General features: G+C 32.5%; 10 protein-coding genes and 3 pseudogenes across 16 annotated transcripts in view; 4 read left to right on the top strand and 9 right to left on the bottom strand.

The window, feature by feature from the left end:
- The window catches only part of LOC107632188 (uncharacterized), a 2,832-nt gene extending 47 nt beyond the window's left edge, over positions 1 to 2,785 (bottom strand). Inside the window, exons 1-4 of one of the 3 annotated variants that reach the window (XM_016335871.3) lie at positions 2,385 to 2,785; positions 980 to 1,853; positions 209 to 898; positions 1 to 126 (exon numbers count right to left, since the gene is read on the bottom strand). The exon at positions 1 to 126 is cut by the window's left edge and continues 47 nt beyond it. In XM_016335871.3, coding sequence (XP_016191357.1) covers positions 88 to 126; positions 209 to 898; positions 980 to 1,789 — 1,539 coding nt within the window. In that variant the 5' untranslated portion in view covers positions 1,790 to 1,853; positions 2,385 to 2,785 and the 3' untranslated portion in view covers positions 1 to 87. The other 2 variants (XM_088487376.1, XM_088487373.1) reach the window with 2 other exon arrangements.
- A 9,943-nt stretch (positions 2,786 to 12,728) lies between these two features.
- On the bottom strand, positions 12,729 to 17,910 carry LOC107634833 (protein LIGHT-DEPENDENT SHORT HYPOCOTYLS 10 pseudogene; annotated as a pseudogene). The gene is made up of 2 exons (XR_015902188.1): positions 17,278 to 17,910; positions 12,729 to 12,971 (listed from the first exon to the last, which is right to left on the bottom strand). The product of XR_015902188.1 is annotated as a protein LIGHT-DEPENDENT SHORT HYPOCOTYLS 10 pseudogene (transcript).
- Positions 17,911 to 43,820: 25,910 nt separating this feature from the next.
- LOC148582084 (uncharacterized) lies at positions 43,821 to 46,223 on the bottom strand. Its single transcript, XM_088495196.1, has 3 exons — positions 46,076 to 46,223; positions 45,085 to 45,800; positions 43,821 to 44,522 (listed from the first exon to the last, which is right to left on the bottom strand). Exons 1-3 carry the CDS (start codon positions 46,221 to 46,223, stop codon positions 43,821 to 43,823), a joined length of 1,566 nt encoding a protein of 521 aa, XP_088351322.1.
- Positions 46,224 to 55,352: 9,129 nt separating this feature from the next.
- LOC107632190 (protein SCAR3) lies at positions 55,353 to 62,288 on the top strand. The gene is made up of 9 exons (XM_016335878.3): positions 55,353 to 56,068; positions 57,131 to 57,294; positions 57,942 to 58,065; positions 58,249 to 58,381; positions 58,491 to 58,558; positions 58,659 to 61,473; positions 61,567 to 61,668; positions 61,852 to 61,965; positions 62,055 to 62,288. The coding sequence occupies exons 1-9, from the start codon at positions 55,914 to 55,916 to the stop codon at positions 62,109 to 62,111; spliced, it is 3,732 nt and encodes a 1,243-aa protein (XP_016191364.1). The 5' UTR covers positions 55,353 to 55,913; the 3' UTR covers positions 62,112 to 62,288.
- Positions 62,289 to 70,863: 8,575 nt separating this feature from the next.
- LOC107634834 (cyclic dof factor 4 pseudogene) lies at positions 70,864 to 71,418 on the top strand (annotated as a pseudogene).
- Positions 71,419 to 73,782: 2,364 nt separating this feature from the next.
- Positions 73,783 to 75,733, top strand: LOC148582083 (uncharacterized). Its single transcript, XM_088495195.1, has 5 exons — positions 73,783 to 73,966; positions 74,549 to 74,583; positions 74,666 to 74,921; positions 75,033 to 75,523; positions 75,596 to 75,733. The coding sequence occupies exons 1-5, from the start codon at positions 73,783 to 73,785 to the stop codon at positions 75,731 to 75,733; spliced, it is 1,104 nt and encodes a 367-aa protein (XP_088351321.1).
- Positions 75,734 to 84,680: 8,947 nt separating this feature from the next.
- LOC107632192 (Pollen Ole e 1 allergen and extensin family protein) lies at positions 84,681 to 85,426 on the bottom strand. The gene has a single exon (XM_016335880.3). The coding sequence runs from the start codon at positions 85,360 to 85,362 to the stop codon at positions 84,853 to 84,855; it is 510 nt and encodes a 169-aa protein (XP_016191366.1). The 5' UTR covers positions 85,363 to 85,426; the 3' UTR covers positions 84,681 to 84,852.
- Positions 85,427 to 92,983: 7,557 nt separating this feature from the next.
- LOC107632191 (14-3-3-like protein C) lies at positions 92,984 to 95,980 on the bottom strand. The gene is made up of 7 exons (XM_016335879.3): positions 95,636 to 95,980; positions 95,126 to 95,432; positions 94,940 to 95,027; positions 93,945 to 94,054; positions 93,686 to 93,834; positions 93,442 to 93,499; positions 92,984 to 93,361 (listed from the first exon to the last, which is right to left on the bottom strand). The coding sequence occupies exons 1-6, from the start codon at positions 95,709 to 95,711 to the stop codon at positions 93,450 to 93,452; spliced, it is 780 nt and encodes a 259-aa protein (XP_016191365.1). The 5' UTR covers positions 95,712 to 95,980; the 3' UTR covers positions 92,984 to 93,361; positions 93,442 to 93,449.
- A 1,838-nt stretch (positions 95,981 to 97,818) lies between these two features.
- Positions 97,819 to 102,332, bottom strand: LOC107632194 (uncharacterized). Of its 2 annotated transcripts, XM_016335881.3 has the most exons (11): positions 101,879 to 102,332; positions 101,422 to 101,563; positions 101,255 to 101,322; positions 100,561 to 100,631; positions 100,175 to 100,441; positions 99,886 to 100,049; positions 99,734 to 99,789; positions 99,575 to 99,627; positions 98,568 to 98,736; positions 98,375 to 98,472; positions 97,819 to 98,284 (listed from the first exon to the last, which is right to left on the bottom strand). In XM_016335881.3, exons 1-11 carry the CDS (start codon positions 102,027 to 102,029, stop codon positions 98,180 to 98,182), a joined length of 1,344 nt encoding a protein of 447 aa, XP_016191367.1. In that variant the 5' UTR covers positions 102,030 to 102,332; the 3' UTR covers positions 97,819 to 98,179. The 2 variants fall into 2 exon arrangements, with proteins under 2 accessions (XP_016191367.1, XP_016191368.1); XM_016335882.3 differs by lacking the exon at positions 100,175 to 100,441 and having other exon boundaries at positions 101,879 to 102,320.
- Positions 102,333 to 117,048: 14,716 nt separating this feature from the next.
- Positions 117,049 to 118,491, bottom strand: LOC107632195 (heavy metal-associated isoprenylated plant protein 28-like). Of its 2 annotated transcripts, none has more exons than XM_016335883.3 (3): positions 118,400 to 118,491; positions 117,582 to 117,657; positions 117,049 to 117,503 (listed from the first exon to the last, which is right to left on the bottom strand). In XM_016335883.3, exons 1-3 carry the CDS (start codon positions 118,403 to 118,405, stop codon positions 117,166 to 117,168), a joined length of 420 nt encoding a protein of 139 aa, XP_016191369.1. In that variant the 5' UTR covers positions 118,406 to 118,491; the 3' UTR covers positions 117,049 to 117,165. The 2 variants fall into 2 exon arrangements, with proteins under 2 accessions (XP_016191369.1, XP_016191370.1); XM_016335884.3 differs by having other exon boundaries at positions 117,582 to 117,653; positions 118,400 to 118,468.
- Positions 118,492 to 120,904: 2,413 nt separating this feature from the next.
- Positions 120,905 to 121,416, top strand: LOC107634049 (uncharacterized). Its single transcript, XM_016337634.3, has one exon. It carries the CDS (start codon positions 121,006 to 121,008, stop codon positions 121,414 to 121,416), a length of 411 nt encoding a protein of 136 aa, XP_016193120.1. The 5' UTR covers positions 120,905 to 121,005.
- Positions 121,191 to 123,861, bottom strand: LOC107634050 (rust resistance kinase Lr10-like; annotated as a pseudogene). The gene is made up of 3 exons (XR_015883375.1): positions 123,100 to 123,861; positions 122,955 to 122,981; positions 121,191 to 122,872 (listed from the first exon to the last, which is right to left on the bottom strand). The product of XR_015883375.1 is annotated as a rust resistance kinase Lr10-like (transcript).
- Positions 123,862 to 125,199: 1,338 nt separating this feature from the next.
- LOC107632196 (Mitochondrial substrate carrier family protein) lies at positions 125,200 to 128,244 on the bottom strand. Its single transcript, XM_016335886.3, has 6 exons — positions 127,897 to 128,244; positions 127,660 to 127,743; positions 127,206 to 127,267; positions 126,656 to 127,017; positions 125,816 to 126,030; positions 125,200 to 125,586 (listed from the first exon to the last, which is right to left on the bottom strand). The coding sequence occupies exons 1-6, from the start codon at positions 128,023 to 128,025 to the stop codon at positions 125,530 to 125,532; spliced, it is 909 nt and encodes a 302-aa protein (XP_016191372.1). The 5' UTR covers positions 128,026 to 128,244; the 3' UTR covers positions 125,200 to 125,529.
- Between the last annotated feature and the right edge of the window lie 15,935 nt (positions 128,245 to 144,179).

The raw sequence follows: 144,179 nt of genomic DNA, 5'->3' as shown, positions 1-144,179 counted from the left end.
TACATGATTCCTATTTATACAAATACTGACTGAACATCAATGTCAAATAATTAAAAGGTGTCATAACATAACATGATATGATTATGATTAAGATTTTGATTGCTGAGATTTGTATAGAGTTAGCTCCTGCATACAAAACCAAAATATAGTTAAGACTAAAGTAAAGTTCTTAAGGGATCTAAGGAAAGCTTTATTAATTAATTGTTACCTGAGAACAGTATGCATGACCACCATGCAAATTCCAAGTTTTCACCATTGTTTCCCACCTTGATGATGCATTCAAACTTTCTCTTTTAGCAAGGACCATATTCTCACGATTTGAATGTGGGAATCCGGAATTCTTCATATAAACTAATGGCAGGGCACGGCTAAGCCAAGAGTCAGAAGGTGATTTTGGCAATAATGGTGCCGGAACAAATTGATGATGATGATGATCAACTGCTACAATTTGCTTGTTGCTGTTGTTGTTATTGATCTTTGTTTCTTTGTCAAATGAAGTCTGCACAAGTTGCAAGGACATGGAGTCTTGATTAGTTGCCTGGTCAGTTGTCAGTCTTTGAGCCTTGTCATCTTGTTCTTGATTCTCCTTTGAAGGAGGTAAAATAGTTTGTGTATCAAACATAGTGATAGTGTCTTCTTTTCTCTGCCTTGTATCTACAGAACATGAAACTGATGTTGGTAATGTTGTAGCAGTTGCATGTCTGGGAAAGAGAGGTTGAGGTTTGCTTTGGAAACTAGTTGTGGAACGGCGAAAGAGCCTACCACTACCACCTAGTTGCTTCATTTCAGGTGAGTAAGTAAACCTCTCTGATTGACTTCTCCATTTTCTGCTTAACTCATGCTTGTGTGGTGATGAAGCTGCACACCTTGATTTGCTCTTGTGAATAGCATCCCAAGCCTGCAGGGACAAAACATTCATGAATTGCAAAAAGTGCTAATTCACAAACATTCATGTTATGGTTATGGACATGGTTCTCACCTTCTTGATTGGTTTTCCTTTTCCATACTCATATGCACAAGACATGTTAAACTCATCCCTCATTTTCATCCCAGGCACTGTATTTAACAAGCAAAAGGAAAGTCCACAGCCTTTAGCAGAAACACTTGTAGTTGTAGAGTCATCATAACCATAATCATCATCATCATCATCATCATCATCTTGACATTGGGCAGTATATAGCACAAAATCAGTGATGTGTTTGTTAACAATGGACTTTCTTTCCTCGCGAACCAATCTGAGAACATCTCTGGGTTGCTCTGCCACCACAGATTGTTGCTTTCTTGATGAAGCATATTGAGGAGGGTGGACAGTCATGGCCTTCGCCGCAGGTAAAAACCGGTTCATCATGAATTCCTGTGCTTGTTTATCATCATCAGCATTGCTTCCGTGCTTGTCTGCATCAAAACTAACACCACTTGCACTACACTTCATAGAGGCTGATTCTGTACATGACAGTGTCTCAAGTGCATCAGAATAAACATCATCATCATCATCATCTTCTTCTTCTTTTCTTTCTGCAACATTTGTGGATTTTCCAGGGGCAAGACTTGGAGAATCCTTAGAAGGTTGAGGTTGAGATCCATGATTACCCTTTGGTCTTCCAGGGATATGCTCCCAATTGAAAGGCACTGCAACAGGTTCTGTTACCTGATCCAAATAGTATGCAAGAGTGCACCTTTTCTCTAGTACCTTTCTCTTTGCCTCAGTTAAGGACGGTGATGGTGATGCAGCAGAAAAGCGTCTCACAGACATAAGAGGAGCATTAATATCCAATTTCCTCTCATTCATCTTGTTCTTCAACTCAAGTTTTCTGTGGCTAAGACTCAAAATCTTTCTATTCAAGCAACAGATTCTGGAGAAAATAAGAATGATGTGAGGTTTCTGATCATTGACTCTTCAGCTTGCATTGCAAAAAGGCCAGATTTTTTGTTTCAATTAAACATGAATTGAACCTTGATAACAGGGTATTCAATTACTGATAATTGATATGAACTTGCATTTTCGCTGCCATTAAGCTTAAGCAGAGGAAAAGTTAGAAATTTCATAATGCTTTACAGAAAGAATGGAAAGGGAAAGTTGACATTCACGTTACCAATTTTATTCAATATCTATATGGATATGATAACCAAGAAATTTAAGCCTCTGATTATGGAATAAGCCTAGAATACCATTACTCTCTTGTGAATAAACCAAATATACAAATATTTAACATTTGCATAGAGCCATAGACTATAAATACTGAATTTAATTGATACAGCAGGAGCACTCTCATCAATCATCATCATATTCATCATATATATACAGAGTAACAAAACCAAAGAAACAGAAAAATCTATATAAATGAATCGGTTAAACACGTGATGGTAATGAAGGAAGGACCAACCTATTTAATAACAGGATGAAACATGGGACATTGGCACAGAAACAGGGAAAAAATTCATGTGTAGTTCAGGGCAAATGAAAGAAAGAAAGAAGGTTCTAGTATCTGTGTCATGTGAAACAGCACAGGAAGCTTCAGCAAGGGAAGAGGTGTATAAAAGATTAAAAGTCAATGTAAATCAGTGGGAAGTGAACATCACAAGGTGAGAGATTTCAGTCCCATGAGACGTGTATGTATGTAATGATGCAGCAGAATTTGTGTAAGCGGAATGAGTGAGAGCAAAGAAAAGCAGAGTTAGATAGAGAAAGAAAAAGCAAAGGGATGTTAGTGTTTCTTCTTCTTTTGCTTTCTGTGTTTTTCAGATTTACAATGTGTCTGTCACCGGTAGATACACAAAAAACAGTATAATGACTCTCATTTTGATCTTTCTGAAAGGAAGGAAAAGATGATTCCAACCTACTTTTCTTTTTGGCATTAAATCTATAATTATTAATATATATTGGTGATTAGCAGGTCAATTACTCATAATTCATATGAAGTAAATGAGAATTATAAATGAAAGTTTAATTTTCTTTTCACAAGAATTATAAGTGATATCTAAAATTACTATTATTACGAACTTTGACACAGACTAGAATATGCACAAATTTATTATTTGGGTTTGGAACAAACAAGGTTCAATAATATGATGATAAAATATTTAAATTATGCTTATTCTAACTTCTAAGTACAAAAACAATTGGAGCCGAGAAAATGACATGTCTTGTAACGCTTTAAGAGGTCTAATAGAACAAAGATACTTATACTTCCAAAGTGGTGAAGATAAAAAACAAAAGACGTTCCTTTCATACAGTGCATTATTTATGCCAAAAATAAGAAAAATGAACTGCATTTTGCAAAAACCAGCAGATGGACAACAATGTGGTAGTGGTTGTTGGGCCAACTGCCGAGAGCTCTCGACCATCAGGTTGCAGAGAGATTTCGAGGAGGAATCAAGCGAAATAATATAAGATGAGAAGACACCACATCCAACTCAAAACCTTAAGATCTCAAGTTAATGGGTCTCTCATCTTATAAACCCCATACTCTTCCTTGCTTTCTTTGATGTGGGACTAGCTTCAACACTCCTCACACTTGCAACACTAACAGTGGTATGGTATGTTAATTTCATGAGATGCCAAGTTGGGGACCTCCAATTCATAGTGAGAATAAGACATGAAACCCGTGCGAATAAAATAATAAATATGTCAGTTCTATGTGATTAGTAAATGTCAATAATAAGAGTTTAATCGTTATATATGATGTTGTTGTACTATCATTAGATGAGATCTTCACGTTTGCAAAATTTTGAAGTAAATAGGTAAGTCAAATACTTGCTATTTACATCTCACACGAAATAAACGTGAGAATATATATGGATCGGACTAATAATTCACCTATGTTGTCTGTCTCTTGAATCCCTGTGATGAATGTTGTCCAAGTTATTTGTAGTTTCATTGGCATGGCTCTCTTTTGCATTAGCTTCTTTCTGAGAGGTGGAGTAGTGTTCCAGCCATAGTTACATGAATCAATTTAGTATCGAACACTATATACTTTTGGTCTGTGATTGGTTCGGAGGGAAAAAGGAGCAGTCATCATTCATCAATGCTTGTTAACTTCTCAGTAGTTTATCCAACCATGCAATGATACAACACATGAAATCATCAATTATTCCTATGGATACTTGATCATCTTGGCCCATTTAACTGCTACTAGTGGGTTAGGACCACGGCCTACTTGATCATCTTGGTCCATTTATCCACACCACAAAAAAAAGATAATCCAAATAATACGTTACGCATGTATCTATGTAATTGTAAGTTTATAGTTCTATGTTATGATGCTTTAAGAAATCCTTACATTGGATTCTCCAAACTGCATTATTTTCTATTTTCAAGTTAAAGGGATGGATATCATCTAGGATGCACATGACCCGGCCCGGTCCCGAACACTTTAGGGGCTAATTTAGTGTGATTTCATCGGAATTAGAGTCGGGTAAGGGTCTCAAAAATAGACCGGGTCATTATTTCGGGTCGGGTCCGAGCCATAGCTCGGGTCACCCGAAATCGGCCCGGTGGCCCGGTAATCATACACAATTAATATTTTGTGTTATTAGTGATGAATCATGACTATTCTTATATGGAATTTAAGTATTGTAAATCTTAATATTTTGTGTTATTAGTCATTATAAGACTATAAGTTAATGTTTTATGTTTAGAATGTATAAGACTTTAGACTAATGCATAATATTGTGTTATTTGTATTGATTTAAATATTTGGTATTATTAGATAATATTAGTATTGATTGTGGTTATGCTTTAGTATTGATTGTGGTTATGCTTTAATTTTGAAGAAGGGTTAGTTCTTGTTATATTTTTCTAAATAAATTTTACCATGTTAAATAATGGTTGGAATTTTGGAAATTTGGATATTTTTACATGCTAGCTTACAAGAAAGTATCAACGTAATGTAATGTTAACGGCCTAGTTTTTACCCGGTTTTTACCCAATTTTCACCCGGTATAATTGTGGCCCGAAAGTGTATTGGTTTCATCGGGTTTAGGGCCGAATTCGGATCTAATAAATAGATCCGATGTATATTTCGGGTCAAGTCTATGTCACATCAAACCCGGCTTCACCCAGCCATGTGCATCCCTAAATTATCATCGATTGGGTAGGACTCGACAATTTCTTGCAAATATACACATATTACACCAAAGTCCAAAATGGGTAAAACTGAAACATGTCTAGATTCTCAAGAGTAATCATAGCACCACTTTCACAAAAACAACAAAGTAAATGGTACATCATGGACATGACTTTGCTTAACCGGCCACTCTTGGATTTGGATTGGGTCACTCATATTCATACCAGACACCAGACGCATCTCCAGTAGAAGTCCACATGATGATTTGATTGGAGCAAGCTAAGACAAATATCATCGTAGTGGAACTAATTGTTTTTCACCGTGATGATGTACGTGTAACAAAAGGAACACATAATTGAATAAACAAGTGTCAATGTCCTTAACATTACATTGCATTAAATAGAGAGCAAATAGAATATGAAAACCTAGCCCATGGTCCCTCCCTTTTATACCTCACGTGATGCCCACTAACATCTACATCTGTACTTATTCAATGAGACCAATTTTATGGGATTTAGATCCTCTAAATTTTGAATTTTACTTTAGAGAATAAAATATGATTTATCATAATTTATTTTATAAGTGGGATCAAGAGAAAATATGAGAGAGAAAATATTCAATAGTAAAAAATTTCACTTTATCTTTTAAAGTAAAAATTTAAAATTTAGTGGATCCAAATTCAATCTTGATTGTGTTTTTATTATAAAGGGCTTTTTTTTGTCAAACATTATACAGGTTAATTCACTGGTTAGTATGGTGTCATTAGTTAACTATAGATTGTTAAATAAAATCCAAATTATAATTTGGACCTAGGCCTCGAGGGAGAAAAAAATGAAACCAGCATTTCTAGTACCATTGTTATATATAATTCTAGTTTCAAATTATAAATACTAATGTATCATTAAGTGCTAATTAATGTACCAATTAATTCGATCTTTTATTATTAAATATGTATAAAAATAAATAAAATTAATTAAGATAATAAATTATTTATAATTTAATTAAAATATTTTAAGTTTAAACTTCAAAAATAAAAAATATATTTTTTATAAATTATATATAATAAATAATATTTTAAAAATAAAAATATTCACTAACTCTTTTTTAATTTTTATTATATTTTTAATATAATTAATAATATTTCATCACTACTTCTTAGTGTGGCCGAGACTGATCGATTGAAAAATTGTAAGGTACCAACAAATAAATTATATAAAAATATTATATATTTTAATATATATTTTATATAAATAATTAATTTTTGTATATATATTATTTTTTAAAAAAATAAAAAGACTCGAACCCATAACCTCTAAATAAATATAAAAAGATTATGTCATTTATACACATGGTATAATTCTAAATAAAATATGAAATTTCATTCACGGCTTATATATTTTAGAGTTGTGTAATTTATTCTATTAATCCGTTCTTTTTGTGCAATTTTTTATATTTATATTTTTAAATATTTAGTAAATATTATAAAAAATTAAAATCAATAAACGTGAATGAGAGATTCGTCGCCGACAAATACTCGTGTACCATAATACTACTTCTAACAACAATTTCGCTAGTTAAATAATAAAAATTTTGAAAAACATAAATAATAGACTGCATTCTCAATCCATTAAATATAAAAATAATATTCAATATAATTATTTTACTGTATTTTTAATTTTACTTTCCTATTTTACTTTCTTTTCTAATTTAAACCTTATTTTCACCTACTCCTAACGTCAACCCTATTTTTTCACCGCATCACATCACCGCCATCTTTCCTATCGTCGAAAACGAATCTTCTTAGCTTCACTCTTGCCCGTCGTCGCTAACCCGCCTAAAAGAATCGCAGTTCTCCTATTGCTCGGATGCTGCACCACTACTGCTGTGTCATCGCCGGCATAGTCGCGTCTTCTCCCCATCTTTTGCGCACCGCTGCTTTGCCCATTTCGAAGCCCACGAAGTGACGTCGCACCGTCGCCAAGTCAGAGGCCTTATTCCGCCGCTGCTCCAACGCTGTACATCTACCCTTGCTTCCACGCCGTTGCGTCATGTCTTTGCCACTTCCATCGCGTGCCATTTTGCTTCGTTCACCCAAATAGTATGACCCAAATAAACATCCACATCTTAGTGAAACCATTTGCATACATAATAAAATGAACATTTGCCTTAGTTAATAAGAAACAACTAACAAGTTGACCAAAATACCACGCATGCACTATGTTTAAATGGCGTAACTCAAACCCAACTTGAATTCAAGCAAAATTAAACTAAATCTAATCCAAACCACATAACAAAAGAAACTTAGCTTGCAGAGCATATGTGCATGCAGAATCAAGCAAATCAAGTAAAATACTAATGCTATACCCAAATAAACATCCACTTTAGAATGAAAAAAACCATCCACATACACAATAAAATAAATATTCGACTTAGTTGATAAGAAATAAATAACAAGACAGCAGTTACGGGGGCACCGGGGTTGTGATACAGTAGCGACGGCAGTGACACAGGATTGCAAGAGAGTGATTGCAGCGGCTGCATGTGTAACGCGATACGACAGTACTCGCGGCCGGGAACGCACCTCGTGGACGGACGGGCACCTCGCGAAGGCTCTCCTTCCGATGGTGGCGGAGATTTGTGTAGGCGGATCAGCGGCGCACTGTGGATGCTTAGCGGCGGAAGTCTGAACGGCAGGCGGTTAGAAGAAATGGGAGAACGGTGCAAAGAGACAGAAAGTGATGTCGCTTGAAAAAATATTAAAAAATAAAAAAAGAATTTAAAATTATGATTAAACCTAGTTAATTCAAAATTTGATTTTTAAAATTAAAATTAACTTATAGGTTATTAAAAAAAAGACGTTATTCCTCTATACTTTCTCATCTACGAAAATAATAAAATTATATCATTCTTCCATATTCACCTCAAACAATCATTTGCAAATTAAAACTCGTAAGTATCCACCATTTTTAAAAGGTGTAAATTTCATGTTCATAATGCTGTATATTTTAGACAAAGAAAACATTGTACGAAAAAAAAGCTCTACAACGACCAAGCAAATTAAGTCCAATTAAGTTATTGTACATATGTTTTATTGTGGTCGTTATCATTACTATCACTATCACCTCTTCCTCATCTTTTTACTCTTTTTCCTCTCTTTTTTTTATTTGATTTTTTTTTGTGCCTCCTTGATTATCATCGTTATCATCATTTTATTCTTCTTCTTCTTAGTTAAATATTATACAATTAGTTTAATAATTCATTTAGTTGTAAATGACACGGTTAAAAATTTTCAATGTCAAAATTAAAAAATTTTCTGTGTCACAGTTAAAAAATTTTGGAGCTATTTTTCTGATAAATTCTGCACAATTCAAAATTCTCATTCCTCCCTCATCATCATCATCTTATTTTACATTCTCATAATTCTTGTTTCACCCACTTAATAAGAACTTGTATCATGAATTCACGGTTAAAAAATTTTCTGTGTCAAAATTAAGAAACTTTTTATATCACAGTTAAAATGTGTCGATGCTATTTATGTTGAATTTTACATAATTCAAAACTCCTTATCCTCCTATTCTTCTTCATTTTAATACTTTTAATACCACGCAATCAATTCAGTGATAAATAGCACATAAATTTTTTATAAATGATATAAAAAATGTTAAAGAATCAAAAGTCCAAAATCTTAACTCCCTCTACCAATAAAATACATTCAAATATATTTTAGAATAAAAAAAATGTTAATTTATTGTAAATGACATAGAAATGGCTAAACCTCTTATATATGAATTTAATACCATCCAACTAGTTCGGTGATAAGAAAATTATATCATTTAGTTGGAAATGACACAGTTAATAAATTTCTATATTACGATTAAGAAATTTGGTGTCAAAATTAAGAAATTTATTTCTATGTCACTGTTAAAAAATTTCGATGCTATTTTTTAATAAATTATGCACAATTCAAAATTCTCTTTCATCATCATTGTCTTCTTCTTTTTCTTTTTTTTTTTTTCCTTCTTCTTCTGGTTTTACATTCTCATAATTCTTATTTCATACTCTAAACAAGAATCCGTGTCATGGTTAAGAAATTTCGGTGTCAAAATTGAGAAACTTCTATGTCACCATTAAAAAATTTCGGTGTTATTTTTTGATAAATTCTGCATAACTCAAAATTCCTCCTCTTCTTCTTCTTCTTTTCTTGTTCATCTTCTCCTTCTTATTTTACCTTTTCGTAATTCTTCTTGTTTTACCCTCTTAATAAGAATAAAAAAAAATACATAATGCTACAAAACCACCAAGAAGATGAGGAGGAAAAGAAAAAAAATTCAGCAATAGCAGCAGCAACAAAAAAACGTGGAGAAAACACGCAAAGAAAAAAAAGGAGGCATTCATATTAAAGAATGTAGGATATGCGTTAGTGGAGAGTTGGAGCGTGTCTAATACACTCTCACTAATAAAATTAATTTTTGTTGGTTTTGGGTCAATTTAGTTGGACATTGTTGTAAAAAAAACTTGGTAGTATAGAGGGATTGAAAGTATAATTAGACTTTATTTGATAAAACTTTTCGAAAAGGTGGTTGTGCTTTTCAAAAGCACAAGCACATTGTTTTACGTTTGGTAAATAAAAAAAATTATGTGCTTAATTATACTTGCATCTTTTAAATGTTAGTGGTACTTTTGAAAATACTTAAGGAAAGCTTTTTAAAGTTGGCTTGTACTAATCAAAATTAAAAAGTCTAATACAACCTCATACATTAATGTCTATTATAGTATTTTTAAATTTTAAAAATTATTTTGCCAAACGCATTTGTTGTTATTTGTCTTTATTAAACACTACAAGAAAATGGATTTTGCGTCAGATGTTAGCGGCGGGTTTATCGGCGAATTTACCAGCAGATTTGGCAATAAATTCGTTGGATATACAAGTTACCGTCGGATTCAATTTTTTGACGATAAATTCGCTGGTAATAATTAGAGGGAAAAAAAGAAAAATTGCTGCGATCATTACCATCGGATTTAAGGGTGAAAAATCCGATAGTAACGTAATTAAATGAAACGCGCCATTTTGGTCGCAGGCTGTGCGTTACTGGCAGATTTTTTCCGTGGTAAATTCGTCGATAAAATTGACCATAAATTCGAATTTGGGTACCTTTTCCTTCCATTTATGCAATATCATCAACCTCACTTCTCTCCCCTTTCTCTTTCTCTCTCGCTGTCACCCCCCCAATCATCACCATTCGCTACCGTTTCGTTGGTCACCACCACCCCACTCACTCTCATTGCTGGTCGTTGTCGCCGCCTCAACGTTGCTGCGTCCTGCACTGCGCTCGTTCAATAGCGTTAGCACCTCCTACTCCACACTCGTTCATCATCGTTGCGGCCTCCTCCCGCAGCTTCATCATCGCTATCTCGTCATTTTTTCCTTTTTTTATTTTATTTTGAAATTCTTTTAACATTTGGGGGTTTAGGATTCATTCCGTTGTTTGAAATTTTTTTAAAATTGTTAATCTTCTGAGTTTGTATGTTTACTTGTTCAATTATTTGTGTAATTATTGCTGAATTTTTTATTTGGTATTTAGGGTTTGTTTATTTTTTTGTTTAATTGTCAGATATACATATACATATATATACTGCTGTTGCTTGCCTTCTTTGCTTAATGAATTGAATTGGATGAGGATACATTTATTATTATTTTTGTTCTGATTGATCTATTTTATGTCGTGTTTAAACCTCTTATTGTTTGAGTATTGTTAGAGTATTTAATAGGATAGTGATACCTTTGTTATTGTTTGTTGGGTGATTGGGGACTTTTTAGCACTTTAGATCTTTCCTTGTTTTTTAGCAAGATTGATCGAGTTCAAATATCTTTTTGATTGTTTAATACGGTTCAGATTTCCATACATGCATGTTCTTATTGTAATTACTCTTGTTAAAGCCTTTTCTTTGTTATAGATTCCATTAGGTCTGTTTAGTTTGATTGAGCATATACTGTAAGCTTTTCTACGTCTGTGTAACAAGCATGTATGTTATATAAGTATTCGCTTTTATTATTTTTTCAAATTCTAATCCATTGTAATTTCATATCTGATTATAAATTTAAAAATTTGATTTAATTATTCTGTTAATTTCTATAGTTTTGTGAAATTTTTAATTAGGTTTTTATATTTTTTTTCTTTTTAATTGGGTCCCTGTACTAATTTTTTTTTCAATTAAGTCTTTCTTAGTAGTAATTAGCTTAATTTTATAGGGACCCAACTAAAAAAAAATTGGTATAGAGACCTAAATAAAAAAAAGTGTAAGGACCCAATTAAAAAAATATTTAGTGCAAGGACTCAATTAAAAAGAAAAAAAGTATAGGGACCAAATTAAAAATTTTGCAAAACTATAAAAACCAACAGAGTAATTAACCTAAAAATTTCAATTTCAATTTCAGTTTCCATCCTATATCTTTATATTCATATAATTGATTATTTGAATTTTGGGCATCCTAATATTGAAGAGAAGTAATATGATAACATGTCTAAGAGTGTATGTTGCTCATAATTTTATCATTCTCGTTTTGATCTTGTCTCTAAAAAATGTTTTAAATATGTGACCCATCGTTCCATACCGTCTATGTACAATGAATTCGAGATTGGGAGACATTGTGCTGTAGTTTCAATCTCATATGGATTCCATGTTTTTGTCCCAAGCTTATAAAGTGTATACAATTTACAAGTATAGCAGTAATAGACCGTGTTATAGATTAGTTAGAGGTTGTTTAGTCTTAATATCATAAATAGCTTGGGATGGTTGATTCTTTATGTAATGTAATACATTAATATAGTCTAATTTCTAATATTCATCAATATTACTCTTTTGATTTTTGGTTTAATTTTTGTAATTGAAGATTTGCTGTATTTTAAATTTGATTTTTCTGCTTAATTGAATTTTGTAAATTTAGAAATTATTAAATTTAAATATTTAAAATTATATATTAAATTTTTAAATAATTTTTTTAAAAAATTAAAATTAAGTTTACCGTCGAATTTATCGAGAAAATTTCGACAGTAACAAGCTTCAAAATTTTACTAATTAAAAATTTATATCCATCGTTAAATCTGTCAGTAATTAGCGACATAATAAAAAATTAATTGATAAATAATTACCAGCAAAATTTATACCGTTGAATTTATTCTGCCACTAAATTCAACGATAAACAGACTATCGCTAAAATTTTTTGATAAATCCATCAATAAATCTGATGGTATCTAACGACTTTCTTATAATAAAAAATCATTTTTAATTTAATTTATCAAATACAGATACTAAAATTTTTAAAAAATTATCTTTTAAAAACTTACTTTTATAAACTACTTTTAAAAAATAAAAATTTTACCAAACTAAACAATAATACTTCTCAATATATTGTATCCTAGCTTTGGCCTTTACACAATCCCTTATTATTAGCATGCACTGACTTGTAAAAAATTGGAAGCTTAATATAAAACATTAAGAAAAAGGTATGTCATGAATCAAGATGGTGCGAAAGTAAAGAAAGCTGAACGCTGATGTTTTAATTAAACATATAGCAGGAAATTAAACTAGGAACTATCACTAAAATATACATAACTACATAAGGGCACATACATAGAACAGTAAAGCCAACTAGGTATATAGTTAGGCAACCATTATTTATGTTTTTTTTGGGAGAATTATACATAATAAATTGCATTGCAATGCAAGGTTGTACATCATATATATGATCTAGCAACCATGCATGCAAGTTTTAATTAATTTACTGGGATTAAACTGGTAAAACAAGATTATTATTCTTATATTCCAAACTACTAAGTGGCATATATGGTGATGATGCTCTTTATCAAATTGTCAGGTCCTATCCAACAATTTGTCCTTGTAGCCCTGTATGCAAAAATATTCAAGTAACTGCTTAATTACTTGCAATAACCCTTAGCTTCCAACTAAGATAATTTGGTGCAATGCTCTTTCTAAAAGATTTAAAACAAATTAAATTAAGAAGAGTGTTACGGGCCAGCAACTTTTGGTATTTGTAGCTATCAAATAGCCATCAATGATAATTTTAATGGTATAAGATTGGTGTGAGATTTCATCCAATGACTCACTTTTCTCTGCTGGTTACATGCTTGCCAGAATTTGAAAAAGTTGCTGGCCCCTAGACTTTTTCTTAAAAAATTAATTGAAAATGACTGTAAAAATATTGGCTGCATCATGTACACTTAAACTCAATCTTTTCATATTTAGAGAAAATGACAAATTTTCTATGATAAAAACTGAAATTAATTTCTCCTCGAAAAATTCTCCTTCAAAACAATCATCTTGGTTGGTCTAGCTAATAATCAAAGTCATCCTAATATGACATTGGCCATTATTTACTATTTTTGCATAAATAAACCGAGATCCATAACTTGTTCACAACAGTATAATTCTAAAGGATTAATATATACACGCCTTTAAATTAAACAACACAAAACACTTAAAGAAAGGGCTATTAATACATAAAAATCTGATATATATCAGCAAGAATAGATTGTAATTCAATAGACAGATTTAGGTGACCAAGAAAAACTTGGGCCAAAGTATTTGTGTATTTGAGGTGAGTTAGATTTTATGATTATATTGGAATTAAACTATTGTTAAAGACAATCATTCACGTGCTTTATCTTATTAACTTAAATATTTTTTATTAAGTAACTTCATGATATGAAAATCCTAAGATTTTATATCTTTAGCATTATAGATGAAGTTTGCTCGTCTCAATTCACTATAGCCAAAATTCATAATAACATGTTATAGGGCTTGTTTGATGGGATTCTAAAAAAATATTTTTTTGAGTTATTTTGTTGGTTTAATTACTGTATTTTTATAGTTTTATTAAATTTTTAATTAGGTTTTATATATATATATATATATATATATATATATATATATATATATATATATATATATATATATATATATTTTTTAATCAAGTCCATACATTATTTTTATTTTATAATTAAGTCTTCTCTAGCATAAAAAGTGTTAAAATTAACTGAATATTTATCCGCAAATTAAAGATATCCACATTTAAGAATCTAACTAGATGTTTAACCACATGTATTTTGAAAAAAATATTTTGTTAATTTTAATGTTTTTGACATGAAAATGATCTAACTACAATAGGAACCCAATTAAAAAGAAAAAAAAGTATAGGGACCTAATTAAAAATTTGGTAAAACTATAAAGACCAACAGAATAATTAATTTTTTTAAATTTTTTTAAAAAAATAAAAATAATTTTATGTTTGGATATTTCATACAAAAAATTTTTTTTTATCTATCAACTATGTTTAGATGCAACAATATAAAAGTATTTTTTGTTTATTTATTATGTAAAAAATATTTTTTTAAAAAAAATTCTAAAAAATATAAATTGTAGTTTCTCAATTTTTTTTAATTTTTCTAATATTTTTACTTTTATTACTAAAAATTTGCTAAACATATTAAAAAATAAAAGAAAAATTATTGAAAAAATCTTTTTCTATAAACTTAATCGCATCCAAATAAGTACATAGGTTTCTTTCATTTTAAAAACTTGTATTCTTAAGATAGAAGGAAATGCTTTCTTACACATTATTAGCTCAATATAATAAAAAGAATTTGAGATATATAGAATAGAAGTTAGGAGAGGAGTAGATATAGAGACTTGAAGAAGTGAAGGTCTCACTTTCTCAAAAGCTTTAACCTACTATATTAATTAGCTAGGTAGATTTAGTATTTAAAAAGCTCAAGTATGATATCAAGTTTAAGTGTAAATATATATTTTGTTTTTCTGAAAAACAGAATGTTAAATCGATTTAAGAGGAGAAAACTTTCAATACTAAAATAAATCATTTAGATCAGAGTTCATTAATCATGATATCATATATAGTTCTTAAAACTTGTTGACATAAAAAATTTATATTAATTAAAATGTGATTTTATTTTATCTTTCTAAACATCATGTGATACAAGAAAATGTGGATAAAGGTATACAATGAGTTTATTACACTATAATTCTTTGACTTTGTCATCATGTGCATTTCAATATTTCAATTTTAAAACATCAGAAAACAATGAACATTTTAATTAAAATAAGTACATTTTTCATTGAACATTATTAAATGTGTTAATTTAAAAAAATGACTAAAATTATTAAACAAAAAAGTAATTTTTTATACATAGCATAAAAAATTATGATACCAACGCATTTATTATTTTAAAAGTTTAAAAAATTTTCTTAGTATGTAATGGTCATCTTAACAAACCAAATTTATACATGTCCATAAGTTAGATAAATTGAAGAAGTGGCCCTCAGATCTTCTCTATTAGGCTACCTCAGTATAAAAACACTATGATTGAAAAGGTCACAAGACAAATTAAAAGGGCATGCCAAAGACCATTTGTCTCTCCATATAGGCTCAAAACAAAAAAAAGACACAATTTTTTAGCGGAAAAGTCTAGGGGCCAGCAACTTTGTTAAATTCTGGCCAGCATGTAACCAGCAAAGAAAAGTGAGCTATTGGATGAAATCTCACACCAATCTCACACCATTAAAACCATCATTGATAGCTATTTGATGGCTACAAATCACAAAAGTTACTGGTCCCTTAGCATTTAGCATCCAACAATATAATGGCAACAAATGAATAAATATATAATACAAATAAATTTGCTTTATACAAAACCCCTCTCTCTCTCTCTATATATATATATATATATATATATATGCACTGTCTGTGTATATATGTAGCAATACCATTATAACTAATTTTACACAAAACCTTGTAAATACCAAATATACTAGCTATATCCAAAAATTACCAAATATATAAATATGAGTACTTTCTAGGTCATATTGTTGTTTGTTGATGTAATCACATGCACGTATGACATATATAAAGAGCAAGCAATAAACTCATCACATAGGACACAGACATGGGGAGCACAAAAAATCTCAGAAGATCAGAAAAGGCCCCTATATTACAATAAAGTAAACATCTGAGGGAGTATTTAATTAATTAGGAAACTGCACCAAATAGTATTTTGAATGATAAGAGAGAGAAAGAAGAGAGAGACAGACACTATTAATTTATAATCCAATCATGAGTATTATTCCATTTTACCTTTGGTTAGTAAAAGTTAAAAACAATTATTTTTGTTTCTGACCAAAACAAAAATCTAATCAACAATGCAAATTAGGGTTTTCATCTTGTTTCTAGGGTTTTGTTGTATACTTAAAGTGGTAACAAATTAAACTTGAATGGGTAATCTTTTATTGCCTCTCTCTTTGTGACCCTCATTGATAAAAAATTTTGATGGATGCTACATTAATGTCAAAGAAAATTGAGGATTAGAAAGAAGATATGTTATAATAATCCAGAGTTATATTCTTTTGAAGCTCAATAAATATGGATCAACGAACAGAATCATAATTTATATATAGATATTAATATTTTGTACTGAATTAGACACTTGATAAATATATTATTTTAAACCCTAATTTGTTAGATAATAATACCAAATAAAATAACTTAATGAATTTGTTATCTTAATAATATCAACAAGTGTTCTGTTAATAAAACCCCATAACAATAGGAATAGAGATTAAAGTTGACAACTGTATATAAAACTATAAAATCAATTATCCCGTGGATATTTTAAGCAATTTTATTTTATTATTTTTTAATTACAGATGATGAGGAATGTTCTAGTCTTACATGTTAAATTAATTTTTTTGGCAGCATATAATAAATTAAAATTGATATTGAATCTCAAATTCAAACATTTAAAGGGTTGAATGAAGTTGAAGATAATTGCATGATATAGTTAGATTATAATACAAAAAATATTATCTACACTAATTAAAGAAGCTAATTATTTATATATAAATATATATTATTTAATTTATTTTAAATATATATATTATATAAAAATAAGTGATTTAATAACTAATTTTTTGTTTGGACTTATGATAAGGCAACAATTAACAAGAGGTATTGATAAAGGTGGAAATTCAGGTGTAGTCGACTTCAAGTGAAGTTAATACCTGAGAGTCGTTAGATAATTTGACTGATTTGACTAAATTTTCATCTAACGGCTCTTATATATCAACTTTACGTGAAGTCAGTAAATTTTCACCATTGATAAAAGATAAAAGAGAAATTTACCATGGAAGATGGAGAAGATTCAAGAAGTGAATTCCTTGAAAGGTAGTTTTGCAATAGTAGGAGCGGTGGCCTTAAGGCGAAGTTGGTGGTGCTGCTTTTTCTTCTTCTTCTTGTTGTAAGGAATCCCTCTGGCCTTGGATTGGCAGTCCTTGACCTCACGCAGGTAGAGGCGGATGGGTCCGCCTCCGAAGGGGTTGGTGTCGGGGGATCCGCCGTGCTCCTCGTAGGCGGCGCGGAGGCGTCCGATGAGGGCGTCGAGGCTGCCCCAAGCCTGGCGGAGGGGGCAGGCGCAAGGAGCGGGAGGAGAGGGATGGCCGAAGAAGATGCAAGCGTGTAGGTGAACTTTGGTTTTGCCGAACTGGTCGAGGTAGCGGAGGAAGTCGAGAACGTGGTTGTAGTTGCAGTGAGAGAGTGAGACAGGAGGTGACTGGTTCTTCAGGTATTGGCCGAACGTGTTCCAGTCTCGCCGCTTCTGAGACTCGTAGCGGCTCAGCGGCTGGGGCTGTTCAGTGGAGGACGACATGGCTACTGTATGTATGTATGTAGTGGTTATTAGAAATTACAAATGTGCTGTGTTTCGTAGAAACATGATGTGATGATGGATATAACTTCCCCTCTCTTCTGACAAGACATCGCATGGGTCCCTTCTTGCATTGCTCCCTTTCTTCTCTTCCAACTTCTAATTACTAATTATCACTACTCTATAACGCTCTTAATTACATTTTCTTCCTTCTAAGCAACTATGTTTATGCCATTATCTTTAGTAAATTTTATGATTTATATCTATTAATTAGTTATTATTAATATTTTTAATAATACGAGATTACCTGAAATTATTTATTTTTTTTATGAGATTACTTTTAAAATTAGGTAAATTCTATCGTACCGCTATAAGACCGGCTATACTTTATGGTACGGAGTGTTGGGCGACTAAAAGGGAGCACGAACATAAGTTGAGTGTGGCAGAAATGAAGATGTTGAGATGAATGAGTGATCATATGCGATTGGATAAAATAAAGAATGAAGATATAAGGGAGAGAGTTGGAGTAGCACCCATTGTGGAAAAGATGGTTGAATCGCGTCTCAGGTGGTTTGGACATGTGAGAAGAAGACCGATAAAACATCCAGTCAAGATGGTGGATGAGATGGAAGATGGACAAAGGGCGAAAGGAAGAGGAAGATCAAAGAAGATCATCCATGAGGTGGTCAAACGAGATCTACATGTAAACGATTTCTTTGTAGACATGATACATGACAGAGTACAATGGCGTCGTTTGATTTATGTAACTGATCTCACTTAGTGAGATAAGACTTTGTTATTATTATTGTTAATTAAATATTGGCTAAATTTTAATAAAAATAATAGTCTTCTAAATTTTTTCATCTTTTATCATATTCATGTTACACGTACATGTTATATATACATGTGCTAATATGCTATATTATCTTCTGTTAAATAAATGTTAGAAGATGATTAAAATTTATTATTTTTTATTATTAGTTAGTTATTAATATTTAAAAATATAAAATAAAATATATTATTAAATTATTAAATTAAAAAAAATAAATTAATAATTAAATAATAACAAAAAATAATAAATTCTGATCGTCTAGCATTTTTCTTTCTATATATGCCACCAAAAATGATAGCTTAGTTTGTCTGAAAAAAAAAATTCATGTCATCACTGCTAGATATAGTCATTGAGATGCAAAAAATTAAATACATGAGTATTAAGATCATATGATGAGCATATAATAATAATAATAATAATAATAATAATATTATTATTATTATTATTATTATTATTATTATTATTATTATTATTATTATTATTATTATTATTATTCAATATAAGAAATGTTAGGTTATTGTTTCATGTAATTATTTTATATTTGAGTCAACACTAATTAATTTTTCTTTTTTATTAAAAGTATTGAACCCTAACATTAATTCTTTATTAACACAACTGTATATCGTTACCAAAAAAGTGAAAATATTCATAAAGTATAGAATATTTATATGTATGTGTATATATATATATATACGCATGACTTAATAATCTCCTTATATATACTATTGAATTGAGGTAAATTTAGAGGGAAAAAATTAACTTATTTGTTTCTATATAAACAATCATTTACATATGATAATAATTTGAAATAAATGAACAATTATTTGAATCGGAGAAATACCGTTCGATCACGCACACTTATAATATACATACGCATTAGCGTATACTATAATTGTATAATTTTGCCTTTATTTATTATTATTTTTATGTTTGAGATTCGGAATGACATATATATGCTCTGTTATATATGGATTGAGATATTAAGAATAATCAATAAAATAAGATAAAAACTTATATACAATTATCTTCATGTAATATTAGTAGTTAAAAATAATAAGATATATAATTTAATATGTTTAATTATATTATTATCTAATAACTTTTTATTATTAATTTCACATATGTAAGTCTTTATCATAACACAATTAAAGGGCCGTTACTTTTCGCAATAGACATTATGAACTTTGTAATGGTTTGCATAGGAACCTTCTTTTTCATAATTTTGTATAGTTTACGATACTGGGAACCAATAGAATTAATTAGCTTAATTACTCATTATTATTCTGCAACTTGGTGCTTATATTCAAGTCTTGATTGATGTAGGAATTCTTTTAATATAGCATTAATAAGTATAATATAGTCCACTACTAATCAAGTTGGTTACACACTACTGAGAATGATTTCTGGGGAGCAAAGGTATGTGTGTTAGGCATATATTCTCCAAATAAATGTGTCTAATAATATGTTTAACAGATTAATAAAACAATATTGGTCTTTTTATGCTCTGTATGTGTTATGCAAATTTTAAGTAATAAAAAATAGTGATGACTTTAACAATGGCAAATAATTCAAGTGGTTTGAAATTTAATATTTAAGAGCAAAATCTTTTTTTTTTTTTGAATAATTCTCCACGTACAAGCGTTTTTTTATACAAGTCTTTACAAGTCATTTATATTAAAGCGCTTTGAATCGTTACTGCACGTTTTTACTGCACCTTCTTCTTCATCTTGCTGCACGTTCTTCTTCCTCTTCCTCTTCTTCTTCTTTTTTTTCGTTTCTTGCTTTTTCTTTCTCCTTCTTCATTTACATGCTTTTCTCTCTATTTTCTTTCTTCGTTATTCTCGATTTCTATTGTTTTTTGACATCAAGCTCTGAAATTGTTTTTGAAGAAGAAGAAGCAGCAGAAGATGAGGAGGAGAAAGAGAAAGAATTCTGAATTATGCATAAGGTGTACTTCAACGAATTTTGGGTGTATTTCTTAAATCTTTTGGGTGTAGTTTTGTAATCCTTTGGGTGTATTTCTATAATCGTTTGGGTGAGTTCCTGTAACCGTTTGGGTGTATTTCTGTAATCGTTTGGGTGTATTTCTGAAGTTCTATTATCTTCAAATTTGACAAGAAACTCATTTTTCATGGAGGAAGAAGAAGAAGAGTCGTTCATAATACATGGTGAGTAGCGCACTTTGGAAATAGGAAGTGGTTGAATAACCGTGCATTTATTTACTCTTGAAGATGGGAGTGTAATGCGTGTGTTTGTTGAACTTGTGCCAACTTATAAAACTTGTAAGTCAAAAAGACTTGTATATGTAGTAGACCTTTTTTTTTTACGAATACTAGTTTTATGTGCTTCAAAATCTTTATTTTACCAATGATAAAGAAAAAAAAAATTCTGCAAAGATAAACAAATTAAATAAACTGACTTTACTTAAATAAACTTAACATAAAAAATACTTTTCAGAATTTCAAAGTGTCATGAACATCAAATGAAAAGAATTTTTATAAAATTTTGAAGTTTCAAATAAAATGAAAAATATAATAAAGTAAAAAAAAAAAATTCCTCACTCAAAATAAAATCTAAAAAAGTCACTCGAATGTAAAAGTGTGTTTTTGAAGAGAATTTCCAACCTTTTACTCATTTATATTCCATCAATTTATAGACCAAATAGATCCAATCATTTAGCGACACATTATTAGTTCAATAGTTTTTGTCAAATAACTGTTCGCGTCCAATTCTATAAATCAAACTTTGTCTTTGAATTCTTTTTCGATAGCCTTTCTCGACTTTTTCCAGATCATAATCCACTTTGCCTCATTGATCACCAAAATTACATCACTCGAGTAACAATATGATTTAACAAATGGGAGAAAAAAATATAAAGATTTTAATTAACTAATTAACTTTTTTATTAGGGTGAATTATGATGTATCCTTAAAATAAAGGTTATGCCAACTCGCTCCCAATAATTCATTATAGTTACACTTCATTATCTTAAACGCAAAAGAATTAGCTCACCTAATAACTCGTAAATTATTTTGAAATTTAGAATTTATGGACAGGGTTTTTTATTTAAATCCAACCATTATTTTCTGGTTTAGTTAAAAACATAAAAGAAGAAGAAGGATTATATTATTGTGTATTATTTCCTAATTTCGCAGCTCAGATTGTGAAATTAAAAAAAGAAAGCAATTTCACATGCATTGTCCACACAAAATACTTAGAGCATTTTTAATGGTTGATTTTAATTTTATTTTATTTTGGATTTTACACAATACCACATAATAAGTATTTGTAAGATCATATATTATAAAAATTGATTTAAAATTTAATGTGAAATTTGTTGCTCTAATACTTGGTTTTATTTTAATTTAATAACGTTATATAACAAAGTTATAATGTTTATTTAACGAGTTTAATGGATAATTGGATATAGACAAATGACAGTATTATTATTAAATTTAATAATAATACAATATCTTTTTACTAATACTACTATCAGTATCATTTTAAATATTGTATTTAATGTACATTTTAATTTTAAATCAATTCTATAAAAATTAGATTGATATAAAAAAATATCTTATTGAAATTGCTTTTACATACACGTAATATATAGCATAATTATGTATTTATCGACAGCAAAATTGCACATGAATATGTGATATACTGGGAATGAATTTTTTTAATTGTTAAAAAAATTGAGAGTGTAAAGTGTGATTTTTAACCCTCTATTACTCTCTTTTATATTTATTCTTGGTTCCACTTATAAAATTAATGGTGAGAGATCATACTTTATTCCCTCAATTGTTAAAAAAAATGAAAAGAATCCATTCCCGTGATATACTAATTTCCCTTTCAATTTCACTGGAGTGCAAGAGAAATTATAGTAAAGAGTTTTTTTTTTGTCCGCAGAATGCGAAATTGTGGTTGATTCATGTAATAACAAAACTAATTTTTCAGCCTAAACTTGAAAAACTTACACTATGATTGGTTTAAGGAAAAATAAGAGGAAAGAAAAGTGATGAAAGAAAAATGAGTAGAAATTTTTATTTTTTTTTGTTTGGATATCAAAGAAAATGGGAAAGGAAAGAAAATTTTAGTGTGGGTCCCACAAAAATTTTTTTCTCTCCATTAGAAGCAAGAAAACAAGAAGAAAAATGTTATTTTTAGTGTATTTACAATACTACCCCTAATTCTATTATTATTAATAATTATTAATATAAATTTAGTTTTAATAGTTTTAATACATTATTATAATAAAGATTTATATTTAAACATTATATATGTATTAGATAAATAATTTATAAAATTATAATATTTTATAATATTCATAAAATACAATAAAACATAAATAAATAAAAATATTTATACTTTATTTTATTATAAGGGTATTAATGTAATTTTATACCATTATGGTTTTTTTTCTTCTCACTTTTCTTCTCATCCAAACAAAAAAAATTTTTTTCCTATTTTCTTTCTATTTATTTTCTCTTCATCCAAACAACACACAAATAATTCTACTTTTCTTTCTATTTTTTTTCCTCTCATTTTTTTTTCTCTTATTTTTTTTTTTCTATTTTTTTTCCTATATCCAAACAAAGCCTTACTGCTTGGGAAACTGCAAAATAATGAAGAAGAAAAAAAAAAATCATGGTCAGGGTCAGCTTCAGCTATAATTGGTGGTTTCTCATCAGATGGCAATATCTCTTTTTGTACGATGTATGCCTTTCTTTCCAAAGTTAGCTTAAATAGGTAAAAAAAATTAGGATGCCTCCCAGATACCTCTGATACAATGTTAACCAATTTTCAGCTCTAACGTGTCAGATTTGAGAGTACAGGTCCTAGCATGATTTGACAAATGCACCCTTAATTATTATATCACGTGCCTAACTCCATGGTTATTAACAAGAGAGATCTTATAGGATCAGTATAATTTATTTTTTGTTTAATAATATTGTTAAATTATTTAAAAAAAAAAGAAGCTCAACACATAAAGTAGAATAAAAAAGACAACAATAAAAATAAATCAAACAAAACAAACCAATAATAATAGATATTTTTTGTTATTTTTGATATTGTTATTAACAATAAAAGAGATCTGCATTTAATCATTTTTGTAGTTTTGAAAGCACATGTTTATAATCTCTTCAATCCTTTTTTTTCATTCTAAAAAATTTTTCTGTATTTTTTCAATGCGATGTTTCAAATAATTGTACAAAAACACACTATTCATTTCTTGCAGTCCTCTTTTTTATTTGATATTTCAGTCTAATTTTAAAAATATTTATCAGACTAAAAAAATTGAGTTAATAACTAATATTTGTCAAAAACAATAAATTCTACTCATCTTTGAATTTTTCTCTATTAATAATAAGGATCAAAAAGAAAAAAGATTGAAATAGTAAAAACAATTAACTTTTAAATTTTCTTCTAATATAAAAGTCTTGATTGATTGGACAATAATTTCATGTTGCAACAAAAGAATAGAATAAAAGTAATTCCTTCTTTATGCTTATCACCAAATCAAAGAATAAAAGGAAACGTGACACATTGTTACCGAAAATAAATAGGAAACAAGACGTTATTTCGAAAGAAAGATTGGCGCAAATTACTAAATTGTGTGATGGACATGGTCCATGACTCCGTAGAGATGCCTTTAACTCACATTACAGTGCTTGTTAGTTGAAACTTGAATCTAAGTTTTATTGCTACCTCAAATCATTTATATTGCTCATCTTATTCTCATCCTCCCTCTCGAATAATTGTACTTTCCAATGAAGAAATAAAGGAACCAAACTGTAAAACTTTTCAGTTATCATTAATCACTTCAAGTATATATCTATCTAAGAATTCGTACGTAGATTAAAGTATGGGTAAAATTGCATTTACCTCGCTTAAAGTTTGGTAAAATTTAACCTTTTTTTTAATTAATATTTCTAAAATGAGTCCTACTAGAGAGTCAATGTACTATTTGTACAATGTGTACAATGGACTATTATTGAGTTACAAAATGAACATTCTCCATACTATTTAAAATAACCATTCGAGTACTAGGGATAATAAACATCTTCCCAAAAACTTAAACTGATTTTGGGGTTCAGCAAGGATTGAGCTCTTGACCTTTCGGATCCAGAGCTCTAATACCATGTCAACTGATGTCAAAAGATAATACTAATGGTTATATCTCTAATACTCCTTAATCCTTTAGGTAGCGTTTGATGGAGAGACAAAGATGGAAAGACTGAGACTGAGAGACAGAGACTAAGAGACAGGGATTGAAATAAATCTCAGTATTTTGTTTGGTGCAAAATGGGAGACATGAATTGAAACAAGAATGAAACTCTAATTTAATTTGCACAAAGGGTAAAATTGGAATTAATTAATTGAAATGAAAGTATTTTAGGTATAAAATGTTATTAAAGTTTCAGTCTCCATCTCTAAAAATTCCAGTCCCCTGTGTCCCTACTTTTTGGAGGTACTAAAATACTGAAATTTTAGAGACAGAGACAGAAATTTTAGTACCAGTCTCTAAACTAACAAACACGATACTGAGTCTCAGTTTCTCAGTCTCTGTCTCAGTACCTCAAAACAAACGCTACCTTATTGTACAATTCCATTGGCTCCTCGTACTTTCCCTTCTAAAATTTATCTTGTGTGGCATTAACGAATGCTTCTATCTGAACACATAACATTAATCTTCCTTTAATCCAAATAAACAAAAGAAAATACTATTAAGTGCAATTAGGCCCTGTAATACGCAACCACATTGATGCTCCAAAACAAACAATAGCATCCGCATAATAATCGACATGAATACTGGCTTTCATCAATTACGTACATGAGAGTTCTGGCGGGGTCCGCCATATCAAAAATTTGATCTCATACATGCATCTCCAATATTCTCTGCAAAAGAAACCAAATTAATTAATGCTAATGAAGCATTAACCCGTGAGAATGTTTATTATGAGTCAGTTAGTTTGATTCGGATAGTATTGGTGTTTTTTTATTTATTTACGTTTATACAAATTAACTTGGTTAGTCGATCCGCTTAAACAAGTGTTGGGACTGTGTTGTTGATGTAACAATCCAAACTATAGTTAGTTATGAATTAGTGATGCAAATGTATGTGTTTTGACGTTACGTTGTTGTTTTGGAGTGGAAAGCGTGAAGTCTGGGTCTCTGGGATTTATGATGCATGAGTGCGCCCTTTGAATTTATGTGGACCATTTTTATTCTGTTTCTATGTAAGCTGCGTTTGTCTCAGCTATGCCTTGTGTTTTGACACTTTCAGCATATTCAGATAGATCAGCAACAGTTAAATTATATGGATATTATAAATATTTTTAGGTTGAATGATAGAGCTCGTCGATGAGATTGAGATTGACATTAAGACGTGCCATGGCAACCAATATTTATTAAAGTTGCTAAAGCATTATTATATGAATAATACATGGTGAAAAGTATTTTTAAATGAAGGTTAAAAATAATAAAAATGATTCATTTTATAAGAGTAAAAGTTAAAAAAAAAATTATCATGTGTAATATATATTTTCTATAAATTTAATAAGAATTTTTATATTTCACCAAATTCTTATTTTCACCGAACAAATTTCTCTATTATATTCCTATTTAAAAGGTACTTACGTCAGAATATTATTATAATTTTTTAATCTATTTATAAATAATACATATAATTAATTATAATTTTATTAGATATTTTATATTATATGATTTATATAGGTCTCATTTATGATTATAAATACTAAATAAAATAACTCATTATTACTTCACAAAAAAGGTAAAATTTTGCTAGAACCTTATAAAGATACTTTAGTGATTAAGGTCTTGGACAAGAACTACAGTTACACAGCTTTTTTACATAAATTTCAAATGGTTTGGCACATCAAAGGTGGTTTCGATCTTCTAGACGTGGAATTTGAATATTTTCTAGTAAAATTTGATGCTGCTGAGGATCAGAATAAAGTCATGCTTGGTGACCCGTGGTTGATAAAGGGGCATTATGTCGCTGTAAAATCATGGAATGTAGATTTTCAGCCATGTGAAGAGTACTTCGGATCAACGCTTGTATGGATTCGGATTTTTTGGGCTTCTAATCTGGTGCTACCAAGAGTAAGCTATGATGCATATTGCTTCTGCAATAGATGTCCTGATCATAGTGGACCAGGCCATTAAATTGGCAGAGAGAGGGAGATATACCCGTGTATGTGTTCAAATAAATCTGGGATTATCGGTGATCAAGAATATTATTGTGGAACGAATAACTCATGCAATGGAGTATGAAAGTCAAAATCTGATGTGCTTCTTATGAACGTCATGGTCATGATAAGGCACAATGCTTAAGTAGTAGAATCACCACGGAAGGAAAGGGTGTTAATCCTGGTGCCGCTAAGATCCAGGTTGGTGAAAAAGTCAATGCCAATTAATGATAAAAAAAATTCAAAAATTAAATGCAGCGGATCGTGTTGTGATAGGCGTGGTTGTTGGCGAGGATCACGGACCTAATATGAATGATGATTCATTGACTAATAAGTTACATAAGGTTCACGTTGAAGAGGCATGCATGAATGAAGAATTGGATTGGGAGCAAGTATTAAGGAAGGGAAAATATAAGTTAGGCCAAAAGCAAATTTTTAAGGCCCAAGGAAGAGAATACTCAAGCAAAGGTTTGGATAAGAAAGCAAGACCCATGTTGCATGCTCCTCTTGCTGACAGGTCCGCTTTTTCACAAGCAGGATTGGATCTCAAACCATGCTCCAGCAGCGTGGATTGCATGTGAGGAATGGAGATGCATTTGCGATGCTGTCTTCTCACTAGACCCCATCTCCCCGGAGCTCCTCCCTCCGAAAATGGCCAAGACCGCCGTCCTTGCAGAGCTCGACAACAGAGAATAATGGAAGCATGGTGGTGGGCACTTCCGTGAAGGTTGTTGTAGCGGCAGTACCACCGAGGATGGAAGTCTCACCATCGAATGATGCAATGAAAGAAGGCATGGATGAGGGAGTTTGTCTCGTTATTCAAGCCTCATCTTGAGGTTGGTGAACCAATTTTATATTCATTGCTGTTCTATTATTCTATTTTTATATTATGGATAGTTTAAATATAATAGTTTAGAACATTAGGGATGCATCTAACAAGTTAGCCCAGGTGAATTGCAAAGAGCTTGTTAGAAAATTTAAACTTGTCTTTTTTATTGTGGTTGAAACTCATGGACCTTTTCAACACTTAAAACTGTTCTGGAAAACGCTTGGTTATCATTCTATTGGTACAGTAGAGACAACAGGACATAAGGGGGTATTTGGTTCCTTTCTACAATGCCGAATGCTTGTTGCAAGTGGGTAGATGCTTTTGATCAGTGTATTACGGTGGAGGTTTAGTTAGATAATGTGACTTGAAGGTGTAGTAGTATTTATAGTAGTCCTCATTTTAATACCAAAATTACTTTGTGGGATTATCTTGTGATTCAGTCCTTGTCTTTTCTTGGGCAATGGATCATTCTTGATGATTTTAATGAAGTCATCTTCTCTCATAAATCTAAAGCTTGTCTTTTTTCGAGTCAACACGCAGATAAGTTTGTTGCCTCATTAGAGGATAGTGATCTATTTGACTTAAAGACTATCAAAAAATAATTTTCTTGGTATAGAAGATTGAAAAATTATGTTAAGGTGATAAAAAAGTTTGACCGGGCTTGTATCAATAGTGAATGGTTATCTCTATTTTATGAGACTTATGCGAAAATACTAAATAGACTTCAGTCTAATCATTGTCCCATCCTAGTTCATTGTAAAGGGCAGCCCCAACCGAAAAGGAATAGACCTTTTCAGTTTATTGCTGCTTGAGCTACCTATCTGGGGTATACAGATATTGTAACCCTAAGAACCGTGGTGGTCTGGCTATAAATAGGTGCATGGCAAGCTTTCAGAAGTACAGAAGAACTCTCTAAAATTTAATTCTAAAGTGTTTGGCAACATTTTTGTTAGAAAAAGCGAGTTAGAGTGCCAAATTAACTTTCTACAGAAGTGGCTAAAAGTGATGGAAGATTCTTCTATGCGGCAAAAAGAGTGACAATTGATTGAGGATTACAATAACACTCATGTGAAAGAGGAACTTCTGTAGTTTCAGAAATTTAGAGAGCAGTGAGAAAATTTTGGAAAAAAAAGACTAATTTCTTTCATGTTCAAATTTAGCCCTTCAAATATTTATTATTAAATCTCAATGATTTAAAATTAGGGAAGACTGAACTTCTAGAAAAGTATAGAGGCATATCTAAAACGCTTTCTATATACTAATCGATCGGAGTCTAGAAGCATGCTATTCTATTGATTGTCGAGGCTATGAGGCCATTGGTTGAATTCAACCAATCCATAAAGATAAATTCTATAATTACAGAAGTTCAATCATGGTTCAACTACATTATTAGTTACCAAAAATATAACATACATGAAAATTGAAAATGTCATCGATCAACATCAAATAATCAAATCATTCGCAGCGCTAAGGTTACTGATTTTGAAACCGAGATAAGAAGAATTTGTCAATGGATAAATTATTCTGGACCTCGCTACGTGCAGAATCATATATTTACTGACAAAGAACACCAACTCTGACCAAAACCCCAACCATGTAGAGTTGGATCCAGCTAGAATGAGGATTGTAAAATTCATGGCCGATGAATGGGTCAAGATCCAAATCCAAAGCACAGGTCTGATCTATTTCAAGCCCACTATCTACGTTGACCTTAATTCTAATTTAATTAGGGGCCCAAAACTAAAGGAATTGATTTGTGAGAATGGGATCAGAATTAGTTGGCTCATCTCATCTCTTTTTACACAAAGTGAAAATGACTCACATCCACTAAATTCACTTTCTCTCTTTCTCAATTCTAACACAATGCAGCCCTACTGATACGGAATTTAAAACCAATAACAACTTACAACTCCTCTCTAGTAACGAGGCAGCTAATAGAACACTATGAATCATCAATTGCGAAGGAATAATAATGGTGTGTGAAAATGATGATGTATGTAAACATTGATTTAGATAAACAATAATGACCTGATATATATAACCTTATTTAAGATAGGATTCAAACCAATATTTACTTTGACTTTTTTTTTGTATTTTTATTTAAAATTTATGACTTCATCACTTCATTATAAGAAGCATAATAATGAACTTGAACAAAATTAGCAAAAAAGTGGGTCATTGTCATTCCATCCTTATTTCTTAAAAATAAATAAATTGGGACCAATGTTAGAAAGGCTAATGGTACCGGATCATTTGATGTCAGATACTCTGCAAAGTGGTAATGAATTAATGTTGGTTGGACCACACAGCCTACAAAAGGGTGTCATCCATTGGAAGAATCATCGAAAATTTTGCAGTCCACATACACTAGAGTAATCTTTCTTTACTTATCTACATTCTGTTAACTACTACAATCACAATATCTGTTTTAACCGTTTACTGCATCTTCTTAATCTTCCTAAATTTTATCAATTGATCTCATTATCTCCTCTCCAAAAGTGAGGAAATAATCTCTTTACTCAAAAAATTACTCGACTATTTTTTTAGTCCTATCATATTATTCGTCTTTTTTTTTCTTCTCTTATTTTATCCTATCCTCTTATTATTGTCTAAACTCTAAAACGTTTCGCTTGGGTCAGACAAAAAAAATTAGTAAATTAATGATACCAAAAACATATGAATTTTTTTGTGATCAAAACAGAAAATAAAAAGGCAGTGAGATCCCCGTTATCCTACTCAAAAAAGGAAAAAAAAGGCAGCGGCAGACAAATAGTTAAGTATGAGCCGCTAATTTATAACAATATATAAAGTCAATATAAAGAGTTAATTATAATTTTGGTGTCCAATCTTTTTAAATTGTATTTATCCTTTAAAAAATTATTTCATAAAATAAATTATAAGAATAAAATAGTTATAAAAATTATTTTAAAAAATCTAATAACCTACCACTAAAATAAGAACAAATTTATTATTCGTATAACTATAATAACATATCTCCTAACAAAAAAGTGCAGAAACTGTCCGCAAATTGTTAAAAAATCATAAAATAGATTGACATTTTCTAACAAAAAAGTACAAAAATTGTATGCAAATTGTTAAAAGATCAGAAAATGAACTGATGTTCAATGTCTTCACATTCTTTACCATCTTCAAATTTCATAGTACTAAAGGATAGAAGACCAAAAAATAAGTTATTTATCAGTCAAGCATTCTCTACTTCTTACCCTGATCTCTGTCGAAAGTAAAAAAAATTTAAAGTTCTTCAAGTTTAGATTATTTTGTTTTGAGTATGTTGTATCAAATTATTCTATTAAAGTTTTTTTTTGTATTTTCTTAAAAAAATCTGCCATTTTTAATTTGTTCTTAATGTACTTTTCTATATTTCTCTTGTTCGTCCTTCTCTTTTCTTTAATACTCTCAATTACATTGGCTCCATCCTTCTTCATTGTCTTTATCTACTGCAGTTGTAAATTTCATTCGATTTTGCAACAATTATTACTTTTACGCATAATTTCACTTACATTTTTTTCTTCTCTTCAATTTACTTATCTAATCTATATTTTTAGTTATTTCTCTCTCTTTTCAATTTATTCCCAACTTTTTACATACGAAGATAGTGTTATATCTTTTTCTCTTATCAATTTGATAGAGAAAGAAACCATTTCTTTTTGATAAAGAAAACAATTTCTTTTTATCTAATATGTGTTCTTATTTTTTTTACTTGTCTTTATCTATCAATAATGAGATGAAAAAGTCTCATAAATATTTTGTCAACTTATTTTTTAAATTGCTTCGTAATAGTATTATTTTTTAATTTTTTAAATTATTGATTATGCAGAGTATTATATTTAAAATTTGAGTACATAAATATTTACTTAAAAATTAAATTAAATGATTAATTTTGTCTATCACAATAAAAAAGTTTGCACCTATTAAAGATTCATTAAAAATATTAATATGTTAATTTTCTAAGCTATTAATTATGTAGAATACTGAATTGGATATTTAATTATATAGAATACTAGATTTGACATTTATTAGGATATATTTTGATATTATCTTTTAGAATTATTGACATCAACTTTTAATAATTTGGACAAAAATTTTAAATGCTTTATATCTTAATTTTTTTAATAAAACTTCAACAACTTATAAAAGTTATCAGAATAGATAGTTATAAATCAAAGTGATAGATAAAATTAAAAGTTGCGATAATTATACTTGGTGATAATTAATTACGATCAGATGAAGAGAAGGTGAAAGGAGAAGAAAAAAAACGAGAAAGAAAAATAAGGTAATATATTAGTAGCGATGAGATAATGATAGGTATGTGTATACAGAATAATAGTAAGAGAAAGAATAGTGTTTGATATAGTAAGGAGATATAATAAAAATATAAATTAATAATTTTAAAAAATAATGAAATTAAAGATAATTTAAAAATTAAATATAAAATAAAAAAATAAAATATTTTTTATTAAAATTATGCATGAAGACAAAGAGTGCTTTGAATATAAATTTTTATCTTTGCTTCAAATTTAATAACATTTATAAATAATTAATTTGTAAATAATGTTTTTAAATTTATTTTGATTTTGTTACACATAATAACAACATAATAAATTTGTTTAATATCTTATTTAATTTAAATTTATAACTTTTATACGAAGATGAATGGACAACTTGCGACGACTTCGAGCGACGATGGATGACTTTCTTGATGGTGGATGACGCTCTCTGGCTCTTTGGCTCTCATTCTCTCAGGCGTGGCCGCATGGAGAAGGAAGAATGGAAGATGAAAGTGAGCTGTAGGTGAGTAGGTGTCTGGGTGAGGGTGACTGCGCGAGTGAAAGGGAAAGAGAGTTAGGGATTTCAACCACAATAGAAAAGCTTAGATATATTTTTTTCAACCACCGAAAACTTTTTCAATCGGTTTCTGCTTTGTCAATCAAGCCTTTCAATAACTAATGGTGTAGTTGAACCTAGACTGAACTTTTGCAATTATAGATTTCATCTTCAGGGATGGGTTAGTTTTAACCAATGGCCTTATAGCATCAACAATCGTGTCTGAGTCTAACTTAGAACGATCATATGAGATTGTTCCAATAGTGCACCTGTGTCTCCCGTTGTCTCTCCATATCACCCAACAACCTTTCTTTCATATCAAGCTAGCTTGAATAACCCAATCGCACCCACGGTCATACATCTTGTATTTTGCATAGAACGTCTGTGACTTGGACTCATAAATAGTGGAATCAACTCCTCTAGAGATAGTGTAGCTCCCAATTGCTGTGACGATCGACTTTCCATTCCGATCCTGAACTTCTTGTCCTTAGATCAACAACACCTGCAAAAAAAGCAAATTTTCACTCATCAATATATCCAAAATATAAATTAAGAAAAATATATTACTCACTCCTCACGTATTTATGTTTGCATATTCGAGGAATTCCGGTGTATGCATGGCATCAAGATCTGAGCTACTCATAAAAGGTGAAACATCCATAAGTTGACTGACTACGGGTGAAACCACTACATTTTCCACGACTACCTCAACTCCCCCATCACTATTGTCGACCTCGTCGTCTGCTTCATAGGTAGCTTCAAAGTCTTCTTCGCAATCACTGTTCATTCATTGGTACACTTCAACTCTATCATCTTCCATGTATGAGTCATGTTAAATCCTATCTATAGCTATATGTTCAAAATCAAAATTCAACTCAATGTTTGGTTGTTGCACCTGCGTCTGCTGGTGAATATGAAACATATGCTATATACTTGCTTCGTCAATGATCGATAAAATATCAAATTGTATTAGACCGCCAAATATGATAACGGGATTCCTGTACAGAATACAGCTGACCCTCTTTGAAATATCACTCTTTATGCTTTGATAGAGACTGTACTATTACTATTGTAGCTTTGACGAATGTCTTAGTGCAGGGAACCACAAACAAAATGGATTTTCACCAGCAAAACTCATCCCCTCATGTGTATTTCCTATAATCTCATCGTTGTGATACACCACTATATTTGCAGTACCTTTAGTTACAACACCAATACACTAAAACAACTCTCGTCACAATAAAGTAAAATAGTAACAAACTTCACTTTAATAGGCAGAGCACCAAACACTCCCCCTGCGTATTGGCTTAGAGTTCGCCTCCTGCGTGTTGGGCCTGCTCTACTTGCAACATCCACTTACCTACAATTACACCAAATAACCATATTTCCAGCGAAAACGCCAAAAAAATTTTCATATAGAAAAAATAGCCTAGAGTTCTATTCAATATTATCTTGGTAAGTGAAAAAAAATGAGATAATAACAAGAGTTAATAGTCAAATTAATCCTTGAAAAACGAGACCTTCTCTAAATTCATCCTTGAAAGATTTTATCAATCGAATTAGTCCTTCAATGATGATCAATTAATCATATTTGTCATTCAATTACTCAATTAATAATTTCTATCAACGAAAGATATTGTGAAATGTTAATTGATAACATACATGATACCTAACATAACTAATTGAATATTGACCAAATATGTTTATGAAAATCTTTTAATTTAATTCTTTTCTCTAATTACATAAACCCTACTCCTAATATGATATAGCGGCTAAAGTGATAGATTTTCAAAACATATTTGGTCAGCGTCCAATTGGATATCTTAGGTGTCATGTATGTTATCAATTAACATTATACATCAATACATCATCAATCGTTGACAGAAATTGTTGATTGAGTAATTGAATGACAAATATGATTATTTGATAATCTTTGAACAATACAAAAAAATGTTGAGTATCGCCAGATTTACCGTCGGATTAATCAAATAAATTTGCCGCTACATAGATTACCGTCGGGTTTATCGTCGTCCTTGGATCGATGGTATAAACCTCACCAAAAACTGCTTTCTGGCGGATTTATTTTGTCTGACGCTAATTATCGGCTGATTTTTCATCGATCTTTTCAATGGATTTAACGAGAATCTGTCGATGGTTACTGTCAGATGTATCCGACGGTAACTTTAGCACCGTTTCACGTGTTTAGGCGCCAAGTTACCGTCAAATTTATCTGACGGTAAGTTCTACGGTAATATTAATTTTATTTTTTTTATTTTTTGGCATAGTTAAACCACAATTAGTAGACTCTTGTTAACAAAATTGGTAGCAAAACTTTAAAGTTTCCAGAAATTAATAAATTATTTCATTAAAAAATAAATGATCTGAATAAAATAAAATGTTATAAATGTAGAATACAATGAAGTAGATGAACAAAAATGCATAAAACTTTAAACCCTATAGATCCCGGTAATCTTCATCATCGGCGGCGGCGGCGTCGTGGTTCCCGTGCTGAGGCGGCGGAGTAGGTGTTGCTGTCGGTTCCCCACCACTAGCGTTGTCGCTGGAACCAACAGTGTCGCTGCATCCAGTGCGCATCTGCTGGCTGTATTCCTCCATCTGATGTTGCAACCACTCGAGCTGCTCCAACTTCTTCGTCAGGTCCGAGCTGATGGCAACACATGCAAGAATTTCTTGCTACCTCTACTCAGACTGCTCTGCCTGCTGGTGTAGCTCCTGTATTAGCTTCTACACCTGGGGATCAGCAGGACTGTGGTAGAGGCAGACGCAAAGGAAGCTGCCAATGCGAAGGAGCGGAGACCACTGGCAAAGAACGACCTTAATCCGAAGCGGTGATACTTGTGGGTTCAGAGGCGGTCTCACGCCAAATCTTATTAGGATCCACCACTGAGGTCTCGAAGCCGGCTTTGTCGGCCCCACTAGGCGGTTGAGATTGTTGGGTTGCGGACTCCAACCTCTGTGTGTACTCCACGTTAGTTGCGATTAGGATAATAGTTAGATAGTTTACTTTAAACCAAATAAAGTTGAAACTTAGGATTAATTTAAACTCATATAATGGGTCACAAACTGCTCGTTAGCAAATCTCTCCTTATTTGCCTTCAAAGTATGGGTATACTTGAAGGTCTTCGCCAGTCACGATCCAACGACTTAGACTACAAATTAATATATCAACCAAGCAATAAAATAAACGAACAAATTAAACAATGACAGACAAATATATATGAACCAAAATACAGGAAATCTTAATTCTAATTTTGAAAACATAATTTTAATTTTTTCAATTTTACTGAAAATCTTCTAAAAATTTTGACAGAGTCTCTCCTAAAATTTGGACTTAGCCACCCTTGAAGGGTTCCATCTAAACCAAATATCCATCAACCCTTCACAACTTATTAATTTTTTCAATCATTATTAAAATAACATACAAACAGCTCAATCATTACTAATACAGTCAAGTATTTTTCAAATAATTTCAGTTGCAGAAATTAGCAAACAGCCCAATACTGCAATATTTTTCAGCAATCTCAGAGTCTAATCTAACCTATTCTAACCTATCCTAACCACCTAGTTCACTAAAATAGAAAATTAAACTAACTAATTAGTTAACTTGATAATCAAAAAGAAAATTAAACCAACCAAGCAGTTCTATATCAGGTCAGCTCAGTTTAGTTCATACAGGACTATATAAGTATACATCAATAGAATAAGGCTAACACCAAAGATCATATTCAAAACAAGAATGCTTATAAATCAATTACATTCTTATAAAATAAATGAAGAAATTAAAAAACTAATTCAAGTAATTACTAAAACAATAAACAATTTCAAATTCTTACCAGTCTGGTCTTCATCTTCATGAAGGTCGCCGACCCACCCGTATACCTGGATGACCTGGGCAAACCCCTGTTAGCGACGCTCGTCAGATGACGATGCTTGAACCCTTCGTTATCTCTAAAATAGGCCTCAAGTTCATGCTTGATGTTTGGACAGATCCATGATGTCAGGTGGTCTTTTTCCCTGACGAATGTTGTTCATCATCTGCAGAAGTCGTTTGGCTGTCCGGTGGTCATAGATCTTCCTAATCATGACATTGTGTTCTGTATCCCATATGAATTTCAACTGCACAAAGTGATTCACCAGGATTAGTTAGTCGGAATAAAATATAGTTCAAATACAGTTAATTAATTCAAACCAAATTGGGTTCTTATCGTCCACTTCTAAAACCAAGGCTCTCCGGTCTCAGCCGAGATCTGCGTGTAGGTCGGCCACGGGTGGTCATACATGGACTTAATGACCTCGGATATCTCGTGTTTGCAAGCATTGGGGTTTGGTGCAAACCTGCTAGAGAAAAAACCTCACATTAGCAAACACATAAGATAAACAAACTTAACATAAACAAACTTAAGATAAACAAACTTAATAATTAATATTAAAAAATTGAACTCACGACCGCATGCCATCGGGACAAATTCTCAGCTGGATGACGGGCGGTGGTGGAGGGGTATCCTGCTCGGGGGCATTGGAGGAATCACCCACCGCAGGATTTGTCGACGTCGTCGCTGCATCTCCAATGGGCGTAGCAGAAGGAGGCACCCAGTTCGGATTTAGGACCATGACAAATTGTTGGTCTAATGGACCTGCCTATGACATCACAGAGGTCGACGAGGTAGCCAGGGTAGAGGATGATGACTGGGTAGCCCTGGAGGATTCAGTGGAAGCCCGCCCTTTACCACGACCACATGACGCACTCGACCTACCTACCTGTCATCATATCTGTACAGCGAATATATTAATAACATAACAAACACTAATAAATAATAACATAAGAAGAAACTCTAGAAATAACAAATAATTCTAAAAGTGTTTTAGTTTAGTAAATTAAAAAAAAAAGAAAAATTTTAATTTTCGATCAAATAGAACCGTTAATTTTAATTTTAATTTTAATTTTAATTTTAGTTTAGGATAATAGTTTAGTAAATAAAACACCAACTTAATAAAATAAAAAACATAAACTAAGATAAAAATAATTAATAAAATTAACAATTGCACAAAAATACAGCAACCTAACAATTAATTATAACAACTTCGAGAACTTAATTTTAATTTTTTCGATTTCACTGAAAATTTTATAAAAATTTCGACAAAATCTCCCCTAAATTTCTTATTTCTCCACCCTTCAAGGGTTCCATCTAAACCAAACATACATCAATCCTTCTCTTCTCAACCAGTTAATTTTTTCAATCATTATTAAGGTAAAATACAAATTGCTAAATCATTATTAATACAGTCAAGCATTTTTCAAACAATTTCAGCAACAGTAATAAGCAAACAACTCAATAATCCAATATTTTTCAACAATGTCAGAGTCTAATATAACCTATTCTAAACTATCCTAACCACCTAAATCTACTAAAACAGAAAATTAAACCAACTAAACTTTACTAACTAATTAATTAACTTGATATAACAGAATTTAAAATAAACAAAGTTCAAATAAAAAACCTTGAATGCAGAACAAGAGAAAACAGAGAAGGGGGTGGAGGTGCAGTGGCGGCAGAAGCAGAAGCAGCAGGGGCGTTGCAGCAGCGGCGGCAGGGACGTTCAGCAGCAGCGTCAAAGGCAACAGCAACAACGTTTGTGAAAGCGGCGGCGGCGAAAGAGGTTGACGGAGAAGAGAGATGAGAAGGTTAGAGAGAGATTGGGAGGGTGAGAGGTTAGAGAGATCGAGACGAAGGTGAGAAGTTAGAGAGAGAGAGTGAATTCGAAACGAGGGGGAATGGGGTTCGCGACTCCAATTTAGGGCACCATTACTGTTGGATTTACCAGCGTATACATCCGACAGTAACGCGGGGCGGATCACCAAAACGCAGCATTACATTAAACGTGTCTACTGTCGAATTCTTCCAACAGTAACTCTGACACTAAAGTTAGCGCTTGTTTGTTGTGGTTTTCTGCCAAAAGTTACCGTCGGAAGCGACTATCCGCCGGTAATTATTTGACATGATGAATTTCTCATCAAATTCGTCGCTAAATTCAACTGTAATCGTCGCCACTAATTCCGATAGTAAATCCGACGGTTCTCAGCGTTTTTTTTTGTAGTGAAAGGACCAATTCGATTGATAAAATCTTTCAAGAACAAATTTAAAAAAGTCTCATTTTTCAAAGATTAATTTAACTATTAACCCATAATAATAATAAAGTTTTCTAGTCTGGTGCTAACTATCAATTGCAACCGATACATCATATAAATTTTTCTAGTGCGAAAATTTTGTACTCCAAGAGCAAGAAAGTTAATTGTACTAAATTGTTTTGCATGTATATCATTCTAAAGTCGGTTAAATTGTGAATACTACTAAAATTTAATTTTGGACAATTTACATAAATAAAATAAGTAGATTTTAAAATTATATAAATATAACAATTGAAAATTTATTACATACATATACAATTATGTATTTATGTAAATCGCTACATTTTTATTGTTGTTTATTTGGTTTTACATAATCTGCCATACCTGTCACAGTTTACGTTCAAGTTCTCCTAGAGCATAAATTGCTATATTTTTGTCGCGTTTTACGTTTAAACTCTCCTAAAACATAAATCGCTATATTTCTATTGCGATTTACATTCTTTTTTAATTCGTTTTTAACTATTACGATTTATGAACAGATAAAGCTACTATGTATACCAGATGAATGTTGTTGTCCAAATTTACAATGTCGTCAAACCAAAAAATTAACGTTCTTTGTTATGGACATGTATTTAGATCCTAATTTAAAAAAAGGGGCATAGGACTGTCTCGTCTCTTACTTTCCATGTATAATTTAACATACAATAGGATTAAAATAATTACACATTAATATATAGTAATATATAAGAGGGTGGTGGACTGGTGGCAGGAGAAAAAAAAAAAAGAAAAGAAAGAAAAAGGCACGTTACGTTAATGTTAAAGTACATAGATTAATTTAAATAATTATACTTATTAGAGAAAGTGAAAAGGGACGGAGCTGTTCATCTAATTTGGATGATTATAAAATTGCTTTGAGCAGTTGAGAAACCTTTAATTATGACCAAAGATGCCTAAAGATATGGTAACACCTTGGCTTCATTAATTTGGTCTGCCATGCATTTTGATATTATTAGTAGTATATATGGAAGATGATGACATTAATTTGAATATTGTTAAATCTAAGCTAAGGCAATTACTTTAATTATATAAGTGTGGCACTTTAATTTATTGGAAGAATCTTTGTTAAGATAAGAAAAGATTGCAACTATATTATCTATCTTAAGCCAATTCCATAAAAGCCATAGGGATGAGATTTACGATAATTCTTTATATAGCCACCGGGAATTAAATGAACATACATAAGTACATACTCTGAAATCAACTGTACTGTTTAACTAGAAATTTAAAAGCTAATTATAGTACTTCGAGACGGCAGGTTTTTATTTAGTTATTAGTGTACTACTAAAATATATACAATTCTTTTGTATGGAGTTGACTTTTATTATTATATTTTTACAAAAGTACTATATATGAATATTAAAATTGGTTACAAAAATTATTTACCGTATATTTAGATATAAATATATGTATTATTTAATTTATTTTTAATATATATTTTATATTTTAATATTATTTTATATTAATAATTAATTTTATTATATATTTAACGTAATTAATATCTTTTGTAACTTACTAAATTAAATTAAGTTGCTTCTATATATATATTTATTATAAAAGATAAATTAAATAAAAATTAAATAATAAATAATAGATGCCATAAAATTGACCAATAAATTATTAATACCTATTTCAAAAATTTAATGTATGAACTAGATTGAAGGGAATCTTTCTTTCAATCTATTTTTTATCTTTTTTTTTTCAAAGACCGTGAATTACTTTTATTCACCAATAAAAGAAATAATTTACTAATAACATAATTTATTAATTTTTGGCAATTTTAAATTTTTGCTATCAATTTTATTAACAAGGGTCTACTAATTATGGTTTAATTATATCAAAAAATTTAAAAAATAAAATTAACATTACCGTAAAATTTACCGTCAGATAAATTCGACGGTAATTTGGCGCCTAAACACATAAAACGGTGTTAAAGTTACTGTCGGATACATCTGACGGTAACCATCAACACATTCTCGTCAAATCCATTGAAAAGACCGACAAAAAATCTGCCAGTAATTAGCATCGAGCAAAATAAATCCGCCAGAAAGCAGTTTTTGGTGAGGTTTATACCATCAATCCAAGGACGACGATAAATCCGACGGTAATCTTTGTAGCGGCAAATTTATTTGATTAATCCGACGGTAAATCTGACGATACTCAACATTTTTTTTTGTATTGTTCAAAGATTATCAATTTATCATATTTGTCATTCAATTACTCAATCAACAATTTCTGTCAACGATTGATGATGTATAATGTTAATTGATAACATACATGACATCGATGATATCCAATTGGACGCTGACCAAATATGTTTTGAAAATCTATCACTTTAGCCGCTATATCATATTAGGAATAGAGTTTATGTAATTGGAGAAAATAATTAAATTAAAAGATTTTCATAAACATATTTGGTCAATAATCAATTAGACATGTTATGTATAATGTATGTTATCAATTAACATTTCACAACATCTTTCGTTGACAGAAATTGTTAATTGAGTAATTGAATGACAAATATGATTAATTGATTATCATTAAAGGACTAATTCGATTGATAAAATCTTTCAAGGACAAATTTAGAGAAGGTCTCATTTTTCAAGGATTAATTTGACTATTAACTCTTATTATTATCTCATTTTTTTTCACTTACCAATATAATGTTGAATAGAACTCTAGGCTATTTTTTCTATATGAAATTTTTTTTTGGTGTTTTCGCTGGAAATATGGTTATTTGGTGTAATTGTAGGTAAGTGGATGTTGCAGGTGGAGCAGGCCCAATACGCAGGAGGCGAACTCTAAGCCAACACGCAAGGGGCATATTGGCCACGTGGGAAAATCCTAGCCAATACGCAGGGGGAGTGTTTGGTGCTCTGCCTATTAAAGTGAAGTTTGTTACTATTTTACTTCATTGTGACAAGAGTTGTTTTAGTGTATTGGTGTTGTAATTAAAGGTACTGCAAATATGGTGGTGTCTCACAACGATGAAATTATACGAAATATACATTAGGGGATGAGTTTTGCGAGTGAAAATATGTTTGTGGTTTCCTGCACGATGACATTCGTCGGAGCTACAGTAGTAATAGTACGGTCTCTGTCAAAGCATAAAGAGTGATATTTTAAAGAGCGTCAGCTGTATTCTGTACAGGAATCCCGTTATTATATTTGGTGGTCTAATACAATTTGATATTTTATCGATCGTTGATGAAGCAAGTATATAGCATATGTTTCATATTCACCAACAGACTCAGGTGCAACAACCAAACATTGAGTTGTATATTGACTTTGAACATATAGCTATAGATAGGATTCAACATGACTCAGACATTGAAGATGATAGAGTTGAAGTGTACTAATGAATGAACAGCGATAGTGAAGAAGACTTTGAAGTTACCTACGAAGCAGACGACGAGGACGATAATGGTAATGGGGGAGTTGAGGTAGTCATGGAAAATGTAGTGGTTTCACCCGTAGTCAATCAACTTATGGATGTTTCACCTTTTATGAGTAGCTCAGATCTTGATGCCATACATACACCGAAACTCCTCGAATATGCAAACATAAATACGTGAGGAGTGAGCAATATATTTTTCTTAATTTATATTTTAGATATATTGATGAGTGAAAATTTAAGAGCTAATTATAGTACTTCGAGACGGCAGGTTTTTATTTAGCTATTAGTGTACTACTAAAATATATACAATTTTCTTGTATGGAGTTGACTTTTATTATTATATTTTTACAAAAATACTATATGTATTTTAAAATTGGTTACAAAAATTATTTACCCTATATTTATATATAAATATATGTATTATTTAATTTATTTTTAATATATATTTTATATTTTAATATTATTTTATATTAGTGATTAATTTTATTATATATCTAACATAATTAATATCTTTTATAACTTACTAAATTAAACTAAGTTACTTCTATATATGTATTTATTATAAAAGATAAATTAAATAATAAATAATAGATGCAATAGAATTGACCAATAAATTATTAATGCCTATTCCAAAAATTCAATGTATGAACTAGATTGAAGGGGATCTTTCTTTCAATTTATTTTTTATTTTTTTCAAAGACAGTCAATTATTTTTATTCACCAATAAAAGAAATGGAAGACATTGTCCAAATTAAAGGACATAACCGTAAAAACAAAAGAAAGGGGGTCTCCCAAAAGCTTCACTTCACACGCAGGTGAGTAAATCGACATTGAACCACAAAATTGAAAAGGGAAAGTAAGGTAAAAAAACTAATCTATTTTTGAAGGCACAGGGGGCGGACAAGAATTTCTTGGTAAGCTCTAATGATGCTAGCAGCAATCTCCTCTGGAGGGGTAGCACCAGCACCTTGCTCAAACACTCTTCGGTTCCAGTCTTTCCATATATACCACAGTAAAATTGCTGCAAGAAGAACCTTGCTACTTTCATTTGGTTGCTTATCCAAGAGGCTCGTTGTTGAGCTCCCACCAGTCGAAGAAGGTGGTTGAATTAGATAAAGGTACACATGCTTCTATTTTTGTCTTCCTCCACGTTAATCTTGCATTTTGACATAGAAATAGGCAGTGAGTTATTGTTTCACTCTCTTCTTGACACAGTGGACATGTTGGTGGCGTATTAGGGAATCTCTGATGGATGAGTTGCATGACTGGGATTCTTCTATGGAGACATTTCCAAAGAAAAATTGCAATCTTCTAGGGTGTGAGCAGTTTCCATAGTTGGGACCAAATTCCTCTTTGTTGTATATACGCTGGGCATAGATCAATTGGTTCATGATAGAACAGGTAAGAAATTCGGTACCCAGATGCAACGTCATAGCATTTGGAGTTATTAAGTAGCCACTGAACCTTGTCTGGTCCTTCTCCCGGGGTTATTGTATGTTAGAATTTGCTGTGCTAACTCAGTGGGAAAAACCTCTGAGACAAGCCGTTGGTTCTATTGTTTATTTTTAGAGAAAAGGTCTTTGACTAACGCCATTCGATTTGATGCTTGGCTGGAATTGATGTCGCAGGAAAGTCCATATGGGAAGGTTGAAGGAAGCCAGGGGTCTCTGAAGATCCGAATGGACTCGCCGTCCTCCACTTTTCAGATTGTACCTTTTTCTACCACACTTCGTCCTTGGAGAAGACTCTGCCACCCCCAGGAAGGTAATACTCCTTTATCTACACTTAGTAAATCCCCATACCTGTAATACCCGCCTTTTAAAATTCTAGCTAGGAGAGAATTAGGTTGGGGTATGAGTCTCCAGCATTGCTTGCCCAGCAAAGCTAGATCATGTGCTCGCAAGTCTTTCACACCCAGTCCTCCCTCGCTTTTCGGCCTTGTCATCTTATCCCAACTAATCCAGACCATGCGTCTTTTCTCTCCGTGCTGTCCCCACCAAAATTGAGTCGAAATACTATGAATGTCCTTCAGCAAAGTATCTGGGAGCCTGAAACAAGATAAGGTATAGATAGGTACTGCTTCCCCTACTGCCCAGATCAAAATCTGATGATCTCCATTTGACAATAAACTCTTTTTCCAGCCTTGCACCTTCTTGAATACCCTATCTTTAATGGAATTGAAGGTGGCTCTTTTTGATCTATTGATTACTAAAGGGAGCCCCAAGTACTTGTCTTGTGCTCCAATATAAGTAATGTTCATTGTTGTTGCAAGGATTTCCTGAGTAGTATCTGGAGTATTGTTACTAAAAAAAATTGCTGACTTAGATAGGTTAATCTTTTGTCTGCTAAAACTTTCATATGACTCCAAAAGCTCTAGGATTCTATCACAACTTTCCTCAGAGGCCTTGCAGAATAAAATAGAGTCATCAGCAAATAACAAGTGACTCACTGTAGGGCAACTTCGTGTTACCTGAATACCGTGAATTAAACCGTTTTGCTCTACCTTGTGTAGCAGGAAGGATAAACGTTCCGCACAAAAAAGAAAAAGATATGGTGATAGAGGATCTTCTTGTCGGATTTCTCTATTTAGTTTGAAAAAACCAAAAGGTTGGCCTTCCACAACAACAGGATAAGAAACTGTGGTAACTAACTCTCGGATCCAGCTAATCCATCGCGTGCCAAATCCCATTTTTTCCATTATGTACCAAAGAAATTTCCATTCGACTATATCATACGCTTTACTCATATCAAGCTTAATAGCCATTTCATACTCCAGCCCCCCGTTTCTTATTTTTTAGATAGTGCATGCACTCATGGGCAATTAAGATATTATCAGAGATCAGCTGTCCCTTCAGAAAAGCGCTCTGATTAGGGCCTATTAATTTATCCATACAGCTTTGTAATCTATGCACCAAAACTTTAGAGATAATTTTGTACATTGTCGTAGATAAGCTAATAGGTCTAACCTGGGACATGTTGCTAGCATCAGGAACTTTCAGAATTAGGCAAATATTTGTGTGATTAAAGCTTTTTAATATTCTCCCGCCTTCAAAGAAACTTTTAACGGCTCGTGTTACATCCTCATTTACAATGTCCCAATAGAACTGAAAGAATTTTACTGTCATTCCATCGTCTCCTGGGGCGCTTTGAGGATGAACACTGAAGGTAGACCTCTTAATTTTCTCATCTGACACTGTTTTTTGTAGCCTTCGGTTCATGAAAGCTGTAACCTTAGACTCAAAATCAGCAAGAAAAGGCTCCAGATCCACCTGATTGGTAGATGAAAAAATGCCTGTAAAATATTTCTCAGCCACTCTTGCAATGTCAGCTTGAGAGGATACTACTTCCCTATTTCCTCCCACTAGTCGACAGATTTTATTCCCCATTGTACATACTTTGAACTTTCTGTGAAAGAAGGCGGTGTTCCTGTCCCCTTCTCTAAGCCACTTGACTCGGGACTTCTCCTTCCAATACAATTCTTCATTTAGGTATGCTTTTTCAAGCTTTGATTCAACCTCGTGGATCTCGATTCCACCGCATATCCCTGTTGTACTTATTTCCTCCAGTCGGGCCTTAAGTGTCTCAATCTCCTTCTTTGAATTTGACCGATTACTTTGTTGCCACTGCACAAGCTTGTGGCTGCACAATTTTAATTTTTGAGGGACGATATACATCGGAGAACCTTCAGATGAAGAGGCCCAGGCTTTCCTAACAATATTCCTTATCTCCTCCATACCACACCACCTCTCTTGGAACTTAAATCTTTTTTTTTCATCCGAGGATTAGTGTCTAGCAGTAAAGGGGTATGATCTGAACCGTTTTCGGTAAGCCTGAGGATGGTTGGGTGACAATAAGATTGCAATAGCTCCTCGTTTACTAGTACTTTGTCCAAACTTTCCTGGATCAATTCATTCCCTACCCTCCTATTGCTCCAAGTGTATTGTCTTCCGATCATACCTAGATCCACCAAATCATTGTCACCAATGAAGAGATTGAAGGCTGTCATAGAAGATAAAGACATGTCGCCACCCCCAGATTTTTCCTCTGGTGTAGTGATTGAATTAAAATCACCCAAGATAGCTATTCCTCCCTGATTCTTCCCCATCATCACCGAGATCTCTTGAAATTGGGCTGTTCTTACTTGTTCACTACAGTTGAGATGAACTCCAATTATACTCTATTCCTCATTATTTGCTACATCTTTCACTATAGCTTGTATATAGAAACTGGAGCTGCTGATAACTTTAATATCGCACCCTTCTTTCCATGCCATGGCCAGGCCTCCGGCAATGCCATTTGGATTAACAATATGCCAATTACTAAAACCACACGACCTCAACTTCGCTTCCACCTTTCGAGTTTGGTTTTTGGTTTCACAAATAAAAACCAACTCGGGAGAGTGGGATTGAGATATCCCTTTGAGGTTATGGATTGTCAGGGGTCTCCCCAAATCCCAATAATTCCACATAAGAATTCTCATGGTATTTAGGGTGCCATTTGATGGCTGGCACCCTCCGCATTCTCCTTATCTGCATTCCTTTCCTCCAAACATACATTTTTCTGTTTTGTTTCATTCTCCATATCTGCTGGCCTCCTTTTGTTGCCACTTACGTGCTGGTAGTTTTCCCCTCTTTGCCTAGCAATCTGTTTGATCTTCTTCTTTCTTGACTCCTCTTTATTTGTATCATCCTTTTTCAGTTGTACTTCCATAGAATATGCCATTGGATTAGCATCATCCAACAAGATCAGAGCTCCATTTTCCTCCATAGGTTGCCCTTCTTTCTCTGGTATCTGATTCAGTGCTACTTTATTCCACTTATCCAGAGATTCCGGTGCCCCTTTTTCCGTGTCTCTATTATCCTTCATTCTCATACCAGTAAAGCCTTCTATTAGTCATGTGGGAGGTGGTTTCTTCTTTGTCTATGCAGGTCTTAAATTAGATGTTTTATCCCTTTCTATGTCATCTCCACCCTCTGTATCCACTCTTTTGCCAACTTGATCAGCTTTAACCCACTCTCCAATGCTGTCCTATGTGTTCTAATGCGCCATCAAGTCTGTGATCAGCCTGTTATAGTTTTTTTGCATCATGCACTAGGTACGCACAATAGGTGCAGACTTTACCCAAGTGCTCATATCTAACACCAATCTCCATTACCTTCTGTTTTGGTCCAGCGAGCCGCAGGCTGTCTCTAGCCTTTTTTTCTCCATCAAGTTGGATTTTTGCCTTCACAATTCTGGATTTTTTGCCTCTAATACTAAATAATCCTACTTCAACAACCTCTCCAAGCTTCTCACCCAATTTTCTTCCTACCTCCAATGTTTTGTATTCCTTCGAAAGACCCCAGAATTGAGATCATACTGAAAAGTACCGAAGTCTTTCCTCCACTACGTTCTCATCCTCATTTTATCTCTGGACGTGCAGCACATAATCTTTAAAGATCCACAGCCCTCTTCTTTCAATTCTTATTGCATCTTGTTTAGAGTGAAAAAAGAATTGAAATCCAACAAGATAAGAGCGCATATATATATTTTGAATTGAATTGGCCAATGAAATATTAACGACTAGTATGCCTATATTTTTCGTAGCTACAGTGATTACGAAGTGATATGAAAATTAAAATAATATTTTTTTATATTTTAGTAATATATTTTTAAAATATTATAACCACGCAATATAAATATACTAAAGTGATTATATATATATATATATATATATATATATATATATATATATATATATATATAATTCATCTTTTTAATTTATTTTTTGTTAATTATTAAAATAGGTGATTTACTGATGACCAAAATCATTATTGCAAAATTGGTTAAACGAATGGTGAGGATAGTAAACTTATAATATCCCAAGCATCCATTGGGTCTGTATTCAAAGGAGGATTGTCAAATAGGTAGGGATAACAATGAAACAGATAGAGATAAATTTTTGTCCTATTTAATTTTATTTTCATCCTACAATAATCTATATTAAACTCGTCTCGCCTTTATCCGTAGGTAGTAAAGCCTATATTCTAACTCATTTTCGCAGGTATTTGTCTCGTTCTTAATTGTCCCTATCAATTATTAAAATTCAACAAATAAAATTAAATTTTAAAATTCATATAACCATTATTATATATATGACATAAACTAAACTAAAAACTTAAGAATAATACATTATCAAACAATATTATTGATAATCCTGCAGGTTTGAGTAGTATGACCACTCCTACAAATAGGTCAGTCCGACCCATTTAAGACCAGCCTGCAGGTTAAATGTAACGGGTTAGTCCGTTTAAACTCGCTTTGTTCACAGATCATAATTTTTCAGTTCAGATTATTTTTTGCTAGCCCAACATGTTAAATGATTTGGCTTGTTTATCTTTTTTTTATTTTTTGAAAATATTTTGAAAAAAATATTAGTTTTAGGTCAACAAATTTAAACAAACATTATTTTTTTAGTTGATGGGTCGAATTTTTAGGTCCGATTAGGAAAAATATTAGCAAAAAGTGCTAACTTTTTGTTTGAAAAATGCAAAAAAGGGGTCACCCCGTTTAGCTCGCGAGCAACTCTATTTGAGCCGTCATTTTTTCAGGTTAATTGAACTCAATCCATTTAACCCAAACTCTAAATTGACTTAATTTTATAGACAAAATTCACCCATTTAAACGGATAAACGGACTGGCCTGAAAAATTTGGCACATTTCGACGATCATAGTTTGTAGAAACAATTGAATTGGAAAAGAATAGAAATTAATAATCAAAACAATTATGTTATTAGCTCTCTCTCTTTCTCTGTCTCTCAAAGACTACAGTGTTACAATAATACAAACATAATTAAAGGTGTTCGCAGATCAAATCAGATTAGATATGACCAAAATATCAATCTGATCTACACTAAACGGATCGGATAAAATATTCACATTTTTTAATGTTCGGATCCGATCCGCACATAGATCGGATTGGACCGAGTATTAGATATATCCACAAAATAAAAGATATATTACAAAAATATTTTTATAAAAAAGTCAACAATTTTTTTTCTTCTTTTAAACATGTTTACTCCTAAAATATTATTTAGCCAATTTTTCTTAAATAAAAAAAATAAAATAATACAACATATATGAAGTATTTTTTAAATAAATAAAATAAACATTTTATTTACCAAAATAGGTAATTTGGAGCATTTTTACGAATTTTTATTCTATTACTTATCTCGTTTATAGTGTAAACAAAATAATACTGTACATATCTCGTTTATCTCGTTTATAGTGTAAACAAAATAATACTGTACATATCTCGTTTACACTGTAAACGAAATAAGACACATCATGAAATTCACGTATCACGTTTGCACACGTGTTATGACACGTAGCATATCTTGTTTACAGTGTAAATGATATATGCATAGTCTGATTTCGTTTACACTGTAAACGAGATAAGACTAAGACACACTTATATAAGTAACTCGTTCACAGCGTCTCAATTAGCACTTTCCTTCCTCGTTAACCTACATTTCTCCCTTTGTTGGATGTTTTCTTGATATTTTTGAGATACTTGGACATTATGGCGCGCGCAAATGCACGAGATGATGACATCAACTTCCTGAATGCGACTTGCACATCGCGGGAGTGACGACTTCCAAGTGTTGTTGTTTTTATCTTTTAAATAAATAAGTTTATGATTATAGTTATGGTACTTTTATAGATTTAGTATTGTTATACATGAGTAGAATAGATTATGATTTGGTAACATAAAATAGGTTAGTTGGCATGTTATTAACATTTGTTAGGTATGGAATGTATTGTTAGTAAAGTTAATTAATTAATTTAATTAATTTATTAACTGTTTATTACGTTTTCTTATTTCTTGAAATCGAATTTTATGTTTTTAATTTTAATGTTGAATATGCTAGAGAACTTGTTGCACTGGATATTTGTTGCAATGATGTTTGTTAAATTTTTTAAATGCTTGATTTTTAAAGTTAATTATTCTTAAATGTGAAATAATTTTTTATCATTATTTTTATCTTTTTATTCAAAATAAAAATCTTTACAATTGAAATAGATTTGTTATTGAAATATTTTTATATTTTAACAGAGATCACGTCTTCTACTTCCTAGACGAGTGAGCCACACTCTTACACCATCGGACGTCATTCTCTCTTACTTAAGGGAGGATGGCTTTGGCGACACGATGCAATTCAATGACTTTTTCTTTGACAACTCCTTGATTACTGCAGTCGTAGATCGTTGGCATCCAGAGACCTACACTTTCCACCTGCCTTGGGGTGAGTGCACCATCACCCTACAGGACGTTGTGTACCACCTTGGGTTACGCACTCACTGAGAGCTAGTGGTGGGTGCTTGCGTGATTTTCACACATGGTACCAGCACCCGACCTAGGAGTGGGTAGATGAGCTCCTTGGTGCCAAGCCTCCTCATGCTCAGCAGCATGGTGCCCAGAGGAAGGAGTCATTCTCCATCAAGCTGACCTCGCTTTTGGACCGAGTCCGGCATATGTTCGCTACTGCAGATGCAGCCACCTTCTGACAGTGCACGAGGTGTTACATCCTATTGCTGATCGGAGATTATCTGATGACCGACAAGTCAAACAATCAGGTCCATATTAGGTGGTTGCCACTATTGGATGACTTCAAGAGGTGCCACATACTGTCTTGGGAATCTGGTATGCTTGTCTGGATGTACCACTCCTTATGCTCTGTAACACATTGAGATACCACAGACATTGCTGGATGTACTCAACTGCTAGTCTCATGAATATATAGAGATTTTCTCAGTGGTGTCCAACAAGAGACAGATTCTAAGGTTTTCTCTGATCGTGAGATAACTAATTTCATTTACGATTTAGTTTCTTTTTATTTATGTAATTCGACCTCTTTTTGCCTAACTGTACTCTGTAGAATAGGGATAGTGTCTGATGAGTTGGACTGTATGAGGGACAGGATGAGACTACAAATGAGGTTGTTGTCTAATTGTCGATTATCTTGGGACATGGTGGGGCTAAACAGGTGTGCGCACCTTGAAATTTACGCACATCTCTAACAAAATAAAATATATACGATAGGCATTTATAAACAAAATAATCATGATAAATAATAATGTACACCACAATTAAACTTGACCTCACTAATATCTGAGATTCTACCAGAGGGTGACACGTTAGATCCAATGCACTATAGTGACTCGGTACAGCTGATAAGATTGGAATTAGTTGCGGGTCAGTCAGAAAATATCAAACTAATGCGTCCACCGGATTCTCTGATACAAACTCCTTATCATCATCATCCTCAGAAGAATCACTATCGTTGCTATCGGCAACATACTCCTCATCAGACTCGTTACTGTCCACGTCCATGTCTACCGTTGGACTAGCACAATGCAGCAGTGGTGGTGCAAGAGGTGAGTCATCCCTGGACAAAATTTGAATGGCCAAATCCACCGCCACCAACATCACCAACCTCTGTAGAAAGCTCCATCACTTGTTCCACTATGATTTTCCCGTGGATGTCAAACATGAGGCGCACATGCTCATCGCCATGGAGTCAAAACAGACGAAACCAAAAAATCCTATTTCCCATCAGTGCTGGCTACTTATACCCAACTCTTCCAATCTCTTTTATCCTACTAGCACTGATGTTCCTCAATATTAGACTTTAGCTCAGACAAAGAATTTGCTCTCCAAGTGTGTAACAAAATAAGATTATCACACTCAAATATCATCCCAGTGTCATTGTTTCTCATATGACAATTGAGATACATACTTACAACCACATATCCACTACCGCTAGATATTTTTTCTTATGTTTTGGAAGAAAAATGGAGGAGAAGTGAAGTGTTTGTGGAGAACAGAAATGGTTGCAGGTCATTTTATAGCTGTTCAAAATTTGTCATATTGTATCTCATTTACAGTGAAAACGTCATAACTTTTTGTTTATCTCGTTTATAGTATAAACGAAATATATTTTGTTTATACTGCAAACGAGATACGTGTTGATCGTTATCTCACACGTATGACGTTTGCAAACATGATACATCGACTTTGTGATGTGTCTTATCTCGTTTATAGTGTAAATAAAATAATCATTTACAGTGTAAACGAGATAAATAAACTAATACAAATCAGTAAAAACGCTCCAAATTATCTGTATTGGTAAATAAAATATTTGTTTTATTTATTTAAAAAATTCCATATATGAATGATAATTATTAATTGAATAAAATATAAATACAATATATATACTATTTATTATTTTGTGCGGATCTGCGGATATAAATATTATATTCACGATCCAATCTGATTAGAATGCGGATCAGATCAGATCATCTCGTGGGTTGAATCATATTTGTAAATTGCGAATCGAATGCAAATAAATACCATAAATTTTTTAATATGATTCGATCTATAAACATCCCTAAAGCGTGAGAGATCACACTTTACTGTTTAAAGTAAAATTCAAACTTTAGAGGATTCAAATCCCAATAATAGGACAGCAAGAACCAAAAAATTATATACAGAATTTTAACATTACAATTTTCAATCAATTATTTAGTCACTTAATCATTTTTTTCCCAAAACTTATGGATCTATAAAAACATCTTTTGAAAAATTTACTTAATGTTTTATTATTCTTAACGAATTATAAATTCATTACAAAATTTATATTCTATCACTCAAAATAATGATAGTATAATAATGCAGAAATTATTTTTAATATGGAAATGGAGATGGTGTTTTGGTTGAATATTGATATTTGAAGTGTATTACAGTATTGTGGAACTCATTCAACACGCCCCCATGTGTTGCACCACGCCTCCCACGTGTTGGCCAGAATGCTGCCACGTGTCCAACACACCCCCACGTGTTGCACCACTCCCCCCACGTGTTGACTTTTTACCTACAAAATTCACCCATCTATAATTACACTAAATAATCCAATTTTTCAAAAAAACACCAATATTTCTTCCATATAAAAAAAATCAGCCATAATAATGATCATTTTGCTAATAGTTTATGACTTTATGAACAAAGATAAATTCTATGATTTTTATAATTTGATATTTAATTTTTGTCTAATTTATTTTTTATGACAAATTTTAAATATTTAATTATTATTTATTTTTATACTTTTAAAATTAAATATTAATTTTTAATTTTTTTTAATAAATTAGACAAATATTTTTAGGTGTCATACAAATTACTATAAACAAAAACTCAGATATCGAACCGGTACTTATTTTAAACTTTTAGTTGGGTGGAGTGAAAGTCACCTAGAGATCACTGTTCCAAGTCAAACCTTTTACCAAACATTTAACACCATCTCTCACACTAGACTTCTTGTCAACTCTTTAGGATCAGCGAAAAAGATGGTTCAGCTATATTTTATTTTATGGATTAAGAATTTGGTGAGAATTGCCTTACTTGTTCTTTTTCCTACCCTTTACTTCACGCCTTATGTAATGTTTATAATAGATATATGATTAAGATATTATATATCAAATTTTTTGCTGACACATTATATATCAAATTAATGCTAAATACTAATTATGTATTCTAAAAATAAGTAACAATTAACACTGCTTACATTTTCTTCTACTTTCCTCTCCTTTCTTTCTCTACATATTTAACGGGCTATTTACTTATTTAGTAAGGACATAGTTATTAGTTACTTTTAAGTCGTATAATATTTTTTTTTTTTTAAATTTATATGTACAGTGCTTTAATTTGATTCAAAGTATATAGCAATTGGGCAGAATGCACTTCTCCAATAAAAAAGATAGAGAGAGAGAAAAGAAAAGCAAAAACTTATCATCAACATTTAAGATGTACCAAGGCTAGGTACAAAATGATAGGAAGAACAACTGCTCCTTATTGTGTTGTTATTAATGACAATTGACAAATCACTTTCTGTCACTTTCTTATACTCCTTTTAACTTCTTAATTTTTGCAACTTCTCTGACAAAAATTCCCATTTCATGCTTAAGCCTTAAGTACAGCAAACATCTCTACTCATTAGTTATTAGTGCCTAATTAATTAGCGAGCAAGAAAGTGGTATCAAGTCAAAGAAGCAGATGCATTATACTTAGCAGATTAAGTAATCTACAACCATTTTCTTAATTATTCATTTTATATGAATGTATACCTTACCTTTGAAATGTGTCCATTTTACCCCGCTATAATAATATTCGATTTCATACATAAGTTCAGTAATCAGTAGCTCTAAATTAATTAATGCTCGCATAAAAACAAATTTATATATGTTAGCATTTAATAAGTTGAAATGGAAATATTGTCATCGGGCACCCTTATTTTCATGATTATAGACATCACTATCTCGCATTATCTGTTACTACGAAGAAGAATTTTCGTTCGTTCTTTCCCTAAACCCTCATCAATCATGGTGACTAATCAATCTCATAATATTCTCGAAGGCAAACTGTAATAAAATTGTTCGATTTCCATGTCTTGCATTTGGCACTTTTACCATTTTGACCAAACCTCAAAAAGGTTGTGGCTCCCACGCCCCCAACTTCGCAACCAACAGTACAATACTACAATGGCCCCAATACAATAGGCTCCTAGGCCCAAACAGGTAATTTTACCGCGCGGAGTAGGCAATGTTTGTTCTCAGTTTATTTCTAAGGTACTCAATTTGCTATTGAAGAGTGTTCGTTAAAGATATTATTTATGACAGACATGAAATAATAATGGTTCTTTTCTAAATTATAATATATTTTTATAGATTCAATTCAGTTTAATTGGGTTATAGGACTAATCAGCATTCAGCAATAGATAGTAGCGTAATAATCATGGATAAATGCGGGTTTAGTCCTTCTAGTTATTATGAGACTTGTATTGATTGTTCAAAATTTTTTCAAAATAAAAAAAACTGGATATTTTTTGTTTAATTAATTTTTCTGAGAACAATTTTTCTCATAAGATAGTTGTAGCTTTGGAGGAAATAAAAAAAAGAGAATGGTAAGAGTAATTTGAGTTGAGTGGAAAAGTAATTAAAGAAATTGTTTGGAATATAAATTGAGTAATGGTAGGGAACTAGCAACTTTTGTAATTAGTAGCCATCAAATAGTCATTAATGATGATTTAATGGTGTGAGATTAGTGTAAGATTTCATCCAATGACTCACCTTTCTGTGCTGATTACATGCTGGCCAAAATTCAATAAAATTACTGTCCTAAACTTTTCCATATAAATTTCTTTATACAGTGAGCGGGGAGCCGAACACTTTCCACTCCAGGGGACAGCAGTCAAAACTCAACACAAAAAAAAGTGATTGTTTCCAAATAGGGAGGGTAATATGGTACTTTCAATGGTTCCCAGAAGGCACAGTGAGAGAATGATTTCCGTTGAAGAATGGCTTGCAGAGTTGGCAATGTCGTTCGTCTCCCTCACCACACCGATCCGTACGCTTTCTCTCTCTCTTTCTCTGTTTCACTGTCTCACTCTTCCGTCTCTTCTCTTTGGCAGTTAAGCTGCTCCAATCCACAATCCCACCCACTTCCCCTCCCATCCCAATCCACAACAATAAAAATCCAATCTTTTTTTCTTTCTAGCTGTAACCTTTCTCTCTCATCATTCCCCTTCATTTATTGCTTCCTTCTCATAGCACACCTATTCATTCATTGATTCATTCATTCATTTCACTACTAAATACATAACCAGTAAACTCCAGGGTCATCACTTATCAGCTGTAAAGAAACTGAAAAAAAGGAATTTTCTTCTTGTGGGTATTTTGAGTTAAGAGGAAGAAGAAGAAGAAGATGCCACTGGTGAGGTTGCAGGTGAGGAATGAGTTTGGTTTGGGGCAGCCTGAGCTCTACAGAGAGGCCAACAGGGAAGACCCTAAGGCGGTGCTTGATGGTGTCGCTGTTGCTGGCCTTGTTGGGATCTTGAGGCAACTTGGTGATCTTGCTGAGTATGTCTTCTTTCAATATCTATTTTCTTCTTCTTCCTTTTCCTCTCTAATTTGTTTTACCTGAAAGGTGTGAAATTTTCTTCAATTTTTTTGCTACTACCCTTTTTGGTTTTGGTGGTTGTTAGGGAAGTGGGGTTGGTTAATTCCTCTGGTTTAAGAGGTTTTTAATGGGATTGCTGGGGGTTAGCTGGTATTGGTAGTTGCCTAATGTAGCTGAGCTTTTGTTTAGGAAGATAGACACTTTACCCGTTTACCGTTGAAATTGGATTTCTTTCTTGGTTTCTGAGCTAAATTTCAGTGCTGTTTGATGGTTTGACATTTTTTCTTTTAATAATAATTAAAAAACTAAATATAGCTTTCCCATTTGAGGTAGTTAAGCTTTGAAGACAATTTCACAAGTCACTGTTCACTACTGCTATACTGTGATTTCTTTTGGTCTATCTTTCTTAACTCTTTTTAGCCTCTCATACTTTGGGTGGTTCATGAGTTCCAATGGTTACGAGGAATGAATTCGACTGAAAAATGCTTTTTTTCTCTGATTATGCTAGCTGACTCTATTTTCTGAAGTGTTCTGCAACCTTTCTTCATCCTTAAATTTATGCTCTTGTTTGCTTCACATGGAGCTGGAACCACTATACCCTGTACTGTCCTTGTTCATATGTATATATCTACACGATTTGCTATTGAAATTGCAGCAGGAAATGAATAATTTTGTTTCTAGAGGATCCCTTCCCTCCATCAAAACAGCTGTAGATAGTCAATACTAAAAGAAATATGACTATTTTGAAAGGCATTGCACATTTACCTAGTTTTCACCATTTTTGGACCTCGATTCTCTGATATAAGCCACCTTCTACCCTACTGCGTATTTTGATCCAATATGGCTTTCACAATTGTCATTAGACTCGTTGCCAAGGTTGAACCTCAGAACAGCTCAGTTATATACAATTTTAAATTCTGAAATCCTTCTCTACTATTCATATTATGAATGACTAGTCAAAATAAGAAGTTCCAATCTGCCTTCTGGTATTTACAACTGATGAAGCTTTTATGAAAATGTAGTTTCGCAGCAGAGGTTTTTCATGGTTTGCAGGAACAAGTAATGACAACTGCTTCTAGGAGCCGTAGATTGATGGTTCGTGTTCAAAACATTGAGGCTTCCTTACCGCCATTGGAGAAGGCTGTATTGGCACAAACAAGTCACATACATTTTGCTTATACATCTGGTACAATTTCTTTTGAGCAGTTATTTCGCCCTGTGTGGATTTACTGGAAATGGTTCCTTGGAATCTGAAAATGATATTTTCTTTATGCATGGTTTTGCTTTTGAAAGATAGAGTCATTGTATTTCTCTATATAGATAGATTGAGCCATCTGGCCAATCGCTCTGTAAAGTTTCATTTGCTTTGGGTCTGACATTGTCAATACTTAATATAATGACCCCCTGTTAGCTTGCATGCCCTTAAATTGTTAGGAGAAATCTAAATATTAAGAAAAGCAGAATTACAGTGATTAGCTGATTGTCATTGTCTTTGATAAGTTCAGAGAGTTATAATATAATGATGTGATGAGGCTTGGCTGTTGTTGGATATTGTCAGTAACTCATTATTTAGTGCTGTAAACATGCTATAATGATGATTTAGAACATGTGTCGGTTCTAGTGCCTTGGTTGGCAGTGAGTTGGAAAGTGTGAAAGATGCCAAAGCCCAATTCATAACCTTCTCTTATACCATTGAGACATTTATGTTTACTCAAATTAATATTAACCTGATTCAGCACGTATTTGAGCAGGCAAGTGACTGTGCACTAGCATGAAACGTTCTTAATGTACAGTCAATGTAACTGTCATTAATGAAAATCTGTTTCCTTTCAGGTTGTGAGTGGCATCCACGCATAAAAACTGCTCGAAATCATTTCATTTACAATGACTTGCCGCATTTTATAATGGATTCATATGAAGAATGCCATGATCCTCCACGCCTGCACTTTCTTGATAAGTATGTTGAAATTTCTTTCGAACGCCTCCTTTATACTAGATGGTAAATTATAGCAGTCTCGTTCAAATTTGGACCGATACTATAGCAGTCTCATTTTTGGCTTTGGAAGTGTCAAGTACAGCAATACTGCTTAAATTAAGTTTCCTGTACTGATTGATGATCTTTTTTCCTTTGTCAAATCAGATTCGATACTGGTGGCCCCGGATCTTGTTTTAAGAGATATTCAGATCCAGCCTTCTTCAAGAAAGCATCAGCAGATTCAGATGAGATATACTCTGAGAAAACTGAAAAGGCTAGAAAAAGCCATAAAAACAAGGTATGATAATTTGATTAAATGATCTCAATGGAATATTATTTTTGACCAAGTTTTGTTCCTGTCAATTTCTTTGCTAACAATTTGTTGGTATGCAAAATATATTGAACAGAAGAAAAGGTCTTCACGGAAGAATGGAGAACTTTCGAGGCGTGAACAGATGCATAGCAACAGGAGCAGGTATTACATCCATTGTATATTGCATACTTATTCTTCGGATTGTGTTATCACAATGTTGTAATTCAAACTTAAAATGTTTACTGGTTTATTGGCTGCTCAGAATGCAATTTATTTCTCCTACTGCCAATGGGCAACTCTCTTCCTCACAATCAGCCACTACAATAGATATGAAAATGAAATCAGATATGGAAGTTCGTTCAAGTTCTTTTGATTCAAAGGCTGGTGCTGGCTACATTGAATGTGTTTTCCATCCAAGCTACTCTGTGCAATCTAATGAGCAGGATCATAGGGAACCACCCTCTTCAAGGCCAACACAGAAAACCGCTGCTTTTCGGTCAGTGTCTCCTCTTATAGATGATAGTGTTTCACATGGTTCATTGGAAAAAAAAATTGGGTCTAGTTCATCTTGTGTTACTTGGGATCAAAAGGAAGACATAGTGGAATCCACAAGTCAAGCTTCTGTTAAAGATAATACTCCTGAGAGGATTCAGCAAAAGCATGACTATGATGTGCTTGCAAATGAGGATGTTAACATACCAAATGTTGATTGTCATGATATCCTATTTGATGAAGAAAGCAACCTAAAACCAGACTACAGCAGGGTTCAAACAGATGATGTTGACAGTGAACCTGATAGTTATGTGGATGCTCTTAACACTATCGAATCAGAAACAGTTGAATCGGAATTTGAAAATGAGTTTGCTTATGAAACAAAACCCGAGGAGCAGGAGGTCACCCATCCTGTTATGCATGGAAGGATTGAAAATGAAGTTTCGGAAGCTCCACCTAATATATTCAACAATGATTTATGTGATGCTGTTACTCAAAATGGGTATATAGTTTCCTTGAATAAAGAAACAGGAAGGGATTTTCCTGAAGCACCTCAAGAAAATCATCATCTAAGATCAGAGCCACATGAACCAGAAGTGGCATCGGTGAGTCCATCAGATGTTCTTGATGGTGAAGAAATGATTGGAGACTCGGATTCCCTAAATAAAGAAATATTCAGCAATTTGTCTGACTCGTTGCAAGATCCTTCTGTCAGATCAGACCCACATGAATCAGATTTGGGACCTTTGAGCCTATCAAATGTTCCAGATGGCCATGAAATGACCAGTGAAGCCGTTTCATTAAACAAAGAAACTTTCGGGAATATCCCTGGTTCACCACAAAAGATTGCTTCTGTGGGATCAGTGTCAGATGTGTCTAATTTGGCCTCTATGGATCAGCTGGATTTTCCAGCTAGTGATGAAATGACAAATGTAGCTGATTCTCATTCCTTTGAGAGCCCCATCTGTGAACAGGTTCCTCTCACACGTGAAAGTTCTGTTTTGGATCACCCGATATGCACAGATTCCTTCATTGGGTCTCATACTGCGAAAGATAGAGTCTCGGTCGATGATACTGTCTCAGCCCACCTTGAAGCCGATACGTCACTTTCTGGTTCTAAAAGCTCTAATTTACCAGAAGAAGTGGGCAGCATTGACAGCAATAATTGCAAATCTGAAGAGGCTCCTAGAGAGTCTTCTAGTGACCGTTCAGTGAGATTCTGGACAAATGGTGGATTACTAGGACTTGAACCATCCAAACCTCCTGACTTCAACACGTCTAGTTCCCTAAGCCAAGGTTCCTTGCCCACAAAAAGTGAGGTGGATGTCGGTTCACATAATAAATCTATGCAAAAAAGCAATGGTTATAAAATGGGACAGGATTTACCAGACGAGGTTGTTGAAAGGATTTTAAAGGAACCAAGTTCTAGATGCTTAACATCAAACCACAATGATGATCAGGCTTGCATCTCATCAAAGAACTCTGGCAGTTCTCAGCCGAGTAATGTATGTAGTCAAACTGAGAGGAATGCTTTGGGGGAGATAAGGGTAAGTTCCCCTGGAAATGTTCTCCCATCTGGCCCTGAACCCAATCATGGCAACGGTGAAAACTCATCACGGGTGTTTGGACTTGGTCATAGATTGTTACTAAATAGTTTTCAACGTAAAGTTTCTCTTGATGAAAGATCTGCGACTTCTAATTCTCTGAAATCTATTTTATTGGATGAGAGCGTACAAAATGGCATTGCAAAGCAGTCACTTCCTGAGGCAACCGTCAAAGAGAAAGCTAATCCCGGATATCCTATAGATTCTCTTCCTCCTTCGCCGCCGCTCGAACATATGAAGATATCCTTCCATCCGGTTAGTGGACATGAAACCTCCAAACTAAAACTGAAATTTCCTGAAGGCAGTAATCATCGTGAACATATAAGGGATATGTTTCCGTCATTCCAGTTGGTCCCAGAGTCTTCCATTCCTCTAGATGATGCAGGCTCTCACTCTGATGGCGATGACACTTTTTGTAGATCTTCTCCTTATTTATCGGATGATTGTCTTAGCCCCCATTCCGATGATAATTCAGATCAGTGGGAATCCGAGGAAACTCCCGAAAGCAGTGACCATGGGGTATATGATTCTCCTCACGGAAGGTCATCAAGTGAATCTATGCTAAGTACAAAAGAACACGGTGGACTTTCCAATGACGCTACCAATATGGCTAGTGTCGAACCTTATTTATCTGTGCCTTCACTTGATTTCCCAAGTTTTGAAAATGTAAATCCTGTACTTGAGAAAGAAAGTAGTAAGCAGTCCCAAGACAATAATGCTGTTGTGCTCCGAAGTAATCCTGAGTCTGCACCGCCACCTCCACGACCACCGCCTCCTCCGCCAACACAATGGAGGGTCTCAAAACCACAGTTGGATACAACAAATGGGATACAACATTATGTGTCTGAAGATTCGGAGCATATTCATGATGGAAGTCTTCCACAGTCTACTCTGTTCCAGCAATCTAGGCTCGCCAGGGTTGAGCAAATGCAAATTAATTACCACTCTCAGGACAGCATTATACATAAGTTGAAGGATAAGGTAACTTTAGCTTGCTTATATTTCTTGAACACTATATGCAACCATGTTCAAATATACATGTACAAGGATTCATCTGTTTAATCTTATGTGCAGCTGGATAAGCCGAAGCTGAAGAGTCCGAGGGAAATAAATCAGTTGAGAGCTGCAAAGGGAATGGATGAAAGAGAAGATTTCCTACATCAAATCAGAGCAAAAGTAAGTAGCTACTTAACAATCAATTGCATTAAGAGCAGCAAATATTGAATATGGTTCTCCAAAAAGTATAATAATATCAATTGTTGAGTGTAGACACCAGCAATGTAGAACATGAACTTGCAAAGTTAATGATGGATTTTTATTGTATCTGACTATGCATTGTGCTGTCAAATATTGGTTCAGTCGATGAACCTGAGGCGGACAGCAACAGAAAAGCAGAATAATGCAACCGCCATGGGTCCTGCCGCCAGCGACAAAGTTTCAGCAATTTTGGAGAAAGCTAATGCAATCCGTCAGGTATTTGTGTAGTTCAATTTTGTTACCTCTCTTTTGCATTATGTTGTGTATCTAACTAACTTAATATCCATAAATTGAAAAAACTACAGGTGGTTGCTAGTGATGATGGAGAAGATGATGATGATGATACTTGGAGTGACTCCTAATTTTTAGCATTAAATTTTCTCTTTTTTTTTTTATATATATTTTTAATTTTTGAGAGTCCTCTGTGCCTTTGAGCCTCTTGAAAGTGAAGTTTGTGTGAATAAATCTGTGTATTAGTAAAAGTGTAGTGCAGCATTTAGTTTATCTAATTTTATTGTCACCTGAATTTATTTCTTCAATCTTCTGCAGCTTTTGCTTTTGAATTCCATATAGAGGCCTCTCAAATTTTTTTTCTTAATTGTTTAGTAAAATGTGATCTCTTACTATTTAATATTTTTTCTCACATATTTTCACTTAATCTTATTTAAAGAATATAAGGTGAGAGATTACATTTTATCACACAATTGAGAGAAAAAAATTAAAAGAATCTATTTCTCAGGAATATAGAAAAATATTAGACGATTATCAAAATTTATTGTTTTTGGTTATTATTTAGCGATTAATGTTTACAAATATAGAATAAAATATGCTGTTGGTGATAAAAAACAATAAATTTTTATGATCTTCCTAACATTTCTTTCATATATCACAAATCATTCACACAGTTATTGTTCTTACTTCTTAGGTTCGGTTGTCATAATAATAAATATTTTTTTCCCTCTAGCAATAATTCTTTTTCTTAATAAATGCATTATAAATATATTGAAAATTTTAAATATTTAGTATAGGTGTGGCAATGAGTAGAATAAGATTTGAATTCAACCCTAATCTTATTTGCAGGTTGAGATATTTTCAATTCTAATTCTACCCGTGCTTAACTTGCAGGTTCTCCATCTTACCACAAAAAAGATACAACATTATTATATAATTTGATGATAATTTAAAATAGAACTGATTTTTATATAAAAAAAATGTATTAAATTATTAATTAATGACTTAATGATTTTTTTTAGTGACTAAGGATATTTTGTATTTAGTGAGAAGTTTTTGGTTCAACATCCACTTTAAAACAATATTTTTATATAAGTATACATATACATGGTGCGAATTGATCGGGTAGGTTGAGACTCAACCTACACCCTACCCAACCCGTAACCCTATCCAGCCGGATTAGGTCGAGTTAGTTGCCCGCAGATAGGATATATGTTGTCATCTCTAATTTAGTAATTTTGTAAAAAAATTTCTTGATTAAACACCTTAATGGCAGCCCTTCACAATTGTTTATTCAAGTAAAATATTATAATTTTTGCTTATCTAAATCAGGTATGATAAAGAAAACAACACAAAATCAACGAGTAACAAATTTCACACATCCAATACTTAAAAAAATTACATATTCAACAAATATTTGGCATTTCGGTTGAAAAATAGGTCATTTTTCATACTTTGTTAAGTAGGAAAAGCTGCACTCTTTGTTAATTTAACAAAAGTCTTTATTTATTATATTTTATGTGGATGGTTTAAATTTAAAAAAGATAACCTGCTTCAGATTAACAACTTTTTTTTGTAAACTTTAGAATGTTTTTTGCAAGTATTAAATGTTGGGTTGAAGTCTAGAAAAAAAATAAATGAATATTGAAATGACCAAAATATATGAATGACAGGCATTTAGTCCTGTTTTAATACCGAAAAAAAAATGAATGAATTATTATTATTATTATTATTATTATTATTATTATAAGCATACAAATAGCCTGTAAATACAATATTGTAGAACAATAATAATAACAATATTACAAAAATACACACACACACACACATATATATATATATATATATATATATATATAAAATGTTTAATATTGTTGATAATAATAATAATAATAATAATAATAATAATAATAATAATAATAATAATAATAACAATAATTTTTAATAGCTGAATTATTAATAAATAATAATAATAATAATAATAATAATATTATTATTATTATTATTATTATTATTATTATTATTATTATTATTATTATTATTATACAAATTGTCTGTAAATACAATATTGTAGAACAATAATAATAACAATATTACAAAAATACACATATATATAATATTTAATATTGTTGATAATAATAATAAAAATAATAATTATATTATTATTATTAATTATTAATTCAGCTATTAAACGTATTTGGAACTTGACATATGTTTAATTATTCATGTATTTAATTTAACTACATTTTTCTATTGATACTTTAAATATTTCTAATAGTATTTTGGATAATTTAGTTTTTATGTTAGTACATGTACAAGATTTCGTTAGTACGGGTTGATAGGGATGGCAACACCATCCGAATCTGTGGGTATCCATTCCGCCCCTACCCATTTGGGGTGGATAATTATCCGCCTCACACCGGTGAGTTTTTAGCGGGGCGGGTTCTTGGGAGGGGCGGGGAGGGGTCGGGTTTAGGTAATACCTGCCCTTATCCACCCCGCTATATATATAATATATATAATTTTAATATATAATATGTATAATATATGTAAAATAATTAATAAATGATTAATAATATTGTATTATATTTAAATTTTTACTTTAATTTATGTTATGGATGTAATGATAGTTATACAAATTTTGAAATTTTATTTTATTTATTTAATTTTAATAATTATAAGGGAGGGTAGGGGCAGAGCAGATACTCGCAGGGGCGGATTAGGATTCAACGTTTTACTACCCGCGAATAGAAGTGGGACGGATTCTATGCGAGTTGTTATACGGCGGAGCAGGATCGGGTAGAGCAAAAACCCGCCGCTATCCGTCCCATTGCCACCCCTACGGGTTGATGGAAGGATCGAGAACTCGCCGTCTTAGTAATTACGCAATTGGACCTCTAGAGTAACAGATGGTGATATTTACAAGAATACTTTGACGCTCAAGTTAAAATGAATTTGAGAAGTATAGAAATAGATTATTTAGAGATTTGTGATCTCCTGGCCATAAGTTTGTGCCGTGGAGAGGACTTGAACCTGGAAACCAGGTCGTGGTATGGCCGTTTGAGAACTTGAAAATCGAATCCAAAACAGTACATATATTAAATTGCTAAAAAAACAAAGAAGAGTTAAAACGGTGCTTTATTTCAATTTTTATTTTTGAAACAAAGATAAACAAATAAAGTTATCAAGCTTATGAACTTGCCAACAATGAAAAATATTATTTTAGGTTTTAAGAAAGCTTTTTAATTTATTTATTTTTAAATAATTAAAATAATAAAATAAAATAAAGTTAAATGAACGAGATAAAACAAGAATACAATACATAACAAAATATTAGTTCAGTTGAGACATGCCTACCACCATAACTCAACAATAATTGAAATTTTCACAATAAAACAACGTTACAAGATATTATTATCTTAAACCTTCTCAAATTAAGTAATGACCTAGATAACTAAAATATCTAAAATTTTTAGATATTATTCTTATTTCAAGTCTTTTTAGTAATAGATCCGGACACAAAATACAATAAATTTATATATAAGATACACATACAAAGATTATTGAAAATTAGTTCCAACATATATCAATTATAAAAACCTTTCTGAAATATGTTTGATAATCTATTATAAGATTGTAAACCTAAATGACAAACAAATACAGGAAAAAAAAATTCTTTTCTATGACTAGAAGGGATTTTACAAAGTGAAAGAATAAAATCTAAGAACTAAAATGACGAAAACTTCAAATATTTTTTTTTAAAGTAGCACTCCGTTAGCTCTTCTATGATTCCTTTGACTTATAATATAATAGTGTGTTTTTAATACATTTATTTATCATTATACATTTAGATAGCTAATAAAACCGTGGCCACTGGTGATTAATAAACAGTTGAAGGCGGGAAAATTGAGGAGAAAGCACAAGGGGAACCTCATCAAAAAGTGATTTATGTCAAGCAGGAAAATCCTCAACTTGCATCAAGACTCAATTTGTTAATAGTTTTCCACCGCCTCATTTTCTAGGTCTCCATGCATGAAGACTATGTCCAAATTAAAAGGAACTTGGTAAATCCTTAATTTTCATTACTCATTGTTAATGTTGTAAGTATGAGGAGTATTGAAGTTAGTCCTACATAAAAAAAAAAGTAAAAAAAAGTAAAAATTTTATAAGATAAGAGACCCATTTATTTGACACTTTAAGATTTTGAGTTGAATCTTCTCATTTTATGTTATCTCACTTGATTTCTCTCCAAAATCTTCCCGGTGGTGATCGAATGGGACCGGTGGTCAATTCTAAGTGAAGGCTTGGCGATATATTTCTGGGTCTGTGTGCTTTAACTATCTCTCTCAAGTTTGATATTTATAGGAGGATGGAAATGGAGTTTACTTGTTTGGGAGGGTCTCTTATTTTATCTCTGACTGAGAGATTAGTCATTGAACTTCCGGCTTAATAGATACCGTGATGCAAACCAAAAAAACATATACACCCAAACAAAATAAATAAAAGAAGACCATATCAAATAATTTATAATTCAATATACAGTAGCTTAATAATTAGCTATTAAAAGAGTTAATAATCAAAATCGTCCCTAAAAAATATTCTGATCTCTATTTTCGTCCCCGAAAGATAAATTTAATCAAAATCGTTCACGAAAGATTTAAAATTAGTCGCGTTAGTCCCTCCGTCTATTATGTCACTAACAACATTAATTTTACTGATGTGGCACGTTAATTTTTTTTTTTTTTTGTCTTTTTTGGTCATGGGCGGTTAAGTAAAAAAAACAAAAAAAAACCCTAACTACCCAAAATCCGACCCACCCGTACCCGCCCCGAGAATCCCTCCTTAACCCATCTGAGTAGTTTCGAACCTCCATTCTCGTCTTGCTACAACACAACCCCCGCAATGAAAAGTGATAGGAAGAGAGCAAAAGAGTGTTACCTTTCTGTGATATCTGGCACGGATCCAAGTGGGAGTAACATGAGGCAGAGGGCTTCCTTCCACCGGCCTCGTCATCGAATGTGTCGACGACATCGCCGAAACCACTCTCATGTCGTCGGAGAGCACGCTCTTGAAGTGCTCCAAATCAAATATATGACCGAATTCATTGTGCATCAATGGTCAAAATAAAGTCACCATTCTAATGCTATAATAGGGAACAATATTTAATTAATACCAACAATGGAAAGAAATTGATTCCTATATAGATACCTTTCATCGTCCCAAATGACATTGACTTGCAAAATGAGAACAACCAAAGCAGCACCCAGAATCCTAGCAATAACAACAGCATCAACAATCTAATTTTTCAGTTGATTCATTCCACCAGAAACCACCACCATAAGATACTTTCTTCTGTTCTTCATAATCCCTTCACTCACTCTTCTATAATCTCTTGAGAAACTCAAACATGACTTGTTTCCCAACCCATCCGGTTGCTTCCAAAACTCACCACCATCACCATCATCATCACCAATAGACTCTTGCGTTTGTGCTTGTGCTTGTTCTTCTTCTCGTCTCTGCAAGATAACACCAAAGTTTGAATTTGGATGAAGACTCTGGAGTGAGAGGTGTGATTTTTGTGATGATGTTATTGTTGTTAAGGGACATCGGAATGTTAAAAATGGGGTGAAACCGAACTTGAACATGCTAATGAGTAGTGCTCTGTGATGCGGCTAACCGAATTGGATTCGGAGTGAAAAGCGAGCACTATACCATTGATGCGGTAGTGGCAGCAACTGTGGAGTAAGGGCTCTAAGACACTTGATAGGTGGTGGAGGTTGACGTTCAGGTAAGGCGTGGTATCTCTGCAATATCTGGTGACGACGGCAGTGGTTACTGGAGACGGTGCGCAGTGTGAAGCTTGCAGAACCATCATTGCGGGAGTTGTGTTGTAGCGGGACAGGAATGGAGGCTCGAAACTACTCAGATGGGTTAAGGAGGGAATTTTGGAGTGGGTACCGGTGGATCGGATTTTGGGTAATTAGGGTTTTGTTTCTGTTTTTTGGACTTAACAGCCTATGACAAAAAAAAAATTAGCGTACTACGTCAATAAAATTATTAATGACAAAATAGATGAAAAGATTAACGTAATTAATTTTAAATATTTAAAAAATAATTTTAATTAAATTTAATTTTTAAGAATGAAGATAGAAATTAAAATATCTTTTAGGAACGATTTTGATTAAGCAAAATGAAACCTTTATTTGCTGATTGATAGAGGATCTTGCTTTTTTGCTTTTGTTGACTTTTCTTCTTTTATTATAATCTTTTTCTTTCCTGATTAGTAATTAATAGTAGCAACTTGCGCGAAGAAACCTGCCATGTTCATTTAAAGAAGTCTTTGTTTGCGAGAATATTCAACTATGTTAGCTACCCTAGTTAGATTACAACTATAATAAATAATTTTATAACTAAACCCTACACACATATACCAAATAAAGGAATAAATGCACTCTAGTATACATCCTAATCAGGTTGTAAGTTCCTTAGCATTCATTTACTTGTGTTTCTTTCAAAATCAATAAGGCTGCTCCACTTTTCATTATGTATATTTGAGTGAGCTTAGAAGAAGAGAATTCCCATAGAAAGAGTGTACCTTCTGTACCAAATAAAAGAAAGGTAATTATTTATTATTCTAATAAAGATACTAAAAATATTTTTTTATGATGATCTTTATTTAAAAATATAATTTATTTATTTGATCATATATTTTAAATAAAAATAACACTTTTATAATATATATAAATCAAATTCTATAATTTATTATCTAATAATTAAAATAAAATATTTTCACATAATAATAATCATAAAATTTTTATTAGAGTACCCATGATAAAAGAAAGGATCATTCCTTGTCAACATTACAAAAGAGAGAAATGAGTTGGAAATGAGAACTTTCCAAATAATAATATCAATATATAAAGAGAGTCCTCTAGTAAAGAAAGGGGAAAGTAGAACATATAAAATGTTGCATATACTAAAGTCTAAAAAAAGGGACCCCATGCCTATGGTGCAACCTGAAAAGTGGTGATCATACTCCCAAATTAGATTCATTGAAACCCGAAAAGTTTTTGGTAGGAAAAGTTCTACCAAATACCATTTGGAGCATGCAATATACAACTTGAGCTTCAACAATCAATTCCGCTGAAATTTTCACCATCTTAAAATCTAATTCGATACCGACCTGCGTAGTTCTTTATTTATTCGAAAAAAGCACCAAAAAGGTCAATGTTGGACCATTCATTTGGACGCATCTTAGCTAACTCACGAATAGAATAGATGTAAGTCCATCTCGTTACGTTGCATCAAATAGTACCAAACCGATCAAGGCGAAGTCGAAATAATAAAATTTCAAAGTGTTCATCATTTTGAATTTCTACTTAGTTATTTTGTCGGTAAATAAAACGAAATATGAAAGCTCCTTCCCCGAGCTTCATTTTCTGCCTTCTTGTGTTTATTTATTAGTGGTTTGACAATAGTATATAGAATTATATATCCTTATTAGCCATATGTAATAACATGAAAGTTCCTTTTACTAATAATCCTAATGATTTATTTGTTGAGTTCTTTCTAAATTTTTTCTACTTATTCTTGTTGTTGAGTTTTTTTTAGGTGAAAATTCACCTGTAGTTAACTTTATAAAAAGTTATTTTTAAATGGCTGAAATATGTTATCATTTGATTTGAAAAAAATCAATTTATTTTATATAAATATTTTTTTTTAAAAAAAATCAATTTAGATAGATCAAATAACTACTTTTAAAAAAAAAATTCAGCTCTTTATACGTGTTATCTTTAAATGATAAATTTGATACGTTTTTCTTTTTCATCCTTCTTGACCAATCTTTTTTTAGATTTATCTTTTACTTTCATTTATTTAATTTTCGTCAAATATATATAAATTAAAATAAATTATTTGAAAAAGTAAAGTTTGATATTAGAAAAAAACAAAATTCACATTTTTTTGTCTGCGTAGGAATGACAAAAAAGGAAAAATTAGGAATCCGAATTTGCAATACGAACAAAAAGTTATAAATGATATTATTTATTTCTATTTTTTTGCTAAATTCTTTCTCTAACACAAATTTTAAATTAAACTGTAAAAATATATTTAATTATAAATTTACAGTTAAATTAAATTTTATAATAATCAATCAATTAGTTTTCATATTAGTTATCAAAAATTGAAAGACAACGAATTTTATTATTTTAAAAATGTAAAAAAAAAGAGTAAAAATAACTGTTTATTCTAACTCAAATTAATCTTTTTAATTAAATTATTTGTATAAAATAAACTAATTTTTCAAATCAAATAATAATACGTGTCAGCAATTTAAAAATAATTTCATTTGACTGTAGGTGAATTTTTGCCTTCTTTCTAACCCTTTAAAAGAAAAATAATTGGAGCTAACTATAACGCTCGAGCACTAGTGAAATTCAACATGAAGCCGTAGCTAAGTATCATCATGATCAGCTACGTTCACTATTATTTCTCACTTTTCTTCCTTTTTCTTTATTTTAATTTAATTTATTCACACACTTTTTAATTCCACTACTCAAGTTTTGGCCTCTCTAGATATCACATGCGCTTCGTGCCGTAGACCATAAAACAATATATATTTCCTTAGATTTAAATCTGATTTCACTTTAATTAACTTTCCACGTTTGCTCTCAATATACTTTTAATTAATTGACAAAAAATTAATAATTAAATTTTGGTATGCATTATAAAAATACCAATATTATTTAATAGCTGCTAATCACTTTTAGCTAGCTACCTTCATATACATCTCCATAATCTCTACAACCCCAATCCTAAACCTTCTCCATTAAGAATAATCAATCTCTCTCTCTCTCTCTCTCTCTCTCTCTCTCTCTCTCTGAAATGGCTCCATTAGAAAAAACTGGACAAGAAAGAGAAGGGATTAAACTGTTTGGCATAACGATCACGTTGCATGCAGCAGAAAGAAAAGAAGATGAGAAAAGCAGCAATGGTAGCGAAGAAGATGATGATCATGATCATGATCATGGAGAAGATCAAGAAGAGATGATGAAGAAACCAAACAAGATCATAGCATGTCCAAGATGCAAGAGCATGGAAACCAAGTTTTGTTACTTCAATAACTACAACGTTAATCAGCCTAGGCATTTCTGCAAGGCCTGCCACAGGTATTGGACCGCCGGAGGGGCCCTTCGCAACGTCCCTGTCGGTGCAGGCCGCCGAAAGGGTAAGCTGCCGTGCCCTGCCGCCGCCCGTCACGGTGGCGCCATCTGTGATTCATCATCCACTGTTCAGAAATTTGGATTAGATGATGAAGAGGAGGGGTTGGTTTTGGACGAGTGGGATGTTGCCACCGTCATTCACGGTGGTTTCCGGCAGCTTTTTCATCAGTCGTCTAAACGGCGGAGGACGAGCTCTGAGGATGGTCAACCTTGTTAAGTTATTTTTTTTTTCTTTTATTTTGTAAATGGATAATCTGTGAAAGTGTATTTCTTTTTCTTCGGAAAATACATTTTCCTTTATTTCAATTTTAACTTTGATTTGTTTTTCTCTTTCTTTCTTTCTTTTGATTTATCAGGCTTTTTTTTAGTGGCCTTCCTCACAAAAGATTACAGATAGGAATAATTAACTTTAATAAAGTGAACTAAATACACCACCGGCCTCTTCACAAATCTAGAATAATTTTAAATGAAAATCATGTTTTTATATAAGAGGAGTACTAGGGGCCACTAATTTTTGTGTTTTGTAACCATTAATTGATCATCAATAGTATTTTTAATGGTGTGAGATTACATCCAATGATAGAAAATTACTCATTTTCCTTTTGATGTTTAAGTGCAAAACACAAAAGTTGCTGCTGCTAGACTTTCTCTCTGTATAAAGTGAGAGAGTTGAATGTGTGTCCTATTTGTGTTTAATATAAACAAAAATAAAACTCTATATTTTATTAGGATAATATTACGGTGATGGGTGAAATTTTGTGAAGAATAAAAAAATATTTTTTAATAAAAAATAAAAAATTATTATTCACATATTTTTTAAAATTCAATAAAAATATTTTTTTATCTAATTTTACTCTTCTACCATAAGATTCTTTAATTTTTAATACTAGTGTTTTTAAATTAAACTTCGTTATGTCGTACCAAATTGAATCTGAAAATACATTCTAATTTTGGTAGGTTGATGAATGATAAATTCACACACACATATATATATATATATATATATATATATATATATATATATATATATTAAAAAAAGAAGGTTAAGAATTGTCAATGCCTCTCTAATTATATCAAAAGGAACTTTTGCAATTGGAGATGAAAGAAAAAAGCCAAGCGAAAACTCTAAAGAAATTACTAACTTCACTTGCTAGTATACTTAATTGACCTAATGATGAATAGCACAAGTTCCAAGTATTGTATTTCGTTTCTGAATAAGAAGTTTTGATTAGCTAACTTTAATTTGGAAAATTTTTTTTTTTACTTTTACCAAAGATAGAAGACTCGAATCTGCAATCTTTTAATTGAGTACCAGGAGACTATACTATTTGAGATATAACTCATTTGCTTAATTTGGGAATTACTTGTACGCTTCGTTATACTTAATATTATTAAAATGGTGTCGAATAGTCCAAAAATATTTGATTATATTCTATTTCAGATTATTTCTGCCCTATATAGCTAGTTCGTATAGAAAATTACGATCTAATTCAAGGGCATTAATCATACAGCTAGATTTCAACGCAATAGAAAATTAGAAATGGTCAAGCGAAAGAAAATAGAGATAAGATTTGAAGAAGTAAACACGCTACTTAAAATTAAACGCACAAAATTTGATGGCGAATTGCACTTTAATTATTCATTTCCCGCTCTCGTCTTAGAAAATTAAGGAAGCTATCGTTTTCGATTGTGCACAACGTGGTTCTGGAGGCCGGCTAATCAGTTTTCACTACATAATTATAAATGTAATTGAACTTTAAATATTATGAAGTTGGTACAATTAATAATAGATTCCTTTCATGTTCAGTTACATTCATTATTAGTGAGGTCAAATTAATTTGTTAATGATGCTGACTACTTGCAATGCGAATAGATAGAAGAATAGTTTGTATTAATTAGTAGATAATATTTTATTCGCCACTTAGTTTGTATTATTCATAGGTAGAAACAAAGCCTTCTTTCTATCTGTGAATAATTTAATTCAGCTATGGGCATCATATCATATGATAATTAAAATTAGTCATCAAAATCAATTATTAAGAAATGAGTTTATAATGCGATTAGGATTGATTTTGAATAAAAAAATTATCCAATTTTAACATTAATTTTAATTTACTTACGATGTAGTTTAGATTGAATGATTTTTTTTAATCCGATCCAATTTCAAGCGGTTTAGGTTAGATTGAATTTATGCTTTTATAAATAAAAAAATTAAATATATATATATATAACAAGTCTTAACATCAAATTTTAAATAACTAACAATGATATAACAAGTTTTAATAATATTTTAAAAAACTAACAATTATTAAAAAATTATTTAATTTTTTAATTTGTTTGTGAATAATACATATATTGATTATAATCATAAATAATACTATTTCAAATTAAATGACTTATATAATGGTGATCTCATATATTATTATAAGGGGCCTGCTACACATACAAGAAAAAACGGTATACAAGTTTTACAAGTTGGCCTAGCCCATAAAAAATACACGCGCAGAGAAGAGCATTGGATGGAGCGTCATTTACACGCGCTCCACCCAAACGGTTACACTTCGCATAAACCGCCCCCTTAATGGCAAATTCTTCCACTTCTTCCACTTCTCAAAGCCATTCAGAGAAAAAGCAACCCTTCCATTTTCGAGCAACGTTCGAAACTCAAGATATACAACTCGTCGCTAACATTCGAAAACTCCATCAACACACCATAGAACTCTCGATCAAGAATCTCCAAAGAAAACAAAGCTATAATATTCAAGGTACGTTACATTACCATTGCTATATATTTTCCAAATTTCGAACTAGGTTTTACTGTTCTTCTACGTTGTTGTACGTTTTACTGTTCTTCTTGCTCTACGTCTCATTTTACAGTTTATAATGTTCTACTTGTTCTAGGTTTTACTGTTATTCTTGATTCTATGTTACACTGTTCTTCTTCGTTCTTCTAGGTGTGACTGTTCTTGTTGTTCTAGTTCTTCTGGTAACTGATTTTTGAGGGTATATTCCGTAGTTTGGTGGGTGTATATGGAGTAATTTGTTGGGTGTATATTTCTGAACTGATATACTGTAATAGTCAGCAGTTGCTTATATTTGCTTGTCCATGGGTCTATATTGCTTGACCTTGTAATGTTGCTTGACCTTGTATATTGATGCATGTTTGAGTGATACCTGACTGATATATATGGGTATATCTGAATCATATCTATGGGTGTATCTGACTGATATATATGGGTGTATCTGAATCATATCTATGGGTGTATCTTACTGTTATCTATGGGTGTATCTAACTCATATATATGGGTGTATCTTACTGAAATCTTTGGGTGTATTTTTCATTTCAGAGAAAATGGCAGCAAGGAACCAACCTGGAAGAAATGTAAGAACAAATATATGTCTTACCTGAAATCAGTTTTATATAATAGAAATATATTTGACTATAATTTTGTTTTTGTTTACAGCAAACCAAAGATCTCAAGTGTGCAACACATCTCCTAAGTGATAAATTCAGAAACATGAGTGAGGAGAAGAAAACGATTGTGAGGGATTTGGGATTCGGTGGCTTGATGCACATCCCACCCCTAAGGGTGCACCACCAAGTGTTAAGGGAGCTTGCTAACAACTTCAAATTAGGGGAGAACAGACTGGAAACTGGATACGGTTCTTTTAAAATAACCCCAAAAAAAATAGGTCATGCGCTTGGCATCAATGCAACAGGTAACTCGCTAAAAATTATAGGTGTATATTAACTGATGCTTGGGTGTCTTTAAGTTGATGCTTGGGTGTATTTGAACCGATTTTGATACTTTGTTGTTTTCCTTTTTGTAGGAGATCTATTTCCTCAGAAAGTCGATTATAAGAAACTTTCTGAGGATGACAAAGTAATTTTTAGAAGATTCCAGGGTAAGACCCTCAAAAGTCTTACAGATGAGATGATGGATATTGGCGTTGGTAACGAAGAGGATCGCCTAATGTTCAAGAGGATTTTCATCCTCTATATACAGATGGCGTTCCTTTTGCCGACGACAATAAACAAAATCTCGCTTGTGCACCTGGCCCCAATTTTTGAGATGGACACCATAACAGAGAGAAACTGGGGAGGGCATGTTTTGACCTTTATCGTCAAGGGCATAACCGACTACAAGGAGAAAAAGAAGAAGGCAATTGATGGCTGCCTCTTTGCCCTGATGATAATTTACTTTCATCTTTCTAAAAATAAAGGCAAGAAGAGGGCTGAAAGACCGCCAAAACCATGGATTGCCAACTGGAGTAAGGAGCAGTTGGTCGAAAGAATGAATGCAGAAACAGAAGAAATTTTGGTAAGTGAACATAATATGTTGGGTGTATTTTATTTATCTGAATGTTGCTAAATAAATTATCTGATGTTTTAGGGGATTGTAAAGTTGGCGCAAACAAGAGAGAAAATGAAAAAAATAGAGAAAAAAGAAAAAAAAACAAAAAATAAAAAAAATAAAAAAAAGAAAGAAAAGTTCAACATCCTCTTCAGAGACAGAAACAACAGATACTGACAGTTCTACCTCTGAGTCTGAGACTCAAGAAGACTCAGAGGATTCAGCAAAAAAATAACCCAGCAAAAAGGGGAAAAAGTAAGTACCATACTTGGTGTATTTTCTTTATCGAGTTGGGTGTATTTTGTGGAACCATTTGGGTGTATTTTGTTTATCAAGTTGGGTGTATGTTGTTTATTAAGCTGGGTGTATTTCGTTTGTTGTGTTGGGTGTATATTGTCCATTCAGTTGGTTGTATCTTGTGCTTTCATTTGGGTGTATTTTATATCTTTAGTATGTTCTAAATAATGATTGTTTGCCTTCCAGAATGGACTCCGAAAAAAGAAAGAAGAGTCAAGAGGATTCAGATTCTGATTCAGAATCTGAATCAACTGATGAGTAATGTTCTGAAATTATTACTCCTTTCTTTTGGCTTAATTATCAAGATTTCGTGTATTAACTGAAGTGTCTCTTGTTAACTTATAGAAGCGAAGAATCATCACCGGTGAAGAAGCAAAGAAAAAAGAAAAAGATACAAAGAACACCAAAAAAGTAAGCACTTCTTTGGATAATATTCTGTGATAAAATTAATTTTTTATTTCTGATTCATACTTGTTTTTTCCACCCAGAACACAATCCAAAAAGAAAAAGGTTGTTGTTGAACATTCATCCCCTGAAGAAGATCAATCCTATGATGGGTACAGTACTTCGTAAGCTATATTACCAACTATCATCATAATTATTTTTGTTAACATCTTCTTTTATGAATGTAGTGACAGATATGAAATAAGAACTGAAGATCTGGATGAATGGTTAAGGGAAAACAATGAAAAATCTGCTGCAGAGGGGTATGTCTTGTTGGGGTGTATATTTCAGATTTTACTGTGTTTTCTTTGCTAATAATTGTTTCTTGTTTCGTAGGGAGAAGGAAGCTGACATGCGATCGACAGAAGGTCGCTATGTCTCCTCTGAAACGTAAGAAGCTTTATTTAATAAAATCTTGTTATCATGATTTACCTGTATCATATTTTATCTGAATAACATGAAATCTGTTTAGAATACCGAACGTGAACTTGGGAAGTGATCATCCTTCCTCTCAAGGACACACAGAATAAAGTAGTGTAAACAGGTCTGCAGAGAGCACGTAATTTCTCTTTCAAATAACTGTTACTTTTGTTCTTTTATTACCTTTTACTTCTAATTCTGTATATATTTTTTTTTTAAAAAAAGCTCTTTATTATTTTATTCGAGAAAAAAAAGGCAGGAAAAAAAAAACAAAAACTGCAAGTATGTAAGTTCTCAAAAAACAAAGCCTGTATTTCTTTTGAATTGTTCGGGTGTATTTTTTGACTTTATTTGGGTGTATTTTAGGTTGAGTCTGGTTCAAGAGTCAGCCAGTGAGCCGGCTGATTTGAATATAATGGTTGTGAGGGAAGAGACACCGTCGGATGCGCTTGCAATGTGAGTTTTTCAAGAATATCTTGCGCCTTATAAACTTATTATTTTCAAAGGCGTTGTTAACCTTTCATTTTTCTTCTTGTTTAGAGTTCCGATTCAAGTTTTTGTGCCAGTGTCCCAAACAATCACTCTGTCGGACTTTGAAGAAACACCTGAGACAGAATTTGAACCAACCACTCTGCTACAAATTGAAGGACCTACAAAAACATAAGAAACAGTATTGGCTGTATATTTTATTACAGTATGGGTGTATATTGGGTTACAGTTTGGGTGTATATTGACTTACAGTTTGGGTGTATATTGTTCCTGAATAGTTTTTTTTACGCCATGATTAATTTTGTGTAACTGTGCAGCACTCCTGAACCCCCCCCCCCACCAACTTGAAAAAAGCACACCCACGCTTCCCCCAGCTCCATCTAAAAGGTAAGTTCATTAGAGTAAAATCAATGTATGGGTGTATATTGGGTTACAGTTTGGGTGTATATTGGCTTACAGTTTGGGTGTATATTGTTCCTGAATAGTTTTTTTTTTTTTACGCCATGATTAATTTTGTGTAACTGTGCAGCACTCCCGAACCCCCCCCAACAACATGAAGAAAGCACACCACGCTTCCCCCAGCTCCATCTAAAATGTAAGTTCATCAGACTAAAATCAATCTTTGCTTATCATCCGTATATTCTTACTCTTATAATACGTTATACATGATCACGCAATCATCCATCCGCAGAAGACGCTGCTGCCCTGATGATGATGGCACGGACAGCATCCTATGTTCCTAAAACATATCCGATGCCATCATTCAGCCTTGGCTTCACTGATTCCAGCCAAGAAGAAACAACAACGCAGGAGGGAGCGTCAACGCAGGAGGCAGACAGGGCAAAAACTCCAGAAACTGCAAATTCGCTAGAACAATTAGAGTATTTGGTACAAAAAATAGCAAGCAGTGCGGCGAAAGAAGAAAGTAAAAGTGCACAAATTCAAAAGGAGACTGGCGGAGAAAGTTCTGGGAAGTTTGAAACTCCTGCGGGAATAAATCAAAATACGGATGATATGAAAGAGAAGTGCTACATCTGGGTGACCCGAGTGAAAACATACGCAGATGGCAGTACTAACGAGTTTGACAACCTGTGCACTCTGATTGCCCAAAACAAATACATTTTGAATAGAATGCACTTTGCATCGCTCCAGGCAGGAAGTTATATAGAATCTGAGGTAATATTAGAATAACATTAATGTTTTTACACCAAAGTTAACTGCATTGTTTATTAATGTAAATTGATTTCGGCATATATTTCTAGATTGTATCTGCCATATGCCTCATCCTCAACCAGAAAAATGATAAAAGGTTTCAAGAACAAATATACTGTCTCCCACCTGATATTGTGGTAAGTGTTACTTCTACGAATTTTGGGTGTATTTTCTGTATTCCTTTGGGTGTATTTTTTACGTTCAATTGGGTGTAAGTTGTGTAGTCATTTGGGTTTATTTAAAGTATTCACTTGGGTGTATTTTCAGTATTTAATTTGTTGTTTCACAATTGTTGCAAAGCATGGCTGTTTCGAAGCACCCAAACGGGGAATTCATATCACCTAAAACCAATAAAAAATTCAAGGTGGAAGACTACCCAATGTTTATTCCCTTCATAGATGGAAAAAAATTAGCTTTGCATCGATATGTGAGTTTTCATTTGTAAAATTTGTTAGTACCGTTCTTTACTTATATGCCAAATAAAATAACACACTGTTGAAATGTGGCAATCCTTCAGATTTTTGCGCCTGTTTGCTACTCAGGCCATTGGTGGTTATGGGTGATTGATACAAAAAAGGGGAGATTTTATATACTTGACCCGCTAAACAAGAAAGCTCCAAGCGATGGGAGAAAGCAGCTTAATAAATTCACTGTAAGTTGGCTCTGTGTTCTTTATTTTAATAGATAGGTGTATTTCAATTCAATATAAGGTGTATCTATGTTTTGCTTTGGGTGTAAGTATGTTCTCTTTTGGGTGTATTACTGATTTGTTTTGTTTTTTAAGGGATATGTAATTTCAAGAATTAGAGCACATGCCGGCGGGAACCTCTGAAGAAAAAAGAGGAGTTGGAAATTAAAGCAACATACGTTAAAATCTCAGACCAAAAATCAAGGTATAAATTTCTGACTCTGAACATTAAACTTTCCTAAATGAGATTTGTAATTTATTTTCTTCGTTTTCAGCTATGACTGTGCTATTTACGTTATGAAGTGGCTTGAGTTAATTGAGCCCGAAAACATTAAAAGGGCGAAGTATGAATGGGATAATTGGCCACAGGTAACTGTCTTTAAAACTATATAACTTTGTATTACTTTACTGGAATTAATATTGTTGTTTAAACAGAATATACTTTTTAATTGTAGGAGGAGGCAGACCACTATAGAGTAGAATATGCTTCGCGGATACTATTCAGTGAAATGAATAAAGATAGAGATCAAGCAATTAGAGCGAGTAATGCAATAAGACTGTCCAAGCCATCCTCAGTATTATTGAGTCCATTTTGTCAGATAAATTCTACTGATATAGAAACTGAGTAATGTAACTGCTAGCTAGTTTGTAAATTGAACATATGCTATAAAAATTTGCCATTTATAAACAACTTCTATTCAATGAAGTTTTTTTCCATAATTAAAATGTCTGTGCTGTTAAACTGTCTGCGTTGTATTCAAAAGCTCTGTATTACAGGTAGTAAAATATGAAGGAAAACATCAAGGCAGATCTAAACACAAATTATAAACTTGTACACCCAACGGAAAGTTTAATATACACCCAAACTGTCTGTGCTTGTTAAACTGTCTGTGCTGTATTCAAAATGTATGAATTACAGCTACTATAATATGAAGAAAAACATCAAATCAAATATACACCCATAACCTGCGATTTTTTACACCCAAAAAAAGTTGAATATACAACCTGAAATCTACCCCCCTGATGCTTTGACCCTAAAACCCTAAACCCTAAACACTTAAAACCTAAACCTTGTGAATCACAAGAAAATTCACAAAAATACACCCAAAAGAGAAGTGCTTTTACACCCATATCCTGTAACTATATACCCAAAGAGTTATCCCCTGCTGCTGGTACCCTGAACTGATAATTCATAACAGGTCCTTGATATTGGCTGGAATTGGAATGCACCACTGATGCAGCATCAAACAAGTTTATCTGAATATAACAAACTCACTTATTAGCTAAACTATTAACGAGAAAAATAAACTCAATCGCCACAAATTTAAAGAACATTGCTTTTACCTCGCTTAAAACTTTCATTTTCTTCTTCTTTGTGGCATTTGCAATCTGTTTGTCCAACTTTGAACCTAGCCTATTTTTTGGACGTCCTCTTGTTCGAATCCTTGGCGGGCTTTGAAGCTCGTTAATGGATTCCAAGTTGGCATCTTTGTGGGATAAAGAACATGTCCCCTTCCTTTTGGCTTTTAATGATTCCATCTCAGCCATGACGTTATCGTACGCACGGTGCAGAATTGCAGTCAGCTCCTTCGATTCGGATGCAAATTCGCAAATATTTTGCGAACGAAAAACCAATTGGTTAAACCTCTTGCTTCTTGGCTCCAACAGTGGCTCGTCGTGGCTGCTCTTGATGTGTGTGTATCGCCTCTTTACCTTCTTGCTCCATCGTTCCAGTATATATCTAGGTGACACTTGGCTTACTCGTTCAAAGCTTAACACGCTTAGTGCGTGACGGTATAGTATCCCTCTCGACTCGAATAATAAGCATTGGCATTTTACCTCGGCTGCAACTGAGTCGTAAGTAACCACAAACTTGTTGAATATTGAGCTGGAAACTTGTTCTCCGACTTCGTATACTGAATAGCCTAGAGCGGAATTCGTTAATCTGGTGATGCAATTCGCCTTTCCTCTGAATTGCGCTTGGACTTCCCTAAACTTTTGATGAGTATACACATCTTGAAACTGAGCTTCAATGGAGGATTTGGTTGCACACGGTATGACCGTGTGAAAATCTGCAGCATCTGATTCTCTCTCTGCTTGCTTCCTGCTTCCGAGGCAATTATCGTATTGTTTGACGAATTGAATAAGCGAGCTGTTTCGGGTGATAAACTTGTTAAAAAATGAATGCATGCTCTCGCTCCTTTGTGTGCTTCTCATCCCTGCCCAGAAGTGGTGATCCAGATAGATAGGAACCCATATATGACGGTCTTCATACAGATCTGCAGAATACACCCAAACACAGACTATAAATACACCCCAAAAAAATGCAATTTACACCTCTGTTGCAGATTTTTAACAAACATTACCTGAAAGCCACTTGTTGTCCACAAGACCAAAATTCAGCAGAAAATCATTCCAATTCCTATCGAATGAGTCTTTGCTATGAGAGTTCCAAACCACTTGGCTCATTTCTTGTTCGATTTCTGCATGTCTCTTGTACCCGTTTAATTTGCTTGGAATCTTTTTCATGATGTGCCAAATACACCAACGGTGAATTGTTGTTGGCATACAGGCCTCTAAAGCCCTTTTCATTGATACGCACTGATCGGTGAGAAACCCTTTCGGAGCGTTTCCTCCCATGCAACGAAGCCAACATTCAAATAACCATTTGAATGATTCAATTTCTTCGTTTTTCATCAAAGAGCATCCGAGAAGTGTTGACTGACCGTGGTGATTCACCCCGACAAAAGAACCACAAACCAAATTATACCTGAAATAAATTACCATAGTGCAGAATGCAAAATCATTAGGTACACCCAACAAAATGCTTAGTATACATCCAAAAAATAGCCAATATACACCTCTGCTGCGGATTCATAAAAATACATTAATTTAGCATCATAAACAGGGGCAGTTTGTTACCTGTTTGTATTGTAGGTGGTGTCAAATGAAACAACGTCTCCAAAATACTCAAAGGCAGCTCTGCTTCTTGCATCGGCCCAAAAAGCCAGCTTAATCGATTGATCCTCCTCGAGTTCGAGCTCAAAAAAGAAATTCTGATTCTTCTCTTTCATTCTTAACAAATATTTCCCGAATTCCTTTGCATCTTCTTGTTCGAAAACATTCCGCACTTCTCTCGTAATGTAATTCCTCACATCCTTTTCGATAAAATTTAACTCGCGGTGACCCCCGGCAGCCGCAACAAATGATTGGTAGGTTTTGCTTGGTCTGATACCGGCCTCCTCGTTATTCTCTATTGTACGACGAATGGACATGCTTAGTTCTCTGTGCTGTTTGAGCATCTTTGCTTTACTTGGACAGCAGGGGTGTGAATGATCCAGCACAACCTTTGAAATGATCCAAGCACCGACATCCTTCAATGTGTGTATATAAATTCTTGCAGGACAGTTTAAACCAGCTGTCGGATTCGTCTTCTCGGTCGGAGATATTTAGATTTCCATTTTCCCTCTCTGCTACATGTAATCAATTGATTCTTAATCTCGTTTCCCTTCCTATTTGTGCTCCGAACTCTTGTAGAAAAACCTGCAGCCTTGGCGTAGTTCCTGTAAAATTTTCCAGCATCTTCAAGGGTGGTAAAGGTCATTCCAACCTTCGGAACAAACTGGTCATCAACAACAGAGAGAGGCTGCAGAATACACCATGTCAAAAACTAAAAATACACCCAATCATTGCTGATATAATACACCCAAACCAAAACAACTCAACTAAAATAACAAAAAAAGCCATAAACTGTAAATACACAGGCTGCAGAATACACCATGTCAAAAACTATAAACACACCCAATCATGTCTGATATAATACACCCGAACCACAACAACTCAACTAAAATAACAATAAAAGCCATAAACTGTAAATACACAGGCTGCAGAATACACCATGTCAAAAACTAGAAACACACCCAATCATGTCGATATAATACACCCGAACAACAACAACTCAGTTAAAATAACAGAAAAAGTCATAAACTATAAATACACCCACACTTATCGCAAAAATACACCCAAAAAAGTTCTGATCTACACCCGAGCGTCTGCTATAAATTCCAGATAATTAATCAAAACTAATACATTACATTCAATCCACAGATTTATCTTCATGCGTTATTTTGACAGTCAATGTTCACGAATTATTTACCTACACAATACTATACAAATTACTGCAACAAAATTCATAGTAATCCTATGTAAATCAAACCTCAAGAACTTCGTTAGATTCAAATTCATAATCCACTTCGCCTGGATTTAGCTGACCATCTGAGGTTGAATCATCCATAATCTTCAAAACGAGTTCAAACTTTGATTTCAGAAAACAACAAATCAAATAAAAAACGAAGCTGGAGTTGCAGAGAGAAGAACTAACGTAAATAACGAAGAAAAACGAGTGAGAAAGGAGGGAAAAGAACGATCGAAGAAACCGGGGGAAGCTTCGCGAGAAGAAGAAGGAGCAAATCTGCAAATAACGAAAACGAAGAAGGAAAGAAATCTTTTAAATTTGGTAGTTAGATATACGCGGGATCTTATATAGCGCGTGTATACAACGTAACTCTTGGAGCGCGTTTTGGAGTTTTATTTGTTAATGAACTTGTAAATCATACAAGTTATTAGGGCTTGTATGCAGAGCTTTTCTGTAGTTGATAATAGAGATGATGTTAACTTGAAATAATACTTCAATTGATACTTTAATTTGATTCTATCGAGGAAGCCAAGTCCATTGCGGAGGTGTTTTGGTTCGTTGTTTTGTTGAAAAATTAAGGATATAAGCTTCTTCTTGTTCTTGACTTCTTGGTGACACCGGCATTCGGTGTGATGTCATTGGCATTCGTCTAAAGGAGTATTTCTAATATATAATGGATATGAACTATGCAATTGATACTTTAAAATTTTAAAATATATAATATTTTAATTTTTTATCTAATTCTTAAGAAATTTAAAAAAAAAAAATTCAATCTCAACCATTGGATTTTTTGTAAACATAATCCAATAATCTTAATTTCATGGTGCATGAGAAGTTTCCAAAATACCCTAAAATTATTAAATTAAGAGTCCTTTTTTCTTTTCTTCTTTGAAAAAAAACTGCATATTTCTTACTCTTGAATTTAACACACAAAAAGACAAAAAATATACTTGGTGGTGAATTTCCTTTATATATAACTACCTTCTCATTTCCAACTTCAATCCATTTAGTGCACCTAGTCAAACCACTAAAGTGCTAATTAAGATATGTGACGGTATGATATCCAGCATTGCTATAACAGTATTATTACTCAAATAAATACCATTTTAATTTCTTAAACTGTCGTACTACACTTTTTTAAGTTAAAAAACTCAATTATATAAATTACAATAATAATTGAAAAGTTAGATAAATCGTATTTTAATCTTAATGATTCGTATTTTAAGAGATGATCATAATCTGACCACCGAAACAATTGTTACGAATTTCAGAATATAATTAGAAAAAAAGTCGATGAATTACGCAACCAAACAAAGAACTCGAAAACAGAACTAGATAGAGAGAAGAGTTAAGAGAGTAAGAAACACATAATACGGATATTTAGTTGAAACGATTGAGAATCCTTTTCTTTGCATTGCAAGCTGAAATCAGCAGATTACATGATAGAGATAATGAAACAGCTAGCTAGAGAATTAGAATTTGAAAGGGATTCGAAGAATGATCAACTTTATTATTACAAAGAGATAGAGTTGTGGAAGGTTTGGGTCTTAATTAAGAGTCGCTGGCAGTGCCATTGGCGTTGAGGCCAAGCTCCTTGAAGATCTGAGGGCATTCAGCGAGAGGAACAGCCTTCAAGAAGCCAAGAGGATTGGCTTCGCGGACGGCGGAGACAATGCCGTTCTTGTGGGTAAGGGAAACCCTTGAGGCAGTTTCCAAGTTAGCAACCTCACTCTTGATCTCATTGCAATCCTGTCTTGGGCTGTCAATCAAGAAAACCTCGCACAACTCTTCCTCGTGATCTCCCTCAACCTCAATCGAGTATTTTCCTGCGGCATCTGTCGTCACGTCCTTCACGTATGTGATGGTCTCGTTTGCAGCTACCTTGCACTCCAGTCTCACGGTGGCGCCTGGCAAGAACTCGCTCACGCTTGTCAAGAACTGGATGCGGCAGGTGTCGCAGTAAACTTTGCCTTCAACAAAGAATTTGTCATAGCCATAGGCCGAACCAACAACGGACATAAGGCAGAGAGCTGCAATGACCATGATGGTGGACTTGGCCATTTTTCTCTTCTTTGTTTTTGGTTTTATTACTGCTCTTACTCTTTATTTGTTGCTTTAGTGATTGAGGGTGGGATGATTTGCAAATGCCACAGGACCCCCCTTTTATACCTCACTAATGCTTAAGGTTTGTTATTTTCTTGTGGTGGGAATTGTTTTTTTGACCCGGTTTTGCCTCCGATCCTTCTCTTTCTATTATTCTCGCCTCAATAACCGCTCCTCCTAGCTACTTTTAGATTTCAGTTTGTATTCCATCATTCATGTGTTACTTAACAATGTCATAATCATTATTTAAGAAGAATATATAAGGTACAATATATATATATAGTAGCTTAAGTTATCATTTTGAGCATATATCTAGGATTCACATATTTTATCATATAAAAAAATATTATAATAATTTAATTTAGCATTTTTATTAATGTTTTAAAAGAAATGATTTATTATAATGATTTTTTTCCCAATGTTTGGAGAGAAAAAGTTCAGCATGAAGCTAAACAAATATGCGATGAGCATGCGCAGTTGCGCACGGCCAGATTGATTTATTGGGCACAAGTGATTGGATTTATATATATTAATAAAAAAAATTAATAGAATATTTAAAATATTTTATATTTATGTTTAATATTTTTTTCGAATAATTATTTATTTATTGTATTTTAATGGTAATAGAAGAAAAAATTCTATAAAAAAAATAGTAGTTGAATTCTATGTTGTTTTATAGGTAGAATTTTAGAATTATTTGTATTAATAAAATTTTTAAATAAAAATAATTCTATTAAATAAATTTTTTTCTTATAACTCGTAAATATTTATTTTATAACAAATAAAAAGAATTTTCAGACACCAAAAAAAAAATAAAAAGAATTATGGAATACTAAATTAGTGATCCAAAAAAAAAATAAATTTTTCATTTTGGAATCCAAAAAAATACATATTTTTTTAATTAAAAATAAAAAATAAATTTGAAAAATTATTATTTTTGGACACTAACTTAGTATTTTATTTAAAATTATTTTTTTCTTATAAAATAAATAAATTTTAAAATAGATATTTATATGAGTTATGGGTAAATTTTTTGAATAGAATTATTTTTATTTAAAAATTCTATTAAATAAAAATAATTTTAAAGCGAATGAAGAGGCAATGAAATAAGTAATAACGGGAACACGTAGCTAAGGTTATACATCTCATTTTGACAATTTTTAATTATTATTATTATTATTATTATTATTATTATTATTATTATTATTATTATTATTATTATTATTATTATTATTATTGTTTTAATTTTTGGGTAATTCATCTCAATAAATCAAACCAAGTTAAAAATTATTCGAATCTCTCAAACTCAAAAACGTTACTTAATTTTCTCCGTTTACATTTTTATGAAAACTGAATTCAATAAATTCGAATTACAGATTTAGGTAATAAATCAAATATATAAGATTCGAATTACTTTATTTTTGTGTTTATGGGTTAATCGAATTAATTGAATTCGAATCAGGCCCAATAATAATAAATCAAATCAATGGATATCAATTTACTAGTTATACTATTAAATCGAATAAAAAAGTAACAATTTAACCCTCTTAGTAAATCGAATTCATTGAATTCGATTTATAGCTGGTATTGGCTAATGGTAAATCGACTCCATTAGCTTCAATTTAGTATGAATTCTACTTTATATATAAATCAAAAGGAGTTAATTTGATTTAATATATGCGTAACGTATATAAATAGGAAGTGAACATGAAATTTTCACCATAGTGAGATTCACGATGGCTAGTGATGAGAGTTTTTTTGTTCTTGTGCACTATAGAGGGTCGATCAAGAAGAAAACGCGATTAGGAATTAAATTTACTGATAAGGACCCGCTGAGTGTTTTTCTCAAACTTTCAACGAGTTTCACTGAGTTTTAGAATAGTATACTTCAGAGACTGGGGCTACATGGTGTGAAACGGGTGGAGAAGTTATTCTATAGAATTTTGATTTCTGTATTACGCGATGATGTGAAGTACGATTCATTCGTCATAAGCAGTGATGAATATTTGCAAGTTTTGTTCCATTGTCGTCGACAGTTTCCCAAGGTGAGGACCTCAGAACTGCTGGCGAAGCTTGTGGATGTGGTATGTAGTTCTGGAGGTTCAAACCGAAATCCTCAATCTTCAGGACATCCATCTTGCTCTAGTTCCATGCCTGTTGGTGCTTCGTCAGCTGTGCTGGTGATTGTTCCTAAGGCAGTTTTAGTTGCATCCCCGTCCTTTGCAGCTAATCTGAACCGCAATGGTGACACAGGAGTTGGTGAGACTGGACTCCTGGGGGAGGTTGCGATTGCGACGCCCGGTACTCCTATTATGGTCTCGATTTTCGGAAAGGGTAGAGTACTAGATGGGGTTGAGAATGCACTGCATGATGATGATGATGATGATGTGGAGCCCGCCAAGACACCTGCATCCAAGTGAACTTCACGGTGAACTTGTCGATGCAGTTCGCAGGAGGAAAAACACCCAATAGCTCCTCAAACCATACTCACATTGGGCGGTCACCCTTGATATGTCGTTGAAAGTTCGTGAGGCATTCGCTAACATACTGACCGTCGATCGGGAACCCTACCTGGTACGCTACATCTTGCAGCGTGATTGTGCACTCCCCGAATGACATGTGAAAAGTATGCGTCTCCGAATACTATCTTTCCACGAATGCGCTAGCTCACCAATGGCTCGTCCAATTGAAATCAAGTCTCATTCAGTCTTGTAAGATGTTATAAACCGGCCATCTGCAAGTACGGAACGATTCTATCATCCAATGGCATACCGTGTTGCCTTCTCATGATGGTGATACATCGATGGGCTGGACAATGATAGAAAATTTCTTATCACAACCATAACAAAATAGTATTCAATGCATAAAATTCTAAAATTGCGAAACATTGCATGCTCTAATTTTAAAAAAATCGTTTACAATAACGTCCAACAATTTTTTCATAGGACCCAATACAAAACACTAAATAATTCATGACCCAATTCCAAAAAAAAAAGTAACTAAAGCATATAGTCTCACACGTTCACATAAAATAGAAAATGCTAAACTAAACTGGTTTAAGTGCGTCACAACTCTAAAAAAAAAATTATCTTTAATGTATCAAAAATATAAAAAAAAAATTATTTTTAACTCTGACCCTAAACTAAATCTCGCTGAATATAAAACTAATAACTTTAAAAATTTAACATAGCCTACAATCCTAACTAACCGTTAGGTACCATTTCAAGTTCTCAAAATCTCATCAGCTAATAGCTTACTACTTCTAACAAGCACTTATATTAAAAAGAAATTAATTTTCTAATTCCTAATTAACGACTCTAAACAACTACTATACAAACCATGTTAACATTACTAAGATGACTAATTTATGTTCAAAACAAAAATTTTTGTTCATTAACCTCTTCATGGACAGCACTAGCAATATGTGCGACCCCATCTAATCGATAGAGACGATTCGGATTATCCTCCATGTGTTCATATTCGAATTTTTTGGGGTTGCTTTCCAAGATTTGGGAGCTGGGTGGTGGGGCTCATGGAGGGGTTGTGTGTTTTGTAATTCGAATAAACTGATTTCGAATTCTATATATAGGCACATTCACACTAAATCGATCCCATTTGATTCGATTTAGTATGAAACGTCATTGGTTGTAAATTGAATTTATATGCGTCGATTTATTGTGGGCGTGTTAAATCAATCCAACTCATTATAAATCGGTCCTAGTCAATTTGATTTATTATGAAGGAGCTAAATCGAATCTCCTTCATTCGATTTAGTAGTGGAAATAGCAATCAAGTAATTCAAATCTTAAAGGTTCGATTTACTACAAAAACACATAATTCGAATTTCATAAATTTAATTTACATAGATATGTAAATCGAGACATTCACGTTTTTTACTTTGGAAGATACACATAAAATTGATTTACAAATGATTTACAAAAGTCATTTACCCTTAATTTTTTATTTTGATCATTAAAAGAAAGAACTCTATAATAGTATAGAGTACCGAAAATACCAAGTCCAAGTGAAAAAAATACAGAAACAAGATTGAGAATTTTTTTTTAATATACTAATAGTATAATAAATCTTATAGACTCATTCAATATTATAATAAATTTTATATGTTTATTCAATTAAATAGATAATTGTCTCTATATAAAAATTACATTATTATTATTATAAATAAAATATATTTTTGTTTTTAAAATTTTAAAAAAATTTTAAATTTTATTTTATTTAAATTTTATCGTAAAAATTTTTAATTTATATAAAATATATTCATGACACCTAATTTTTATAAAAACTTAAAAGATCAATTTAATAACAATTTCACACAAATAACCTTAAACATAATCCAGCCAAAACACAAAATTCTTGGCCTTTTACCAATGTGCAACTCTTGGCATTAAGCGTTTCTTTCATTAAATGATTATATAATAATATTCTGAATATTTAAAATTTTACAAATATTTTGATAAAGTGTTAGATAATAATATTTTTAATAAAAGTAATTAGTTAATAAATTTTGAATATAATAATTTAATTATTTATAGAGTAACATAAAATAAAATTTAATTATTTTGTATTTTTATATTGCAGTTTAAAAAACTATTTTAATATAATCTTTTAATATTATAAAAATTTTATTGCATAATAATTAATCTTAATAAATAAAAAATATTTATTTTTTTGTATTTATGTGTTTTATATTTATTTATTTAAAAAGAAAAGATTATGTTGTTATTTAAAATATTGTATATTAAAAGATATTTATTTATGTACTAGGATATATCCTATATTTATTAGAATCCATCAATGCTTTTCTTTTATGAATAATTCTCTACATACAAGTGTTTTATCCATACAAGTCCATATATTCTATTTCACGTCAGACGCGCCTCTTCTAACACCTCGATTTCACGCGCCTCCTAATTTAACTAATTTTTTAATCAACGCACGCACGTTCTTCTTTGTGCCATTACTGCACATTCTTCTTCTTCGTTATTTTTCTCTTTAATTTTTTGTTAGTAGTTTATGATTCTGTAGATGAATAATGTTTCATCATTGATGATTTGAATTGAATGTAATGTAAAAGTTTTGCATTGAAGAAAATATTTTTCTGTATTTGCGGTAAATTTGGGTGTAACATGAAGATATTTTGGTGTATTCTTTAAAAATTTTCGGTGTATATGTGCTGATAAATTCTGCATAATTCAAACCTCTTCTTCTCCTTCCTCTTCATCATCTGCTGCTTCTTTTTCATCTTTTTCATCATCATCATCATCATCATCATCATCTTTTTTTTTTCTTATTTTATCTTCTCAAGTTTCTTTTTTTTTTACTCTTTTAATAAGAATAAAAACAAAAAAATCAAACAAAGAAGAAGAAGAAACACATAATAGTACAAAATTACTTGAAAAATGATGAACTTATATTCGTTCAACTAAAAGAAAGAAAGAAATAAGAAAAAAAAAGAAGAAGAAAAAATACAGTATTAAAGGAAATATTTTTCTGTATTTGCAGTAAATTTGGGTGTAACACAGATATTTGGGTATAACGAAGATATTTGGATGTATTGCTTAAGAATTTTTGGTGTATCTGTGCTGATAAGTTCTACATAATTCAAAACTCTTTCTCTTTCTCCTCCTTGTCTTCTGCTGCTTCTTCTTTTTTTTTTTTTCATCATCGTCACCATCTTCTTCTTTTTTTTCTTATTCATCTTTTCTCTTTTGTTTTACCTTCTCAAGTTTCTTCTTGTTTTATTCTCTCACCAACACCACCTCTTCCTCCTCCTCTTTCTCCTTCTTTTTTTATTGGAATTTCTTCTCTCTTTCCTTTTTCTCCTTCTCCTCCATCATCAGTTATCTCGTTGTTGAAGATAATGAATAATTCAAGTTCAGATTGTCAATTGAACCAGAACGAAATTGATTATTTTGAATCTCATCAAGTGGCTGAGGTGTGGTTCGATTCTAGTTAATGTTTTCGTTAGTAGTTTATGATTCTATAGGTGAACAATGTTGTTTTTGTTTGTGAAAATTGTTGTTCATCGTTGATGGTTTGAATTGAATGTAATGTAAAAGTTTTGCATTAAAAAAAATATCTTTCTGTATTTGGGTGTATTATTTAAGAATTTTCGGTGTATGTGTGCTGATAAATTCTGCATAATTCAAAACTCTTCTTCTCCCTCTTCCTCATCTTCTGCTGCTTCTTCTTCTTTTTCATCATCATCGTTTTTTTTTCTTGTTCATCTTTTTTTCTTGTTTTATTTTCTCAAGTTTCTTCTTATTTTACTCTTTTAACAAGAATAAAAACAAAAAAAATCAAACAAAGAAGAAAAAGAAACACATAATGGTACAAAATTACTTGGAAGAGGATGAACTTACATTCGTTCAACTAAAAGAAAGAAAGAAATAAGGAAAAAAAATAAAAAAATACAGCATTAGAGGAAACTTTTTTCTGTATTTGCAGCAAATTTGGGTGTAACACGAAGATATTTGGGTGTATTGTTTAAGAATTTTCGGTGTATGTGTGCTGATAAGTTCTGCATAAATCAAAACTCTTCCTCTTCCTCCTTCTCATCTTTTGCTGCTTCTTCTTCTTCATCTTCTTATTTCATATTCTCATAATTCTTCTTGGGAGGAAAAAAATCAAACAAAAAAGGAAAAAAAATACACAATGTTGCAAAATCAATAGAAAGAGAATGAGGGAAAAAAATACAGCAACAACAACAGTAATAAAAAAATGACAATAAAGATGAAACCCATGAAAAAAATGAGGAGAAACGCAAAGAAGGAGAAGGAGGAGGAGGAGGAGGAACGCGAAGTGCGCTATGAAAACCGTTGAGTAGCGCGTGTTGACACGCTCGTATGGGTTAGCGTCTTTTTTGTTAGATTTGACCCAACTTGTATGACTTGTAGACCAAAATGACTTAGTGTGTGTTTGGATTAGAGTTGGTCAAACTGGAGTTTGAATGAAATTGATTTTGTAAAATTGATTTTGGATAGAAGTGAGTTTGTGCCAACATGATTTATGTTTGACAATTCTATACTAAAATTGATTTTGATAAAATAAAATTATTTAGATAATATTAGTTAAAATCACTTTTAGATAAATAATTAGTTAATTACTAAAAAAATATAATATTAAATTATAATATTTTTTTTAGTATATTTAATCCTTTTTTATACTTCTTTTAAACATACCCACTAAATATTATAGCTTAATTTATCATAAATTTCTTGAATATTTAATTACCAAAGAATACAATTGATGCAAATTAAACACTTTTAAAACAAATTTAAAATAAAATAAAACTTAAATATTTTAAAATTTTGGACAAACACTTTATCATGTTATTGTTATACCTATTGATTTTCTTTCTAATGCCTTTTTGCATTTGTCTTTAGTTAAAAAGTTTATAACTACTTGCTTTCTGAAAAACAAAAGGATTAAAAATACTTTTTATTTATTTATTTATTTTCATAAAATGATAATAAACGTCGATACAAATCACAAAAGCCAATATCCAAAACGTCAAATCCCTAAAAATCTCCGAACATGTATTCACTATTGGCACAACTTTAAACCAACGTTCTTCACTGTAAATTGTTGAAAACTTGAAATAATGCAAGCCAGCATTCTTTTGGAAAGTTGTTAAGTCAAAATGAAGCAATAAACTAAATTACAGCCAAACACCCTGCAATCTCAACTGCAGTCTCCAACTAGCAGAAAAGAAATGCATAGAATGAAATGTCATCAAAGACTATGGTTTGAAATCTTCTAGAGACCAAATTCATGTTCTATCACAACAGCCTAATGTAATGGTACCCTGCCAAGAGTTGCAAGCTTCTCTTCATGTTCTATTACAACATCCTAATGTAATGGTACACTACAAAGAGTTGCAAACTTCTCCTATGCACACCACAAACTCCTATTCAATATGTCATGCTTCACCTCACTGCAAAAGCAAAACATAACTTTGTTAGGGTAAAACAAGTAAACGCCAAATACCATATGCTAAGAGGCTACATAACCTACCTATGCCTTCAGTCTTCCCCTTGGGTAGCTTGTGCGGACTCTACCTTTTGTTCATCGGCTGTTGAAGACAGACAAGCTTGATTGATCAGGGAAATCAGAGATATTGGAACCGGATAACAACAACCCCAGATAGAAGAAGTAAACAAAATACAACAGACATATAAAAATGTGAAGGAATTCTATAGCTAAAGAATTTCATATGTTTCAGTTACATTGCAGACCAAGCTTCCATTAATAATATTACCTCCATCTTCAGGGATGTCAGAGGTCCACAAGGTAAGGTTGTCCCTCAGAAGCTGCATAATTAGTGTGCTGTCTTTGTAAGACTCTTCGCTTAGAGTATCCAACTCAGCAATTGCTACATCAAATGCCTGCTTAGCAAGGTGACAGGCCCTGGAATATTAGGAGTACCATGTTAAATTTGTCAAACAGATTGACTCAGACAATCGCACAACAAGAAGAAAGGGTAATACTATCAGGAAAAAAAGGAATATTTGGCATACCTTTCAGGAGAGTTCAAAATTTCATAATAGAAAACAGAGAAGTTCAAAGCCAAACCCAATCTAATGGGATGCGTTGGAGGTAACTCAGCTTCGGCAGTAGTAGAAGCCGCCTGCAATATTCACAAATTTATCAACACTAACATGCAATGGTAGAAAAAAAATTGTTAAGCAGTGACCTACTCATGCTAAAATTCCACACTAGCAGAACTTAACTGATCATAGATCAGTGACCAAAACACATGTACAACGAATGTCATGCCCAAAGAGTAAGCACACTGTGCTCTTGGCTCCCGTCTCTCCCTTTCTACTGATAAATGTTGCTCAAGTGTGATTGGAAAGTTTTTGAATTGAGAAAATAATTCTATTAAGAAAGAATTCATTTCTACTTGAAACTGTCACTGTAATATGAAGCTGAGTTAGTTAGTCAGGAATAAGTTGAAGTAAGTAACTAGAGGGTGACACGTTGGATAATTCAGTTAGGGAGCTAGCTTGATAGCCTTTGTATATAAGCTTCACAAGTTTCACAAAGTCTTCTAGTTCTTGTACTCAATGCATGAATAAGAAAACTCTCCCTCCTCTGTTTTCATATCAGTTTCTCTCTATGCTAATTTCAACAGAAACTCAATTCCATGGTTTGGATTGCCTCTAATATAACAGTAGAATTGAATTCAAATTTTTAGTTTGGAATGACTTTTAAATGAGTTGAATTATCTTCTTTTACAATTTTACCCTTGATAAAACCATTTGGACTAAACATGAAAATTGGAATTCTAAAATGAATTAAAATGATTAATTTTTATTTGTTCCGAACCATGAAAAAGAATTTCATTCTTGTGTGAATTCTAATTCTTGCCATTCCAAAGATATAAGGAAAGATAAGACATAACACATAAACACTTTCCCTTCTCTGGTTTAATGAACGGAATAATTACACAAGGCATGGCAGGGAAGAAACATCAAGAAGCTTCAAAGCACACAAATAAATAGAAGAAAACCTGATATGCTTTCATGGACTGATCAGCAGCCTCCTTTCTCTCATCTCCAGACTTGAATTCAGCCAGATACCGATAATAGTCGCCCTTCCTGCAAATAACATAACAAGACACAAAAACAATGAATTCCAAATTCCTCAAACAGAAAAACATCAGAGAGAATGAAAGGGGACAACAAAATGCTCTCACATCTTATAGAAGAATACACTAGGTTCACCACCAGAACAAGAAGGGATAAGGTGTTCATCAATAACAGTCATGATATCAGTACAGATGTTAGACAACTCAGATTCAACTTTGTTCCTATACTCCTTGATTCGCTTAACGCTAACATCGTTCCCTTTGGATTCTTCCTTCTGCTCAATGGAGGAGAGAATCCTCCATGAAGCCCTGCGAGCCCCAACTACATTCTTGTACCCGACTGACAGAAGGTTTCGCTCCTCAACCGTCAACTCCACGTTTAGCTTCGCTACATTCTTCATTGCATCCACCATTTCTATGCATAAAACAAGAAATTTGAGTTTTTTTAAATATTTTGTTGGAGGATCTTGAGAAAATTGAAGACCTTATGTACAATTTCCCACGGAATCTCAATAAAGAAGGAAAATTAGGAGCGATTGTGGAAGAAATCATCAGCGAGTCAGAAAAGAACATCGAATCGGAGAAAAGAATTAAAAAAAGGGAGTTGAGAAAAGGGACCTTCATAGCGCTCGGCTTGTTCAGCGAGTTTGGCGGTGTAGACGAAGTTTTCACGTTCCTTGGTGGACGACGCCATGGACGATCTGCTACCTTTCTCTGTGTGACTCTTCTCTTTCTCGCTTTGGAACTAAAACTTTCTTTCTCTTTCTGAGCTTCGGTCAAGATGTAGAAAAAAAGGTTGCCATAGTTTTTCACTTTTTCCTTTTTTTTTTTTTTTTCTTTCTTGAATATTTTTTAGTTGAGGAATCGGGACGCAGAAACTGGCACGCTTCGGTCGTGGGTTAGTAAGTGGGTCAGTGGGTGTGCTCAATCAACATTGTTTTACTAATGTTAGTAAAAAAAAAATTAGAGAAAACCTAAATCAGCCACCTGACAATTATCTCGAAAGACAACGAGGTTCCTGAAAAAAAAAATTAACTCGATCCCTGATAAAAAAAAAACTTAATCCGGCCCTGATAATTACTTCGAAAGGATAACGAGGTTCCTGTGTCAAAAAAAAATTAATGTTATTTTTTTTATGTTATTTTTTTTGGCACAGGGACTAATCAGTTTCAAAAAAAATTATCAGGGATCTCTTGGGAACCTCGTTGTCCTTTCGAAATAATTGTCAGGAGTCGAATGGGGTATTCACTAAAAAAAATATATGAAGAAGAAGAAGCAATTTATGTTTTTTTTTTGCAACAGGACTAATAACTTGCCGCATACATAGGAAGGGATTCGAACCCAAAAAAAAAAAAAAACCTTATTATTTATTTAAGTATACAAATAAGTGAGTTCGTTACTTGAATAACTTAAATTAATTAAAAAAAATTTATATTGATAAATCAATAAAAGGATTGAATCGGAGAATCCTTTGTTTTGTAATCAGTGTATATAATACCATTCCATTTGCCAAGATCGGCATTTGGTCTCATAAAAAAAGAAAAAATATTATAAATTTAAATTTGATTCCACGAAACAAAAATCGAAAACACCACGTACGAATAAAATAAATTTATTATTGTTTTAATTATAGATAATTCTGATACACTTGTTAACATTTTAGAATTTTTTTTAACCTCCAAAACCGTCCATATTAATGAGTGAACTACTAATTCGGTCTTTTGTCCCTTTTTTTAGAATGACAACACAACTCCTTAAGATAAAAAAGATCAAATTTTGGTTTCTATCCTCTACTTCCGATCCTCTACTAAATTATTAAAAGAAATTTATGTTGATAAATCAATAAGAAAAATTCCTTTTTGTCACAGCCAGATTAAGAAAAAAAATCAAAACTCCAAATTTAAATCCGACCCAAAATTCAAATTAAACAATTTAATTTAGGACAAATAAAATTTTAATAATTTTGTTTATTATAAAATAATTTAATTTTCCTTCAAAATAATCAAAATTAATTTTACTATAAAATAAATTAAAAATAATTTACTATAAAATAAATTAAAAATAATTTATTATGAAATAAATTAATCTTTCTTTAAAAAAAATCAATTTATCTAACTAATTTTAAAAAATAAAAATGTATTAAAAACTAAAATATTTAATTTAAAATTTCTTAAAAATCAATTTGATTATTTACTCACATAGTTACATAATACATAAGAATAATTATAGAAGAAAAGTTAATCAAATATTCTTTGAATTTAATTTTCATAAAGGAGTTTTACTCAGCACCGATAGTATATTATCGGCTTATAATAAAAATAACTAATTTTTAAATCCACTAACATAAATATGATTGAATAAGCTTTACATTATGTATTAAAATTAAACTCATATTCTTTTTCTTAATCCAAACAATGTTTAATATAAATAATAGAATGAAAAAATTTATACTTTTATAAAAAAAATCTAACAAGTAACAACTAACACCTTTCTATTATCAAATTAATTTTTAAAATTAGCAAAAATGACCAAATTTTAACCAAATATGTAGAAGAGAGATGTTTAAAGGCCAACAGAATTTAATATTTTTAGTCAATATTTTTAATTATTTGTCTAATTTTTTTAGCCTAACAATCTAACAACATACTTTTAACTTTACATTTTTAAATATGTTTAGCTAATTACTAGTCAAAAACAATAAATTCTGCTGAAATTCTAATATTCTTCTACGTAAAAAAAATACTAAGAAAATAACCTAATACTTTTAGTAAAAATAGAAAAATAAAATTTACTAATATTGATTCACATGAAAAAAAAATCACCTAAGATTTTTTTTTATATAAATTATATATCTCCAAATATGTTGAGGCACTGATGCGTACTGCTATTTCTAACTGCCAAAGGGAGTGTTGGCATCTAGAGCAAGCAACTTGGTGCTCAAAAAATCAGAAATCTGTTTTCTTTCTTCATCACTCGTATGGTAATGGGAATATATGGTTCTACAAAAGTTGCATATAGCGATCCCCTTTAACTGAGAACTATACTATGTGATACTTGGTAAAGAAATGATGTGCGTGTCAATGACTCATAAACCAAAGGATTGATTTTTTCATCTTGTATTCCGTAGATAACCAGTCTCCAGCAGAGTGCAATTACATCTGATTACAAGTTAGCAGCCAAAATTGATGATGCTTCTTGCTGTTTTAAGCTATCAGCAACATGAGCAATTACTCCCACACCAGCATTGTGAAGCCATTCATTTTTCACCTGGAATCAAATAAGTATTCATTTAGAAACTATGTATTAATGATATATCATCATCCATGACAACAAGGTTTGATGGGCGAATTGAAGTACATGAATGTTGTTATGAGCAAAGAACGGCCAGAATGCTGCGTGAAAGCTGACATCAACTTTTCTCCACCCCAACCGCTGTAATCCCCGTATCATCTCCTCTGTTGAAAACACAGAGTTTGAGTGGAACAAGAAAAAGCACCATGACTGAAATAATTAGTTGATATATTTTCAGGCTCTTGGCATTGATAATCACCTTCCATGAGTTCATGATATTCCAAAGTATTCTGGGCATTGGGTACATTTTGTGCTGCCTCCTTTGCTTTTGCTGCTTTTGGAGGGAAATGAGAACCATCGGAAGGAACCGGTGGGCAGTATTCCATATCAACGACATGCTTGTATCCATCTAAAGATCGCCGAGGAGGCTGCATATATAATAGGACAATATTAGCATTCTTAACAAAATTTATATGCACTCTTAGCTTTCTCATTTTTACTACTTCTTTCCTTTTTACATTAAATAGTTTTTCTTTCTATGTTTTCATATAGAATCTGCATAATCTTTCCATAGTTTTTGTTTCAAGTTTGCAATATAGAACATACCGACAGCACTAACAAGAAAGGAAACCCCATTATCACCCTGCATTTTAGTTGCAAATTGCCATTTTGTATGAACCATCACTTTTCTCAGTAAAATGGATCAAGTGATCAACTGAAGCATATGTAACAAAAAAAACCCAACAATACTCTCTCCACAAATATCTTTCTTAACTTAGAATACATAATATCCTATTCTAATAATGAATATATAAGAAAGTACTGTATTTATAATTAATTATAGAAACATAGAAATATTTTTATATTTACCAAAACTATCCATTAATATGAACCCATAAAATAATAAGTACACTAGTATAATATGCACTCATGGCCCTTAAAATCACACGGAGACAACTTAATAGTTGTTATAAGGCTCCACTTCAAAATAAAAGACAGAAACAAAATCTTAAATTGAAACTCAATTCAAATAACATGTCAAACTCAAACCCACAAGAGTTACCCAACTGTCAATTGAAAAATTTTAATTATAACTAATAATTTTAGTGACAAAGTTAAGGCAGGTACATACGAAGAACCTTGGTAGATATTTACTTTAATATAAGTATTAAATAATAAATTTACATATGTTGAATAAATGAATGATAAAGATCAATAACAATGAAAAAATAGAGATAATCCAAAAGGAAAAATCATAATATTCACCTTACTGAGCTCGGTTTCCCTTCTTATAGAGGATGTGCGCCACCCAACCATATCTAAACACAGTCAAAGAAAATTCTAAAATCGAGGAAATTAGACCAAAAAGGTCTTATTGATATATCTAGTATGCTGTAATCCAAGATTAACATACTGAGAGGATACGATCATATGAAACATTAGCATAAAGAATCCGACATCTAAATTCTCCAAGTGCAGATCTACAGAACAATAAATCATTCTTAAGTAATCAATCACTTGAAAATTAAAAAGAAAAGAGAGAAAGAGAGTAAGCATGTTTAGGTTCCTGAACTCACAGAAACTTCCCCTCTTCACAATCCGTAGCCATCCTCAAAAGAAGAGGTGGTTTGTTGGCTTTACCATCAGTAAGGAACAACTGGCTACCAGTCCGGCCAACAAAAAAAGGAGCTATTGGTGCAGCAAGCTTTTCTAGGATTGGGACACCCAATAGAAATGGAAGCTGAAATATACACATAGACAACAACCAAAACTTTTATGATCCGTAGATTTTCAATATGACTGAAAGAGAGGAGGAAGAACATGAATAATAACATAGATGAAGACAGAAAAAAACATCGGCCATACTTGTTTTTTTCCCCTTACACCAAGATGTGGAGTTGCTAAAGTAATAAAACTTATTGGCTCTAGCCCAGCAATTGTCCCTCCTTTGAAAAAGCTTATATTTTGAGGTTTTTCTTTTATGCTGTTTGCTTGATCACCAGATTGGTCCCTATTGTATGCATCAGGTGAATATAGAACAGCAATTGCATATCTAGCAAACAAGCCTCCTAACGAATGGGCTAGAAAGGATATCCTTTTCAGGCTTTTTGTATTTTTAACAACTTCCATGACCTATTTTGATGAAAAATAACAAGCATGAAAATTAACAATTTATAAGAAACTCCAAACTATCTATTTAAATTAAATGTTCAAACTTTGGAATATAAGTTTGCATATATCTCAATACTTACTTCTTCGGCTAATCGCTTTCCAGCTCCATTAATCCCACTGAATGTCTTAGTATAAGTATTTGATGAACTTACTGCAGCCATCAAAATAATTTTTATGGAGTTCTATTTTACACATAACTTTGTACTTATTGATGACTTAAAAGACAAAAAGTTGTTATCCACACATCCTCAGCAGCTTACGCTAATAACTTTTTGAACAATGTAAATATGATTTCTCAATGCACTATCTAAGAAAACTTAAATAAAAAAGTAAGGTTTTACACATCATAGTTAGATCGAGTTTGAGATGTTAAGGCATGTCAAATAGTAATGGCCAAGACATTTAGCATTTATTCTAAAAAAACTCAAAGTTTCGGTTTTTGTAAATTGGCTAAGAAAGTCATAGTTTAAAATGCAAGCAGAATACAACATATAAAACCACAAAGTTCGCATTCACACTTTTTTTTTTTTTTAATTATGTACAGTTTGAGTATTAATTTCAAATGTGACACCATTTAATTTAGGTTAATTTCTGTCCTTCCAAAAGTTTAATTTCTGTACTCCTAGAAATCGAACCCTCTAATTTTAGTTCTTTTCACAATTTTAAAAAAATACAAAAAATTACACAATGTTAAGGTATATCCCTTATCTCACTTTCATATAAAAAAAATTAGCCTTGCATTCACTATGTATAAATAAAAGTCGTTGGAAGTACCATATATTAGAAAGTTTGTTCCGAGACGCCTTTTCAACTCTGCTTCTGCATAGGTCCAATCACTTGTGCTGCATCAGTAAAGCCATCAGCAATTATTTTTCCCCTAAATTAAATTTTAACATTTGAAATAACCAAAACAACTGATGCGTCTCTGAATGGAGACATACCTAGCCAAAATTCCATGAACAAGAACAAGGAGATGTTCAGGTTCATTCTTTGAATTCCATGCGCCAGCTATAGACTTTCCATGAGTGATAGTATTCATAGTTTGAATTCCAATGCCCTGGTGTCTCTGCCCGCTGTTTGTGGCTGAAAAAAAAAAAGTTTGATTACGCCCCAAGTATAGTGATATTTACACTTGCAGCAATTTAATACAGTTTCTAAGATATTAGTGCCAACGCAAATTAATTAATTAATTAATTAATGATAGGTAAGCTTGGTAATTACATGTTTGATTATGGTTAGAGAAACAAAATTTGAGAAATAGACAATTGACAATTGCAGGAGAATAAGGTGGGAGATAATGAATGATTGAAATGAAAGCATGACGATGGATTTAATACGAATTGAAAAGCATATAAATAAATCAAAATTATATTGGATTAGGTGAGGAACAAAAATTACCAGAAGAGAAAGACACAACTGATGAAGAGGAAGAGGAATGAATAGAAGAAGAACAGGAGGGGGAAGGGGAGGAGGAGGATGGTGGTTGTTTGCAACTGGAAATTCGTGGCGAGTATAGACAGCGCGCGTGGATGAAGGGAGCGGTTGCCATCTGTATTTATTTATATAAATATAGGGAAAAAATGGAGAGGGAGAGGGAGAGCTAGGGACCGAATGGTAATCGTGATTGAATTCTCTTGCTTCAAGGCAAAGAGTGAAGAGAGAATTGCGAATCACATCTTACAATCGGTGCCCATAACTTATCCTCTCTGCTCTGCTCTGTTCTTTTCTGCGATTCAATTTGGTGTTGCTGCTGGTTCAGGTAACATCAAAAGTTCACCATTCGTGGGAATTAGTTAGTTAATCACATTTGCAGTGCCGTGCTCTGTCACGCCATCCCAACGGACTTTTTCCTAATACCATTAATCTTTTATGTATATATATAAAAGTATAACAATCATATTACATTGACAGTAATAAATTAAAGTATATATGTATTTATATATAAATATATAAATTAATATATAAATAATATTTTTATAAATTTAAAATATATAATAATAACAAATTTAAAAGTATAAAATATTTTATATATACATTGAATCACAATTATTTATTTAAAATACTATTCACACTATAATTATAAAATAATTAACAAAAAATAAACTCACATATAGCAGTGGATATCTAAATTTATCAATTCAACAAAAATGTCTAAAATACACCATATTTTTTAGAATGTTTTTTATACTATATTAATTTATCTAATTATACCAAGAGGGAGTACTACATCTATATATATTGAGTACTTCTTATTGAATTTGAATTTAATTATCTTTTGTTGTTCAAATTTTTTATTTTCAATTTTTAATTTTGAATAAAATAAAAAAAAACCATAACTAAAACTTTGTTAATAGTTAATATATGACATATTTAAAGTTACTATAATAGTATATATTTAAAGTTAATATAAAATAAATTTTGTTAATATTATTTGAAATGAGATATTTTAATATTAATAGGCAAAATATTTTATATTAATACCATAGTTATTATAACTCATTTAATAAATCATAAATTGACTCACTTGTCATAATTGATTATTCTTATCTTTGATTAAGAACTCGACCCGTTTTACTTTGATTATTGCTTAGTATGCATGAAAAGAAAGGTGTAAGAGATTGTTTGAACGTCAATCTATGAATTCTGAAAATTTTTTGGCAATTGTTACCAAACAAAATCAAGAACTTGTAAATTTATCCAGTGAAACACCAACTTAATTCCAATTTTGCTTTCTTCTTCGTTTCATTCTTTTTACTGTGTGTGGCTAATGTTTAAGCGAAGGATGAGATAATCCCACTTTCTTTTGTGTAATCCTAAATTTTGAACAAAATATTTTTCTTTATTTGAAATAAATTAAAATCACCTACTGTCTTTGGGAAAAACAAATAATTGATTATTCTTATCTAACTTTTACTTTGTGTGAGATTCTAAATGTAAATTAATGTTTTCAAACGTGAAAGAATCTCACATAAAAATAATTATATCTAAAAATTTTATCAAACTTTATATGGATTCAAATACTTGGTATGACAATTTAAATTAATTAAACACCTATTACTAATTTTTTAAGTACCTTGTTCAAAATGTTCTATTATTCGGGTATAACGTTTGACTCCCTATCATCCTATGTTCCAAAACTCAAGTACCTACTTTAATCGCTTCTAGGTCCCTGTAACTTCCTATTTTGTCCAAAAATCAGTGTTGCATCTATTCAATCCATTATTTGATTATGACAAAATTGCTTTAACAGTGAGATATGTAAGGACATTAAAAAAATATTTGTAATTTGTGAGCAAGACATAGATGATAGCCTCAGTGAACAAAAACTAAATGAACATCAGACTTTTAATTAAAGGTATTAAACCTTTATGAGATAGCTAATACAAATTAGAAATTCAAAAAAGCATTCATAGGTGCTAAATAAAAAAAAATATGTTTCATATTTTTATTTTATTGATCTTCCATAACTTCTAGGTCTCTGTCCACCTTTATCCTTTGCCAAGTGGTCACCTTCTCACAATGAAAGGAAAGCAATGCAAACTAATGAAAACGTATTCAGATTGTAAACAAAAATCTGCAATATATCATTCTTTAAAAATATCTATTAATGGTTGCATTTATACTATTAACAATTAAGGATTCATTTAATAATAGATAAATTACAGAATGCTTTAAAGGATTATAATAACAATGTAATACACGCTTCACAAGTGTATTTTCATGATGTTCATTTGAGCTATGATTTTCTTGGTCTGTTTATTTGGCACATGACTAAAGCTATTCTTAAAATTAGCTACCTTTCAATAGTCTTTTTCTTTTGTTGTCCATACTTTTCTATATCAAAATCACCATATCATCATTAAAAGATCATCACAAAAAACTAAACAAAGATATGGCTAATTGCTTAACAAAATGCGCCTGGATGAAAACATATTCACTCAAACTATTCTCAAACATTACAGTTTAGTCGGTCAATCGTGCAAATATATATATATATATATATATATATATTAAGAGGTCATCAGAATTTATTATTTTTGGCCATCATTTAGTCATCACCTTAATTCTTTTAGTTTAATACTTTTAGTCTAGTTTTCTAACAACATACTTTATTCCATACTTTTAAACATTAATGATTAACTAATAACCAAAATTTGTTAAACAAATATAACACAACATTTCAACAAAACCAAACATTTTCAAAAAAGCTAAGCTAAAAGATCAACACAATACACCAAAGTCTTTTATAGTAATTCTCATATATAATTCCAGCACCACTTATCCACATAGTACATTAATAAGAACAGCCCACTATAAACTTTAGTGGGTTGGATTCTTAAAAAAAAACTAAATATTGGTATATTGCAAGGAATTTAACATAAAAATGATTAGACAATTCACACAAATAACTCATTGGTTCAAAAATTATAGATAAATAAAATATTGAAATAATAGAACTTGAAAAATAAAAAATGACAATTGAGCTAATGATAGAAATGAAGCTTACAAAAAAAAAAAATAAATAAATATTGGGAACAATAAATGAACACAATAATCTGAATTAGGCTTGATAAACCAACATAATGGATCTATATGATCCATAAAAGTATAGAACATGCATGTCTAGAAGTTTTCAATACGCTGATTCATCAACATAACAAAATGTTAATTTTTAAATTATGAAAGTCAATATTTATATACTTAAACTTTTATAATATTGACAATAAATAAATTTTAAAAATATTTTTTGGTATAATTGTTAACTGTGGTTGCATAAACAATTTTAATTGGAAGTTTATTTTGCACAATATTATAATAACTAAATTTTAATTTTTTTTAAAAAACATAAACAGAATTCTTGAATTTATCAAGATATTTTCTTTTTAAGTATTGTAAAGTATTAAAAAATTTATATCAGAATTTTGTAAATCATCTATATCGATTTTTTGATTGACTAAAACTTACAAATTTAATTTTATAGGTGGCTTAATTCGCATTGCATGCAAATTCTAAAGTGTTATTTTTATAAGTATTTGCATAAATATTTTTAATTGTTCAAGTAAAAAATTTTAGCTGATTCATGTATATAAAGAGAATAAAATAAAACTGATTATAGTGATAAAAAATTTTAAAAAATATTACAAGAATGATGTTTGAAAATCATGCATTGTAATTATAAAAAATATGACCTGCATTATTTAGCGTTTCAAATTTTTAATATTGCAAAAAGAATACGACACTTTTTTTGGCAAAGATAGTTAGATTTAATCACCCCATTCTTTTTCTCCATCTCATTCTTCTATCACCACCCATATCCACCACCTAATCTCACCCAGTGCATTATCATTGCTGTTGTGAGTCCCACTCTACTTTTTTCTTTTGCCCTATTCCATCTCTCTACCCACCACTCCATTCCACTACCCTCACTTACTAGGATCATAATCAGCATAAAAAATACAGCAACACAAAAAAAATAAAGAACATCGAAGCATAAAATGATATCACGAAAGAAAGGGCTGGAGAAAGAATGAAAACACCACAAAATACAAAAGGAACGGACAGTGGGTCAGCTATAGGGGTGTTAAAAATTCCCAGGAAACGGGGATTTTCGCGGGAACCGTCCTGAATGGGGCCCCGATAGTGAAGAATTTTTTCTGTGGGGATGAAGAAAAAAATTCTCCCGAGACAGGCGCGGGGACTCGAGTGGGGATTCCCGCCCCATCCCCGATAATTTTTCGAATTGTTAAACTTACTTAAATATCCTTACTTTATTTCTAACCTAGGGAGTATTTTAATAATTTCACCCATTAAAAAACCCTAATTCTATCTTCCCTTCTCACCTTTGTTGCTGCGCCGTCTCTAACTCTCTATTCCCACCCAAGCCCCAACTCTCTAGACTTCAGTCACTCACTCACTCTCCATTTTGTTCAAACTTCAAAACCCTCACAGCTCGCCACTGGCCACTCTTGCGCCGTCACCCTGGCAGCTTCACCGCGTCGTTCTCTCTCTTCAGGCGCGGCGTCCTTCCCCTCTCCACTTCTACATCTGCATGTTTGCTTCCATTCTCGTTACTGTATGTTAACATATTTATGTCTCTATTGTTTTAACAGAGAACATGGAGATGTTTATTGTTGGAAGTTGTATGCTGACAATGAAAGAATATTTGATGTTAAAGACTTTATTTTATTGCTTTCTTTATAATGAAAGTTATATTTTAAGATTTTATTTTATGGACTATGATTTGCTATGTTGTATTTCTGGACTTATAATCTTAGATAAGATATGTTTGTGTGTTTGTAATAATATTTTTTAGTTTGTTTTTTGCTTTTTTTGATATTTTATACTATAGTTTCCATATGAATGTTAAACATAGGGAGATAGGGAATGGGGTCCCGCGGGAAACGTGGAGAACGGAGATGGGGACAATTATCCCCCCATGACGGGAAATGGGGCGGGAACGGGAATTAATTCTGGGGGTGGGGACGAAGAGCAGAGAGGCATCCCCCGCTCCCGCCCTGCCCCATTGACATCCCTAGTCAGCTACGACACATTGGCTAAACAAAGGAAGTGATGCTCAAGGAGATGAGAGATGAAAATTATAAGATGAAAAATATAATAATAAAAAATATAATTATAAAAAATTAATAAAAATAATAAAAGAAAAAATAAAAAATAAGTTGTGTCCCTTGTTAGTGTCTCCGTGTCCTTCCTGTCAGGATAGATACAAAATACACTAATTCAGTGTCTCTGGACACATTGTCTCTGTCCATGTCTCCTCTGCCAAATACAATTTTGTGTCTGTGTCCCTATCTCAGTATCCTGTCTCTATAAACAAACGCAGCCAAAGTGTTTGATTTTAAAACTTCAAGGATTAATTTGGGTAATTATTCTTTATATAATTAATAGAATAAATTTTGTTACTATGACTTTATATGTATATGTAAATTTTTTTGTATTATTATATAATTAAAATTAAATTATTTCATATATTAAATCACTTAACTTAACTACTAGTAATTTACTATTTTTTATTATGCACAATTTTGATGAAGAAGCTACATAGCGCGGTCTAGGGGTGTTCGCGGTGCGGTTTGGTTCGGTTTTAAGGGAAAAAGTCATCCGATCCGAACGCTTAATTTATGTGCGGTGCGGTTTGGATTGGATTGGATGAAAATTTTTTGGAAATCCGATCCGATCCGATCCGATCCGATTACAAGCGGTTTGGATCGGTTTGGATTTGCGATTTTTTAAATAAAAAAATTAAATACATATAACAAGTTTTAAAAATATCTTAAAAAGCTAACGATAACATAACAATAGAAATAAAATTATAGGTTAGTTAAAATAAATAAATAAATAACATTTTGAATGTAAAATATTTATTAAATAATAATAATACATGAATAATAGAAAAATGTATAACAAATTGAACATGTTATAAGTATAATTGTAAATATAATAATAAAATAATAATATTATAGCACATTGTGCGGTTTGGATTGGATTAGATCGGTTATGAAAAGTAGATCCGAAATCCGATCCAATCCAGCGGTTTGCAAAAAATAAAATCCAATCAAATCCGAATTAGTGTGGTTTTAATCAGTTTTCGGTTTGGATCGGATTGGATGAGCGGTTTAATTTGGATCGGTTTGGATTTGAACACCCCTAGCACGGTCCATTATTAGCATGTTCGGAGCTTGTCTATCAAAACTAGAAGGAAAAATAATCATTTCTACTCATGAACTTTGTGAACGCTTATAAAAATACCAATTAAAGAAGAAAATTAACGTTATACCCATCAAAGATAGATTTCGTATAACAAAAGTATCTAAACCCTAATTTTTTATTTATTTTTTAATAAAATTTCCAAATTACCACACCCTTTATCTTTAACCACACCTCTATTCCCTTTCTTCTCTCCTAAATCCCCTGTTTCCCAGCATCTATGTCGACCTTCATCAAATCTTGCAGCCCAAACACCTCTCTATGTGGTTGTTCACCATTACAAGGTCCCTCATTTTCCTTTCCCTCCCCCATGGCCCTCCTCTGTTCGAATCCCCCTCTTTGCCATCTCCACACCTGTTACCATGGTACAAAGAGTTTAGGAAAGAAAAGAAGAATTATTTAGAAAGGTATCATTTTTATTATTCATATTATGTGATTACAAGGATCTTATCAATATATAGACCAAGAGTACGCTAATGAGTATGCTAATTATGGAATAATTTCCTAATAAATTATATTGATTTTCTTCTAATCCTCTTTGATATTTTTCTGATTTTGTTTCCTAATTATGATATTCTAATACTCCCCTCAAGGTGAGTAGTGGGATCACCAATACTCAGCTTGGTTAGAACTTTAGTAAGGGCTTGTCTTGAAACTACTTTAATAAGAATATCAGCCAACTGATCTTCTGATCTAACAAAAGGAAGCTCAATAATGTCATTCTCAATTTTTTCTTTGATAAAGTGTCGATTTACCTCAACATGTTTTGTTCTATCATGTTGTACGGGATTCTCTGAAATGCTGATTGCGGTTTTGTTGTCACATTTCAACTGGCTTGGCAATTGTAGTGGAAACCCAATCTCAGTCATCAATTTTCTTATCCACAATACTTCAGTTATGCCTTTAACGATCCCTCAAAATTCTGCCTCTGCGCTTGAAAGTGCTACAACTTTCTACTTCTTGATTTTCCAAGTTATCAGGTTGCATCCAATAAGTGTAAAGTAACCAGCTGTTGATCTTCTATCGTTTGGGTTGCCCGCCCAATCTGTGTCAGTGTATGCCTCAACCTTCAAATGGCCATTCCTTTTGAATATTTCCACTTTTTGGAGCTCCCTTCAAATATCAAACTATCCTCATGGCGGCTTCCATATGATCTTCTTGTGGCTTATGCATAAACTGACTTACTATTCCCACAGCATAAGCTATGTCAGGCCGAGTATGTGATAAGTAAATTAGTTTCCCAACTAGTCGCTGGTACCTTTCCTTATCTGCTAGGGTGGCACCTTCTACTATCTTCAACTTGTGATTAACTTATATGGGCGTATCTATTGGTTTGCAATCCACCATTCCTGTTTCTGCCAGAAGGTCCAAAATATACTTTCTTTGGGAGATAAAGATTCCTTTGCTGGATCGTAGAACCTCTATTCCTAAGAAATATTTTAGTCTTCCCAAATCCTTCATTTCGAAGTCTGTAAATAGGTTCCTTCTCAATTTCATAATTTCTTCAGCATTACTTCCCGTTATGATCATATCATCCACATAGATTATTAGGCAAGCGATTAAATATTCCTGTTTTTTCAAAAAAAGGGTATGATCAGAGTTGCTTTGCTTGTACCCATACCTTTTCATGGTCACTGTAAATCTTCCAAACCAGGCACGTGGAGATTGTTCAAACCCATAAAGAGCCTTCTTTAACTGGCAAACTTCATGTTTTCTAAATCCCGTTGAGAAATCTAGAGGAGCTTCCATGTACACTTATTCTTTCAACTCTCCATGCAAGAAATCATTCTTGACGTCAAATTGATGGAGTGGCCAATCTTCATTTGCTGCTATTGAAAACAACACCCTGATAGTATTAATCTTTGCAACCGGTAAAAAAGTTTCGGTGTAGTCGATACCATAGGTCTGTGTATAACCTTTGGCCACCAACCTTGCCTCTTGTACCGTTCAATAGTGCCATCTGTCTTGTGTTTAATGGTGAAAACCCATTTGCACCCGACTGGCTTTTTTCTTGTCGGTATGATACACTTCTCCCAAGTTCCGTTCTTCTCTAGAGCTTTCATTTCTGCATTCATGACTTTTCGCCATTCAGCTTTCTCATTGACTTCTCGGACAGTTCTTGGAATATCTTCTATTAAGAGTGTGGTGGAAAAGGCCTTTGCAACATTTGCTATTCCTTCTCTAGTCACCCTTATCGGGTATCTTGAGTTACGAGAAACATGTTCTAGTGAGTACCGATCAGGAGGCATCCCTCTGTTTTTCCTTGGAGGAAGAATAAAGGCATTGGACTTTGGTTCTTCATTTTCCAGTGTTATACTATTATTGTTAGTGGCCTCGTTAAAAACAAGGAGTAAATTATCAGATTGGCAATTACTTACCTCTTGTCTGACATTCTCAAAAGGACTCTCACTGGTTGTATGTATCGAGTTATTTTCTATGTTGAGTGAAGTATGCTCGGTGGCTCCATCTGCTTACTCTGTTTGAACAGTTTCTGGGCAACAAAGGTTATTTTGGCCAACTTGGTGGTTCATTATTGTTCTCCCCCTGAATGCCATGTTGGTGGCTGAAGTAAAATTTGGATTCTAAAAAATCACAATCCATGGTCACATGAATACGACGAGTGATTGGATTGTAGCACCTATACCCCTTTTGGTGTGTAGCATACCCAACGAAAACACATTTTTCTACACAAGGATCAAGTTTAGTTCTATTGACTTTTGGGATATGGACAAAGATGGAACATCCAAATATTCGAGGTGGTAAGGTTAGAATGGGCGGGATTGCAGTCTGAGTAGCCAAGACTAATAAGGGTGTTTTGTGGTAGAGAACTTGGGTAGGTAGGCGATTTAGTAAGTAGGCAGAGGTCATTATAACTTCAGGCCAAAAGGTTTTTGGAACTTGTGCATCAAAAAGTATGGCTCGGGTCATCTCAAATAACTTATGATTTTGCCGCCCAGCCACACCATTTTGTTGGAGTGTATTTGGGCAGGAAGTTTGATGGATAAGACCATTTTTCATAAAAAAATCGCGCATTGATTGGTTTATAAATTCTCTATCATTATATGAGCGAAGTACTTGGATTTTCTTGTTGAATTTGAATCATTTGGTAGAAAGCAAAGAATTTATCAGATACTTCAGATTTGTGTTTTAAAAAATATACCCAAGTCATGCGAGAGAAATCGTCCACAAATAACACAAAATATTAAAAATTATTATGGGAAATAGGGGATGGACCCCACACATCAGAGTGTATTAGAGAAAAACTGGAATTGACTCTAGTGTTGGTTGGAGAAAAAGAAACTCTGTGATTTTTTGCACGAATACAAGTTTCACATTTGAGGGGTTCAGTACTACTTGTAAAAAGACTAGGAAATAGAAAATTGAGGTATCCAAATGAAGGATGTCCGAGACGCTTGTGCCATAACCAAAGTTGCCTAGTAACCGTTCCGTGAACAAGCATGGCATGACCCTGGTGTGCTACTTCATCAACGTAGTAAAGGCCTTCTCGCTCAGTACCACGCTCAATGATCTCCTTCGTAAGAATGTCCTGTAAAAGACAAAAGGTAGAGTACATGAGTACCACACAATTTAGTTCCTTTGTTACTTGGCTAACAAACAATAATTTTGATGATAGTGTAGGGACATAGAGGCAATTTTTTAATTTCAATTTTTGTGAAAAAGTAATGGAGCCTCCTCCTTTAACATCAATTAATTCTCCACTAGCTGTTTCAATATGGGCTTTTGAGGGTATAGTCAAGCTGTTAAAATCATGGAGGTCATGAGTCATAGTATCGGTAGCCCCACAATCGAAAATCCATTCATTTATTTTTTTAATTGGATTCTGATTTTGGGTCTCCTTTTATATTGAGTCACGGTCTGGCATGAGCAGCCAAGGAGTTCAGTAATCCTTGCCCTTACCGTCGCTGCTGCCTTGCCACCATTGCCGTCGGCTCCCTTACTCTGATTTCTCGATGACTTGGGATTATTTTTCCATCAATATGGGTAACCCACAATCTTAAAGCAGTTTTCTTTGGTGTGTTTTTTCTTTCTTCTTCCACCAATTATTTTTTATCAGAGTTGCCCATAATGGATAATTATATCCATTTAGTTTAAAATCAATTGATAAATTATCAGAGTTGGTTTGTGATTATTGCATTCCAAGACTATTGCATAGCATATTTGTAATTTGTAATGTCAATTCGTCAAAAATTGTTGATTTTGAGTTCTTAGAACCTAACTCTGCTCTGATACCATGTTACCATGGTACAAAGAGTTTAGGAAAGAAAAGAAGAATTATTTAGAAAGGTATCATTTTTATTATTCATATTATGTGATTACAAGGTTCTTATCAATATATAGAACAAGAGTACGCTAATGAGAGTACGCTAATTATGGAATAATATCCTAATAAATTATATTGATTTCTTCTGATCCTCTTTGATATTTTCCTGATTTTGTTCCCTAATTATGATATTCTAATAACACCCACCACCGACCACTCTCCCACTAGCACCCTATAACCGTCTGTGCTCGCCACGTGAATGTCCACCATCAAATCCACACTATTTATTATGTCCATCAACCCGAACTTATCGTCCCTCCGCCGCGTCTTTACAAACACGAACATAAGCCATATTCCGTTGCCGAGGAGACCAGATAAGAGGCTGGCAGTAGCCACGAATACGCCAAACTTCAAATGTTTCCCCATGCCAAGCGCAATCATGCAAGAGAAGAGGCAGCAGCCGTGCCGAGACCGTCGTCAAAATTGAAGAAGGGGATTATGCTGAGAGAACAAAGCACGGTGGTGGAGTCATGCGATATGCTTTTTGCGTCGACTTTGAGAGTTTTGGAGAACCCAATAAGGTTCTCAAAAAGAGACAGCAGCTGCAGAAGCATGGGTGGCGATGGTGAGGGGGCCTTTGACGACGACGTTCGATTTGACGATGATGTCATCTCCGGGAGGTTTGTGTAGCAGCGGGGAGCCATTTCGAAGGGCAACAACAGAGGATTGGAAGCTAAAGGGGTGGGCAATGAAAGATTAAGAGTGTCAAATTTCAGCCATATCCAATTGTGTCCGAGAGCCAGTTTACAGGTAAAATTACCAAACCTCCCCCTTAAAGTTAACCATAGTTGTGGCCTAATTCAACTAAATCAGCGACAAAATAACTACAAGAATCAATCTTCATGTTAGCTCAACCAATATAAGTAAGGAATCAGAACATGAAAATTCTACAGGATATGCCCACAACTGTAGCATTCGTGAATTCTCTTAAACCGTTTGGAAGAATCAAACCACATATGGTCTAATACAATAAAAAGATGAACAACCTCTGCAAGTCAAATTAAAGGTATACATAAAGGTTTTCACTCATTAAACGTACAAACACAATGATCTAGAGCTTCTGGAATGACCACCAGACACCAATGGTGTTTGGACTTGATTAGTCATGCTTAATTGTTGAAGCCACCAACTGCCTTTCGTAGTTTATGATCATCGAATATCTCTTCATCATGCAAAAACGCTGTCCTTGCTGGTTCCACAATTTTTGGAGCGAGATCTTTTTCCGCTATCCTGAGTTGGTCTTAAACCTGATTTTGATGGTTGCACAACAAGTTATGACACAGATTTCTTACTTACTATGTAATGCAAAAATAAAATAATAAATCCACAAGTAGAACACAAGGGATACAAAACTTATATTACATTGTTATTAACAAAATTAGGAACACAAAAGAGATTGAACACTTTTATGGAAGTTTCAATAATAATCCAAAGATGACCAAGTAGCATGCCTCCAAGAGGTTCATTTTTTTCGTATGAAAATAATTATGGTGTAACTCAACTAAATGGACGTGTATAAAATATTTGCATTGCTATGATGTCAGTTAAAATCGCAACCTACATTTTGCTTTTTCACTTTGTTTTTTTTTTTTGTTTATGAAACAAATGAAACGCAGGTTGAGTTTTAGGTATATCAGATTTTTTTTATTTCTTAAATAAGCCAAACACATGTTGCATTTTGGATTGGGCCTTTTTTTTTTAAAAAAAAATGCTAAAACGCAGGTTGCGTTTTAAATATGCAAAAATTTTTTATCAAAGGCTGCAAAACGCATATTGCATTTTGTATAGAAAAAAAATTTTAATTGAGAGTCTTGCCTATAAATACAAAACTCAATTCATCAGGACTTGTACCTCACTTCTACTCTCATTCCTCTTTCTTTCGTATATTTCAAACTTGTGAGTTTTTTTGGCAATTAGTTGTGTCAAAAAAGTTGGGTTAGATGAAGTTGAGGTTATAGAAGGTATTGCAAATTTGCGAGTGTATTATAACGGTGAGATTATATCAAACACACACGAAGTTACCACTACCATTTCTTTTGTTTGTATTGACTGACTAACAGTAGTTCGCATGTCGTAGGTGAAGGCAATGTTGCGGCAGACGATGATGAGTTTAATGTCGGAATGAAATTCGGTTCTAGAGAGTCGGTGATATCTGCAATTAAAAGCTACATTATCTCTAGAAGAGTTTATTACACTGTGTATGAGTCTGAGCCGCAGACATTCTATGCAAAATGCAAGAGTTATGGTTCTGGGTGCGATTAGCTTATCCGAACTAGCTTGGTTCGAAAGAAAGGCTATTGGAAGATCAGGAGATACAATGACAAACACGAGTGCACCATGGGGACGATTTCACAATATCATGCCAAGTTAGACTCAGACATAATTACAGATGCTATTAGGCTGTTGGTTGAAGAAGACCCGTCGATAAAGGTGAAGTCTATTATTGCAGAAGTTCAATCCAGGTTCAACTACATTGTAAGTTATCGCAAGGTTTGGTTGGAAAAGCAGAAATCTGTCGCAAAAATTTTCGGTGATTGAAAAGTTTCTTACCTGACTCTGCCAGTATTGTTGAAAGCAATGACTGCGAAGATGCTAAAGTCTCATGTTCAAATAAAAACACTCCCCGTATATCGTGAGAGTGAGGAGGTTCGTCAAAGTGTAAGAGTTTCCCATCGCATTTTTTGGAGCTTCAATCCGTATATTGTAGCACTTAGACACTGCAACCCATTGGTGCAGGTTGATGACACACACCTGTACAGAAAATATAAAGGTGCACTTTTAGTTGCGGAGGCACAAGATGGGAACCAAAACACTGTGCCTATTGCATTTGCGATCATCGAGGGTGAAATGGCAAACGCGTGGGAGTTTTTCCTAACTAATTTGCGGAGATATGTTGTTACCATTGATGGTGCGATGAGATCGGTGTTCAGAGATGGGTGTTGGCATTCGACGGGGTCATCGTTGGAGTCATATGACGACGAATAGGACTAATATAGTTGATAACACATATGTGGTGGATAACATATCATGCACCAATATAGTTGAATATCACCATTTTTTACTCCATTAGTAAATAAATTTCTACCTCCAAGATCCATATTTATTCAAGATACTAAACAGCAAAAACAAAGAGCTCAACAAGAACGACGGAGACAAAGGAAAAAATGATGATAACATACCTGTGAATATAGCGTCTGTCAACGCCGCGATGATATACCCCTTCCTCCAAGCTGCTTCTGACACCTTGATAACCGAATCTACGCACAGAACCTTTTTCGACGTGCCGCCAATGACCCACGATGCTTGTCCCGAATTTCATCTCCGACGACGACCGCCAGCCACGAAGTGAGATCAAGAGGCTTCAAGAACAACTACTCAATCTGACTCACTACATCTCCATATTCGATTAAATTCTCTGTTAGAACCTTAACTATATTTTCCAAATTTCTTTTATTCTTTTTCAATAAATTTTTTCTGAAATCAAAATTTCAAATCTCTGATCTTGTCCTCCATTACTGTTACCAATTGATATTAGTTTTACCGTCATTAATAAATTTACCATGTCTCATAATACGAGTCAACTACAAACTTTCACTGCACGCAGGGACAGATCCAGAAATATTATTATAGGAGGCCAATAACACATATAATATTAAAAATTATATGCAAAATATTATATAATGTAATGTGTTTACAAAAATATACCGATAGAGAATATATTTTAAACTGCAAAAAATATGTGTGTAAGTTTTACTAACGAAATGGTCGATTCTTCATATCATAAAATTCATCAACAATAGAATCTGTGTAAAAATTTTAGCAATTTTCTTTTTAATATAATTAAAAGACAATTAACAAAAAATTCATCTTTTATTTTATTTTTGAGTCATTATTTCTATTATTCATAGCTGAAAAAGATCTTTTAGTTATAGTAGTTGAAACAAAAAAAATTAATATCAAATGAATTAAAAAAGACAGTCATAGAATGAAAAAGAATCTATTTTATGAGATTTAAAAAATTATTTAATTAAAAAATATTAGTAATAATATCTTTTTAGATTTTTTAATATTATTACCTAACTTTTAGATATTAGAAATCATTAATATTTAGATTAGAATAAATTTTTATTTATACTAAATTAAATATTAAATAAATTTTTAAAAAATTAAATCATACTTAATAACTTATTAGTTATTATTATTAATTTAAAAAAAAATTGGGGGATTGAGGAGCCCTTCCTTGTGTCTGTCCCTGACTGCACGTGTTCACAAATCATGCAAGACACATCACATTGTCACCTTAGTCACCTTAAACACTTGGCCTACAGGCACTCCCTTTTTTTTTTTTTTATAGGAACACAATCATTATGCCGATAAATATGTGTAATTATATTATACGATATTATATAAGAAAAATAATTAATTCTCTAATTTCTAAAAAATACCATAATATTGTCTTCGCATGTTAGACACTTAAGACTTGGTTAATAAGCAACTCAAGTAATTTTTATATTTTATCTAACTTAGATATCTCATAAATATTTTGACAAACAAGCATACAAATCAATAAGAAATATTACATAATGGTTATTGTGTTGTTGATGTTGAAAGCATGAGATCACATAATAGAACAAGCATGAGGGTTTTCGTCGCTGAAGATAGCCATGGCCTTGTCACTAACGATGGAAGCAGCAATAGGCTTTCGGTAATAGCCAAAGTCATCGGCAAAAGTGTAACCATGGTGGTAGTAGTTGTAAGAAGAGGAGGAAGAGGTCATGGTGTTGGTGTGGTTGGCATATTGGCGTGAGAATGCATGGTATTCAGGGTTGTATGGATATGGCCACAGCTCAGCCCTCCTTCCTGTCTTCCTAACCGCTTTCAAAACCTTCTTTTGCTCTGCCCATCCCATAACCGTCACCTTTTGTAGCTTCATATCTATGTCTACCTCATCAACTCCTGTGTATGCCATTTAAATCCATCATCATATATACATGTTACATAACACATAACGCTAAATTAATTAAGTTTGCATACCAGGTAACTTCTTCAGAGCTTTCTTTATCTTGCTCTCGCACCCCGGACAATCCATATGCACACACATTTCTACTATCTTAAGTCACAAGAAAGATTAGTTAGTTAAATAGTGTGTCATATTTTTATGTGATTACCTTTCAATATTATTTATGTAAAATTAGAAAAACAGTACTAATTAAATAGTCGGAAATGGATCCTGTCCAGTTTTTTTAACACTTGAGGAAATGCAATGTGATTTCTCACCATTAACTTTATAAGTAGGGTCAAAATTAAATATGAGAAGAAATAATAAAAGGTGAGAGATCACAATTAACACCATCCAATTTTTTCTTCACTGGAGAGAATCCAATCCCTTAAATAGTCTAATACTCTCACTTGACCCGATAAATATGACTGTTCAATTTCAAGTCTATAATGATTTCTTACACCATACATATATTGACATAAATAACCAATAATACAAGGTGATATGCTAGATAGCCTTAAATTGCGCTAACAATTTTTTATATATCATTGTCATCACATAACCAATTGTTTTAGTATTAGAAAGTTTTGGACATATCAAATGGAAACTGATTTAAACTTTATTTTAGGCTCGTAAGTCCCTTAATTTCACGTTAAATTTAAGTATCATGGATATACTAAAACAATTTATATATAACAGAGTACTATGATTACTGAACTTCTATACGTAGTTATATGTGCATTACATATGATGCAAACGCACAACAAAATGCAAATTCAAACAGACATGGTATACACTATACAATAGCAATGGCAGGGAGAAAAAATATTAATAAATAGTAGTGTTTTCTAACCGTCATATTTGGAAGTTAACAGGAAGCTCTAGTGTTCTTTATATTTTTGAAATGATGTGAGCTTTAAATTAAGTTCTAATGGTGAAGGACAGAAGCTCATATGTCCTATTTATAGGTGGCAAACTATTCATCACAAACAACCGATGAATGTGTAGTGCACGATTGTGACCAAGCAAGGCAATGACGACGACGAAGACAAGAACATTAAAAAATTGTGACATAATCAATAAAGAAAGGTTATTTATTTATATAATTATTTCACACTTGGTTCCCACGGCACTTTCTTTCTCTTTTCATAACTTGTTTCCTTGTAAACAATAGTGACTTATTAGTTGAGCGTGTCCACGTTATGGAAATTGCATAGCAAATACTCAGAAATAGGGAGGAGCCCCTAGTGAAACCTTTACATATATATGTGGAAATGTGCCACACGTCACTATTTATTTCATTGTCACGTTATTAATATTTTAACTCTATGTCCTAAATTATGAATTTATGATTAATGATGATTAGCTTCAAGAGAGAACTGCTTTGACCATTTTGCAATTTAAAACGGCACGGCGTTAGACTTTTTTTTTTCCCTCCAAGTAATATAGGTCATAGCTGTAATTAGGGATGAAAGTGAGTCAAGCTAGCTCATGAGCTAGTTCAAACTCGACTCGTTAATAGCTCGATAAGCTGAGCTCGTGAGCTGAGCCAAGTTTGAGCTTGAAATTGAGCTCATAAATTAAATGAGTCGAGCGTGAACTTGGATAAGCTCAGCTCATTAGCTCGTGAGCTGACTCGATTATATATATACATATATCCTATATGCATTTAATCTATATTTTTAATATTATATATATACATATAAAATAGTAATATATAATTATATATATATATATATATATATATATATATATATTAATGGTCTTAATTATTTAAAATTTTATATTTATTTTTTACATATAATTTTGATGTATGACATAAATAAAAAATTTATAATTTATTGATAGATAGAAATATATAAAATTGATGTTTTTAAATATTTTTTAAAATATATAAATTATAATTTATTGATATAGAATTATAGATTACGTATTTATGTTTCTATAATTTGAGCCAGCTCGTGAGCTCGAGCCAACTCGTGAGCTTTCGGTGAGCCAAGCTTGATCTTAAAAAATATGTTCGATTATTAATGAGCCAAGCTACGAGTCAAGCTCAATTTTTGTGAGCCGGTCTAGCTCGACTAAACTCGGCTCACTTCCAGTCCTAGCTGTAATTACAGAAGCTGACTATGAAGCTTTGTTAGCGTGTTCTTCTTGGGTGACAAGCTCCAGAATAATGTTTTAAGCTTAGGTGTAATTTTGTAAATAAATAAATCAAGGAACGAATCAGATTTTGTTTCATGGGTGTTACAACTACTCCTCAGGCAATTTCCATGCATCCATTATGAAAACAAATCTGTTGACAATATATGTAACAATACTGAATTATTGATATAGCTATTGAAATCTCTTCTTCTTGAAATAATTAATTATTTAATTATTCTTATGAGTGTGTATATATGTCCAATTATATATTTCTGACTATATAAATGTTGGTAGTTTATGGATTTAGTCAATAAGATTGACCTCATATAATTAACTCTTGCTATCAAGGTGAAAGATAAAATTGTTAGGAAATGATTTAATTTCCTAACTTATTTGTGGGTAATATATATATTAATTATAATCACAAATTATGTTATTTCAAAATTAAATGACTTATATAATGATAATCTCATTTATTGTTTTAAATGTTAATTGAATAAGTCATTATTACTTTTGATTTGAAATTAAATGAGAATAAAATCGGATATTATCTTTTGTTCCTTAGATAATTATTTTTTTTGAATTTTAGATATATTATCTTTTGGACTTTAGATACTATTTTATTTGGGCTTTAGGGTTTAATGGGTGTCATGCTCAAATATAAATAGACCTTCAGAGTTTCGGTCCTCAATATACCAAAGCCGCCTTTGTTGCTCTTTTCCCATCAAAAGAGTTACAGTTCAGTCGCCTAGGAATACAGAAGGCTTTGGTTAAGAAAGATCGAAAGAACCACAAGACTCAATCTTTCCATCAATTTTTAATTTCTACGAATAAAGGTACGCTTCCGCATTATGTTATATTTTTGGTGATTCAATATGGATGATCTGCGTTATTGAAATTAATTTATTCCAACAAAAATATGAACGAAATTAAATCGTTAAGGATATTTAAAAAAAAATCACAAATATTAAGGACAAAAATTATATTTTATCTAATATAAAATTTGGATAGATAACTCTTGAGAAATTTAGTAAGAATTAAACTCATGATTTTTCACACAAGTTAAATTCCTTATTGCTTATCCCTGATGCGGTTTTGATCCTTAGAGCGTAGTGTATGTAGTAGACATACAAATAAGTTAAAGGAGCCGGCTGAAAAGTGTAAGCAGTAAAATAATTTGATGGTTAACACAATGCTACAAATCTTGGTTTCTCCATGCACTATTTGTCACATATTGATATGCCACTCTCTACATAACAGGCCACTGAATTGCATCAGTTACCTTAGACAAAAGAAAAGGTAAAAAGGAATAAAATGGCAGAAAAAGAAGGTGCAATTGTTGGCAAGGGCCATGAGGAGGGAATGAAAATGGCAATCTCCCTCTTAGAAGAATCTGGACTTCCACTGGGGCTTCTTCCTCTGGCCCACGTGATCGAAGTCGGTTATGTCAGGAGCACCGGTTACATGTGGATCCTGCAAAAGAAGAAGGTTGAACATAACTTCAAGTTGATTAGCAAGCATGTGAGTTATGACACTGAGATCAATGGTTATGTTCAGAAGAAGAAGATCAAGAAGCTCAAAGGGGTGAAGGCCAAGGAGCTTATGCTTTGGCCTCCAGTTAGTGAAATAAGTGTTGATGATCCTCCCACTGGGAAGATTCACTTCAAGAGTCTTGCTGGGATCACAAAAACATTCCCACTTGAGGCTTTTGCTTCAGGCCAGTAACATAACTATCATATGTAATCAATTGCCTTTGCTTGAGTCTCAAGCAAAACTAAGTGTTTAGTTCTGTCTCTGAACTCAGCAATAAATCTGTCATCTTTCCTTTTCAATTTTGCTTTGTCCAAATACTACTGTGGAAAAAAGAAAATAAAACACTAAAGTTAGGCATATAACCCAATCACCCATGGTATATGACTTGGGATTAAACAAACATTTCAGTTGCATCAACTCACATCTATTTGGACCAACTTAAACATCTCTGAAACTACTTTATAAACATTCTTACACTATTCTTCATATAAATACTATGTAATTTAAGAATAAATGTTTTAACTGCTAATGACAACTTCACTCTATTTCTGAGATAACATCTAGTTCTTGGTTCAGGCTTCCATTACATAATCTAGCCCTTGTTTTGATTGTAGTAGTAGAGGCAAAAGGATTAGGAGGCATCTCTAACCCCTCCCCATTTCTTTCCAGCATTTGAACCACATCTTTCATGGTTGGACGATTCGCCTGGTGCCACTGAATGCACCAAAGTCCTACAACTGATAGCTTCTTTGCAACTCTAGTGTCTTCTTTTCCTTCCATATGGATTTTAATGTCTTCTTTGTTATCTAGAAGATTGTAAATCCATTGAGGGTAATAAACATGGCTGCTATTTTCTTCTGTGACATCAGTGATTTTTCTTCCACCAACCATCTCAAGCAGCAGCATTCCATAACTATATACATCCGATTTACACGATACATTGCCAAAGTTCCTAGAAAATACCTCTGGTGCAATGTAGCCCAAAGTACCCCTAGCTGTGGTCATTGACACTATACTTTGATCCTTGGGCAGAGCTTTGCTAAACCAAAATCAGAGAGTTTTGGTGTGAAATCACTGTCTAGAAGTACATTACGAGGCTTGATATCAAAATGTAAAATTCTTTTCTCACATCCTTGGTGAAGATACTCAATTCCCTTGGCTATGCCAAGAGCAATATCTTGTAGCTTTTCCCAGCCTAGAAAGGCATCTTTGGTGTCTGCTGAGGAAATGAATTTTTGCAACGAACCATTTCATAAAAATTCGTATACCAAAGCTCTTCTAGATCCATCAGAACAAAATCTGACCAAGCGAGCCACATTGACATGGTGAATTTGACACATTGCTTCCATTTCATTGATGAACTCTTGGCCATTACCTGATGAAGCATTTAAGACCTTTACAGCAACCTCAATTTCATCCCCTAGCTTCCCTTTGAAGACAGGTTCATATGCTCCTTGCCCCAATTCTTCGCTAAACTGATTTGTAATTCTTCTTATATCTGCATAAGAGTACCTTGCAGGCTTAAGTGCTTTGTAGTCCTCCAAAAGCTTTTTGATCTTCATATAACTCAGCCTTTCATTGCCAGCTACATAGACACAATAAGCTGCCACTCCAACAAATAGAAACATAAAAGGGCCTAGAATTTCACCTGTACATAGAAACATAACAAGTTCATTTTTGGAATTTCTGTCTTCCTTATGCAAAATGACCAATAGCTATAAAAGGCTTACCAGCAAGCTTTTTCCCTCTATGTAAACCTGCCAATAAAATGAACATAAGAAGTTAACAATCAATGCAATAACAATGTTCAAAGATTTAAGAAAATCCCTCATAAACTCAAAACTAACATATAGGAAGAAATTATACCCTTAGTACTATGGGGGAGGCCTATACATTCAAGCCTATGATTGGATTCGTTTCCTCTCACTTTCGCAGTCTTTGCAATCCGGTTGGAACCAATTAAGAACAGTATCAATGTTCCTGTCAAACAAAGAACTAGGCAATGGTACACTGCTGCGGATACTAGTGCAAGAGAATAACTGAGTATTTAACAATGGATTGATCAGAATTCACTGTTACAACTTGAAAAGTACATGAAGGCAAGAAAAGCTTCTAGATGCTAAGAAGTATTCCTTATCCATCCTCGAACAATTGAACAATGCATAATTATGGAGTAGAGAGCCATCAATGAAGCTAAAAGGAGAAAGAGAAAAGTCAAACAGTGGAATGTGTGAGTGAATGGAGCAGCCTTGAGGATAAGAGAGAGTTATGAGTTGTGATGAATAGTTGATGCTTTTGACTAAGGCCTTGAAAGAGAATGGGAGCTGCAGCATTGTGTTGGTGGTATCAGTGCAAGAAAGATCAAAGGAAGAATCATGGCTACAACATTCTGGTTGTGTTCCTTTCAGCCTGAAGGGGAACCTGATGGAAGGTCCATCCATGCTGCAACTTGCTACTTTGCATTGGTCGCTGGAACTTCTTCCTGCTGAGATGATCAACAAGAAAGGGATCAAGATTCCCAACCAGTTAGCCATGTTTGAAGATCTATAAGTAACAACTACTTTGATTTAGTGACTGCACTCTCCATTTAAGAACAAATTCAGAATTAAAAACGTATACATACAAATGATTGGAACACTATCATTGACTCCAAGTCAACAGCAAAGTCAAATACTCAAGATGCGGATAATGTATGGTTTTTTGTTATTTTATTTATTTATCTATGTTTGCTTTTGCTAAGAATACTCTTTGCACATTGTTTGACTAAATTCATGTAGTGCTCCGGAGATTCACTATTTTTATTATTTTACTATTTTAAATTTAAACTTCACTATATTGGTTCTAAGATTTAGGTTTAGGCACTATATTATTTCCTAAACCATTTTCAACGTTAAGTCAATCAATGGAATGCTAAGTTAGCTCTAAGTTGTCACGCCAGACATATAGTTAAATAGTATTTTTTCGTTTTAACTTTTAGATAAGACAAAAATGAAGTCATTTTAGAGAATAAAGGAAAAAATATAACGATTTGCACATCATATAAACTCTTCTTCAGCCAATTCAACACTTAGTTCGCTTATTCAATACAAAAAAGGTTCAGGAGTCAATATAGTGTCTAGAATTGAATCTCGGAGATCTGTATAAATAATTTTAAATTCGAAGGACTAAAATAATAAAAATTATAAATTTGAGAGACCACTTTAAAAATTTAGTGACATTCTTTATTAAATTTTTATGATATCAGACACACTTTAAATATGGCATTCATTTGACACTTGTTCAACATATATATTTTTTTGTACATTAGACATGCTTAGAAATATCAAAATATTATCATATGTTGACTTGTGCAATCTTATAAATAATATATTATTTATAATATTATTTAACTAAATTTGGAAATAATATTTAATATTATTTATTAATACAAAAATTATCTTTCATAATTTTTATAATTAGAAAAAACAGTAAAAACATAAAAATATTAAAATATTATTATAATTTATTTTAAAAAAACTTTATATTTTATATACATTTTATATTTCCAAGTCTTACAAAAAATGTGTCGTGTCACACGTCTTATAAAAAAATTGAAATTAATCAGTGCTTCATAGATAATTATAAACTTAAAACTTGTATTCTTTTTTTCTCGAAAGGTTAAACATTTTACTTTTATATCTTTAATAGTTTAATTAATACTTTTAAGACATTTAGTAAAAACTCCTATTTTAAAAATAGACTTATCATATACAAAAGAAATCCGAAACGAACAATATTATTTTTTGATTAACTATAGATCGAAAATTACAGGTGGAGCTAAACTTTCAAGTGTCTTTAAAATGGGAAACAAATCAGCTTTTAAATTCTATAATTTAAAATATCTACATTATCACATGAATCTCATGTTCAACCATAACTTCATATAAAAAGGCAGATAAACTCAAAAAAAAATGGAGTGACAAGAAATGCATCCAATAAAAGAACAAAGTTGATGTTGAAATGGTATATGAGATAGAGTACTTATTCTGGCTTAGGACATCAATCATCTCCACAAGTTTCTCAATCACATGACATCCATTCAAAAATGGAATTTATACTATTCTGCTACAGCCGCAATTTATAGATAATACATTGTCAAGTATGTCATATTCCCGCTTCATGATCGAAGATTAATTAAATCTTATAAAAAATGATTAGCTCCTTTCATGTTTTAATTTTTGCCAAAAAGGGCTACAACACAGCCAACAAATTATTAAATGCTCAAAAAGCTTGAATCCAACACAAAATGCCCACCACTAGCTTCCCCTACAACCCAGCAGATTTCTCCAATTTCTGAATCTGGTTTAGGAAAATCCATGTCATCTGCATAACCAACCAAATAACAATGATTACTAACATGTGAATGATAAAACATCATAGGCAGGACTTTGGAACTTGTTTACATCATCAAAAAATTGTCCAACAATGAAAGATCCTTCTATATCACATCTAAACATAAATTAATTTTATACCTAACATGAAGTATAACTTTCTTGAAAGATATTATTGGAGATCATCCAAACCAACCAACGGGATAAAGGAAAATACATACCATGACATGAGGAGCAATTCTAACACAGTAGACAGGGAATCCAGTGTAGAACTTGAAAGGTCCTCCTGCTTTCAAGGTTTTGAGAGCACAATCAACAGAGCCCGTGTATGGATATTTTCCCTCGGCATCCGGTTGCATCTTTTGAATCTGGGTCTTGACATAGTCAAATGGCAAACTGCAAGCAGATGCGAAGAATCCAGAAACAGCACTTGCACCTATATAAAAAAGATTCAATAGACAGTTAGTAGCAAAATGATGACCATGAATCCTTCATAGTATAAAAGCAAATTTCACACATATGGCTTATGGTCCTTGAAAATGAACAGTCATTACCCCAATGGAGACTTAGAATATAAATGGTTAATTGAATATGATATATGCTTCATTTAATATAATGAAATAAATAAACAATCCAATTGTTTCAGCATTAGCACTGATAATCCTAATCCTTATAATTTAACAGGAAGACTTGGTGCTATTTGACAAATATCAGGAGAGCCCCAATAGAAAAAGTAAGTAGCTAGAGAAATAATCCTCCCAGTGTATATGCAATGTATATGCAGTGTCACCATAGATACATTAGAATTGATGAACACAGTACCACATGCACAAAACAGGTGATGAACACTTAAAAGCATTAGAGATGAGCTTTAATTACATATAACATGAAAAAAAAAAAAAAAAAAACTACACAAAAACAGGATCAATTAATTTCATAAACATAATCGGTTAAATCCTCTTCCAAAACTTTAGAAGTTTAAGTGATCAACTATGGCAGTATATAGATCTAAAGCCAATAAATTGAGTAAATTATTCAACGACAGAAAAATAGTTACTTACCGACCACAGTAGACATTTCACCAAAGCCCATCGAATCCTTGAAGAACTCAACACTTTGATCATAAGACGCAAGCATACCCATGTTCAATGCCATGGCTCTTACTACAGTAGGTCCAGCACCTTTCCAGAGTGCCAAAACACCTTCATCAGCAACAATACGATAAAGTGCATGGAAGGCATTTGTGTAATTTCGGCGCTGAGCAGCAGGTAAAGTTGCATCGGCCTGCATACGAATAAGTGCCAAATCTGCTGGACTACCAACAGTCGCCCCAATCGCACCAGCAGTCAGCCCGCATAAAGCTTTCTGATAGAGTGGCAGGGGCTTGCCCTCATTAGCCTCAATTGCCTTGGATGTCAAGATTCTAGAAAGCAATTAAAGCCACCAAATAAGACACAAAGACAATTTGATTCCCTTAAACTCATACAAGATTATTTATCCCAGCTAAAAAAGCTATCAATTTCCACAAATAACTAAAAGAAATGGAAAAAAAACCCTAAAAAAGGTCGGCTAAGGATCAAGAGCGTGACAGTGATCATGAAGACAACTCACCTAAATGATCCAAGACGAGCTGTGGTGTAAGTTGCTTGCCTAAGAAGTCCAGCAGATAGACCCTGTATCAAGGTGATTTAGATTATGTAGACGATATTAGATGTATATCCGTGTAAAAATCAAGGTCTAAATTCAAATAAATACTAGTAAATAAACACTTTTTTAAGGGAATAAACACTTTAATAACACATAAGCCAAAGCAATAACGCATAAAACCCACTTTCACTCACAGATCTATAGGCAGGTATGTAAAAAGGGTTAAAAGAAACAAGTGTAAGAAACAAGCATAGAACATCCAAGCATATTGTAAAGAGCAGAGCATGCAAGCTACATTGGAATCAACATTAATCTTTCAAAAAGACAAAAGGGAACTAAGGCAAACCCGTACCAGCCAAAATCAATCAAGAAAACACAGGTAAAGAAAACCAATAAAGGAAGGAAAAGATGCAAATACCTTGTAGAAAGCAGCAACACCCTCATTCTTGAGCATGGTTGAAGTGACTTGTGCAGCTGATCCTTGACCCAATTGAATCCTGACCTACAAAAGTTTTTTCAAGGAAATAATTGGAAGATGGATCGTACATAAAGAAAACCACAGATCTGAATCTGGGAGGAAAAGCAAGAAAGACCCAGTATTCCAATTGAGTGAAGAAAGAGGAAAAAAGATGAAAGGAGAGAACTTTGATGGAACCTTGATCATATCGATGGGTTGGATGACGCAGGTGGCAAGCATGCCGGAGGCGCCTCCATTGACGAAGGGCTTGACGGTGGACCATACGCCGACGGGGGCAGCAGGCTTGGCCTTCTTGTCGTCTCCCATTGATAGAAGGAACAAAGGGGTTTGACGAAGAAAGCGAGGGAGAAGAAGAAGAAGAAGGTGAAGCCTTGAAGGTGCTGCAAGTAGAGCGAGGTTTTAGCGGCTGAGAAAAGAAGCGAAGCTGAAATATTAGTATTTATTTATCATCATCACATAAATAAAATAGTAATACACTGAAGGAGTAGAAAAACATCAAAATTTACAACACACTAATCACTAAACAGAGCCCATAACCTACGATAGTACGATTCCTTAGAGCATCTTCAATGTTTACGTATTAATTTTATTTTATTCTAGATTCTATCAAATATTACATAAATATTTATAAAATTTAATATAACATTTCTCATTTTAATGTATGATTTCATTTTAATTTAAAAATTAAATTATTTTTAATTATTTTAAATAAATTTAATTAAATTAAAAATTTTAACTAAAATAAAAAAATAAAATAACAAAACTAATAATATATACTATATTTAAAAGATATTACATACTAATAAAAATAAATTTTAAAATATTACTTAATTAAGTATAATAAAAAATGAATAAAATTGATAAAAATTTATGTTAAATTGATTTGGAGCTAATTTTTTATCAAATTGATAAAAAATAAAATAATAAAATACAGAGTACAACTGAGTATATATTATTTATTTAAATAATTTTAATGGAGTTTTGGTATAATATTACAATATAATAATATTATAATATTATAGGAACACTATTAGTGTTTATTTAATAGATTTAAATTTTTACTATTTTTTATTCAAATGTATCTCTTTATCTATATCATTTCAAAAATAGTATTCAATACAATTTTTAATGTTATATCAATTTATTTACTATATAGATCAAAGGTGATACCCAAGATTGATCCTGATCCAGTGGTTATAATTCGATCCAACTATACCTATAAATTGAAATTCAAATACAATAACAAATATGACTTATCTAGTTAGAGAGAATCTTGCTCTTACTAAAAAACAAACTAAAGTGGTTATCAAAAGATCAGGCAAATATCTCAACCTCTCTGTAAACGATTACACTCTATAAATACCAAACCCTAACTATGTAAAAGGTACGCTACTCACTCTGACTAACATTATATTCATCTTCTACTCTTACTAACTTGAGCGTCGGAGTGCCTTTGCAAGTGTCTGCCGCTGCCGTTTCTCTTGAAACATGTGTATACCTCTTTCATTTCAGCTGAAGGAGAACCGAGTTTACTTAACCCATTATCATCTTGTCTGTCTAATTATCTACCATCTTTTGCAAGTTTTAATCAATGGCAGAAAAGCAAAACAATCCATCTCCTCAACTCCCTACTATAGCCGAACGGTTAGTGATCAAGGAATCATTAAAAGCAGAAATTTGAAGATTAACGGAATTTGTGAACCAAAACGAACAAGGTGATGAGGAGGATCAGAAAAGTTCTAGTAACGGTGACAGTGGTGATCACCACACCTCGGGAATAACGATTGTAGTAATAGTCATTCCAAACCCATCAACAAAGGAAACAAATTTTACCAAATTCTCTGAAAAATTCGAAATTACCTCGGAAAACAATCGAAAGACGAATGACCGCAACAGATCAAATCGATAAGATATTATACCACGGTAATACAATGCATACGCATAAACTAACATGCTTATATAATTCGTTTACTTTGATTTTCAATACAACATGACCTCTTATAAGGTATACATTACTCTATATAGTTGAACCGCTTTACTTTTATGTATCTTACCATTTCGTATACCAACCTTGGACACGCTATATTTCATTGTAAATTGTCATTCTATATTTCATTTTCGATAGACCTTCTTTAAGAATATCTGGTACCACGGTTTCTACTATATATTTTTACGCCAAATTTTGTATACAGGATAATACAGTCATGTCGACCAAAAGAAAGTTAGACGGTACTATAAACAAACTCACCAAAAACAACCAAAAGAAAGTTAGACGGTACTATAAACAAACTCACCAAAAACAACTCCAACAATAGTACCGCCATGTAGACTATAACTCGAATAATCTGAACCTTCTAACAGAGCTTACTCTAAAATCAATGTATTACATTGGCCTAAAGGTGCATTTCAGCTAAGCTCACAAATCGAAACACAGTGATGTTTTTTTCTTTCATTAATAAAATATCTTTATTCTTTTGTTTTCAATTTTTCTCTTAGTCTCATTTATTATCACTATCCCTAATGGATCTATAAGCCATTCAGTACGATCAAATCAAAATCAAACTATACTCCAATTTTCAAACGTACAAGATACCAAGTTATTTATCATGTTCTATTATCCCTAATAACTGACCATAAAGATCGGATACTCAAGCTCAAGTATAACTCACACAAGTGATACTTTGATACAATCATTCAACTTCAAATCAATCAATCAATCCGAGAATAAACTCGGCTATTAATCAATCCGATAATAAATTCGACTACCAATCAATCCGAGAACAAAATTCAGCTTTTTATCAATTCAGAAACAAACCCAGTTATCAATTAGTTCGCGAACAATTATATATGCTCTATAATCATTATCTTATTTTATAATCTCTATGAGACCATGACTAATAATCTTCCATTCTGTTATTGCTATATCAATTCTTGAAAGCTAATAGAACTTTTATCGAAACTACGACAAACCAATATTAACATTGGCATACAAAAACAAACTGATAGATATAAGTCGGAATCATTTCAAATAAATCATCAATTATAAGTCCGAATCACTCCAAACAAATCGACAGCAATAAGTCGGCATCATTTTAAACAAACCGGCAACTATAAGTCGGAGTCACCTCCAACAAATCGAAAAGTCGGAGTCACTTCCAACAAACCAACAGTCATAAGTCGGAATCAATCAAATCAAGCCGATACATATAAGCCAGAATCCAATCAACTATGAACTCATCCAAAAGTACACAAATGCAAGCAACACCAAATCTCATTCTCAAGATTATCAAGTTAATCTTGGGAGCTAATCTTCATCTCGTTATTTAACCATTATTCCTAATTATTCTCAAATTTCTTTTGCTTTACTATTCACATGAAGCTACTTCCAAGCATGACTATCATTTTTCAAGATACAACAAGTTGAGTTTAGGAGCTACTACTATTACTATCACCATTCCGATTCATAGGTCCACAACAAGTTTGGAAATTGTGATCCGGTAGTTATAACCCAGTCCAACTATGTTTGTAAATCGGAATTCAAATACAATAACAAACGTGATTTATCTTCAGTTAGAGAGAATTTCGTTGATAACAACCCACTCAAAAACAAACTAAGGTGGTTACCGAAAAAACAGGCAAATATCTCAACCACTCTGCAGAGGATTAGACTTTATAAATACTAAACCCTAACTATGTAAAAGGTATGCTACTCACTCTGAGTAACATTATATTCATCTTCTACTCTTACTAACTTGAGCGTTGTAGTGTCTTTGCAGGTGCTCACCGTTAACGTTTCTCTTAAAACCAGCATATACCTCTTCCACTTTAGACGAGTTATACCTCAAGTCTAACTTACTACACAAGAACAGATCCCATTAGAGTTGTTCTTAGTTCTCTACTCTCTCTTCCACGGCCAACAACATTCAACCAACAAAAAATTTTATTATAAGAAAAAAATTATAATAATACATACCAATAAAAATAAAAAAATACATGAAACTAATTTTTAGTCAATTAATATTAAAAAATTTTAAAATTTAATTAATTTATGATCTAAAATTTAAGATAAATAAAATATTTTTAAAAGTTAATTAATATTAATTGAAAAAAAATATTTTTCTAGGATTACACGTAAAAATAATATTAATTTTGTTTATGAATTCTCTGAAAACATTTATAGATTATACTTAATATATTCAAACTAATTTTAGCATATTTATTTATGTAGTACTTGTTAACAATGTAAGTTTTGTAAAACTAATAGTAAGATTTAATTTATAAATAAGTATAGGAATCAATTTTTTATTAGTTCATATTAGTCAATATAACAAGGTTCACCAAAATCATAATGGAGATTTCTGATCTTAGTCCCAATGTGCATTTGCACGCCTTGAAGAGCGGTCTCCACCCAAAAAAATTCCAAGAAATGAGCTGTCACCAAACCCAAAACACTAACTGAATTTCGAGACAAAGCGGTTGGACAAGGCTAGGAGAATAGAAAAACTGACACCTTGCAGAGATGAGAACAATCATAGGAAGCCGAATCAAATGCGAGAGCACAAGAATCCATTCAAGCTGGCACCGAAGTTCAACTCATATACACAATTCAACACTAACAGGGAGAACATAATCAAAGAAATCCTTCATGCTAAGATCATAGAATTGCCTAGCAAAGTAGGGACTTATCAAGATCAGAAGTACATAGACAAGAGCAACACTGCACATTTCACCAAAATTTCAGACACACGACTGATGAGTGTATGGTGGCAAAAGACCTGTTGGAGTGACTGGCACGACAAGGATTGCTAGACAAATACGTCAAGGCCGAATTCAAAGAGATACAATGAGCTTCCCATAAACAACGGACCAACCAAGCCTTACCTCGGCTTCTAAAGACAAAGGAAAATAGCCCATTCCACCTCAACTATCTGCACAATGAGGAGTCATTAACTACATCTCAAAAAGCTTCGCATGAGGAGGGACCACCAACTCTGCCAGAAAAAGGAGCTACTAAACAATGTGTACCATGGAGGAAGGTCTGTCAGTGCAACAACCAACCTCCTTCACCAACAACATCACTTTCAGTGCATCAGATCTGCAATCACAATGTCCAAACCTCGATGATCCCTTGTGATCTCTATAAGCGTAGGGGATTTGACGGTCAAGAAAGTCTTACTCGACCCAGAAAGTAGTGCCGATGTGATATTCTTTTCCACTTTTCAAAAGATGCAACTTAGCGAAAGAGCATTGCAACCCTCAACTAGAGAATTGGTAGGATTCTCCGGGAAAAAAGGGTTCCTGTCACAAGTTATGTTTGGTTAAGAACAACTTTAGGAGACCATCCATGCTAAAAAATCCTAGATTCAATTTTTAGTACTTATAACATCATATTGGGACAACCATCCCTTAATTCTTTCGGAGCTATTGTTTCTGCAATTTATTTGTGTGTGAAGTTTCATGTGCAGGGTGATGTTGCAACCGTCCATGCCGACCATAAAGATGCAAGAAAATGCTACAATGCAGGTTTGAAATTGAGATCACCACTGTCGGAATCTATTCAACAGGTTAACTCTGTATACAACATAGAAGATATTCCAACCGTAGTCGAGCTTGACCCCTGGGATAATTTTGCCAGCCAACCAATACCAATGGACGAACTCCGAAAGGTACAACTCATAGAAAGTGAATCCTAATATACTAATATCGGATCTGTTTTTCCTGCAAGCAACGCATAAAAATCAACACATTACTTCGGTCCAACGCCGATCTCTATGCATGGACCTCGGTAGACATGCCCGGAATCAACTCGAATGTCATATGCCATAAGCTCGCCATTAACCCAAATGTCTAACTGGTATGACAAAAAAAAGCAAAACCTCGGGACTGAAAGAAGGGATGCTGCTGTCGTAGAAACTCATAAATTTCTTGATGCAAGATTCATACATGAAATTCGATTCACATCATGTTTGGAAAACGTAGTTATGGTAAAGAAGAGCTCAGAAAAATGGCGCATGTGTGTAGACTTTACAGACTTGAACAAGACTTGTCCCAAAGATTCATACCCCTTGCCATGCATCGACAAATTAGTAGACAATACCTCAGATTTCAAAGCTTTGAGCTTCATGGATGCTTATTCTAGTTATAATTAGATACTAATGCACCTCAGAGACCAATATATAACTACATTTATAACAAGCCACGATAATTTTTGCTATAAAGTAATGCCCTTTGGACTTAAGAATGCAGGTGCCACATACCAGAGGCTGATGGACAACATCTTCTGAGATCAGATTGGTCGGAATATGGAAGTATACGTCGACGATATGGTTGTAAAGTTGGAATCCGAAGAAACCCATCAAGCTAACCTTTTGGAAGTTTTTCAACAGCTGCAAAAATACAATATGCGACTAAACCCTGACAAGTGTGCATTCGGATTCCACGGAAAAAAATTCCTTGGTTTCATGATGACACATCGGAGAATAGAAGCAAATCCTGATAAATGTTAGGCTGTAATACAAATGAAATCACCACAGACCATCAAAGAGGTCCAGAGCTCACTGGACACTTAGCAGCATTGTCAAGATTCTTTCCCCGAGCTGCTGCAAGGTCTTACCACTTTTTTTCCAGCCTACGGAAGGCCAGGAACTTTGTATGGACATATGACTACGAACAAGCATTCACGAATTTCAAAAATCTCCTTAGCTTGCCACCTATCCTCCAGAAACCATAGTATGGTAAACCTCTTTATTTATATCTTTCAATTTCACCTTATGCAGTTAGTTCTGTACTTGTAACAAAAATAGGTAAGGAGCAACACCCAGTTTATTTTGTCAGCAAGATATTACAGAATGCCGAGACAAGATACCCAACTGTAGAAAGATTGCATTTACTTTGATAATCACAGCTCGATGCCTACGATATTATTTTCAAAGTCACCAAATTATAGTTCGGAAAAACCAACCACTACGACAAATACTAACACGGCCAGATCTTGCTGGAAGGCTCACCAAATGGTTGGTGGAACTATCAGAGTTTGACATCTCATACCAATCAAGAGGACCGTTGAAGTCTCAAATTCTCGTCGATTTTATCGCCGAATCTACCACCACACACAAGGTCATTTTCTTTTGGGAGTTATATGTCGACGACGCCTCTAACAATGAAGGCTGTGTAGCAAGAATTATTCTTAAAGACAAGATCGACGTCTTAGCCGAGCAGTCAATTAAATTCTCATTTCAGACGAGCAATAACCAATCTGAATATGAAGCCCTGCTCGCCGAGTTACGACTGGCGAGAGAAGCAAACGTTCAAAACCTTAAAGTACACTGTGATTCTTTACTAGTTGTCTAATAGGTAAATGGTAACTTTCAGGTACGAGATCCTCTCTTAGAACAATATTTAAATGCAGTAAAGCACCTCATACAATATTTTCAACATTTTGAAATCATACATATACCTAGGGAATAAAACCATAGAGCAGATATCTTATCTAAACTGGATACCTCTAAAATAGACGATATTACACCGATCTTATCACAATTAACCTTTGAGAACCAAGTATAAATGGCAAAAATGTTATGAGTTTGTTATAGCAAATAGATTGGAGAAATTCATACATAGATTATTTGAGAACTGGACAGGTACCAGCATCAGAAGGAATGTCAAAGTTATTCAAAAAGAGAGCAAACTATTTTACCCTCTACGAAGATGACCTATATAAGAAGGGGTTCTCCCAACCATTACTCAAGTGTCTCGAAACTGCAGAAGCAGAACTAGCAATCTCGAATGTCCACAAAGGTGTATGCAGTACGCATATAGGAGGTCGAAGTCTGGCCTCGAAGCTTTTAAGAGTAGGGTACTTCTGGCCTTCACTGAGAAAAGATTACATGGAAAAAGTCTAGCACTGTCACAGTTGCCAAAAATGCACGCCGATTATCTATAACCTAGCTGAATTGTTGCACACCTCGGAAGTCGGGTGGCCTTTCCAAAAATGGGGGCTAGATATTTTTGGACCATTCTCAGCATCAATAGGACAGGTAAAATTCTTATTGGTAACTCTAGATTACTTTACAAAGTGGATAGAAGGACAACCACTTGCCAAAATAACCTCGAATAAGGTACACTGTACTCTTTCATTTGAAAATATCTAATATGTAGATACAAATTACCTAAAGAAATCATTACCGACAATGGTAGATGGTTTACTGATAAAAAATTGCATCTTTTTTTAACAAATCTTCACATCAAACACCATTTTTCCTCTGTCAAACCCCTCACAAAGCAATGGACTCAAAGAGGCAGCTAATAAAATCATATTGCATGCTCTAAGGAAAAAGCTAGCAGAAGCCAAAGGACGCTGGGCTAAGCTAATTCGTGAGATCCTATGGAGTTACAATACCACACCACAATCCTCAACAAAAGAGACACCATTCCGACTAGTCTATGGAGCAGATTCCATGATACTAGTAGAAATCTCTCAAAGATCGATCTGAACCGACCTCTTGGACGAAGAGACTAACACACGAGCACGATTAGCCAAACTTGATACATTGGATCAGGAGCGGGACTTAGCCAGACTCAACAATAGTCTATGCAAATCACAATACAAAAAAAATATAACAAGAAGATGCGCCTAAGAATACTACAACAAGGAGATTTAGTACTCTGCAAACTTGAGGATTTCCAGAAACCACTAGGACATGGAAAACTCGCGACAACCTGGGAAAGTCCTTTCAAATTTCAAAGGTACATGGGAAATGTGCATATTCTTTACAAACATTGACAGGGACCGACCTTCCTAATACTTGGAACATATCGTCATTATGTTTATATTATAGTTAGTTTTTTGTAAAAGACAAGGTCAAAAGGTACTCTTTTTCCTAATTACGAGATTTTTTTCCGCATCGGGTTTTACTTGAAGAGGTTTTAACGAGGCCAATCACCCGAAGTCTTCTACAACGGAAGGCCTTATCAATTCAAATAAAAGGGTATACATTTTCTTCTCTATACAAACAACATACAAAAGTTGGAAGCTAGTAAAATTATCATAACTAAGCAGGATAAACATCATATCATTCAAAAGTCTAACAATTGTTCATACAAAAGACACCAATATCAAAGATCGGCAAAAATCCGACATAACATTAACAAAGTTCAACAAAAGTTTCATACTAAATTCATACAAACATATATCAATTATCTTTTTCACCAGTGGCCATGTTTTCATCCTCAGCCTCCCCAATTTCATCATCTACAAGCTTACCATTAACAACAATCTTGGTAACATCAAGATTGCCGACATAAAACTCGGGTGCAAAGGTCACCACTTGACTCACCGCCTGATCAAAACCAGCCGAGAACATTTCTAATACCTCGTTTTCCAGCTCGTGAATCCTAGAGGTCATTCTTCCTTTGTCATTATCGGACTCTTTCATTTGACTTTGTAACAGGCAAATCTGAACCTGCAACTTCCCCACTTCTTCTTCTTTGCTTTTCATTTTTATGGTCACATCTATAATAACATCATCTCTTTCTTTCAAAGATTTCTCCAATTTTAATATCCTTTCTGCTTCACCTTTTTCTTCAGCACCCAACAGCTCTGTTGTCCGACCCATACATAGTAATCTGGTACCGACCACCTACAAAGACAAACAAACATATTAAAATCAAATTCAACACAAACATACACATTCAATGCACATAACTTTATCCATACTTGCATATACTATCCAATGCCCTATTTTCCCACATCCTTCAACAGCTTGACAATGTCAAAATACTGGGCAACCTTATCAGCCAATTCCATAAGCAAAAATTGCTCGCTCCACATCGATTGAGAACTTGCTCCATTGATATAACCAAGAAGTCGCCTTTGCTTTTTAACCACATTCCCACCTCCCGGATCCATCTCCTCATCTGAGATCATTTTCAAAGACTTATCTGAATCAAACATTTTCCTCTTTGCCTTGTGATAGGACGAGCACTAAACTGAGCTACGTCAACATTGACATCTCTGTCTGCACCTATAGCATAATCATCTTTGTCACTTTTCTTTTTTTGGTTAAGGAAAAAGACTTCAGTCGAGCTGTAGTCAAGGTCAGGACCCTTCCACCTACAACACAAATAAAAGTACATGTATCAAAATAAAATTGTCATACAGAAAAGATCTCGATACCGTTCACTTACCTATATAATCTCCTAGTGCCTTCTTATTTGACTCCGCTTTAATTTTAACAATTCAGAAATTGACAACAATTTTCCTGCTGAAAAATAGTCTATCAAGAAGTCCAAAAACCAATTTTCCTCATCACTTCTCATAGTCGCATCCAATATTTGCATAGGTTTCGGACACCAATAAAGAAAAAAATTTTCACCCAATTCCCCATCTAAAAAAAATGGATACTCAGTCTCCGACGAACTGGCCTTCACAAACATTGCTTTAAAATCTTTGAAGAAAGATTTGTACAATATAAACAGAGAGCGGCCTGGGTACATGACTACTGAGATTAACCTAGAAACCTTTTCACATGCCCTTAGGTTGAAACAAAGAAAAAAAGACGTTTAAAGAATGGAAAATTCGAGAAAATCCATCAAACATTCATAGGCTTGTAGAAAAGCCCATGAATTTGAATGTAGTTGCGAAGGGGCACAATTTAGTTGCACCGGTACGGTGCATTCGAAATCTGAGAATGGAAACCTAAGGTTCAACTCTATTAACAAACAAGTATACAAATAGAAATAGGTCCAATCACCCATTTTTTTTCACAAACCCTCCCTTCATCATTATAGGGAAGGAACTCCACACTAATCGCTACACCATTCCTTACCCAGTTAACAACACCGAGTTCGGACAAGAACTCTGTATTTTCAAAAATGGACACACGACACTTCACATTAACATGAACCTGCTTATATATATATATATATATATATATATATATTTTACCTCTACCACCTTTTCTCTAGCCACCAGTAGAAAGCAACAAGAAAAAGTAATGAAACGACTAACCTTGTGAACTCATTTCTTTTCCTGCTTGACTAGATGGAGTAGATAACTAGTATCCTTTTTCAAAGTGCAAATAAAGCAAGTAAAAAAGAAACCAAACTAATATTTCCACACATTTCCCCTACTATTTGATAATAACTGTTTGATTAAAAACTGTTCACTTGCCACTAAAATGTGTGGTAATGATTCCCTTGAAATAACTGCACAACAACATTTATTATAGTATCACACTTCAAAGTCACTTTTCGCATTTTGAGAGTGAAAATTCAAGCTTGCTCCTGCCAACTAAAAGGCCACGCGTTGAGCTTGGGGGCTCACCAGGCAGCATCGTTCCGAGGTACAACACCATAATTTTTATGAAAGCTCAAGTTGCTAAAAAAACAATACAAGAAAGCAGGTTAAGTTTAAGGGCTGTGATTTTTACCCCTCATACTCCGGTAGAAAATGGTTATGCCTCAAAATCTTATTCAAAAACACATTTTAAATCGGATTTAACCAAATAACTGCCTCCACCTCTTTAGAACTCATACTAAATCTCGGAGAAGATGCAAAAAGTTGGTTAGGCTAAACGAGAATAAATACGAATACAAACAAGGTGGGTGGGGAGAATAAAAAAGAGACTATTATCCTAATACTCTTAGTTCTTTATCTTGAAAGATAGTTATTGATTTAAGTGTCGAAGTCTTTTTTACAAATTCTGAGCCAATGCCAAAGTTTCGAGGAGTTCACAACGCAGCCATTTAGAAAAAGAAAAAGTAATTATTGTTTAATAACAACAAGCTATACCTCAGAGTGTACATTCTCAACGAAACACATACTATTCTGCTAATTATTTTGATCATTATTATAGGTACAATACAAAATTTGTACTTTAAACATTTATTTAAATGGATTACGAGTCATATGATTACACCAAAAAAAAAAAAAAAAACTATATTTAATAGTGTTCAAATTATATTATCAAAAATTCAATGAAGGCCAAAAATCTCTAACACGGTGTCCGAATTCAGCCTGTTATCAAGTTCAAATCTTTCAAGAGATATAACCTTTTAATTTTCACATTTGGTTTTTAGAATAGAATAAGATAAAATACTAAAAATAAGACACAAAAGATAAAAATACAAAAGTTAATATTTTTGTATTTTATTTGGTGATAAACTAGAACAAATTATAAAAATCTAATTAAATTTTTTATTCAAAAACTTGAAAGAAAATATAATAATAAAAAATATAATTATAAAAAATTAACACGAATAATAAAAAAAGTTATATCTTTTATTAGTGTTTTTATGTCATTTTTACTAATTTAGTATCTTTAAACATAATATTTTTATAGGTTTGTTTGGGTGAGCTTCTAAGAAAAAAAATTTTTTCGAGTTATTTTTTTAAAAGTTCTTATAGAAAAGTAAAAGTAATTTTATGTTTGGATATCTCATACAAAAAGATCTTTCTATCTATCAATTATGTTTGGGTATAATGATATAAAAGTACTTATTTATTTATTTATTACATGAAAAATATTTTTTTAAAGAAAAAATATCTTTTAAAAAAAGATGTAAATTACAGTTTCTCAAAAAAAGACATTTTTTTTTATTTTTCTAGTACTTTTACTTTTGCTACTAAAAATTTACCAAATACGATAAAGAAAAAAAAAGATTTTTTATTAAAAAAAGATATTTTTTTATCAAAATAATAGCTTTCAAATAAGTACTATATCAAACATAACTTTTATATTTTTATCTTAGTGTCACGTACCTATAAACAAACACAATCAAAAAATCGTCAAGCTTTGCTTTTAGATTGAATTTAATGTATTTTGAATCTAAACTTGCTTGCTAGTAACGCTGAGCAAATTAAGTCACACATGCATCGTGGAGGTAGAAATAAATAAATAATTGATGCGATCACTACTTTGACCTTATCGAATTAGTATTTCTCTTAAAAAAGCAAATAAGTAATAACACAGAAAATAAGTCAATGACTATTAGCGTCAGGTTACAATTACGGACAAAAACTATAAAAAGAAAATAAGGAGAAACGAACAATTATTTAGTAGCAATTATAAAATATTGGGAAATAATGAGAAGGATAATAGATATTATGACAATAAAATTAAAGTGATTTTTAGTTACAAAATATGAAAAAGAAAAAGAAGGGACAAGAGGAAGGGGGTGAATCGATTTCAACATATGCATATAAGATGTGTGGTTCTCTCAATATAGACGTAACAAACACATAAATTAAAGTAAAGCAATGAAAATGTGGCCTCTCATAAAAACTCAAGTAGAGTCATGGGTGGTTGCATTTCTTTCTTGGAAGAAATGAGCATTATTATCCAAGTAAAGTGTCAAAGTGTGCACGTAACTCAACAAATAGCAGTTTCAAAAGTAATAAGCAAGTTCAGGTCAATTTCAGCACATGACAAAAGCGAAACTAGATAAAATATTAGAAAGAATAAAAAATATTTATACAATAAAATAGCTTAAAATAAAATTAAAAAAAATAAACTAAAATTTACATATAATTTACATGTAAAAAATTAAAATTAGGGAGGATCACTTCCCCCTTCCTACCATCTGGCTATGCCTTGATGATGATTCATCATGGAGCATGGTCCATCCTTTCATACGCATGCTTCTGTAAAATACGAATTCCTTCTTATTATGTTATCTTTTTGTATTGCAAAGTGCAAGTGGCTAGCAATCAGAGACAATCAACAATCCCATTGTATTTTTTACTTAATAATTTAATTTTTTTAATTGAAGGGTTTTAAGATATCAATTCCTGGCCTATTTTCAATTTTTAAAATAAAAAAGATAAAAATGACTTTACTACAAGATTAGATATGAATTTGCGTATTATCTATCCCATAGTTATCAGATAATTCTTTCACAAAAGGTACATATCGGATATAAAATACTTAAACAAGATAACTCCCAATTTATATACACCCATATCATAATACAATTAAATTAGGAATAAGATTGTTTATAGATCAGATCATATTTATAAATGTGCAGTACGATTTATAAATATTATATCGATATTTGCAAATTTGATCTGTATATTTGTGGATCTACTATATCAAATAATAAATACATCAATAATATATATTGTATTGATATTATTCATATATGTTATATTTTTTATTTTTATTATTTAAAAGGATTAATTTAATAATATTTTAAAGATAAATAGTGTTTAAAACAATGAAAAAAGATTTTATTAGAGTGAAAAAGAGTTTTGTTGACTTTTTCTTTATAGAAATAAATTTTTTTAATATATTTTTATTTTTACAGAATCTAATCTGATTTGTATATATTTGGACCAGATTATAATATAAAAAGTATAAATATTATATCTAATCAAATGAATTTAGTGAGGATCGATGATCATATTCAACCTAATTCGATTTGCGAACACCCCTAATTAAAAAGCAAACAATCACCAAATAAATAGTAAATAAGAAATTAAAGATTGACAAGGATAGTACGTGCATGGGTCTTGCGTTGTTGTATGTTAAATTACCAAATAAGGTCGCTAAATTCTCCTTATTTTTTATTAAGACAAAATTATATTAAAAAAAGTGTGTCAAACAAATATAATATCAAAAGAAAAAAATAAGAAACCAATGGAATATTTGTTCAATGTGTATAATAGAGGTTTAGAGATGTTCGATTCAGTATTAGAGATATAACTATTAGTGTTATCTTTTCCTATCAGTTGAAGCTTTTGGGATGAGTTGTATCAGTTCGATTCTTGGTGAATCCCAAAATCAGTTTAAGCTTTTGGGATGAGATATTTATTATCCCTAGTATCTGGATGGTTATTCTGAATAGTATGGGAGCCAATGAAATATTTGTACAATGTATACAATGGAGATTTATCAAAAAAATCTACTAGTACCATAAGATTTTTTTATCCGCCACTAATTACCGGCGGATTTAATGGCCAATATAAACTTTTAATTGCGAAATTATGGAGTTTGTTACCGTCGGATTTTTCTCCTAGTAAATCCGATGGTAATATATTATTTATTATTAATAATTAAATTAATAAATCCGCCGATAAATTCAATAGTAAATTTTAATTTTTTAAAAAAATTTAATATGTAATTTTAAATATTTAAATCTAATAATTTTTAAATTAACAGTTTAATAATTTTTAGTTAAAAGTTCACAAACAAATTTAAATATCAAAGTTTATCATTAAAAAAAAAAAGAGAATTCAATTAAAAAGGAAATCAAATTTAAAATAGATCAAACCCTCAATTACAAAAATTGAACAAAATTAAATTAGAAATCGAAAGAGTAATACTGATGAGCATTAGAGATTAGGCTATACCGCTATACTAATACTACTACGTTACATAAAGAATCAACCATACCAAACTATTTATGATATTAACAATTAAATAATTTATCGTCCACAACATTAACCATATATTATCGTAAATTAAGCCACAATAGCCAAATCAAACATAAATTCATAACCAATAAAAATTTCATTATCAACTATTATTAATATTAATCATATGAGAGAATTTTAAAAGTTGAAAAGTAAATAAGTTTTCTTAGTTATCCAATCCGGATTTCAATTAAGTTTCATAGAACTTGATCTGTTAAGTTGTTATTTTGTAAAAATCTACAACAGCCAAAAAGAATCCAATAAAAAACTTAAAATAAAAAATCTGCATAGTCACCATTAACATTCAATCATGAGTTCACAAACCATATATAAACGAAAACCAAGCAAACACCAAAAGCACCCAAATCATAAAAACTTTGCAGATTTATTCACCAAATCTAAAATTCACAACATCAGCCAAATACAATCACATACAAAATCAATCAACTAGCCATATCAAACACTAATTGACATTCAGCCATCATTAGTCCAAAAATATAATTTAAACCAAACTTAAAAATGTTTACCACTGCCTTATACTAATCAACCTTCAAATACCAACACATCTTTTGTAGACCTACCTTAACATTCATCAAAAACAAAAGCAAATTTAGGAAAAAAAATTAGAATAGTATTTTTTTAGTAGTAAATAAATAACTTTTTGACAAATAAAAAATAAAAAAAATTATTTTGAATAAAATAAAATACTATTTTCCTTTTCGGTAGTAACATCGTCGACAGCAGAACTTTCATCATGGTCGTTGTAGGCTATTTTTCGTTACATGCACATCTAACATTAATTTTGTTTTCTTGTTCTTCATCTCTAATTCGTCGCGAACAGAGGAACCAGAGACAGAGGTGGACTTGAATGATGGTTCAAAAAAGGGGTTAGGGCAAAAAAGGTTTGGATTTTTTTATTAAACAAAAATGAAAATAGGATGGAATAGGGAGAGAAATGAGGCCAACCTACCTGGACGACGGAGGAGAGACATAGCTCTGGCGACAGAGGGAGTGGCAGCGACAACTCTTCTAACAGTGGCGGAGATAG

Source organism: Arachis ipaensis, chromosome B10 (genome assembly GCF_059453495.1).
Source record: "Arachis ipaensis isolate K30076 ecotype BB chromosome B10, ASM5945349v1, whole genome shotgun sequence".
Classification (NCBI taxonomy): domain Eukaryota; kingdom Viridiplantae; phylum Streptophyta; class Magnoliopsida; order Fabales; family Fabaceae; genus Arachis; species Arachis ipaensis.
Note: the sequence above shows the minus strand (reverse complement) of the source record. Positions and strands in the feature narration are given on the sequence as shown.

What these genes read in the sequence shown, in the direction of transcription:
- LOC107632195 (XM_016335883.3), bottom strand. An exon ending in AGCTCTGAAGAAGTTACCTG is followed by an intron (nt 117,504 to 117,581) that starts GTATGCAAACTT and finishes TGGCATACACAG; the next exon opens with GAGTTGATGAGGTAGACATA.
- LOC107632191 (XM_016335879.3), bottom strand. Translation starts at nt 95,711, where the DNA reads ATGGCGTCGTCCACCAAGGAACGTGAAAACTTCGTCTACACCGCCAAA. An exon ending in ATTTTGAACTCTCCTGAAAG is followed by an intron (nt 93,835 to 93,944) that starts GTATGCCAAATA and finishes CTAATATTCCAG; the next exon opens with GGCCTGTCACCTTGCTAAGC. An exon ending in TGACATCCCTGAAGATGGAG is followed by an intron (nt 93,500 to 93,685) that starts GTAATATTATTA and finishes TGTCTTCAACAG; the next exon opens with CCGATGAACAAAAGGTAGAG.
- LOC107632196 (XM_016335886.3), bottom strand. Translation starts at nt 128,025, where the DNA reads ATGGGAGACGACAAGAAGGCCAAGCCTGCTGCCCCCGTCGGCGTATGG. An exon ending in GCTCGTCTTGGATCATTTAG is followed by an intron (nt 127,018 to 127,205) that starts GTGAGTTGTCTT and finishes ATTGCTTTCTAG; the next exon opens with AATCTTGACATCCAAGGCAA. An exon ending in TGAAATGTCTACTGTGGTCG is followed by an intron (nt 126,031 to 126,655) that starts GTAAGTAACTAT and finishes TTTTTTATATAG; the next exon opens with GTGCAAGTGCTGTTTCTGGA.
- LOC107632190 (XM_016335878.3), top strand. Translation starts at nt 55,914, where the DNA reads ATGCCACTGGTGAGGTTGCAGGTGAGGAATGAGTTTGGTTTGGGGCAG. An exon ending in CAACTTGGTGATCTTGCTGA is followed by an intron (nt 56,069 to 57,130) that starts GTATGTCTTCTT and finishes ATGAAAATGTAG; the next exon opens with TTTCGCAGCAGAGGTTTTTC. An exon ending in TACATCAAATCAGAGCAAAA is followed by an intron (nt 61,669 to 61,851) that starts GTAAGTAGCTAC and finishes ATATTGGTTCAG; the next exon opens with TCGATGAACCTGAGGCGGAC.
- LOC148582084 (XM_088495196.1), bottom strand. Translation starts at nt 46,223, where the DNA reads ATGGGGAAGAATCAGGGAGGAATAGCTATCTTGGGTGATTTTAATTCA. An exon ending in CAATGATTTGGTGGATCTAG is followed by an intron (nt 45,801 to 46,075) that starts GTATGATCGGAA and finishes CTTCATCTGAAG; the next exon opens with GTTCTCCGATGTATATCGTC. An exon ending in ATGCTAGCAACATGTCCCAG is followed by an intron (nt 44,523 to 45,084) that starts GTTAGACCTATT and finishes TTATTCTGCAAG; the next exon opens with GCCTCTGAGGAAAGTTGTGA.
- LOC107634049 (XM_016337634.3), top strand. Translation starts at nt 121,006, where the DNA reads ATGGCAGAAAAAGAAGGTGCAATTGTTGGCAAGGGCCATGAGGAGGGA.
- LOC107632194 (XM_016335881.3), bottom strand. Translation starts at nt 102,029, where the DNA reads ATGGCAACCGCTCCCTTCATCCACGCGCGCTGTCTATACTCGCCACGA. An exon ending in TGCTAATGTTTCATATGATC is followed by an intron (nt 99,628 to 99,733) that starts GTATCCTCTCAG and finishes GACTGTGTTTAG; the next exon opens with ATATGGTTGGGTGGCGCACA. An exon ending in TTGCTCATAACAACATTCAT is followed by an intron (nt 98,285 to 98,374) that starts GTACTTCAATTC and finishes ATTTGATTCCAG; the next exon opens with GTGAAAAATGAATGGCTTCA.
- LOC107632192 (XM_016335880.3), bottom strand. Translation starts at nt 85,362, where the DNA reads ATGGCCAAGTCCACCATCATGGTCATTGCAGCTCTCTGCCTTATGTCC.
- LOC148582083 (XM_088495195.1), top strand. Translation starts at nt 73,783, where the DNA reads ATGGCAAATTCTTCCACTTCTTCCACTTCTCAAAGCCATTCAGAGAAA. An exon ending in ACAAAGCTATAATATTCAAG is followed by an intron (nt 73,967 to 74,548) that starts GTACGTTACATT and finishes TTTTCATTTCAG; the next exon opens with AGAAAATGGCAGCAAGGAAC. An exon ending in CAGAAACAGAAGAAATTTTG is followed by an intron (nt 75,524 to 75,595) that starts GTAAGTGAACAT and finishes CTGATGTTTTAG; the next exon opens with GGGATTGTAAAGTTGGCGCA.